The sequence below is a fragment of the Taurulus bubalis genome (assembly GCF_910589615.1).
Source record: "Taurulus bubalis genome assembly, chromosome: 10".
NCBI classification, from domain to species: Eukaryota; Metazoa; Chordata; class Actinopteri; order Perciformes; family Cottidae; genus Taurulus; species Taurulus bubalis.
Genome location: NC_136598.1, coordinates 17113429 through 17257607, shown reverse-complemented (window position 1 = coordinate 17257607; position 144179 = coordinate 17113429). Strand labels below are relative to the sequence as shown.

General features: G+C 40.3%; 8 protein-coding genes across 8 annotated transcripts; 3 read left to right on the top strand and 5 right to left on the bottom strand.

Moving 5' to 3' along the window:
• Positions 1–1325: 1325 nt before the first annotated feature.
• Positions 1326–5455, bottom strand: msantd4 (Myb/SANT-like DNA-binding domain containing 4 with coiled-coils; the record flags this gene model as incomplete). Its single annotated transcript, XM_079224874.1, has 5 exons — positions 1326–2081; positions 2968–3267; positions 3365–3460; positions 4149–4330; positions 5446–5455. 5 exons carry the CDS (start codon positions 5453–5455, stop codon positions 1326–1328), a joined length of 1344 nt encoding a protein of 447 aa, XP_079081000.1.
• A 986-nt stretch (positions 5456–6441) lies between these two features.
• Positions 6442–13405, top strand: aasdhppt (aminoadipate-semialdehyde dehydrogenase-phosphopantetheinyl transferase; the record flags this gene model as incomplete). The annotated part of the gene is made up of 7 exons (XM_079224490.1): positions 6442–6585; positions 6738–6851; positions 7716–7845; positions 8590–8711; positions 9394–9555; positions 12270–12338; positions 12622–13405. 7 exons carry the CDS (start codon positions 6442–6444, stop codon positions 12787–12789), a joined length of 909 nt encoding a protein of 302 aa, XP_079080616.1. The 3' UTR covers positions 12790–13405.
• A 20297-nt stretch (positions 13406–33702) lies between these two features.
• On the bottom strand, positions 33703–68228 carry gucy1a2 (guanylate cyclase 1, soluble, alpha 2; the record flags this gene model as incomplete). The annotated part of the gene is made up of 9 exons (XM_079225005.1): positions 33703–33922; positions 34046–34200; positions 40786–40929; positions 43359–43631; positions 44584–44796; positions 57012–57922; positions 59729–59853; positions 60997–61058; positions 67908–68228. The coding sequence occupies 9 exons, from the start codon at positions 68226–68228 to the stop codon at positions 33703–33705; spliced, it is 2424 nt and encodes an 807-aa protein (XP_079081131.1).
• A 5875-nt stretch (positions 68229–74103) lies between these two features.
• Positions 74104–95997, bottom strand: cwf19l2 (CWF19 like cell cycle control factor 2; the record flags this gene model as incomplete). The annotated part of the gene is made up of 20 exons (XM_079225372.1): positions 74104–74367; positions 74714–74815; positions 74956–75036; positions 75159–75314; positions 75492–75608; positions 76179–76391; positions 79908–80045; positions 80568–80687; positions 84511–84612; positions 87448–87553; positions 89226–89469; positions 89690–89878; positions 90137–90593; positions 91704–91822; positions 92958–93045; positions 93162–93281; positions 93555–93665; positions 94068–94187; positions 94511–94621; positions 95905–95997. The coding sequence occupies 20 exons, from the start codon at positions 95995–95997 to the stop codon at positions 74227–74229; spliced, it is 2928 nt and encodes a 975-aa protein (XP_079081498.1). The 3' UTR covers positions 74104–74226.
• Positions 95998–98964: 2967 nt separating this feature from the next.
• Positions 98965–109613, bottom strand: alkbh8 (alkB homolog 8, tRNA methyltransferase; the record flags this gene model as incomplete). Its single annotated transcript, XM_079224630.1, has 12 exons — positions 98965–99875; positions 100354–100503; positions 102374–102648; positions 102924–103084; positions 103960–104066; positions 106596–106666; positions 107371–107475; positions 107796–107891; positions 108136–108267; positions 108465–108565; positions 108677–108810; positions 109476–109613. The coding sequence occupies 12 exons, from the start codon at positions 109611–109613 to the stop codon at positions 99090–99092; spliced, it is 2256 nt and encodes a 751-aa protein (XP_079080756.1). The 3' UTR covers positions 98965–99089.
• Positions 109614–114186: 4573 nt separating this feature from the next.
• sln (sarcolipin) lies at positions 114187–116346 on the top strand. The gene is made up of 2 exons (XM_079225497.1): positions 114187–114297; positions 114782–116346. Exon 2 carries the CDS (start codon positions 114888–114890, stop codon positions 114981–114983), a length of 96 nt encoding a protein of 31 aa, XP_079081623.1. The 5' UTR covers positions 114187–114297; positions 114782–114887; the 3' UTR covers positions 114984–116346.
• A 9-nt stretch (positions 116347–116355) lies between these two features.
• On the bottom strand, positions 116356–120408 carry kbtbd3 (kelch repeat and BTB (POZ) domain containing 3; the record flags this gene model as incomplete). The annotated part of the gene is made up of 9 exons (XM_079225496.1): positions 116356–116605; positions 116840–116989; positions 117112–117402; positions 117521–117763; positions 118258–118548; positions 118648–118821; positions 119170–119352; positions 119887–120052; positions 120134–120408. 9 exons carry the CDS (start codon positions 120406–120408, stop codon positions 116459–116461), a joined length of 1920 nt encoding a protein of 639 aa, XP_079081622.1. The 3' UTR covers positions 116356–116458.
• A 13455-nt stretch (positions 120409–133863) lies between these two features.
• fam168a (family with sequence similarity 168 member A) lies at positions 133864–143797 on the top strand. Its single transcript, XM_079225432.1, has 6 exons — positions 133864–133948; positions 136994–137074; positions 141638–141783; positions 142578–142764; positions 143391–143517; positions 143715–143797. The coding sequence occupies exons 1-5, from the start codon at positions 133879–133881 to the stop codon at positions 143501–143503; spliced, it is 597 nt and encodes a 198-aa protein (XP_079081558.1). The 5' UTR covers positions 133864–133878; the 3' UTR covers positions 143504–143517; positions 143715–143797.
• Positions 143798–144179: the final 382 nt, after the last annotated feature.

Here is a 144179-nt window from a genome sequence, read left to right as displayed (position 1 = left end):
TGAGTAACAATATTGTGCTTTTGTTTTTGAATGTATGAAGCTAAATTATACAAACAACAACCCATGCAGTAGAAAAATTGGCACGGATTTGGTGCATAAATGCAGAGTAAGACTACATGATTCCATTCTTTCATGTATAACATTATAAAACATTCCTCCAAAAGGTAAGGATGTTTTGCTTTGATATCCCAGCATTTCATGTTTAATACTGCACGTTTTGTGCATTTCGGTATTTGGATAAGGTACTAAAGACATCATAAATCAAATATGTTCAAGGCAAACCAGCCAGACATATCCTTGATTTTATCCTCATGGCATCTTTTCTGTCCAATCACCCATTTTATGAAGACATCATAAGGCACTGCTTTATCATGTTGGTCATAAATATACCAGTCCTCTCTCTGAGTCTTGTCCTTGGGCAGATTTCAAGTCAGGATTGGTCATTTAAGGGCCTCACACCTTCCTTAAGGATGTGTGTGTGTGTGTGTGTGTGTGTGTGTGTGTGTGTGTGTGTGTGTGTGTGTGTGTGTGTGTGTGTGTGTGTGTGTGTGTGTGTGTGGAATATATACAGTATTAGCAAGTGCATGTGTGGAACTTGATAAAGGAACAGCTGCCAATGTAATTCACATTCTGGGTTGTTTTCAGTATTGGAAGTACCCCTAAATCTGATGAAACTCCAAAGTATTCATTTCTCTCTCAAAGCCATTAGAGTTAACACATCAAATCATTAGGGGAGGCCATTTTGTAGGTGTCTATGAGTTTGTAATATAAGACAGAACTGAAATGGTTCTTTATCTCAGTGGGCAGGAAATAAAACCACCCTGCTGAGAACGAAAACTAATTGGCTCATGACAACATGATTAACAGCATGTTTATTTGTAATCATGTAGTATTTGATTTATTTGTGCGTGTGGATGAAAAAATAGTGAAGGAGGTATTCACCAGTGTTTGGCCTTGGAGCGAAATGTACCTTCTTGAGGCTCATGGAGCATGCTCGCATCATATGAGACCGGTAGAGTGCACATGCATGTGCGTGTGTGTCTGTTCGTATGAAACAGATTTTGGTGGATGAGCTTTGAGAATGACGTCCTTGATTCTGTATGTGACATGTCAGTGTGGTTGTGGCAGTGTGAATGTGTGTGTTACCTGCGTGTGTAGTTGCGTCGTGTGTGTTGGTATGCAACAGGCGACTCATTCTATAGCGGGTCATGTATCATCTATGATAGCCAACAGATTGCCTCCCCAATCCTCTGTGTGAAAGATTAATGGCATGCTGTTTTTCTCTCTCTCTCTCTCTCTCTCTCTTTCTGGTATTAGTCCTTTTCTCAGTGGCCCTGATGATCTTTGTGCAGCTGCAATCTCTCTTTCTCCACTTGGAGGCGTTCTCTCTCAATCTGTAGTCTGCCTGCCTCAAATTTAAAAAACTGCAGCCTCTCTTTCTCTAGCTGCAGTCTCTCCTTCTCCAGTTTTAGCCTTTCTGTCTCCAGATTCACCATTGGAATCCACGCTTTACTTTCCTTATCTCTATCCCTCTGTCCATCATAAGTGGAAGATAAAGACGTGGAGGATGAAGGCGGGCCTTGTTGTGGCGGCAGGTAAAAAGAGGAGTTGACCTGCTCTGATTGGCTGACGAGCAGAAGCCTCAGCCTTTCCCGTTCCACCTGTAACCTCTCTCTCTCCAGCTGCAGCCTTTCCCTCTCTACCTCAATCTGACAAAGTCGCTCCTTCTCCACCACGAGCCGCTCTTTTTCCACTGCCAGTCGTTCAGTTTCCACAACCAGGCGCTGTTTTTCCAGCTCCAATCGTTGTTTCTCAACGGCAACCAGAATCCCTGCCCCCATGTTTTCATGATTGGTTAGTCCACCCAGAGCATGGGCTGCCGTCCCCGTCAGGCCACCAGCGAGTGAAAGGCCTCTGTTGGTGGTTGAGGTCGGATTCTTTGAGGAGCTGAGCATGTCCAAGTCGTTGTGGGAGTAAACGTCACCAACATGCCCCTCACCACGTGACTCAATGTCACTGAGGAGGGAGGGAATATCATCTTCATCTAATTCTCCATCGCCCATATCACCATCACCATCAAGCTATAAGGAGAGAAGAAGACTCTTAAATTAGAACTCCACTTGTTTCACACATGACTCGTAAGTTTACTTGTCATGAGAGAGTCTCAGAAAGTAACCTTGATAAATGATGATGAACGTTTATTTAGGGGAAATGCAGGATCCCAGCATTTTTTGAGCTTTTCAAGAGATCTAAGCCTCGGCAGCTTTGATTTCCTTTTACTGTATAAAGAATGTTTGGCAGTTTTTAAATTAATGTCACTGAATACAGATGAGACTCAACACAATTACCACTTTTACTACTGCAGATTGTCTGGCTGATATTATAAAGAATGTTACCCGACTGGATACAGGTTAATTACACTGTTAGGAGAAAGAGTGGGAGATTATTTTTAGAGAATGATTGTGGGAGATTGTAATACCACAGTTTGAACAGATGATGATTTTATCTGTGAACACATCTAAATGCAATTGTAAAAAAGTTACATGTATATGTCAAGTTTGAATAAATCCTAATTAATTAACACATCCTTAATTTAATTTGATCATCACCTTGTGGGCCTACATGAGCCCAATCCAAAGGACGGCTTAACAAGAGCCACTTGAGCTACAACATGAGCTGGCACTGTGCTATGTTTAACATAACTACCTCTGCCAATGGGGATATTAATTAAGCTAATGAACACATTAGAAAATACTTGCATCTCAATATAGGCAACTTGTCTTACGATGATCACTGGAGCCCTTTATCAAAAAACATGAAGTTATTCGAGAACATAATTGTGTCCTCATTTACATGCTAGTTTAATTAATGGACTCTAAGGTTTAATTAGACTGTCTAATCTATAGTTATCGTACACGCACAGGCACTACCGTGGCACCATGAGGTATGATGAGTTTGGTTTCTTACTCTGTATTCACTGACATCGTCCTCCATCTTCACACCCAGCGGTGCCATCATGGCCTGCCCATTCGGTTCCCCGAGAGATGCCAGCTCCGGCCAGTCACAGTGACAATCCTTCGAGAGGCTCGAGAGGTCAAGCAGCTGGTCACACCCAGATCCCAGAGAAGCTGCCTCATGCTCAGGGGAGGACTGATCATACTCAGTCTTCAGGGCCAAAGACGAGGATGAGGAGGAGGAGAGAGAGAGCTCAGCCCGAAGCTGTTTCCTCTTCACCAGTGAACGCCAGTCCAGGTATCGACGCTTCACCTGCACAGGGGATTATGGAGGAAAGGCACTTGTGTTTAATAGATTATATATAGAAAACATTATAAAAATATGATTCCAACATAAATAATAAACACACCTCAGCAGCAGTGCGTAGCTCTCCCTCCCCCAGTGAATTAACACCTTGAGCCACTTCCTCCCATGCCTGTCTCTTCAACTCATTGATGGCTGTGTTCTGTTCACACACAGAGAGAAGAGAAGAACATAACGACAACAATTTGATTGTTTTATTCTGAAAATTCTAACATGGATTTTGTGAAGATAAAGTACTTGTAGGTCTGTGTAAACAATGCAGATTCCTGTCAAAATAACAGACATTTTACAACAAAAAGCTGACACGGCTGTAAAACAAATGCTCCTCTATCGTACATCCAGCGGATCATTTTGGGGCTAATACCAAGGCAGGTATTTGACACTGTACATTTTATTTCCAAAAATACATTATTTAAAGAAAAACATCCCGTAAATTGGTTTGGAAAATGAACTGTATGAGTGCTCTCTGGTGGTGATACTGGAAATACTACTTCTAAACTATTTCAAAAATGTGTTGGCCTTTCTGCACTGCACTTTCATTTAACTTAGAAGCTGACCTATACAGGACCCGGTTGATTGATCTAAGTTTACTCTTTATCTGGCTCATACTGTTTTGAATATTTTAGTTGTGACTTGCTTTTTGGATGAGCATGTCTGTTAATTGTGTCCTAAGACAAAGTGTTTTGTCAGTGATGAAATGGTTTGAAAACTACTTTTCACATATTTAACAAGAGGTTACAAACAACTTGGAAGAAGTTGCTATTGGATAAGAGATAATTTATTTGTGCTTCGGTTGATCTATCCAAGAGAAGAGAAGAAGAAATCTATACCTGCTGTCGAGAGAACAACACGTCCGTCCTCTTGTGGATTTCCCTGATGAGGGTCTGTGTTTCTCTCACACTGTAGTTGCTCTTCCTCTTCCTCTTCAGATGCTTCACCTGCAGGAAATCCAGCTTGGCAGCAAGAAGGGGACAGAAACCCCAGAGAGAGGAAAAGAGACAAGGATGGACAACTGGGGGAGGGAAGCAAGAAGAAAAGAGGAAGAGAGTGGTGTAGGTATGAAGGGAGCAATAGACAAATAAAGGAGTTAGAAAAGGAAGGATGAATGGAAACAGGTGTTCAAAAGTCAGAGGTCAGAGTAAAGGGGGATGTTATTTGTAAAGGTTGATCCATGTCTAGAAGTATAGCTTTCCGTCTAAATCACAGTGTTTCTCATCACGGAGCGATCCCTCAGTGGCTCCAGCATTCCCTGTGAAGTTTCCACCTGGGAGACTGAGCTCAGCTGTTACACTAGATGCTGGCTTTGTGTAGTGACATGTGAGAGAGAAGTGTGTGAAGTTGTAGAGGTCACACCTGGTTGGCTGGAGAATTAAATCATCAAAAGTCTTCTTTTTTCCCAGAGTAGGGTTCACTTTTTCCTTGATGAGGCCCTGACTTGATGTGTGCAGGGCTTTCCACCTTTATTCCCTGATCTGCTATGCTGCCAGCTGACTGTACACAGGTAGAGAAGCATCACAGGCTGAGAGGACTCTGCAGTCTTCCTGTATGTAAATCAGAGAGTCGTTAATATTGCTGAGTAAAAAAATACTTCTAGATATTAAAGAAATATAATTGCAATATTAAGTAGTACAAGGGCGCAAGTGCAATACGTTATTCTCTCACTTTCTCTAATGAGAAAAATAACAAACATATGTCTGCACATGTTTGTTATTTGTCTCGTGAATTGGAAAGACCATAAAGGTATTGTTTTTTTATAAATCGTAAGGGATTCATCTTTTCACATAGTTAATCATGTTACATTTTTACTAAGGGCTCTTTTATTAACAGATTACTTGCCAATATGATATAAAAAAAATGTTGAGGTTGGGAGTAGGCTCGTAAATTGCTGAGTTGTCGCCAATGAAATACTGCTGATGTTTCAATTTTTTTTTCTGCAGCACATTAACACACATTGTAATACGGTGCATAATTCTTTTATTAAGCTACTATATGCAGACAATATCGACCGCATATGTTGTGGACTACCGTTATTTCATTATTTAAATCACAATTGTAGCCTTGGGAGGTTTATTGTAAGTACATTTGACATGTGTGTTTCTTCTGTTAGCCTACACGTAGACACAATACCTATGAGCATTATGCGCTTCTAGGTTATGCCCTCAGACTGTATCTCCGAAATATTTCGAGTTAAAAATAACGTTTTTCTTTTTAAGGAACGGTATACGCTATGAGACAGTGTTTTTCTCACCAAACGAGTGTAATCATCATTATCAGAAAGGTAACGTAATCGTGTGTGTTGCCTATTCAACCACCACCTCGAATTGAACATTATCTTTCATATATTGTGAAGACAACTTACCTTATATACACACACAGATGTACCGCAATCAAAACAACATCGTGGAGGTACAATTTAATGGTGCATTCAGGTACGACTCGCAAATTAAATATCCTATTATTGAAGCGGAAAAAGGACGGTACAAGTGGATATCGGATAGAATAATTTGGATGAAAAAAAGACCCTGTAATAAAAGCTATTTTTACGCAGCACGGCGATATTTTCACAAGTATACTAGAGAAGATACATTTAATTGATCTTCAAGGATGAGCCCGAGCTGAGAGGTGTTTTTTTTTTAAGTAGCACGATTTAGATACACGAGCTTTACAGTCAATAGACTTCGGCATATCCCATCTCTCTCGGGTATGAAAAAAATGCTCATATTCATTGATACCATCACATCCTCTACCATTTTTACAATATTCCTGAGAGCACATGAAGGTGTCGGTAGTTGTGTACAGTTTAGATCGCTCCTATTGGTCAATTCTCCACCGCGCCCACTTATGACGACACTGAATCTCGCCGCGGCTTTTCCGGCTTGCTCGGCGTGCTCACCCCGCTGTCAGACACACAGTGCAACGCTAGTAACTGTATTAGTTATCCCCAGTTCTGCACTGCACAAAGGCGCCTCTGTGGAAGTAGTAAAACATCGGATACAACGTTTCCAGAGTTGTGTTATTTGTTGTCAGTCAAACCGTAAGCTACGTGCTAACGTTAGCTCCCTAACAACTTGTGAGAAGCCTGAAGTTGTGGCGCAGTCCAGATGACAAGACGGAGGTGAGGGGATGGGCTCTGTCCGATGGGCTTTTCGCTGCGGGTCGTGGACACCGACCGGGTCCGACTGGCAGTTTGCTGCTCGTTGCGTTCAGCGAGAGGAGAAAGACCGGATCGAAAAGTTTGTGTTTGCTAAGGATGCCAAGTCAGCCATGGTGAGTGTGACTGTACACGTTGTGTGTGTGTCTGTCGCCTTCTGCGTGCTGACTTATCGCACAACCACCCAACTTGGATCCGTTCCCGCTTGTCAGATCCAGTTATCCTTGTGTAACACACTCGCTTGTCTGTCACTCTGTCACCCCGACAGGCTGGCAGGTTGCTGCTGAGGAAATGTGTGTGTGAGAGGATGGGGATCCCCTGGTCGGCGATCAGACTGGAGCGATCCCCCAGAGGGAAACCTTACCTGGCAGCACCACTGAAGGTACATACCATTATGTATTAGTAATATTAAATTCAATTTATTTTGTATAGCCCAAAATCACAAATTACAAATTTGCCTCAGAGGACATCCTCTGTCCCGGGACCTCACATCGGTTTAGGTAAACGTCTTTACAATCTCTACACATACAGACATACTTTTAGATCAGAAGATGTTTTTCTGTCAATTCGATGTTCAAAAAGCTAAAGGTTTTGCATGGCTAAACACATGCACATGCTGAACATTAATGTGGAGATTTATTTTGGTAAATTGGCTCGAAGAAAGATGTGGAAATGGTTAAACTTGAGGTAATAGTTTGGCTTGTTGACACAAAAGCACACACACGCATTGTAACCGACACACAGAGAGAAAAAACAAGTCTGTCCCAGGACCTCACATTAGATCAGGAAAAACTCCCCCCAAAAAAACGAAAAAAAAACTTTAGCAGGGAATCAAACAGTGGATATAGTTGAATAATAATGACAACTAAGGCAGCAATGTTATTGGCAATGCTAATTATTATCTGAAGTGTGTCCATATAGAATAATAATTAGACTGCTGTCAACAATGGTATATGTTGAGTCACCAGAACAGACCCTTTGCTCAGATGGATTTGTGTATATTATTGTGTGCTGTACAGTATGAATAGAACCAGTAATAGTGAGCTCAAGACATAGTTTATGTACATTAAATTATACGGCACTGTTGCTCTGACTTGACTTAGTTTTCTGTGTTTTGATTCATTGCATAGCTTTCCCAACTTCAATAGCTTTAAGAACATGAAAAGTAGTTCTCTGATGGACATGTTTTGTCTTTGTCACATAATTGAAAATATCCACAATGTGATGTCTTGCTGTTGGCATCCAGGTCAGGCCAGATCCAGGTCCTGAACCCCCAGCCTGGAGTTTCAACTTGTCCCACCAGGGGGACTATGCGGTGCTTGCTGCAGAGCAGGGGGTGCAGGTGGGGGTGGATATCATGAAGACCACCATGCCAGGTAAATGCCAACAGTTGAAGCAGCATTGACATATTATGAACAGCTTTGTGAACATACTTTGAGATCAGAAGATGGTTTTCTGTCAATTAGATGTTCAAAAAGTACCACAAAGCTGAATGTTTTGCATGGCTACATGCAAACAGGCTGAACAGCTGAACATTTATTTTTGTAAATTTGCTCGAAAAAAGATGTGGAAATGGTAGAACTTGAGGTAATAGCTTGACTGATTTTCATGAGAATCTTTAGTTCTCATCGGCAGTTCCTATTCTTTAGTTAATGTTGTCGATGTCTCCTGTAATGTGAGACTTTCCAATAATCAAACATGGTTGGATCATCAATCAAACGCTTAAAGATCAAACTATAAAATGAACCATATCACACTACACGAGGCAGAAATGGAAATGCTTTTGTATTTCCCAACTTTACCGCAAGGGGGCACTGTTGCCTTGTGTATGTAAACGGTTTCAGGCCAAGGCGGCTTGTGTGTGCAAATGTTTGGATTTCTGTGTGCACGTGTGTGTCACATTCAAATCACTGGTGTATTTCAGAGAGAGGAAACAGTCCACAGTATTCTCAAAACCTGAGTATGTTTGAATAACCCTGTCTTCTCTTTCCATCCGTCTTTGTCTGTCCCTTTTGTCGGTGTCTCCATCCTTCTTTTCTATCTTCCCTTTCTTTGGCCCTCATACCTTTCCTCTTTCCTTCCTTCCTTCCTTCCTTCCTTCCTTCCTTCCTTCCCTCCAGGTAGCAGCTCCGTGCCGGAGTTTTTCCGCATCATGACTCGTCAGTTTACAGCGTACGAGTGGAGCGTCATCCAATCAGGCGGCTCGGAGCAGCAGCAGCTTGCCGCGTTCTACCGCCACTGGGTAACCATGGCAACCATACTATCCTGTTGTCAAATTGCATTGCCGGCGAGCTGTGTGTGTGTGTGTGTGTGTGTGTGTGTGTGTGTGTGAAATGACATTGACAATATCCTTTGAGACACAAACACACACACATATTTGCAGATACGTGTGTGAACAAATTGTTCTCCTTTTCTCACATTTTGTCCTTCTCTACGTCCTCACAGTCTCACACAGTAGTACTTTCTTTCAGTTTCAGTTTTTTTCTGGTGTAATTTCTTTCCTGCAGAGAGAGCGAGAGAGACACACACACACACACACACACACACACACACACACACACACACACACACACACAGATGGACAGCAACGGTGGTGCTAAGTAAAGATGTGGTGAGATCGAGAGGGTGGCACAGAGACGTCAAGCTCTGATATCATCACCGCGCTGTTGACTAATGGCAGAGTTCGACGGTTGCCATAGCGATTAGTCTTGTAATACTGTTATTGTGGCTCATTGGCTACCAAGCAGGGTTGGTTTTGGCTGGACACACACACACAAAGTCACTATTTTGTATACACACTGTTGTGCATGTACGCATAGATTCCCATCTGTTGTGGTTTTAAGTTATTGTGCTACTAAGCCAAAATAACACAAAAGATTATGTTCTGCTTGTAACTGATTGAGTTTCCTCTCTTTTCCACCGAGGCCTTGAAGGAGAGCTTCATCAAAGCCATCGGCACGGGTCTGGGCTTCAACCTGCAGAGGGTGGAGTTCCACCTGTCCCCTGAACCGCTCACGCAGAAATATGCACTGCGCCAGACCAAGATGCATCTAGACGAGGAAGAGGACGACGACTGGGTATTTGAAGTAAGTCAGTTTGAAGGACAAAAAACTACCTTCCAGGATTTCTAAAAAATGAGACGTCTGTCTTGTGTCTAGAATGACAAATTGAAAAATACCAAAACACACTAACGGAAGATTCAAGACTAGTTTCATTTCCAGCCTACACTGTTTTCTAGTGACCAATTGCCATATTGGCTTTCTCTTATCATCTTATTTACTGTGAGTTTTATTCACGTTTTTCATTCTCTTGGACTCTACTTGTGTTTTGTATTGCCCAAGAGGAGCTGTGGCCCTGGCCACATGTTGTCTTGAGCACACATTAAAGGAATAGTCTAAATGTTTTGCCAAGACCTAGATGAGAAGAAATACACCAGGCTCCTGGAAGCACAAAAACACAACTTGTCATTTTTACAGTTCTCTTTCCCACAATGTTGAACTATTTCCTTTAAAGGAAAAAAGGCCAATGGGCCTCCTTACCTTCTCTCTTTATTTCTGTGTTTCCCCTCTCCTCTCTCTCCCATGTGTTTTTCCTCTCTATTCCCCTTTCCCTCCTCTTACTCTTTTCTCCATGCCCAGTGGCAGGTGGATTAACAAGTGACCGCGAAAAGGTTGCCAGTGGTTTAAAAAGCCTGTTGTTGCGTCTCTTCTCCTTTCTCCATCTCTCCTGAGGTCATGGAGGCTTAATGCTGTTTTAGTGTCTGTGTTTTCACACCGGGGAGTAAAAGCTCACTTCTATAGATGTCCTCTTTTTAACTATAGATTGTAGGGCAAAGTGAAGTAACCACAACATACAGGAAGGAGAATGTGCTCCAGTACAAATTATGAAGAGTTACAAGTTGAAGAAAGAACCAGTGAAGCAAAGACAAATAGAGAGAGAAGTAAATGTTAATATTTAGTTATAAATGTGTACTTTTATCTCGTATACAGCTGGTTCATTCCATATTTATTTAATATGACTATCACCAGTATCATAACAGTTAATAACATGTTAACAGATAGATAAGGCCAAGTTGCCTAATTAAAGCTAAAACAGTTTGTCAATTAATTAATTTGTTGTTGACAGAATATTAATCTGTAACCTTTTTGAGAAACAAAGAATTGTTTGAGTCACTTTTCAAGCAAAAGCTGATACCATAATCTTAATATTTGAGCATTTCTTGCTTATTTTGAGCCGTTGTTTAGGACTAAACAAGACATTTGAAGAAGTTACCTTGGGCTTTAAACTAAACCTTATTATACTCATCATACACACACACATTTGGAATTCATGCCAACCTTCTGGTTAAAGGATTAGCCACTCAACCAGAGTTTCTCTGTGCTTGGTTTACTCAGCCGGTCCAGCCAGGCATGCTCTTTGCTGCATGTGAGTCCCAGTGTGTGCGACTCGACCCCGCTCTGCACTGCTCATACTGCCGTCTGCCTTGATGACGCCGTCCCGACCCACGGGGTCATCGCGGATAATATTGGACTATAAAACGATTCTAACATTAAATTAAGCAGGAGCTCATATTTTTATTTAAAAAGAAAAAGGGGTGAGAAATATAATCTGATACATTAGACCTTCCAGACTGCACTAGACTGCAGACTGCACCTCAAAGAAGATGGATCTTCCTCTTTTATATCTACAAAAACAGCAACACTTGTTATTAGCAAGAGTTATTGTTATTTGTGATCAGTGAATGATTGTATTGACCTTGAGAGGTAAAAGTACCTCGAACTGAATTCTTTGAGGGGTTTTTTTCTGGGTTTTTCCGGATTTGTCTCGTAAACAAATAGACACACTCAGATTTTGGCCTTGTGTCCTCTGGCTCACTGTCAGCTGATTGGCGAGATCAGAGAGCAGCTATGAGATTTATTATTTCCTGCCGTCCTCTGGTGATGTCACCCCTGTAGCCGCTACACAGGAACTGATGGACATAATAACACACATTGAAAGCAGACTATAACATAGCCACTGAAACAGCAAAATTACTAAATATTTTAATAAAGCTCTTTCTAACATTTCTGTCCTCATCTTTTTCCTTTGAGCTTCTTTTCATGTTCCCTTACCCTCTTCCATTTTCTGTAACTAAACCCCCACTACACAGCGCCACCTGTTACTCCCACGTACACACACAGCTTTTGGCCTTTAATGTCCAAGTGTATTTTTCCAGCTACGAAAGCAATTGCATTTGGAGTAGAAGTTATAGAGTGCACAACATTGCTAAACAAACAAAAAACAACTTTAAAAATATGTTTTTACCATTTTTAAGGCTCAATAGGTATGTTGTTTGTTTGAAATTTGAACATAGGATACAATCACAACAAGCATGTTTTATGTTAAAATAATCTAATGATAATAATAATCTTCATCAATTTACATAAGCAAGGTGGTTAAACTGCATCTATCATGCTGTGGAATGGATTCATCGTAAAGCTAAGCGTTGACATTTTTCAGTGAATGCATGTCTGCTTTATCACAGGAACCTGATATTGCTTGGGAATGTGTGACCTCTAAACGCAGCGATTATCTGACTGGAACTTTGCTCACTGTCCTTGCAAATCATCATGCAAACGGATACTAGATATTCACATGCATATATTCAATAGTTGTAGATGCATGCATTGTGAACGTCTGTATCAACGTGTCTGATAAGCATTATTTGTCATGTAGTACTTGCTCTGCATTTTAATGAGTGTCAAGGTTTTCATTTATCAATATATGCAGGCTATAAATGTACGTGTGTGTTTTTCTGCAGGAGAGCTTGCTGGATACTGATCATCATGTTGCTGTCGCACTCGGACCAGCAGACAATGCAGACTCTGCAGTAAGGGCTCATAACATTTACAGCTGTTCTCATTCAGAAGGACTTTTCTTAAGATGCATAATTACAGGAAGGTTTTATGTGTCACTCATAACACATTGGTCTCTAGGAACATGCAATGTGGGATCATTTTCAGTCATTTTACAGGCGAAATAATGAATCGATAAATGACAAATTATTCATTTTAATCACTTTAAAAAACCCAGAAATGAGCCATTAATTGCAGCACTACTAGAAACGCCACTCTATTTCACTAATTAAAGACTCTCTTCTCGTTTACTGGCAGCCTCTTCGTCCAGCTCTTCCTCCTCCCACCTCGTTTACACTGCTGTCGTTCAGCGACCTCATCGCCTCAGCCTCACCTCTGACAGAGGAAGACCCCGCCTGCTGGGACCGCTTCAAGATGAAGGCTGAAGCTCCACAGAGACAAAAAGAAACGCACGCATCCACATAACACACCACACACGCATGCACCCACCTTTTTAGAAGTGCCAAAACAAAAAATACTGACACTGAAGCTGCTTTCTCATTCAATACAAATCCAGTCAAGTTTGACCAAAGATCTCTCTGAGGGCTTCAGAATCCATATAGCATCTGACACCTTCTATCTTTAGATCCTTGATTCAGATGGAAAAATAGACCTTTACATGCCTGATACACACACACACACACACACACACACACACACACACACACACACACACACACACACGCGCACACACGCGCTGTGTAGTACATTCACGCTTTTAGTGTGTGTGTGTGTGTGTGTGTGTGTTGAGGCACACATTGTCCAAGATTCTGCACTGAGCACTTCATTATTACTCATGTACACTCAAAAAAACACATTGATTGAAAGACATCTGTAATACATGCTTTATATACTGTATAATATGCAAGATAAGTAAGGCATATTTCACAGTTACAAAGATGATTAATGAACCTTAATGACTTCATTATAAGTCTACTCCCAATGTGGATCATGAATGCAAGGATCAAATAAGAAATTACACTAAGTGGCAATGTCAAAGTGTTGGTGTTCACTTGAAGTCGCTCTTAAACAAATTTTTCCTCTCAAGTTATCTGTCTTTTATTCTCTTCTCTCTTTTGTCAAGCAGTTATTGTGAGTTCAATGCAGAGCAACTTATAAAGTATCCAATAACTACTGCACGTTCTGTTGGACCTTTTTTCTTTTCTTTTTTTCTTCCTGCTTTCGTTCTCCTCTGAGTCCTCCTGCTCTTTTAATCTTGCATGTAAATGCGCACAGAGCCGGTTAATAAATCACTGTGATTATTTAGCAATAATCTGATCTGTATAGCAGTTTATGATCATATTGTGTGAACCTTTTATAAAACTATGCTGACCCAGTCAATGATTTCAATCAAAATATAATTAAAAACAAAGAAATTGATTATTGAAAGTTATTTTTAATAATCCGAACCATTACAGAAGAACACAGATGAAATCACACTTTATGTTGTAATTTTGCATTAATTTGCTACACTGCGTCAAAAATCTGAAAGCCTTTCTTTGTAACCATATTGCCCATTAAGTGCATGTATGTTTTGTATGTGTAAGATGCTTGTGTCGTGTCTATCTACACTTCCTCTGTATAACAAAATATATCTGCCTCTCCTCTTTTTCATATCTTGAATTCATTTTCTCCTTCCTTTCTTCCTCCTTATCTCTTCCAGTCTGTCTCTTTCTTTTCTTTTTCTCCGTCTCCCACCATCTGGTAGCACATCCATTTCGATCAAGAATATTTAGTCAACCATCGCGGTGCCTTTCTCTTTGCAGTTCATATCTTCTCCATCCTCCCTCTCTTGAGGACAGCTCAGTCTGCATGTTTACCTTCTTTCTGCATCGCCTTACTGTAATCGCAACATTTAATTATAATCCCTCTCTCCTACACACACAGAAAGGAAATGACATGTTAGAGGTCAAGTGGTACACTCTCAACCTCACCTTCTCACAACCTGAGGTACAGATACATAAATAATAATAATAATAATAATAATAGCTAGGATTTATATAGCGCCTTTCATGAAACCCAAGGACGCTTAACAAAGACATAAATAAACATAACAAATGCAACAGTAGCTAGAGGACATAGGCTTTGGTGAAGAGATGAGTTTTGAGGAGTTTTTTGAAGGTGTCCAGAGATGGTGTGTTGCGGAGCTCTATGGGGAGAGAGTTCCAAAGTGTGGGGGCTGTCACACTGTTCGCATTAAACACAAAGTGGCTGCTGCAGACATTTCTCTTGTTACCGTAATTGTTGAGAACTAAAGCATCACTCATTGTAAGGCAGCTCTCCACCAGGTGTGTCTGCAACGACCAGTGGTGTAATGTTTGATTGAAAGAAAACAGCCTGCAAAGGGTGAACCCCCATCTAGACTGCAAGTGTATCAGATAGATAGATAGAAAAATACGCTCTTGTTGTAATCTATATAGATGTCTGCACCAGCTCTGTGTAGGCGTGTATCTCAGCTCCGTCTCACGGCTTAAGCGTGACTAAATGTATTATGTAAACTGTTTTCCACCAGTGTTTCTCTGGCCGCTGAGTGGCGTTGATTCAGTCAGCAGTATGTGGCCCACTTGTTCCTTAGCTGTTGGCCGACATTCACACCGTCCAAAACAATAAAAGAGAGCAAACTGTTTCCCCCCACTGATTCTCCGGCAGCTGAGCAGCGGTGATGCACTCAGCTGTGTTATGTATCACTAGCCGGGGCTGCATAAGAGTAGTGAGTGAGTCAGCAGTCGATCAATCTCGGTATGAAACAGACAATAAAATGTGTTTTGAGAAAGTGTGAGTCACTCCAAAGATGAAGGGTCCTTGAACATTCAGCCATTAATGAGCACCCAAAATATAATGCAGTTTGGTGCAGCCGTATGTGAGAGTAACCGTAGACGGACAGAAAATGCGCAAACGCAAGCAAGTATATGTGGCTATAGTGGAACCGAGATCAATGACTTATCTCAAAGCGAAAACTTACAGCGAGTTGAAATCAAATTTGAGTTCATTTTAAACTATTAATCAGAATCAAAATCAGAACCATTTATTTGCCAGGTATGTTACACATAAGAGGAATTTGTCTTGGCGGGTGGTGCATACATTAGACAAACAACAACAATCAACACAGTGCAAGAAATAGAAACATATTAAAAGTTATAATATAAATATAAAAAAAGTGCACAGACAAACATAACAGTACTATAAACTTAACCCCCCCCCCCCCCTAGGGGGGGGAGACTGAGTGATTGTTATATAAAACTGTAAATCATAGCTTGTTTTATGAAAAAAAGCCCAAAACTGCAAGTAATATATATGGTTACATGAAAAAATTAAAATGTCACAGATGTGCGCAAATGCAAATTTAGGAGACCTCGTCAGATTTTTCTCTCTAACTTTGTTCTGCTTCACTTTATCAAAGTCAACCTTTGCAGAGAGAATGTTCACATATTGTGCTATGATTTGGGTTCGAGTTATACTTTACAGCTGCATCATTTCAAAGACATAATTATCCTGAAAGTGCTTTTTTTTCTAGGCGGACCTGAAACCTTTTAATTTTTGCTGTGTGCCATCTTCCCATGTGTAGCCTTTTATTATAACACCCAAATTATTCAAATAGCCCTGGTGGTTGCAGAGATACACCCTTTTTAGTTTGGGTATGCAATTTTCGAGCAGAAAAAATAGGTTGGTGTTCTATTGGATAAATCCTCAGCAAATACAGACATATTATTGGCTATTATACTATGTATCAAAGACAGACAAATATGCAATTGTCTGAACTACTACAACCGCACACACACACAATCTGACAGGGCATGAGATGTTATGAACCTGTTTTCTAACACCACAACCTTCACTACACCTGCTGCCAACCTTCATGTCAGTTATTCCTCTTTCTGGATTCCTTCCACCTTCAGATGTCCTTCCCATCAGATGTTATGTTATTTTCTCACCACTGATTGTGCTTTTGTAATATTGAGAAGTGATGATATTGTAACCTGCTGTGAGGAAGGTTTCATGAGGTCCTTTGTCTGTGTTTGTATGTGAGACACACACAAATATAGACAGTGTGTCGGAGGAAAAGTGTAGTCATTCAAGGGGATGTGCATGTCCATGTGTATGCTTCTAGTGAAAGTAATATAGCTTGAAAACACACACATGCCTCAAGCTGAAGTGAATGTAGCCTCTCCACCATCTTAAATCGTGTGTTCTCTGCAGCAGGGAAGGAGCGAGTGGGCAGCCGGGTCAGACTGGAGTCACACAGGCTCTCCTTAGAGAGAGGCCATTTTTAGTTGCCTCAGGTTTGCTTGAGTGTTAGAGAGGATACCTATTTTTAAATGCAGGATGGTGACAAGAGTACTTTATGCATCAGACTGAGAATTTACTTTTTTTTTATCCAGCTAAAATTAACTTAAGAAGCTAAACTGTAGCAATGTCCTCATTAGCTGAGCCGGTATGTATTATAACGTTTTAACCATGCAAGAGACATGGCTCTAGAGAGAGGAGATGATGGTACCACCGTCATATCCATTGCCTTTAATGCTTAATAGACAGGTATGATCTTCTTGATTAAGGATGCATATTAGTAAGAGTTGTAGGCCAATATGATTTCCTACTCCTGTTAAGTAGAAAGAGGTAGGAAAACATAGTTCATCAGGTATGAAAACAAAATGTTCCTGAACCACTAAAGTCTTTTGTTATGTTTTCTCATGATTGTATTTGTTGGGAGTGGGATGCTACTTTGATGCTTTCTTTTTTCAGTCCAAGCTTTGTTTCTGCCACAGATGAAGAAGATTTAATACTGTGTGCCATAGGAATTAGTTATAATTCTCAATCACTACGTTGTTAGTACTTCAATTTTGACTTTGGACTTTATATTTTTCAACGGATTAAAATGTTTCACGTTTGCCAGTTCACTTTGATGCATGTGTGTCTTCACTCAAAAATCACTATCACTGTTTTTTCCCTGCTTTGGAACAGCCCAATGTATGATTAGAAAGTTACACAGCATTTGACACAATCACAAGCACACACTTAAACAAAGGGCAGATAAGTAATGCCTACACAACCCAATCAGAAACATTAGCACTTGATTTCACTTGTTGGCTTGTACTGATTACAGACTCATGCATTTAGTATTTTTGTGAGCTCCTATGCCAAGTATTTTGTGTATGTGTGTGTGTTCAAAGTGGGGTTGAGGTCGACCGGCAATCACAGAGGATAGAGTTGAGGTAATACGTTTAACCATTCTTTTCCTCTCAGGCTAATCACACCGTGTTTCACATTGCCGATAACTGTGTTGCATACAATGTTTGTTCATAAACACATGTTTGTGTGGTTGACAGTGGTGAGCTTGCAATTAAATGTCGTATGGACTTTTAAAGCAGTTGTTGTAATGTCAAAATATGTTGTTGTTGTTATTTGATATTTTAAGGACAGGCTCTGTTATCTGGAGTCAACTTGCAGATCAGTAAATGCATATCATGTCCATAGACTGATTTACTGTCTGATGTTGATCATGGCATGTGTGCAGAAATAAAAGTAATGGCACTGACATGCAAACATGAAGCGCAAATTAAAGTAGATTATAATTAGATGATAATTGCTGGAGCAATCAAAACGAACAATTATATGTTCCACAATAGTTTACCCTTAATAGTACTGCTAAAAGTCACTCTAAGTATTTGTATTTATTACATCTCCTTGTGTGTTCCATATTTTACATTTCTACTAAAACATTGCCTTCATCTTTATGGAATTGTACATTCAACATGTCAAATACATAAATCATATTTGCAATAATTAACTGAAATGTTCTATATTTAAGATGTAGATGTATTTTTTTAAACAAAGTTGAAGTTCTGATAAAGTTTATAAAGTTCTTATAAGATTCGGGTTTTCAGTTGGCAGAAAGTTTTTCCCATTTCGCTCCACGCAGAGAGCAGCAGGCCGTCTGCTAACTGCTTGATTTGTGCATTATGCCACAATAAACCTATTAATAGTATTGCTTTCCTTAATCTCAAACCCAACACCTAACCATGGATACAATCCTTCAAGCAATGAGAACAAATATTCAATTTTCCTCAAACACACACACACACACACACACACACACACACACACACACACACACACACACACACACACACACACACACACACACACACCAGTTTCCAGGATGACATTTGCTCACCCTCCCTTATATGTGCAGAACAAGCATCCTTAGGACACACAACCACTATTGCTGCCCTATTTTCCATATGTAACTGGGGCACCTACATCCAGCCAGCTGTATTAATGCAAACCTGTGTGTGTGTGTGTGTGTGTGTGTGTGTGTGTGTGTGTGTGTGTGTGTGTGTGTGTGTGTGTGTGTGTGTGTGTGCGTGTGTGTGTGTGTGTGTGTGTTCCTAGCCATCTGCACAAGTGCAATCTAGTGCTGCAGGCAGAACTCTAGCATCAGTCACAAGGGCATGATGGAGAGGAGAGGGTGGGAGCGAGCAACAAGAGAGTTACTCCAGTTTCCTTGGAGAGAAAGAGGAAAGGAAAGAGAAGGAGGAAGCAGGAGGCTAATTGAGGCTATAAAACAAAACAAAAGCAAGATGATACAAAAAAGATGAGAAGAGGATGTTAAGAAATTATTTGACTAAAATATATGTCTTGAGAAAGAAAGAGGTTACTGTAAAGATTCATTAAAAGCCATGCAGAAAGAAACGTGTCTGTGGTGTTACAACCAGATAACTGTGGAAAGCATGTATGTAAAATAACTCGAATCCATCTTCAAAGTGACTCGGTTAAATCTGCATGAAATATTGTAATGCCAACAATTGGCATTGGTGAAGCGGTCACATTATCAAACTAAACTACTCTCACCACACAGTGATGGCAGCTTTGAAGTTACGGCTGCCAAACTCATTCTGTCGCCCGTGAGTAGGAATATTTGTATGATAAAACTGCTGATGTGGAGCATCCTGGTCATGCAGGAGTTGATGGGTTTGAGAGGGGAGATGAAGAGAAAAATGTATGCTGGGGTGTTGCAATTTATGCAGAATTTAAGGGAGAGAACGTGGAATGGATGAAAGGCCACATGGGGGAAACCCGTGTGCAATGACATGTAGAGAACTTTAAAAATTGAAAGCATGAAGAGAGGAAAACTGCTTAAAAGAAAGAAATGCCCTGAGAAAAACAGAGGGTACCTCCACCTCAACCTGTTGCCAATAACAGCAGCAATCCTGACTTTGTTAAGTTAAACATAATTGATTCATAGCTGGACAATTCATTATCGCACACAAACACGCACATAATGATCAGTAAGTGCTCGGGGAATGGTCATGGGTGCACAAAATCAATTCCCCTTCAGGAATCGACACACAGACACACACAGCGTTAACGTCAGAGCAACGTCAGAACTGCTGCAGTGGATTAGACCTCAGTCTCGGTCTCTTGTCCTGCACCTGCCCCCAGAGAACATGTTGTTTCTGTAAGACAGCTACTGTAACTGCGTGTTAGAAAAAGTTAGAAACTAATGTGATGGAAGCAGCTGGAAGGGATTATTCAACTTGAAGGTCAATGCAATGTTTATAACCAAATATTACTTTTGCAAACTGCATTAAACATTATTATTTTAAACTCAAAACAAGCCCATAGCAAAATCAAGAGCCTTTTTAGCCTTTCTTTTCACAAACAGAATAATATAAGTCAAGTATTCATTTCCATGTGTTCTCTCTCACAGAAACACGTCAAATGAACACGACCTCTTCACAGCACATTATGTGGCAGGTAATGTGTTAAAATGACTTGTTGGCACCACGGAAACAATGCCAATGGAATGAAGTTAATTAGGAGTATTTGTGGTGGTGAACACACATATTAAATGCATTCAGCCGAATGCGATGCTCAGAGCGAGTGACGTACTCTGGATAGTGAGACAGACTAGTGGGCGGGAGGGGAAGTGGATGGAGCAAACTAACTTTCAGCAGGGGAGATTGACTCTTTTGTCGATACTGGTTTGAGTCTGGCTGTGGCCAATATGCTCTTTGACTGATTGATTGTGTGCCACATTAAATACATTTTTAAAACACCAGAGACCAACATTACTTACTTTACTTTATCTGCTGCCTGAGTGTTTTAGCTGTTAAATGTAACACAGCACAGCTGCTGGAGGTTTACATCACCAAACTACTTTCCAGTTTACAGAGTCTGAAGCTACTGGGCAGCGAGTCTCACCATGTATTATAAAGTCTGCACACACACAAACAAAATAATCCATCCACATCCATGACACACACACACACACACACACACACACACACACACACACACACACACACACACACACACACACACACACACACACACACACGTCCTGTGGGAGCAAACCATTATGCACTACACCAAAACCCCACTCAAGGGAAGGGCATTGACATTGCACACACAGACACACACAGTGATTCTTAATCCTGAATTGACACTTTTCTTGCTAGATGTATGCAATATGTCTATTTCATTTAGAAAATATTGCCAGTGTTTACTCTGGGATGTTTTTCAGCAGCGGTTTAACAACTGTGTTCAATATTAGACAACAGCTGTTCAGGGACCAGTAGCTGTCCCAATCCAATTGTAGTATTGTGCAAATGTGCAGCAGAAAAAAACTGCTTATACTCAGCCTTCACTGGAGAAGGAATGTATCACAAATGAAAGCACATCAGACGGCACACACTGCATTCAAGTGTCCAAATATTTTACCTTTACTTAATATATGTTTTAAATGAATGCAAGAAAAATCGCTGCTTGTTTTTATTTCACTTAGGTATCAGATCAATGGCCTCGAAAACATAAATTAAAGAGTTGCTTTAAGAAGCCAAACGTTTTTTTATGCCAACAAACACATACACACACAAACGCATCTTTCTTCTTCCTTGTTCTGAATTATCAAAACATCAATAAATTCCCATCAGTTTCTTTTTGTGAATATATACATGCAGAAACACAAACAAGCACAGTGAGGATTGTTGTTTCAGCTGAGAAACGGAGGACGAATAGAACGAGTTCACGAGGGTCAAATGTCAAACAGGCCGGGGGAATGTTTACTGTTAAACTTGGTTTAAACTCTGTGCGTGCTCGTAGGCAGACGAGCCTGATTGTCCATAACCATTAAATTGCATACAGTAAAGCATGTGTTTATGCAGCGTAGATATGCCTGCGCCTTTCGATTTTGAAAAGAAGCAGAAGAGAGGAACATGGAGTGCATTCCAATCTGCTGTTTTCACTTTAATCTACGCATGGTTTATGAATCTTGTGTTAGTTTTTCTTTTTATGTGGTAAATCTATGCTATAATCAAACTATCCATTAAAAGGAGAAAAAAATACTCAAGACTTTGACATTGCTCTGCTGTCTACGTTATAAATAAATTAGGGTTTTTGGGAGTGAATGTGAATTCTAAAGAGATGTGTCATTTTGGGGAAATAATTGTGACACTCTCCGTGGCTGCTAAAGCTTGTTATGATGCAGGAATAGCAGCCAAACCTATTCACAGAGCATGTGTTAGGGAAAGGATGCATGCAATGTATCTAATCTTTGGCTGCAGATATCACTTGTTTTCATGATTTAAATTCCTTGTATAATGAGGTATAATATTGTTGTTCATCTTTGTTGTTAAGCAGAAATACAAGTTAGATAAAATACCAACTTAAAATGTATCTGAAACCAGTCTGCAACATAATTGTTGTTTTCAGCTTGCAAAATTTGAATACTTTAAATACAAAATTATTGAATTGTTTTTCTTGTGTCTACAATCTAAGATTCAAAAAGGTTTTAATGTTGCAGATGTGACTGTACGTCCATGTTTAATCGTAGTCTGTTATCGTCTGACTGGCAACAGTAATGAGTTTTTTATGGTCTAAAATATCTTTGAGTTGTCTTAAAATGATGGGTAAAACTCCAAGATAATTTTTCTCAGCTGTCTGAGAAAATGTTTATTCTATTGCAGCAACAACAAGTGCAACTGTCGTAATCTATTGGGAGTCTCAGATGTGTGTATGTGTGTTTCCTCCCTTTCACTCTCTTCATTTTTTGCATATCTCTCTAGTCACGACTTAAAGTTGTTTCATTACTTTTCTCCTTTCCTCCTTTCCTCCACTCTTTGTGCATTTCCATTCATCTTGTATACTTCCCATAAATTCATTTACTCACTCACTGTAAATTGCTCTTCAAGCATCTGCCAAATAACCAAATCCCATTTCTGCTCCTCACAATCATCTCTGTCTTCCTCTTCTGCTCTCGTTAAGGAGGTTAGACAGTCAGCAATTAAATAATGACAAATATGTAGAAACATAAAATAACAGTAAGTACACACTCTCTAATACACACAAACATAGACTTGAGTGAGAACACATCCAGGCTTTCTGGGTCATAATGATCAAAGCCAAGTTAAAGTAACTCCCAGCACACAACCTGAGTTATTATCAGGTCAAGGCGACCACATTGTCTCTCCATCCATAGCTCTCAATTTACAAGAGCTGGGTATTCATTTGGAGGCCACACACATTCACACACATAAGCCTCCTCTCTGGGACACAAACATGCACCACAAGCCAACAATAAATATCTCATTTTGTCCGAAAACAGCTCAGTGAAGAGGTGAGGGCCATCTAAAATGTACTCACTTGGCCAGTGTAATTCATAACCATGTACAATGACACAAATACAAAGCAGGTGGTGCGTCCCAGTTTCTAATTAGCTGCATGGTTGCAGTAATAATGGATTCCTCTCATAATATATTCGGAATGATTAGATTACAGAGCAATCTTTGGTCTGAATGAGTATCTAATGAGAGCATGGTAATAAAGTTACACGATGTTCCAGGAAGTAGGAGGGTATTGAGAGCGTATCCTTAAATCACAGCCATTACGAGACACACACACACACACACACACACACACACACACACACACACACACACACACACACAGTTAGGTGCAGTTTGTTTAATCAGCTGTGTATCTGTGACCTTCTATTCCTTTGAGCAGCGATGAACTGACTTCAAAGCCTGACAGTGTGTGTGGGTGTCTTTTACTTGTCTTGTAGGGACATAAATCTGTTTATCACATTGAGCGGACTCGCCTTCCTTATGGGAACAAAATGCACATTTGTGTAACATAAATCATTACATTATAGGGTGAAAACTTAGTGTAAGGTTAAGGTCAGGTTAGGTTCTGGTTAAGATTAGAGTATGGGTTAGGATAAGGCTGGTAGCAATTACGGTTGGAGTAGGGTGAGTCACCAGGAAATAAATGTAAGTCAATTTAAAGTCCCCAGAAGTCCTGAAAACAAGAAACACACACATTTCAGACGGTTAAGTGAGGACATTATGTAATATCTCTTGTTTAGCTGCACCTAAATTGTCTTATTCAGTATTTTGTTGTACTTCTCGTGTCACTTCTGGTTACAAAAAAACAAGATTGCCACAGCCAACATGCCTGACTTGAAGCTTCGAAACTGTAGCCCAAGAATGTGTAACATCCCAGTCCACTTCTTACATACAGTCTATGATCTGTACAAATGCTTAAAATGACAATTACTTTGGGGGCTGAAAGATGATAAAATGCTCTGTAGAGCTGAGATTATGTCTTTTCTGCAACATTGGCAACAAATGTATTTACAATAATCCTGTCGCTAAAAACGCTATCCCAATGATATTATATACAGATCTCTGAGATTAACCAGGATTTCACATATGAGTGACTGCAGAGACTTCTACAAACGATATACATTCATGTTCCAGTCGACAAAATACACGTCACTTTGTTCGTCCTATGAGGATTAATGAAGCTGAACGTATACGGCTCATGTGCAGGGAGATGGAAGCGTTGGGGGTGGTTACACAGACACAAACACATGCAGGTTCACGGCCTTGTAAGGTTGCCTATATGCTCTTTTAATTTGCATGGATCAACACTAATCCCCAATCCCGCCCATCTCTTTTCCACTGTGGTGACCCTGGTGCACAATATCAAAGCAAGGCAGATCATGTGGATTATTGCTTGTTTGGGATAAAGTCGGCTGAGATTTCAGTTTTTCTGTCAAGATGTTCACTGTTTTAAAATGTTATTCAACAGTTACACTTGATCATAGTGTTTCTTTTGCTTCCCCTTTAGTAGTTTAAGGGTTGCTAAAGCCATCTTTTTCCACAACGTAGTGTCATATTTATTGTGCACCTATCATAAAGAAATTATAATAATAATAATTTGTGAGTTTGAACAATATCACACTTCAAACTAATGATTACTGTATGGCCAAATCTGTTGCAGAGCAGCAGTGTTTAAATACAAAACTGGAGGAAGGAAATAAGGAGATCACTACATGAGCCACGGCCTAAATTCAGATTACTTAAATGTTACTGGCATTCAGCTGAAATGGTGGTAAGACACAGAATAGCAGAACAACAGAGACATGTAAGGCCAAGCTGATTAGAGAGGGATGTGGCCTGGAAAAAAAGAGGAAGAGAGTGAGTGATGTGAAAGAATTGAGGGAGCTAAAGAGAGTAATGTAGCAAGTGATGGATGAGAGAAAGATGGAGGGAGAGAACAAATGAAAGTAGAAAACAAATGACGAAGGCAGCAGTGATTCATTATTGACGATCACGCCCCTCGACTAAACTAATGCACACCACACACACACACACACACACACACACTTAGTGGTCTTGTAGTGGGTGTGAGTGGACACGCCCTGTTAGTGAGAGTCACTGACAGTTTATATTACCTAACAAGAACCAAGAGCAAGCTGAAGGTCAGTTATTCTTTATAAATCTCCAGCTACATGTTTACAACCTATTGAAACATATTAATCTGATGAAGGTTGACAAAGACCGAGTTGTCATATATTCTGTTTTGGAACATGTTTGCTTACAGTACGAGATTTTCAAGAGCATTTCATCAAGCCAACACCGACAAGAAGTCCTAAAACTGCTTTTGATGAAATCATTGACAACTGTGCAAACTCCACCCACCAATGAAGACTATGTAATACAGTAGAGAGCTACGGATAAGTGGAGCAAGAGTTGAGTTTGTTTGTTTTGTTAAAACACTGATGTTGTTGAACTGACCTTGGAGTTCAAGAACAACTTCTCTAAACTTTCTCTCTTTTTTCAATATGGTTACACTCTAGTAAAATATACGAAAAAATTCTCTCACAGTAGAAATTCTTCTCAGAGGCCAAGCGCAGAGGAAAACATACCAAACCATACTCAATGTTCTTCGATACAGAGATCAGAGAGCATTTCCTCTACACATGCAACCATGAATAATGGCTGCATAATTCATTTTGATGCAGGGTGGTCTGACACATATATACAGTACACACACCTTAACCCCACACCACCCTCATAACTCCCTGTCAAACTGTAATGCTGTCAGCACCCCATAACTCGGCCCTGCTTCATTTGGTTAATATGACAAGCACAGTGTGTAAATTACATGACCTTTGTTCGCTCTATCATACCTTCAGAGTGTGTGTGTGTGTGTGTGTGTGTGTTCCATTAGCACGTAAGCGTGTGTTATGCCACTGCCCATACCTCTGTGCAGTGAAGATGGTTTGAAATATTCAAACCTCCCAGAGCCAATTAGTGTAATGGAGACGTATTTGCATATACAGGGTGCGAGGGGTTAAAAGATAAAGGGCAGAAGGACGGATGGAGGGCTGGAGGGTTAGAGGAGAAGATACAAACTGAGTAGAGATGAGGCAGCGAATGCATGGGAGGGAAATGAACATCGTCATCGGAATTGTCATTGAATGTTTTGCAGGCTTCTGGCTTAAGTGTTACTTGACTGTTATTACTAATTGAAGCTGTACTGTGTGAGAGGATTTCTGTAAAGAGCTGCACAAGAATAACAAACATAACGGGAAACAGCAAAAACAAACTGGTTTACCATAGTTTACATGGCAACCAATTTCATTTTGCAAATTGCATGCAGGCTGAAAATTATCAACACAACTTTGAAAGCCTCCTTGAACAGTCTGGTTGGTTGGCGGACATCTTCTCTTTTACGTATGAAGTGCTTTGGTTTGAACAGGTTTAGTTACACCGTGACAAGTGAGTACTAAGAGACTATGTTAAAGAAAAATGTATTTCAACCACCAGTGCACATGCCACTGTTCAGAAGGTGGTCATGAAAGCTGGGGCCGATCACAAAAAGCATGTCATTTTGTGAAATTGAAGCTATTAAATGATAAAATAGTGGAACCAGGGGGAAAAACACGACGTGAAAATGAGGTTTACAATCACACTACCAAAGGACCTGAGGACTAGCTGAAAAAAAATACAAATGTCATAATTGTTTTACCAACTTGCACGGATATTTGAACGAGTGTAAAGCTTTCAATTGAAATATTCAACATACACCACAACATGGGTTATTAAAATGACCTAGCCTGTTGAGACCACAAGTAAGGAGGGGGATGATCACTAGTAAGGAGGGGGATAGTGGGGCTATGCTGAATATTACATGATGTCACCTAATTAAAGTAATAAATAACAGGAGAGTGAATGAGATGTCAATCAATCACAGTCTGTACACAGTTATGACAAGAGCTCCAATCAGGCAACAAGTGAAAACACCTGTGTGGGTGGACCTGCCGTATCGTCCTTTTAAAATTCGATCCTTTGTCTAGTCCTATAAGATGTTTTCAGGAAATCAACTCATTTGATTCAGACCACAGGTTGAATCTAGATTTATTTTAAACCATATATGAGAAAACCAGTTTAGGTTAATCTGGATTAAAATAGATATATTTACACTAACATGATATCAAATGACAATGTGAGAGGGGTCTTTTGTAGTAATGAAACCTACAGAGAATAATCACTTGAATCAAGCAGAAAGAGTTTAAACTAATTTTGTAGCTGTCTGGCCAGCAACTTTACTGCTCTGGTTTAATCTCACCACCCTCATAGCATCGGTTTCCAACGCACCCGCCCAAGGACACTTCCACACGCGGTCTGATTACTGGCGACCTGCTCTACCTTCTGAGTCACAGATGAACATAGTGTAGCAGTTAGCAGCTAAAGAGCCAGGTATTTCCCTTAAGAGTTGGTAGAGACCAAATACAGAGCAAAAAGAGCGTTAATATTGGAATAAATTCACAAAGTCGTCAGAAACATAACTCCTGATGAATGACGTTTCTCCTGAACTAAATGTATAAATAAGCAATTGTTTGTCAACAAGTTTGCCATTTCAACTTAAGGTGAAGATTCATCAGTGTTGTGTTTACCACTTGTATCTGCTGCCATCAAATGGCCAAAAAATCAGTTATTGCAGGTTTTGTTCCGTTGATAACCACTCTTTTGAAGGATTACATTTCAATCTTTCTTATGGAAACATTTGAATGCTACAGCATAGTGACAAAAAAACTAAAAGAGAGATAATGCGATATATACAGTAATTCTCTATAACTGTGATTTCTTCTACTTGTATCATTGTCACAATCAAATGCATCCTTAGAGAATCACATGCTCATCGGTCATATACAAATGTGTAAATGCATGTACATACAGTAACAGCCACAGTCTTTCCTACTTATTAAAGATACTTGGTGTTTTTTTTATTTATTTACATCATATAAGACAGAAGATGTGCCCTTAATGTCAGTCAAAAACAAACAGCTGTCATCAAGCCTCTTCCACATACACACACCTGATTCCAACGGCAGAATCAAACAGGGTTCATGCCCAAGGTCAGCTCTGCAAGTTCACAACATCAAAGTACAAAACACCATCTACTGTTTTTGACATCGACCAGTGGTTTCCAAAGTGACATCTGAGAGAGATCCCAGTAAAATGTCATAATTATTATATTAGTTTTTACGTGAGCTGGTGAACAAATGTTATGGAAGCTACTATTCTCATGTGGGGGAAGCTTTACAGATTGGATACTGGTGGAGTAATGTGCATCCTTAAGGAGGGTTGGATTTTTTTGTGAACCTTGGACATGGTTTGTTTCTGCTGTTAAAACCAGGTTAATGTTAAACAAATAGGGACCAGTTTCCCATCAGCTTGGACCCACTCTACTGCAAGTCAATGGGGGTGAAGTTGATCTCGGCAACAAGAGAGTTTACAACAATGTCCTGCAAAAAACATATGTTCGGCAACTTTGTCTTTCAATAAAAATGACAGTGTCATGCTCATTGAGTTGCTTCATAAATCCATCATTTAAGAAAACCATTAAAAAGTTGATGTGTAATAAAAAAGTACAATAGTGTCAATGGAAAAGTCTATTTTCTAAATTCTTGAAAGAAAAAAGAATACTTGAGGAAAGGTTTTGTGGGACACTGGCATGTTGGGAAACCCAGCCTGGCATTAGATGGCACATATATTGACATAAATTATCTGAAATAGAAAACAAACAACAAAGCAGTGAAACATGTGATTACATAAAAAATATTTTGTGAAATATACCCCCCAAAAAAATCAGCTGATGCTAAAACAATTTCCATAGTTATTATTCATATATTAAATAGATCTAAATTGTACAGATGTGTTACAAGTACAATAGGCGTTAATTAACAAATTATTATGTTTGTACATCTGCAATCTCAATATGTTCTTATATTGTTTGAAACACACACACACACACACACACACACAGACTCACACAGACAAGCAGTGTTGCTGGAGTTCCAGATGTATTTGGCTCTCGCTCACTGGATGCTGGACCCTCCCTGACTTACCTCAGGCTCATGACAACATTTGCTCATATTCATTGTTTGACACTGCTTATACAGTACAGCTCAGTTGTATTGCCACAGTAACTGTGATGGATGCCTGCGTATGAGTAAGTGACCTACAGTATGCACTGCAGTGTAATGGTCCATTAGTGACAACAACTCGGTAGAAAACCAGTATCTGCAACCCCACAGCAAGACTTGTAAGATCTGACCAAACGTTTAATATTATGCTGAGAACTTACAGACTTGGAGACATGAGAGTTGGACACAAGTTACGTGGGTGTGACGCTGGTGTAATGTCCTTTATTTAGCCGAGATACAGAATTCAGGCACTGCTGAAGTTGTATGTAAATGTCACCTGCACTACATGTATGCTACAATTAATTCCTTTAGTACACATTGCATAAATGTATGCATTGTAGAAAATCAAGGATGGCAGTCAGAGAGTGCTTAAGCGTCTCTATGTATGAAACTCCAGGCTCAATAACACGACTGTCAAATACACTTAAGAGTGATTCACCTGCCTTATGGGAACCCTATATATATTTTTTTTTTTACTGCTGGATACGATGCAAAGTAGAATCCATTTATTGATCTTTTTATGTATGTACTGTCTAATCTCTGTAGGCCACAGGACAAGATTGTTGTACCAAAAGTGTTTTAGTTTCCGCTTGTAGTGTCCGTAGTATTGACTAATCACCTTCAAACAGTCTTTGAATGCAGGTCAAAGGTCCATAAGGAGAGCAAAGGAAGCAGAACGCATTGGCTGAAATGCAATCTCGGAGCCCACCGCCTATCGTCTGTGAATAATTTTGATTGTAAACTGGCTATTTGTGAATCAACCCAGTTGTACCCGTCATCTCGCAACAGCAACTCTAGTCTCACTTCTCAAGTTGCTCATTGGACCGCAAAAAAACACATGTAAAAATAAGTATTTGCCCAGATATCCGCTGGCTAAATCGGAACCTAAGGAATATCAGCCCTCGCTCCCAGGAGCTCATCCGTTGTCAAACCGATAGCTGTGTACACCGAGTTTGCAGGTATTCAGCTAAACTAGCAACATGGCTATCATTATTTACTGAAGTATCCTGTGGAAAATTGCCCCCTATGGGACTGTGTTGTCATACATCTTCCCTGAGTAACATCAAATTGTTTCTTGTTTTATGTTTTGACCCACTAAAAAAAGCTTTTACACAACGTACTTTTAATGGGTTCAATTGTCCATATGGGATTTTGATTTGACTAAAATAGAGCTACAGACTCTTTAAGTATCTCTCTGAAAACTGTTGCTTTCCCAAAAACATTGTCTGTGTGGCCTTTAGTTATACTTTACTTTATCATCAGGGCAAAGAATAAGACTGAGGAAATCTCGGAAACTTCTCACGGATGTTTGTGAAAAGATGAACCATTCTCTAATGTATTTGTCAATTATATTGAACCTTTTGGACCTTTTATAGGCAGGCATGTCAACATTACGCTACAGAGAAAGTGGTAATCTTCTGAACCACTGATGTGTGCATATACATGATGTATGTTTCGCTGATGTCCCAGGTAGTTGTTGCAGATTCTGGTTATCTATAATATCACAAAAAATTAATGTTTTAGATCTTTTGTTTCCAAGAAACGTTTTTGGCGGTGTTGCCACAAAGCAATACAATGTTATGCTGCTTTCCAACAGGTGTAGCAAAAATATTATCTTATGATTTCAATTTCAATTTATCTTTAAATCAAGTTATACTGTAGATAAATTCCATAGGCTTTAGATTACAAGACTGACCCTAACAATGGCACCTAAATCAGAGATAAAAGACATTTCATTATGTTCCTGATATTTTTAGGCTAAACACTATGGTCCCAAGTCTTTGAATAATTGGCTTCATCTTTTAGTGTTATCGTTGTTAGTTTATTATTAATTGTATATTGCATAGTATATTTAAATAAACAGGAAAATATTTTTGAAAGTAGGTTGCAAAAAAGATGAATACGACTTTGGGGAGTAGGGAAAAACATTCTCAAAAATGTCTATTTTCATTGCCAAAATTGTTCAGGACCTTTACAGAAAATGCTGTAAATGTGCAAGTGTTTAAAGCTTTCTGATAGTACATCTGTCAGGGAATAATTGTTATAATTATGTAAAGTAATTAAAGTAAAAGTAAAGTTTGACCAAGGGTTTTCAAGCATTGTAAACTATCTTTGATTCAAACACTAGCAGGTCAAAATTAAATCTCCATGCTCCCCTCCTCCCGTCCTTTCTTCATATATGGCACACTGCTTTCTTATGCTGGCGTCGATCTCAGGTAGAGGGCACAATGCCTTTCAGTGGCTGAATCTTTCTGCCAGATGGGCATTACTTTTATGTCCAAAGTAAATTATCCTTTGGATGTTTTCCCACAAGCTGTGCTTTACATATTAAAGCCAGCATATGTTCCTGTTGAATCCCCGCCAAGGCCAGTGAGAAGACAAAGTGTTTGACTGTCAAAATGTCTGGTCTTGCCTTTAACAACTGAACGTACATAGCAGACAGCAGGAAACAAATCCTTTGCCTTAGAAAGATGAGTGGTGACTTTATTTGGCACATTTGATTTGATATTTTAGAGGTTACTATGTCATTTGGCAAATTTAGTGAAATTGCATCATGCTATTTTCTTTCCATTCTTGTTGGAGGTTTGTGATAAAAAGTGAATTAAAAACCTGTTCTGGACTTTTTCCATTGTCAAAAATGTAATCTGCCATTTTAAAGAGCAGATATTAACAGTTTAGTTATTAAGTCATATTGTGATGTTGTTTTACAATTGAGAAAAACACTTTTCACCAAGAAGGTTAGCACGCACAGGTACTACCACGGATTCAAATGTAAACAACCTAGATATTTTTTTTGTTATCAATAATAAAATAAAATAAGGAATTGATTTTCACAAATCTTGAAATACTTTGTTTGATAATAAAACATTTAATCAAAAACATCATATTTTATGGAAACTAATGCCTCCGACAAATTATTTTCTGTTTGTGGACCTGTAACAGCCGGCTATTCAATTAGATATAAACTTGTATGATTTGTACTTTACTGACATTACATCTATGTGATGTCAGCAAACAAAGAGAACAATGGCAGCAATGTAATTCAATTAAGTAATTATCCAAATATGCCGAGTTTATGAAGTCTCTCTTAGACAAAACCTATTTTCTTATGTCTGTTGGTTACATTTGCATGGGGCTAGTGTATACTTATACATCCATGTGGTAAAAAACAATGCAATTAAAAAAGATTATGTATGTTAATGTGAACCGTGTCAAGCATGCGTTCTGTGACAATGTGTACAAGTTAGTATAGTACTATATTATTAGTACTATATGGTGTTTATTATTGGTTGATCTGGACAAAGCAACAGATGAATAGAATTTCAAATATTTGAACTATTTGAGAAGCGCTTGATTTATCTTCCCAGTGACTTCATAGCCATCTCAAAATTAAAGACACAACTAGTTGGGACTCCTGGCAGCTCGGTGCGATAGGTTCGTGACTTGCAGTATCGCAGCTCCAAATGTGGCTCCTAACCTTTGGCACATGTCATTCCCTCATTTAAATCTCACAACCTCCTGTTTATATGAAGTGTCATTAAAACAAATCTAGAGAGAAAACAAGATGAATGAAGCGCTCCTTGTGTTTGTTTTTTTCAAATATTCAAACCCATCTTGTTTTTGTCCTGACTTACGCAGTAAAAAGGCACTGAGCTGGGAATAATTTTCAGTCCTAAACATATTACCTGCAATGAAATGGCTGGATTGTTGTTGGTTATAGTTTGCTGTGCGGGTCAAAAGCATGTTTTTGGCATTTGTCTTTTGACGACCCCTTTTCAAACCTGTGTCCTTGTGACACCTCCTTCCTCGCTCCCCACACCGACGAACTGGTTCTAGATGTGTCAGATGGATGTGACGAGCAGCAGATGTTAGAAGTGTGTTTGGTAAAACATGACATGATTTAGGGACAGTTGCAAGGGTAGCTGTATTGTCCTCAGTCGTGATCTTTCTCGTACCAGAGGCCGTGATGTACAGCAAACATGTGTTGCCATCTTCTTAAAGTCCATACAACGTAATTCCTCTGCATCCACTTTGTTGATGGAAAGTGGATTTGTTCTTTTTGCACTTTTCGGTTACCAATGAGTGCAACCATGGTCATGTAAATGGTCTCTCTCTGGGTTTTCTCCAAGCACTGTTGCCTCTAGACCCACGTTAGGGTACTGTTTGTGAGAGAGGACCACTGGAGAGAACTAGAAACCAGGAGGAATTAAGCTCCATCGCTATGTTTTATATTAAGGTTTCTCTGCTAATTGACCCAATCAGTACACTTCCTTAGGGAAGGGTCCATGTGAGACTAGCACAGTTGCTGATCCTCAAGTCTTTTGAACCATATCTCCATTGCTCAGAGAAAATGAGGGCATGTTGTTCTTTTTCAGCCATAATGAGATTTTTTTTTAAAGTTTCATTCATATAGGCCATCTCAGAGGTCTGAATCCAAGTTTTAATAGAATGTATTGTATATCCCAAGATCCATGTGATCCATATCCTGCATGTTCCAGAGGTTCAAATCCAGCCTCTCACAAAAGTAATACCTGTCTATCCTTGTCTGTTTATGGGACCTACAAACTAGTTTCTCTTAGAAACATGGTCCCAATGCTGTAGGAGACTTTCCTCATAGAGGCTGGGGGAGCAGAGCGAGAGCTGGTCAATGAGGCATGGCTGTGAGATGTTCCCGCCTCTAGGAAATAACATGTCCCTTGGATCTCTTTAGGAAAATTATCTGGGAGCTCCAGCCGTGAGCGAGGGACAAATGAAAAAGAACGGTCGTCTTTCAGCAACCTGTTGAGAAGAGAAGAGAAGCTCTCTTAAAGTACCTTTATTGCATGGTTAAAAACAAGATTGCATACTTTTTTTTTTGCACATGAACATCTCTTTGTGTGGACGTGCAGTGCCGTTACTTACTGGTAAGTTGTGGGACTGACATTGATACACCTCGGATGGCTCCCCGATTCAAACTTGCTGGCCAGTGTCACATTGTTCCCAAACAGGCAATAACGTGGCATTTGAACCCCGACCACACCCGCCAGCACCGAGCCGGTGTGGATACCTATCCTTAGCTGAGGAAGTAGGTGGTGGGAGAAGAAATATTTTAAAGGGGAGAAATATTAGAACAGCAACAAAACCGGCAGGATTTTAAAAGCACAAAATATGTAAATTATGGTTTATGCACATTCCTTGACAGCACACATGCACTTGACCTGAAAAAGGAAGATATGCTGCTGTTGTTCTTATTATATTTCCAATTATGTGTCTACATTATGTGTCTACATTATGTGTCTACATTACTTACATTACATTATCATTTGAGTCATTTATCAAACTCGTCACAAAACATTCACAGATTCCAACTTGATGATTCTTTTGGTTTTTGTGAGGCCATGTTGTTTTGAACTAGAAGTGCTTGTGTGTGTATTGATCCGCTAACTGGAAATTATACTGTCGCAATCATACTTCCATCATTATTATTGTAGCTGTTATCAACTAATCTGATATCTTGCAGCAGAAGATTTTATGACAATCTTAAAATAGCGAGGGTGAGAGAGGAAAATTAATCAAATAAATAATTGCCTCCAACTCCTGGTGCTCATATTATAATCTGGCTGAGCTATGAATCTATAAATTGCTGCAGGCGGAGTGAAAGCTATCCAGCCATCATTTTAATTTGACCACACCACTTCATTGCCACTCGACCAACTATTGATTTCCTCCATTTGGGAACAACAAGTTATCACACACGCGCACGCACACGCGCACACACACACACACACACACACACACACACACACACACACACACACACACACACACACACACACACACACACACACACACACACACACACACGCTAGTGGAACCCGGTAGTTTCTAATGATCTACTTGAGCAGCTTATCCTCTATATCCACAATGTGCATGTCAGCACACTGCGAGGTAGTCATGGCAACAACAGGCAATGGGGTAGTGAGGTAGAGCACAGAAAGACAGAAAGAAATACAAAGGAGTGAGAAGCACAAAAATAAACTTATAATTAGATTGCAAAACCTTGACAGCACTGGAAGAGAGAAAAAGACAGCAAGACAGAAAGTGTGCGAGAGAGAGAGAAAGAGAGAGAGAGAGAGAGAGAGAGAGAGAGAGAGAGAGAGGCTGGTAGGTGCACTAGTGTGACCTATTTTTCAGTTAAACTGCTTACAGATGGCCGTGCACTTGTCTGTCTGTCTCTGCAACAGACAACCACTCACACACTCACACACAGACACAAAAAAATCTGCATCCAGCACCAACTCTCCTCTTTATTTCTTAGTCTCAAAACACAGACACAGTAACACTCATACACTCGTCCCTTCCTTTTCACTATGAGTCAGCATCCATAGCACATGGGCCTCAGTGAGCCAATGAGCAAACGGCACAGCAGCAAAGACAACCAATCAGAATTGTAGCCTCTGGCCAAGCCGACAGAAGAATCCAGAGATGGAGTTGTTATCGAGTGAAAATGTTTACATCAGTTCCAAGTTCATTAAGTCAGTCTGTCTTAATTAAACTAATCGAGTCAGAAACAAGCGTCAAACCAGAATAAATCCTACAGTCATGAAGGTTATAATATATAGAGAGGTGTTGATTCAATGGTCATTCTGGAGGATGTAGTTGCTGTTCAACTGTATTGCATTACACAGAGAAGTGGAACTGTTATTTACCCTACGCTGATTGGTCTGGAAGAGGTGGACACAAACATTATAACCTTCATGATTCATTGCAGCACTGTTATATTGAACTGCATGAGTTTTAGCGAGGTGCACCTATTACACTGGTAACCAATTGTACTTAAGATGCTCTACACTAACCATTACACATGCAAGCTGACTTTTATCAGAGGAAGAAGTTATATGTTTTTTTAGTACTGAAACAATCAGTCGCTTAATTGATTAGTCAAGCCTCTGTGTGCCAGGAGGCAATGGCAACTGCATGGTGAACATGTGGTCAGGAACCAGCAGCCACCTTCGGTTGACATGACAAGTCCCTGACCATTTCTGCATTCGAAATACTCAGATACTGCTGGTGTAATGTAAGATCGGTGGAAATAAGCCCACATGAACACATTATAACATTATTAGCAGTGACAAAATAAGCACTGCGTCCCTAATATTCACACCCACTCACACTGACAAACACACACATGCCACAGGCCTGAAATTGAACCAGCAATGAAGCTGAAAATAATTTTGTCTGTTTGATATCTACGTGTTTCTCTCTTGATATCTCCATTATATATATTTCTCTCTGTGTCCCTTGATCACTCTCTCAATTGCTCTCTCACAAAACATCTTCTCACAGCTCTCATGCTAGTTTGCATAACAGTGCAACATTGGCTGGAGTTGAGTGCACTCACTGAACAGCCTTTATCATGCTGAATATCTCTATAAGTGTCCTTTTTACCAACATGAAGTCAGGACGGGTAAGAAAGAGGAGCGCACAACAGAGAGGGCAACATATAGAAGAGCAGAACAACAATAAAAACTGAGAGGGGAAAAAAAAGTAAGAAACTAAAGAGGGAAATTAATGGAATGAGTTAGAGAGAGGTTGTGGAAGAGAAAGTGGGGGAACTAGAGAGGAGAGAAAAATAAAACGAGGGGAAGAGGAAAGACACAGAGAGAGAGAGAGAGAGAGAGAGAGAGAGAGAGAGAGAGAGAGAGAGAAAGTGGATGAGCAAGAGAGCAGGCCAAAGATTCTTGGCAAGGCCTTTCTATTCTTAAACAAATGGCCAATGTTGGGACCCCAGCAGTAGACAGAAGAGTGTCCTGTCTGTTATTCAGCAGCTCTCTGTCTTAGCTTCTCTCTCACATACACATTTTGTACGCGTCATTCTTTTTGTGTATCAAATGCGCTTTGTGCCAAAACAATACTTTTTTTTTAAGATAACTACACAAAAATAGATACTGTACATATTGAATATTTTCAACTCAAGTTGTAAAGGATAAGTCTGCTGTTATGCAATACTTTTCTTGTTGTTGACACATTAGCATAAAAAAGAATAATTACTTAAAACGTATTTACAATAGTCAAATACATACGGGACATCAATGACATTTGATTTCTCCAACCTTGTGATTAAAGGACGAAATGATCTACAAGTCTGTTGCAGTCAGCCTCAAGGCCATTTAATGCTTCTGAATATATATATATATATATATATATATATATATATATATATACATATATATATATATATATATATATATATATAGGCAAAATATATATATATATATAAAAATGTATATATATATATTTTAATTTTTTTATTTTTTTTAACGGCTCAGTCTTTTTCTGAATAGTTACTCAAACATAAGTAACTAGTGTACTTGAAAAGAGCTATTTTTTTATTTCATGAGAGTTGTTCGGAGTAAACGACTGAAAATACTGAACAAAAAAAATATAGAACCACCAGCATTATCTTGGAAGTAAAAGGAAAGACAGAGCATGAATGTCTTTTTCTATTGCTTTGCCTCGTTTGTTGATTCTGTTTCACTGATGAAACCAGAAATACAAAAAACGTATTGTATGTAATGCTTTGGCTCATATTTATGACATTGCAAGTTAGCACCCAGGCCAAAGCAAACTAAAGACAGCCTGGGGTAATGGTTGACCTTGACAGAGACCGGACTGAGGATAGACATAAATAAATCATATCCTATTTTCCCTTCTCATCCTACTGAACTAACATGAGAGGGTTGAACTATATTCCCACAGTTGAATCCTTTGCTTCCCATAGTGATATTTTTTTCTGCAAAAGAGCAGCTTGCCTTTCTCTAACTCCATTAAATAATGTTAAATGTAATTCCACATGGGCACATAATTTGGATTCTGAGGATAAACACTCACAGCAACAGCTGTGTTCTACCATTAACACTTATTTGTGTGAAAGTGTGTGTCATTTCACTGCAGTTGATAAATGGGACACTGTCACGGTTCAGCGCCACACTTTTCTTTAAGTTATTTTCATCCTGTCTTCCTGTCTGTGTACTAACTGTCCTGTCATTTCAGATCCTGCTGCACGCCCCCTTCATCAGTCACTCCCTCCTCGTCAGCCCTCATTCCTTGCACCTGGCCCATCCCTGTCTCACCTGTAGCACATCCCCTCATTAGTCTTCACTACTTAGGTCCCCTCACTTGCACTTGTCCCCTGCCAGATTGTCTTGTGTTTTTGAACCTAGCTCTCCCTGTGTGTTACCTGTTCAGTAAAATACTTATATTCTTTATCTCTGTCTTCCGGGGTCGTGCTTTTGGGTCCTTGCGTAATTGGACCGTTACAGGACACATGCTTTTCCTGAAGCAACATAACCGTTTTAAATGGCTAACATGCAAAAATGTCCAATGGGTAAATCATATATCACAGAAGGATAGGGTAAAATACAACAATTTAATGTGCAACACCTTACATGAACTAAAAAAAAAACGAGTAACCCATTCCGGAAAAGAAATCTTTCTTGCAATAATGTCAATCAAGCAACATCTGCGAGGTTGTGTAAGGTGAATACACAGTAAGCACAGCTAAACCAAATAGGAAAAGAGGACAAAATTAAGGAGGACAGTGAGAGAAAGAGAGAGGGATGGCGAGAGAAGATTAGAGTAAAGACAGTTGAAAACACACACACCACTCAGAAGCATATGGCACATAAATAGAACAAAGCATCAGATGCATACACCCACACGGCACACACAGGCACACATAATTATCTCCCACTGTAAACACAAATGCATCTACATTAAGAAACATTCATGGGCACTAAAGATGCTCCACAGTGAAGCATTTCACTGCAAATCAGAGTGAAAATGTAAGTGTGTGAATGTGAAGAAGGATTTGGTTGCAGCAGTGATGGACTCTGTTCCACCAGCGTTGGAAAAATGTACGCTCAGAAGAATGTCCATTATCTCTCTTCTCTGTTTCTCTTTGGCAAAGATCAGTGCACAAAACATTCAGGAGGCAGGTTCTCATCTTTAGCCAGATGAACCAACCAGAAGAAAAAAAGAAGCAGTGATAAGTCTTATTCTATCTGATCGGCTCATCAGGAGACACATTAACCGTTAGACATTACAGTTCAACTTTCTTCCCATCATAATCACAATTTCCACTGATTAATTTACCGATTATGTCAATGTATCAGATACAATCTTTTTATCAACAATAATCCGATTCAGCCATAAAAAAAAACTTGCTCGGAACAACCCTAAGGCACGGACGGACCGATACGCACATAGATACATAATTACAGTAGTGTGTACCGCTACGGTTGATGTACAGTGTCTTTAGTTGAATGACAGATGCAGCTTGAAAGAGAGAATATGCATAACTCAAACACAGACTCACACTACTGATGGGCATCATGTCTCTTGCCACATGTTCATAAAAAGGCAATCCCCTGAACTTTTAGCACCAAAGATTCATAACTATTCTGTCACACGGCAAATCTCACTTACCTTCAAACTACAAGAAAATGTGATCTTTGTGTATTAAAAATAAAACTAATGATGGATTATAGCACTGAACGTTTTCTAGATTTTGTCATGCAAGACACTGCGATGTCAATTCACAATTGACATGTAATATGCACAACGTTTTATACTGAAAGTTCATTGAAATGCACACTGCACATAAATAGCCTATTCAATGTGTTAATACGTTGTATTCTTTAAACACGATCACAAAACTAACGCACTCAGGGGGTTCAATCCCAAACTGCACACTGCTTTGCTACTTAGATTTACAAATCTCGGTCCGTGTCTCCCTCAGACTACACACAGCGGTGTGCAATAATGGGATACATGTGTGGAGCTGTGGGGGAGCACTAAAGAATTGTTAATGTCATTTCTGGGAGCACATGGAAAGACCACCCCAAGCGACACAAAGCTAAAAGGAAACTTGTGATTAATTGAGGAATTTCTCAATCAATGTCTCTCTTTTGAAAATCATTGAGAAGATTAAATGAATCCATTCTTTGAAATAGCATTCAACCATCTGTGGATTGAGATCTCTGACCTACACCCATATTATCCCTCTTCTCATTTTCCACAATCCAACCCCATCATCCAGCACCAAAGTGTCGTAAATGAGTCTCACATAGCCAGACCAACTCCACATAAAGGAAGGTCTGGCTCCACATATTATCATTCTGGTATAGAGGGAAAAACAATCACAAATGGTCAACTGTGTGATTCTGCTCAGCGGGTGATTGATTGTACGTTTGTTTTGCAGTAATAATGGAGCCACAATGTTAAATGGGAAATGTGAAAAAACAAACACAATTGACCTTTTTCCCAGGTGGAATCCTGAGCTCTACCCACATTTTCATTCACAGACTCAGCACGCAAAACATACAGGCATCAAACAAGCAATACAGCTCATTTAAGTTCAGTCGGTGACAGAGTTCTGCACCTAAGATAAATGGAGGCCGACAAATGGAATATGTAAAATAAATATAAAATGGCACACTGAGATAAAGTTCTGGATGTAAGGAAATGCATAAACAGAAAACACACACACAAAAAACATACCAATCCCTGAAGTCATTATCCTTAATAAAATAGAACCAATTTAAGATCATTAGGTTAGGTTCCATGCGCTAGCAGCGGATCGGTGTTAAAAAAAAACTCACCTTGATAGGTTTCCCATCAGGTGTCAGCACTTCCTCAGACAGTTCCATCATCTTCAGAGCCATGTGTGCAATTGGCTTTGCATGACTATCGACCTTCTTGTGAAGTCCTCCTGCCACACAGTAAGCATCGCCTATTGTTTCGATCTGGATGAGAAACAGTAGAGGAGGGGCAGAAACTGAAATGAATAAATGGGGCTCAGCTGATGTGTGGAACTAAGAAGCCATCCATTCAATCACTCACAACATCTCCATTGAGTAGTAAATTAAAAGAACTCCTTCATTCCTCTTGTAACATTAGAACTACAGCCTCTGTCTGTTTCTCTCTCTCGGCCTGACTCATTCACAGTAAGAGTTTGTGAGCGTTTGGAGGAGGATCTCGGCAAAGCCACTTACAGCCTCTTGCATCTGACCCAGTCTGAGAGGCCGAGAAAACCAAATTCTACAAGCATTTTTTTATTAATTTTGGACACCATGGCATCCAACCTGAAGATCCCTGAAATACCATCACAAAATAATATTTTATTAAATGTTTTAGAATCCGTTTAACAGGTTTAATAGTATTCTATAAAAGGCATTACAAACAGGTTTATTTTTTTATATTTATAAGGAACCATGAAGGATATCAAATGTGCAAATATTACTGCTATAAGACTTTATAATAAATCACCTCTGGCCAGATCCTCCTTCAATTAATTCATCAATAACCCTTGCACCGCTTTCACTGTAAATACTTCTAATTCACTGTATATATTTGCATTTTCTTTATTATTTAATTTTCTTAAATGAATATGATCTTCTCTGCTATTTTATTGTACTGTATATTGAGTATTTCCCATACTTAATATTTGTATGTTTACTTTTACTTTATCTATCTATCTATCTATCTATCTATCTATCTATCTATCTAAATCCTAGACATAGTGTGCAGTGCTAGAATTAGCTCAAAGCTAATTTACATCTACTAAGTAAAAAAAATGCTATAATTTATTACGATAAATATTTTTTGTCTTTTAAAGATGTACCAGACCACCAGAGACCTGTGAAATGCTCGTATCAATCTGGTGCCATCGTTATCAGCTGACGCTCCTTGCATTATTGTTTGCTTAGCTAATGAAAAAACATCTTACTTGATCTTTAAAGCAACAGTGCAGTGTTCCCCACATACAGTAAGCAATTCATTATCTGTAATGAGCTCATTCTGTATACTACAGCTGCAAACAGAAGTCAAGTCATTCCTAGTTCCATGTTTGGGCTTCCTATGCCAGACATTGAAGTACAGTGATAACAAGTCTTCCTTGAATAACTTACAAAAGCCAAATTCTGAACAGACGTTAATAAAGCGATCAAGGAATGCCGTTTTCAGGGTTGAGCTTCCATATTTCCAGCTAAAGGAGTGAGCTAGGTGTCATAACAGATGACGCGGTCGTTATAAAGAAGAAGAAAATATAGATAGCGCATGAGGAGAAAAGGGAGAAAAAAAAACTAGGACTCATTTAGGCCTGCCACCAGCACAATTATCTCCACAGTAACCATGACAATGACAACATATGCATCCCTCAATCTCTTCAACTTGTCCTCCTGTTCCTGCTTTCTCTTTTACACATAAATAGTCGCTCTTTAACTGCTATACACATATCCCCTCTTTAATACACACAATCTCTCTCTCCCTTCTCCAGGCATCTGACACAAGACATTTCTGAGAGATAACACAAAGGAAAAGCAAGTTTTTATGGGAATGCAGCAAGTATATTATATATATATATACTCAGGGACTGAGGCAAAGAAAGAGAGAGAGAGAGAGAGAGAGAGAGAGAGAGAGAGAGAGAGGAAAGATGATGACAGTGGTGGTGATGGGGAGAAGCAGAGGTGCAAAGTAAAAGTGAAGAGAAATACTGATGTGATAATAGAAAGTAAGGATGGGGGAGGGGGAGATGGCAGACTACAGCGATAACTAACTCGGCCCAAAGCCTGTCAGATGGACAATATTGACACATCTTTGTTCCCACAGACTGGCCATTAATCAGTTACTTTTTCCACAACACAAGCACACACACAACACACGCAGTTGTGTTTTCATGACGTCTGGGGCCATTACATTGACCTTCTCTAACCTTAGCCATAACCACTACCAGCCTGAACCTAATCCTTTCCTTTTCCCTAACCTAAACCTGAACCTGAACCTAACCTGAAACCATATTTTCACCCTCAAATGTAATGATTTAGGTTATGGGAATGTGCAAAGGTGAAAGATGAAAGCTGACTGACTAATCATATTGATGTCCCCACAAACACACATATGTCCAGTACACAGACAAAGACACACCCTAAAGATTTAGCTTTTGATACAACTGCAACACTTAAAAGACTCCATGGAAGGGGGGCTCTAAATACCTGTGAAACTCCCTGGAGAATAATTCATCTTTTACGATGACCTCAGATGACCTCAGTTGTGCATTTAAACCAATAAAGCCATTTACATTTTTAAGCAATGCCTCCCCAAAAAATGATGGCCCGTCCCAACAGGTATTACTACATGACATAAAGAAGATGTGTGCGTCTTTCTGTCTACTGACCTTGTAAACATCCAGAATGCCACACTGGTAGTCAAAGCGTGTGTAAAGCTCGTTCAACATGGAGATGACCTGCATAGGTGTACACTGGGCACACACAGCGGTGAAACCCACGATGTCTGAGAACAGCATGGTCACGTCATCAAATTTGCGAGCGGGCACTGGCTGACCCTGCCACAGTTTCTGTGCCACATCGCCTGGAAAGATGGAATAAAGGAGATCCACGGTTCTCCTCTTTTCCTCCTCCAGTGCCTGGTGAGTCCGCTCTAATGTGGCCTGAGAGGAGACAAGAGAAGGAAAGTAGGAGGTTTTGTTCTGTGTGCTTTGCAGTGCTTTTGCACTGATGACAACATTTCGACAATGTGGGAGTACTGCACCAAATTAAAACTGATGGTGCATGTACATGGATTTGTCTATTAATTTGATTTATTTTTGATTTTGTGTGTCTGTATATGAGTAAGTGTGTCTGTGGGCGAGCTTCATGATGCCAAATATGTCTGATGCAGTGCTATACCATTGTTCTAGTGAGCAAGTCAAACTAAGATATAGCTATTTATAACAGTGGCCTGGGGGAGTAGTTGCATTGAGAGAGCTTTGCAGTGAGCAGATGCATAGGATTGGGTCAAAACTCAGTGACTTGTTCAAGGGTACTTTTAAAGCAAATTATAAGAGCAAGTCCCAGGAGCCACGTTCTCCCAGCCATTATGAATCAGTCAGTGCAGACAAAGCATTCGCTTCAGTGAGCTGTCTCGCAACTCGCATGACCAAACATACAGGATGTATGTGTCGTTTCTCTATTTCTACATGCCATGTTCACAGGTTGTCACTTATCATGTTGATTGGTTGCCAATAGACGAGCTGATGGGTCTTAACTAATATGAGCCTGTCATAGCAGGGGATTAAGGTAAGCCTGCATTCTTTCTTGTTGTTGGCAACCAAAGGCATTTCATGTATGTTGTGGCCTGTTTGTATCTGGTCAGGATTAGTGGTAATTAAACCCCTCAACATGACAACAAGTCATTTTATCAATACCAGACACAAGCTAGTTCCTATGTGATCAGCTTAATGTAAATTGAAACAGTTTACACATATTCCAGACGGTGGAAAGCCACAAAGAAGCAGCACATATATCTGTCTATTGATGAGTAATACATAAATAATGAAGTTTCCTATGTTGACCTGTACAGTCAATATAGAATAGAATAGAGCCAGAATATAACCACTCTACCTTAAGTTTGTCCATTCTCTTCTTCAGGCCATCCTGAGCCTTGGCCTGCTCCCCCACCAGGATAACGTCCCGTGTGGCATCATGGATCGGGATATCTGACAAGTGGAGGCCCCTGCCCATGAGCTCCTCCAACTTATCAACCCGTGGCGAACCCAGAAAGATCAGGGAGCAGGACTCAGGCACATGGATCATCTGACCCTTCAGCTCCATAACCTGGCAGAGCAAAGGAAAGAGTTATGGAAGTTAGGCCTTTTGTAAAGCCTGAGGGAAAGTGAAAACTTTACAGGCAACCCTGATTATATGCAGCTTGCAGAAATACACTGAGCCAGAGGAGAGGTGTAGTGGGAAAACAGATTGTGAGAATTATGATTGGTAATAGCCTCTCACTACTATGGATGTCTTGTCCACTTGATACTTATAGAACCAATGTGCTCGAACGTAGGGACCCACACAACAAACCTGTACTATTCCAGTAACCGCCTCCTCTATACATTTTCTCTCCATCAATGTTGATGTAAAAGGACGATTCAAGAATGACGCTTTTGCTCTTGATGCTGACTGACAGAAACTTGGCATGAGAGGACGCTTGAATAAATATCTGATTAAATACAGAATTGTTTTTCACTCTTTAACCTCATCGCTGGTAAATGACAACATCTCTAGGTCACATGGTGGCAACGACTTAGCTTAGGAAATGCATGAACAAATGTACAATTGAACAAACATGCCTTTCGATGCCTACATGGCTGCACACAAACACACACACATACTTATGCACTGGTTTACACACATCATTTTCTACATACAACAGAGATTATAATTGCAGAAACGACTGTGATTTAGTAGATCGTAAATTGAATGTAGCATGGCTAGGTCCAATGTATAATGCAGGCTAATTATCACCATAATGTCATTGGTTTGACCCACACTCTAAATCCAAATGTCCTTGAACAACCAATGATATCATACGTATGCAACGTCTTTGAATATTAAGCATTTGATTGGTTATAAGACAAATCAAGAAGAAAACTAGAAGAAAACTGATATTTCTGTCAGAAAGTGTTGTAATTTTGAAAGAACCCTTGCAAGGCTGCTTATCTATACCAACAGCTGCAGTATTGTTGTCAACAGCATAAATACTGCCATTATTGGTGAATCAAAATGTGTTTCACTAGCTTCTTGACATTTTGCACACACGCCCTTAACCATGATGACAACACACACCAGGTGTGGGGAGTACAAGTAAAACAGCCTGAAGATAGAGAAGAAAGAGATTTAAACAGGCATTGTACACGGCTGCCCTTTTGAATCTGACTCCAACTACTGCTCAGTCTTTGCCCCTGTTCCTTCCTTTTCTATAGTTTCTCTTTCTCTCCACATGTTCACCTGTCTTTCATTCCTCCCTCTCTCTCTATGCTCTTCTCTCTGTCTCTTCAATTACTTCTCTCTCTCTCGTTCTCCATAGTGTCAGATAGATTATTCCGCCAGTGAGCACACTGCAGCCCTGTTGTATTTATAGCACAAGGCTCTCCTAGGTCTGCATAATACATACAGTCTACATCTATACACACACACAATTTTCCTACACAGAAAAACACAAAATACATCCAGCAGGGAGATCCACATACTGCTTCTGACTGTCATACATACATACAAACACATATGCAAAACACATCTGCATCCTACACCCCACAGAGTCCAAGTTTGAGACATACTTATCCCCTAAAACACAACTTGGTGTGATCCAGTTTGTATGAACTACTGATTGACTGACTTAAAATACACACACACACACACACACACACACACACACACACACACACACACACACACACACATTCAGTCGTTTAGTGGGCATGGTTTTACTGTAGCACAGTACACCTAACATCTGCACAGGCTGCCACACTAATACAGCAGTAGTCATCGTGTCATGGTGTCACAGTTGTGCATCCACTCAAAAGCAGACACAAATCCATCTCCCACATTATAGAATCATTGCAGTTTTATTACAATTTAATATTTGATGTAGTTTCATTTTGTCTGATACAAATGTATTCAAACTAATTACTGAGATCTGGGAACACAGCTGCAATAGTTGGACAGGGCAAGATAGCGGTTACACAGTAACAATACATGTCAGTTTGCTACAAGCAATTTGACTTGCAATGCAAATTGTGCAGCTGGGCCTTGCAACTTGCCATTCACATGAAACATTGCAAGGTGCACTTTTACTTGACAAGCACCAGCTGGAACAATGCCTACTCAGCTAAACCTTAAATAGCCTGCACGCCATAGCTAAGGTCACTACACTGTGTAGTCTAGACTGAGTCAGTGTCCTGTACGCACTGTAAAGCCTCGAATGTGGTTTGCTCCTGCATAAAAGCATTAGGACCTCATCAAGCAACCCTACAGGATTGGTATAACCTTCTGACTGCAAGACAAATGCCACCGATGCCATTTTTGTTTTGTTTTTTTGTTTAATTGCGTTTTCCTGTTACATAATGAAGATTGAAATAGCAACTGTTGTTGCTTTTTTAATTGTGTACAGTAGGTATAATTATACCGGTGTCTCACCAGATTACTTCTTGTGTGTCTGCCTATGTTTATCTGTCAGTCTCATTTTCTGTCTTACTCTGTCACAAACTCTCACACACACTGATACAAACATACATGGACACACACCCATATACACATCCCTGGAGGCAGTTGTGTTGGCCTAGTTGTGCGTCTGTGTTTAACTCAGCACTCTCCTCTCCTTCTGCCTGCATCTCTGGCATCACAGCACAGTGAAAGAGGAGGTGAGTGAACGAAGGAGGAAGGAAGGGCAAAATGAGCGGTTAGGAAAGAAGGCAACACAGAGAAAGAAGGGGGAAGGGTGGGAGAAATAGGAGACAGAGAAAAATAAGGTGAGAGGGCTAAACAAAATAGAAAAATATTGTGAAAAATAATAGCATTGCAGAAATAGCTAAATAAATAGAGAGAAAGAAAATATGAGAAAAAGAAAAGTAAGGTGAAAGCATGATGAGACTACAAACACAATGCAAACAGTCAGAAAGAAGCAACAGAAGGACGACAACAATAAAGCACAATTTAACTTTCGAGAGATAGAGAAAGGAAAAGAAATAGAAAATGTAATGTTATAAAAGCAGATAAAAACAAAGCAAACTGTGAGAATGAAACAATCTGTTGTGTCGGAGTCAACGTGTAGTAGTGATTCTTTGTTGTGTAATGTTGTTACAATTTACACTGAGCCCTTGTTCAAGGTCACTGCATTGTCACCACAAGGAAATAACATTCTGCTCCTGCAATTCTTCACAGATAACTTTGTTAAAATGTTTATAATGTAGTATTTCAGAGGATGGAAACTTTCGATTATGTGAAGAAGAAATTTGCTTTGACGTGTTTTTTTCGTCCACCTAAAAATCTTGAACCAACAATAATGTTTTGAAAATTTGTCTTCAGATCAAACTTAACTATTATTGATGATGTCCGGAAGCCTTGTGACTTTCCATTGATAATTGTCTTTCTGCCACCTGACTCCTAGTCACCCTGTCTACATATTTGTGTGCTTTGTATTTATGCATGATTGAAGGTTGTATTATACTGCATACGTTTATGTTACTGTTGTATGTCTTGGCAAGGCCCGAGCAGCACACACTGTGATGTCATTTTCTACATAAGCAAGATCTATCTCACAGGAAGGATTCAGGCTACTATCGCCATAGGCAACAAGGAGCTGAAGATAGATGAAAGAGAAATGATGAAGGGGGCAGGAAAAAAAACAGCTAAAAGGGCCAGAGGTGGAAAGAAGTGAGGGAGACAAGAGAGGGACAAGAGAGAGACACGAGAATGAGAGACATTGGACTTGAGGGACGAGAGACCAAGATAGCGGGAGGTGGAAAGGACAGCTAATGGATTGTCTTTTGTGAGGGGACTCTGGCATGTCAACACACTCATTTGCATGAACAAGCACTGAGTAGCAAAGAGTCAATGAGTCAGCCTCTCTCATCCCTCTCTTTCTCTCTCCAACACACACACACTCGCACATACACACAAACAATGCTCATATCTTTACAGACAATATTGTGCCGTATTCTTACATCCCACTCTCAAAGCAAATAAAATGCACACACTCACACACAGCATGTAGCCAGACAAACATTACATGAAAAAAACACACACATATGCATGGGATGTGCTTGTTCCTTGTTGTTTCAGATGAAAGAGTCAGCAGAAGCTTTAAAATGCTGATTAATAAAAAAAAAAATTAAAAAACGCACACCTGGTTCAATTCATCTGAGACTAGAATCAGAGATCAAAATGACTCATTTTGCAGGATCTATGCAAAGTCTGGCAAAAAATAAACAATGACAATGTTTAAATGCACTGGATGCAGTTAATCAGCTGATAGGACTGTTTGAGGCACATTTAAAATAATTAAAACAGGAAGATGTCCACACCAAGTTAGGAATCGCACAGCAATAACAAATCTTCTAATGGGAGCTACGTGTGCAGATCAATCTGTTTTAATTAATTTAGATATTTCTTTGATCCAGCTCTCATCTCATTGGACACTGGCTGTGCGTGATTTTTTTTCTTATTTCAGAAAATGAAAAGCTTCAGTTAGAATACAGCATCACAAATAATCAGCACCTGGCAGAAAATCAGACCCTTTTGAAATAAATGAAGAAAAACAGTCCACTTTAATAGATATAACATCAAACAGCTTTATGTATGTACATCTTTCACACACAAGATTTTGGCCAAGTCATGTTTGATGACTACTTTTTAAATCCTTTTATGCAAAAAGAATGAATAGCCTATTTCTGCATCATATGTTTTTCACCTTGAACAAACTAGGGGTAGACAGATTCTTCTTTTTCAGTCTAAAATAATATAGGAGCTGAAATGCTACTGGATGCCTCTGGAGTTGCTTGACTAAGTTGTTGGTGTTAATTTCGCAGTGCTACTGCCACCCCTCAAAACATTGGCTTTGCCGATATTGCAAGCAGTCGTAGAACTTGTTGGCGTAGCATTCGTGAAATACTTCCAAACAGCTGATGTGTTTGTTGTTAGTGCCGCCAGCAATGGGGTCTGATGGCATGTTGCTGACACATGAGGTATACACTCAGACTCAGGCTTAAACATTTAATCGAATAGAATAGATTGGCCCCATTGTCAGATAGCCCAATACAATGATTTGAGTCAGTAACAGCCCAATGTCTGACATTGGTATCGGATCGATGCATTCCCAGAACATTTTTGGACATATAACACATATTGGTTCAGTTTAACCCTTTAAGACCACACCCTAACCCTAACCCTAATAACCATAACCCTAATAACCATAACCCTAACCCCTAATCTATTTATTGTTTGAGTTTTGTTTAGCGGTTGTACTTCGGGATTATATATTATTGTAGCCTTGATTTTTTTTTTCAACAGGTTACGAGGGAAGTGCTAATCAAGCGTATGGTGCAGAGATGCCAAGATACAGTTTTTAAAATGGCATTTAGGTAAAGATCCTAAGACTTTTTAATATATTTTTTCTTCCTAAGACATGAGACCCATGGGAATAATGGATGTGCAACAGGATGCACATTCAGCCGGCAGAGAGCCATTACAAGGCTGACGGTGCTGTATAACCAAGCAAGCACCATGTGTACACAACTTCACAGGGAGAAGACTTGTTTTTAGCTAGTGCGAAAGTGAGTTTCATGACTGCGGTAGCAAGGACGTGTTACCCCCAGAGGCACAGCTTCCTGAATGTATGCTCTCACCAGGCTGTTAGAAAGCTCGAGGGAATTTAAAGGTGACTGGAAATACCTGTGCTGCCTAATTTCAAAGAACAATCCTTGATGCTAAGAGAAGCTAAGACTCATCTGTATGAGTCTGTTCACACTGCTCATTATTCACATCATGTGTTGGTAATAACGATCCTCAAGAAATGAATCTCACTCATTTTCATTGTCTCATTGAAAAAGAAAAGTATCAAGACATTCTGTTCTCTTTATCTTTTTTTCAAGAATCAGACTAAAATAGTTGTGTCTTGTTTAATACTTCTGGTGTCGTGTCTCTATGTTTTTTTTTTTCGTCCATTGTATTTTAATTCGCCCTATTTTGTAAATGTATCAAGAGTAGACAGAGACAACAAGGGCACTGATTTTCAAAGCACTTTTTCAACAACAAAAAAAACCCATCATGGCAGTGATTTATCAAGAAACAGATCAAAGGTGGCGCTAATATCAAGATGGTCTTTGTACTCAGACACACAGCTCAACACATGCACAGACAAACCTCATTCAGCAACCCCTGCAAATGCAATACAGGAGCATTTGTTAAATGTAAATGACGTTGCAAATTTGAACATCCTGTTGGTGCTTCACGCAACTACTCCCTAGCCTTCACAAATCTTCCTCGTCCTCGATCTCCCACAGCCTATTGCATTACAAGCATCATAGAAAAGAGCAGGGTTTGCGTCTGAACACTCGTGGCATTTTGTCAACAACAGATAAATCAGCTGAAGCCAAGACAAGTTCTGGTTTAGAGCTCCAGCTCCACACACACTGTTCCCTTTTAACCACAAAAAAGCACTGACTCATCGTAACCAGAAATCTGACTCTATGACCCAAAGAGTCTGGGAGCTTTTGGTTGTTTACAGCAATGGGATCACTACTGTGGAGGCATGTGTTGTGATTCATGGATCCTCTGTCTTATTCATCATGTTATTCTTAAGAGAAAGAAAATATCAGCATCCAAGTAAGTCTACATCCACAGCTTGGCCCTGGCCCAATCAAATGACATCAACATTTACATTGTCTGTCTTCTAGTCGGCTAAATACTACATTCCTCAAAAAGTGAGTGCACAACCTTGTTGATATGTCTCATAACCAATAAAAGCGTATGCTGATTTCTGAGCTTAGTTCAGCTCCGTTCCAAGCCTCGAAAGCATCGTCTTTTATCCAGCCTTCTTCACAGCGTCACTGCAGCCGGGGGACTCGCTGGGGGGTCAACCTCACAGAGTTTACATCACAACCGTACGGGATTCCTGAGTGCTTGTTTAAAAGCACAGTTTCTGAATATAGGCAGTGTGCATCTCTGTGTTGATTGAATGTTTACTTACACAGTATGTATATATAGCTCCTAGACCTGCTTTATAAGAAGAAATGACTGGGAAATCTTACTTTCTACAATATGGGACCTTTGCGGATAAAGGAAACTGTGATGTAATGGAGACATGATGAACAAGTGATGAACTGGTTAGAGGATAGCTTGTGACAGTGCAACCTGTGTACACTCCCCTGTGTGCTGATCACAGTGCTCACACTAAGCGGGGAGACAGAGAGAGCTGGGACTTGACCTTTCCAGTAGGTCTTTGGATGCCTCTTGCACAGTCCATGCCCCTGGGTGAAGAAAGGAAAGAAGTCAAACTGAAAATCCACTACAGGCTACTCTAATACACACACATAGTGCAACACAGAGGAGTGCTCTTTTGTGGCCTCTTTACCTTGGCCTGTCGCCTTCTCTCGCTGCCCTTTCTAGTGAAAATGTCAGCCCATCCTTCTCTTTCTCTCCCCCTTTGTTCTGCTTCTCTGTCCAGGTGACACAAGATTCATATGGCAAAAATAAAGTCAAACAATGTCCATCCTACCCAACTGTTTAGTTGAGACTGTTTGGAGCTTGGAGTGAGTGTCTAACTTAAATTGCAGCAGTACCAGGTCTGATTAATGGTGATACACATAAAAAGGGAACAGACTGGCTCCCTGAAACCAGCATGAATATTCTGAAGAACCTTTTTTCAACCAGTGGGCTGTGGATGGGAGAGATAAGAAAAACTGATTATAAGAACCAGAACACTGATACTTCAGCCAACCTTGAACTCAAATACAATCCTTTCATGTACATTGTAAGCCCCATTAATCTGGCATCTAAAAAGGCAAAAACTAAAATATTATCAATGGTTAACAGCCCCAAACACAAAGTAATTTATATTAGTAGGGCAACAGTGACAATGTGCTCAATATGATTGATGTATCCAAAAGCAAAGAACAAGTATTTATTGTGTCTCTTGTATCAAAGAAAACAATAATGTTCAGATAAAAAACCTGATTCACTATGAATGCATCCTCCTGAAATATGGAGGATGACACTAAAATGACCACTACATTTCCTCTGATCCACAAACACATGCCATTGAAAACAATAAAAGAAGATACTGAGTGATCCTATTGGTGTGCCTGCCATAAAATGTAACCTGAACAGTGAAACAAGGTGAGCCAAAGAGAGAGACTAGTAAAGTATGTCTTCTCTAATAGAGAAGTGGAAAAAGGAGAAAGCACTTTTTGAGGAATTGTTGTTGCTTTTCCATTTTTTAGCTGCAAACCCTTTTTAAATTAAGTAGCTGTCTGAATCCATAAGAGTGAGCAATTAAAAAAGCTTTGAGTATGTTGAAGCAGAAACTCTGCAATGTGAAGCAAAAAAATAGAAATGGGTACGCAGCAGAGCGGGAGAGATAATGATAGTTAATTTAGGATAGACACTGACAGAGAGTAGACGACAGCTAGAGAGACAAGATGGATTGTAGTGGTCCTCTAGGCCTGACTGTGAGGAGGGGAATCCTGCAGCTACTGTGAGCATTGTAGTGCGTTATTATGTGCATCTGCATGCATGTATAGTATACGTATGGAGGATTTGCGAACTGGCGCACCTGTGTTTGGTTATCATCTGTTCAGATTAATGCACCAAACCTGGGAATTGGTGTATTTGGCCAAAACAAGTCCAAAATCACTCAATTAGAGCTCTGTGTACACAAAGCTGAAACACTAGATGAGCCTTCACACTGCAGTGCAAACAACATGTATGGGAGGAGCCCATATGAATGATTCACTTTTGTGCTGTTCACTCAAACAGAACTGTTCACAGATTGTGACATACTGTAGTAGCTACTCCTTATAGTTATATTAAAAACCTTGGGTAATGTCATCTTGAAAAATCTTAGCAAAACATAATAATATGAGAGCTGCAGCAAATAGTCAATGAGCAACTATCTTGGTTATCGAAGAAATGTTTTAGTAATTTTTTAAGCCAAATGCTAAACATCTACTGGTCCCAAATTTAAAGTCACTTCTGTCAAGATTGTGTTGTACTTTCCTTTGTCATGGATGATAATACACTGACAATCTTGAGGTTTGGACTGTTGGATGTAGAAAACAAGACATTCGAAGACCTCATCTTGGGCTGTGAGAAATTATAATTATAATATTTAAAAAAATTCAATACTTAAGAAAGATCAACAGATTCATTCATATTGAAAATAATTGCTAGTTACAGCCCAAAACAATGGTTAAAGTCCTGACACCCTGGCCTTGAAGCACATGTTTGAATACAATATCTAGATGTATACAAGATGCATTGCCTCTTTAATCCTGATCATAAGACATTATCTGCAGCACTGACATGACATGAACTGAAATTAAGCAGCAGAGCACCATAATCATCTTGTAGCCAAATAACTTGGCATAATCTGTAAATACTAATTATATCAGGGGTGTTTAGAAATGTATTTTAACTGGTTTGTGAGCCGTGTGAGTATGCTCGCTGTCTGTGGATTATATCTACCTGCCAGGGCAAAGACTGGTGCAAACCGGACTCTGACACATGACATGACGGGACTTTTCACTGCACCATCTGCCTTTGGCTGCAGATCTGTGGTGCTGTTTATTCACATCTTGCCATGATACATCAAATAATATCATGTTCCTATTTGGACAAGCCATCTCTACATTCAGGAAGCCATTTTCACACCACTGGGAAGTGGAAGAGTTGTTTAAAAGGTATGAGACAAGTAAAGTTACGAGCTGAAAGGATTATGATTAACTTTTTCTAACTCCAATTCACATGTCATTTATATTCACCCACCTTTTTACTCCTAGTGATGCTTTGCCTACAAGAGCAAAAATAGCAGGTGTACTTAGAAACGCCCAAACAGTGCATAAGACCTATCACTGTGTGCAGGTCACTCAAATCCTTATCTGGTCTGGTTCACTCACAGAATCAGCCCCCAGCCAGACGAGATACCACAGAAAAGCACAGCACGAAAAGAGAACACAACGATCTAAAAACCATTCCTCAAATGCCCCAATAACCAGTAAAACAAATGGGAAGAATTTAATTCAATAAAGCTGCCTCAGAATCAGTTGCACTAGCAATATAATAGTGCTTTAGAATACTCTCTGTTCAAACCAGCCAAAATTACATTCACATACCCCAAATCACCAAAATGAACCTTTAAAAAATATTGATAAACCAGTTTTAATTTTTTCTTTTTTTTCTTTTCTTGGTCAGGGAAATGGGAAGATGCTCACGGCAGAGACGTGATCCCTCAACAGCTTCCCACCCACCACTGCAATGTCAGTACTTCATTGCTACATCGTTTCTGTTTGAAACCGGGGTTGCTCTCTCTCTCGCTCTCTCTCTCTCTCTCTCTCTCTCTCTCTCTCTCTCTCTCTCTCTCACACACACATCAAAATGACTTTAAAATGAACATTACGGGTCAGTAACTTTGGTCAGCACACTCTAGCTCGTTTCCTCGGTTGGTTGTTCTCTCACTCGCAACTCTGCCAGTTTTTTAGGTTTATCAAGTGACCCTGTTAACTGGCGACTTAAGCCGAATGCGGTTGTAAGTTATCATAATTACAACAACTGTGTGGCTCATGGGGAGAGTGGCCGTCCTGCGACCGTAAGGTTCACAGTTCGATCCCTGGTCCCGCCATAGTTGGCCTGTCGAAGTGTCCTTGAGCAAGACACTGAACCTCCAGTTGCTCCCCGGGCGCCTCACAGGGCAGCACACTGCTCCTGACCTCACTGGCTTCAAAAACATTAATGTGTATTTACTAACTGTACTATTTCAAAGAAAGGGCAACTTTCTCCCTTCCTATTTCAACACATAAACAACAAGTGACGTGGACTTGTTTCCCAAAAAGAGACTCCAAGGTCAAATGCGGTATATTTTGACCATAGACTGTATATGAGAAGGTTTTGACATTGTATTGAAAAACTAAAGAATGCTGCATTCACAAGGACAGCTACATGTTATCTTCATTATTTATTTTTTGAAAGTCGCCAGTTAACATTGTCGCTGGACTGATCCGTCTCCTCTCTGTCAGGTCTATTTATCATCAGGGTGTTTGGTGCTGACTGACAGCCTGCGGAGACAACCCAATCAATAAAGAACCGGATATAGCATACAACTCTCATGTATTGTACTCGGATATTAATTGTTTCTGGCAAATTGGAACCAATTCAAACCTCATTCTTCCCATGGGTGTCGTGCAACATGCGGTGGAATGGCATTCAGTGGAGACAGAGTGATTATTCTGTCAGGTTTTTTATGTTTTGTTTGCTACACCCAAAATTGAATCGTGGGAAACAACACTGTTACGCTCCCTTCAAGACTGAGAAGAGACTAGACTGAGACTAGAGCAAATAATTGACACGTTCAGCTATAACAAACTCAAACACTACACGGTCTTCACAAACAAACACTCTGCAAACCTGTGTGTTATCATCCAATGGGAAACATAAAAAAAAACTAGAAATTGAATCAAAATATAACAACCTTGCACTCCACCTATTTAAAATGAAACACAAAGCTCTCATTTGACAGCATAATAGCACGGAAATGGTGATTATTTTACGTATTTGTATCATATAGAGTGAATACATCACAAATAAAAGTGCTGTTACAAACCAAATTAGCAATTAATAAATGTGTGACTGAAATAGGTGGATTTGATCATGAAGCTTACTGTCGCACTGTACATTACAGTGTTATAACTTAGCGGGAAAGAATGGTGATGCTTCACCTTTTTATTACTACCAATTTAATGAAAAGACACCAAACAATGATTTGTACTTCATCTTCATTGCCAACTAGCCAGTGGTATGTATCTTATCCAAACAGACTTTTACTGTTCAAAAACCCAAAAGTGAGCATCACATGAGAGCAAAAAGGTGATATACCAGTTAGTTACAATGAGCATAGCCAGGCTAGTTTACTGTAAACACTGAACTGCCTGCCTGACATGGAGCTACTCACCATGATCAAAAATGGAGTGGCTGAGCCCTTTTTCAAATGAATTACTTTGGCCATCACCATTTGAATAATGGAATATGTCACCTCCTGCAACAATTTAATTTAATTATTGTCTGTGGTGACACAGACGGTACTTGTTTCTGGGACAAATTCATCACTGGTTTTGGTCTCCTTGCAGGATTTGTTGGAAAAGATAACATAACCGCAGCCTTATCGATTTAACTTGATTTGAATTTACCAAGCACTTACTAAAACTGCAATAATTCTCTTAAAATATGTGGTGAAAAGTAGGATTTTTATCAACTGTGCCATCTGTTATGTATGAGCTCATTACCTTCTCCTTGGTGCCAGGCTGTGTGCTATCAGGCCTGGTGCGGATGGTAAACGGGGATGCAAGTCTCAGCAGGATGCCCGGGAACGAAGGCTCCATCTTCGGTGAGACGATCTCAAAAAAGTCCCTGAACAAGAGGGTCCGGTGAGGCTCAATGCGAGCCTGTTTCCTCAATCCTTCTCCAAGCTGCAGTAGCTCCATGTGAGGCCCCAGGACGAGGTGAAATGGAAAAGCACGGCAAAACGTGGCCTGGCTAATGCACAGATCACTTGGGTTGTTGGAGAGTGAAATAAGGGGGCGTTTAGTGCTCACTGGGGCAGCATTTGGGAGGGAGGGGAGGGAAGAAGGGCCCGTCTCCTGGATTTGGAAGGACAAGCAAACTGTGGGAACAGAGGTTGGGAAAGGAGAGGGAGGGGACGGGGACGAGGAGGGCGTGGCAGTCGGGGACGCAGTCGGGGTGGGGGTTGTGGAGTCTCCGTCTGTGGGTTCTGTATCTTCATCGGGCAATAAGGGAGTTAGAGGCGGCACTTCTTCCACCTCAACTTCTGAATGAAAGATCCGCCTGGCAACAGCTCTGATAAACCCTGGCATTACCAAGCCCACAACAGAGGCAGGGTTGAAACAATGAAGAAGCAACACTTTCCCTCTTCCATCTTCTTCTCCTTGCTCTCCAACTTCATCCAATTTCCTTCTCCCTTTCTCCTCATCATAGAGATCTTTGCACTGGAAGGAGGGGCTCTCAGATGAGGCCCGGCGCCCCGTGGAGGTGCGAATGTGTTCCAAAATGGCGTCAAAGCCATTGAAGAAGTCCTGGAGGTTGCCGCCCACAGCCCGAAGCACTCGTTCATTTTCTTCAAAGCAGAGGCCAAAGAACTCTTCTCCGAAATGCTCTCGCAGCTCACAGAATGGTACTCCTGTGAGGAGAGAGGATGCAAAACATCTATGTCAGCGATGCAGAATAGCACTCTTTTGAGGATACACACACAAATTATTAACATCATGGACTGATACACAACAGTACGACTAACTTGCCCACGTACACACAGTTGAATATCTACACTAACTTAAAAATATATTTATGAATAGAAGAGCATCAAACAGACTTGCATCTTGGATCACTGTCTTTCAGTATTACTTCTCAATGCATCCCTAAGCGTGTGCAATCATTTCCTGTTTCATGCCTTTTACATGAAACCCAGCATTACATTTTCTTCATAAAATGTTTTAACCAAGATTATAATTCAGCAAAAATATTTTTTTGCATTTCAATCACAAAATAACACTGTTCAAAGTAATAAAACATCAAAGCCTTGTTCAAATAATGAATATTGATAAGATAAAATAATCATGTCACATGCCGACTGACTGAATAATAACTCAGGAAGTCAGAAAATGGGATTACGGGATTATAGACAAATTAAAACTGATATGTATTTATTATAAATAAAACCTGACACCATAAAATAGTACAAAAACAGAAAAATATCTCGAAATGTGAAAAACATTAATAATGGCTTTAAAGTGAATAATTATACAGACTTGCAGAGAAAAGTGCAAACAATTTAATGCAAGAAGTGACACAATTAAAAGATGCCGTTAAAAATATGTAAAATTAGCATTGATAGTACGACAGCGTAATAAAGCCTCTATAGGTTAAAACATTTTAGTAATAATAATAATAATTATGGAGCCAGGAGAGGGGGTATTCTTCCAAGAAAAATACATCTGAATTTCCATCAGTAGATTAAAGTCGTACATTTACAAGAAAATAACTTGGATATTCTTTGAGAATAAATGAGCAAATTTGAAGAGGAAAAAAACGATATGCATGTGATATATATAGTGACTGCAACTCCAAATCCTGCCTAACCCATACCTAAAAAAAAGACACTTCACCAGCACAATATACATTGTGTGCAATCTGCCTGTTCAAAACTGACACTCATGACAGCTAGTAGATGATATTGACAGCAAGATTGGTGTGGGTGTGGCTTCAGCAGCAGCAGTGACATGAGCATTTTACCAAACTACTGGGGTGAAGAGGGTGCTAATCCTTAAAGTGAAGCTTCAGGGTTTTCTTTGCAGGATGGCTGGACTCAGCCTTTAGGACAAATGAAGGACCTTAGATATAGAGTGGAACTATTGCTCATTCTAATTGAAATTAGTCAATTGAGGTGGTTTAGGCACAGAGGCCTTTATTGGCAGCAAGGCCTCCTGGACGCCTCCGTAGAGCAGGAAGACATGGCAAGTGGAGAAGGATGTCCGGTCTACCGCTTGCTGCCACCATGACTCACATCCAGGTAAGCGACATATTAGTGTCTATAATGGGTTTTAGAGGTCAAGACTCTGTGGGATGACTTTGTTTTGATGTAAACAAACAATACTAATCCTGAAGGGAACAAGAGAAACAATGCATATGTGTGTGTTTTGACATGTAATGAAAATAACAAAGAATAGTGCAATCAATCCAGGGCAACACCATAAAAAACACAGCCATTTACAAAGGAATACAAACTATAATAAAGGCACACACACACACACACACACACACACATACACACACACACACACACACACACACACACACACACTCATTACCACACCAACTTGTATGCAGAGGAGACCACATTCAGACCCACACATTTAATTTCAAGGACATAATAACACACACACACACAGACACACACACAGAAACACACACAGACACACATCCTACTCACCTAGTATGGTAGCCATGTACTGTAGGATTTGTAGGACATCTTCTTCTGAACCAGAATTTTCTAGAAATGGGCACTTTTCTTCTCTCCTCTCTCTTTGCCTCTCCTCATTGCCAACTTCCTGACACCTGTCAAAGACATAAACCAAACACACTCATCAGCGTAGGTCATGGTTAGCCATCAGCATATCGGAAGAGCTAATAAAGTACTAATAAACTAATAATACAATGAACCCACATCTCATCTCTTCAAGACATACCGTGGACGGGGTTTCATTACAAACTGTGCGGATACCAGTTCTTTGGGAAAGAAAGTTGATCCATTAAAAGAAAAATGTGTGTTGTTCTGAATTAGTTTTTTCTGGAGTCGCTGCTGAGATATTTTCTTTGGGGTGGTGGCAAACATCTATCTGAATATATAGATATCATTCAAGTTAAGTTAGCCTGTGTATGTTGGTATTGTTGGTTACTGTGCAGATCTGGTGAAACAGCTGGACAACAGAAAGGCAGGGAAATGTTCTCAAGGTCACCTCCACAGTGTCAACGAAGGAGGAGCAAATGATGCTCTTTCACTTCCCACACAGATTTGTTTCGGCCTGGGAAGTAGACCAGAGGCTTCATTTCTAACCTTTGTACCACTACGACATGTACTGACCAACAGAATGAATGCCATTGCTTTCAGGTTGCTTCAATTGGATTACAAATAATTGAGATACTAATTATATATATAATTATTGAGAGACTACCATGTGTCATTATATGATTTACCTCTGTACATGAATCAAGCAGGGAACAAATGAGTGAGGCCAAGAGGTGAAGGAGAAAGGAGACAGCCAAGGAAATTGAAAAATCTAGAGAGATCCCAATGCGTTTTCTATATTGGTATTCAGTATGTGCTTCATGGACAATGTTAGTACGTGTTGTGCCTGTCTGAATCTTCTCTACTCCGTTTTACTGTTTTGACAGCGAAGGACGGTGAGAGAGAGACAAGAGGTGAAGGAGTGTGTCAATATATGAGTGAGTGTGTGTGCGTGTCTGTCTGTCTTATGTCTGTGTGACCAAAAAAGGCAGGAAGGCAGAGAGAATGAGAGGCTCAAACAGACAGACACAGACAGACAGAGAGAAAAGTGAGAAAAATAAAGGCAAAGGGGAGAAAATGAGTGATAGGGACGCTAGGACCAGACAGCGGATACACAGAGAGTGTGCAGTGGAAACTGATTGAAGAGGACAGGAGACAGAAAGAGAACCAGCGAGTGATGAAGACAGTCTTACCTGATCTCTTGTTGTCTGTAGAATTGTAGAGTTCGCTGTAGAGCCTCCTGAACAGTCTGTGTCTGCAAGAAGAAGTGAAAATATTACACAATGTGTATTTGTGCGTCCATTTTTGCACGCAATAAAGCGACAATACTGCATATATTCACTAATTCCCGATAAAGTCATTTGACACACATTGGTGGCTTCTTTTCTTGGTGTTATAAGGTCACATTATATCAGCGTTCAAAGCTTTATAAGTAAATATATTTGATTATGGATACATAATTGGAAAGCATGACACACTGCCAACATATCATCTGAAGTGTTACCTGCAGCCAAGTCACATTCAAATTGAATAGGTCTTTTTCAGAGGAGACATTGTGTCATGTCGTAGCAGGAAGAGCACAAGTTATAAATGATCAAATGAATGATGGCTCATTTCTATGTAGCTGATTTAGTATCAGGGCCATTGGGCATGCTGGCTCTCAGGCTCACTGTCACAGCTTACTGAATAGACACTTGAATAGAACAGAGCCATCATTGTTGTCATTAGTAAAACCTGTGTTTGGTGAAAATGTATTTTAATATTATTATTTTTCATATTTTTCATATTCATTTAATATTATTTGGCTGAGTAGCATTCACAACGTAATTGCTGAGAAAACTATGATTACTGTCATCAATTTCATTTTACATTTGTGAGAGTCATTTCGACGAGTTCTACTAATAGCCCGGCGTGAAAAAAATATAATTTACCCCGATCAAACCCTGTGTGTGTGTGTATGTGTGTGTGTGTGAAGCTGGCCTATTTTCCATAACTGACAGCCTAAGCTAGAGGAGGCGGGTCCAATGTGATTATCTGTGATACGGCTCTAACGCAAGGCTGTAGTTACAATACTAGAACACAGTGTGCCAGCTGGAGAGGTCATCCTGAGGCCTCCGGACAGATGCAGGACTGATTTTGTGTGTGTGTGTGTGTGTGTGTGTGTGTGTGTGTGTGTGTGTGTGTGTGTGTGTGTGTGTGTGTGTGTGTGTGTGTGTGTGTGCTTGAAGACACAGAGAAGGCGAGGTTGTAGGGAAAGTGACAGAGTGTATGCAGTCAGAGAAAAGAAATCTACATATTAGTCAGCAGTTGTTTTAAAAGGTGAATATAGTTATTTCACTATCATGTTAAGAATTAGACATCATATCGTCGCTAACCAATTGGTATTACAAATGTCTGGAGCTTCTATTCTCAGTTCTGACTCGTTTTTCTTCACATTGTGTTTATGTCCTTATCGGCTGATACAAAAATACTTTTTCACTATTAGCTACAGTGAGCCATACGTCAGCTTAGCAACAACGGGAGCAAGATGGGCACTGATGGCTACAAAAATACCCAGTGGGCCATAGTTTCACTATTTCTATTTGTGAGGGAAAACTCCCTGTCGCCTCTCTATTGCTTGTGTCTAGCAGAAATGGTTCCTTCTCAATCTCCTCTCACTGCGTCCTTGGTTCAGCTACTCATTTACCACAGAACGTTATAGTGGATTCCTACCACATGAGCAATCACACAAGCACTAACTGTTATCAGGCACACATGTGCAAACATACTGTACACATACAGCATCATTAGTCTACATTGTTGCAATCCTTGGCATGTTTACTGTACACACAGCTCTATCCCTCATCACACATTAATCTCCCTCACAAACCTGCTTTAATGTCTAGCAGCTCGTAGATTGCCCGGTTGTCAAAAACACACTACAATAGCTTACCCTGAGAAGATTCAATTCGGGACATAATATGGTCTAATTATAATTATGGTCTAACATAATATGGTCTAACATAATTATTATTATATAATAATAATAATAGTATAAATGGAATACTTTCATGTAGCTGAATACATATTTAAAAATAGTACATAATCATTGCAATGATGATTGAGTGTAGACAGGGGAAATGGCATGAAGAGAAGATTAGTAAAACAAAATGTTACATTAAAAAAAAGTGGCCAAGTAAATTTTAGGTCGAGAGTTTAAACTCAAACTTTCTCTCACTTTTAAGACATTTTCTCCTCTCCACCCTCGCCTTCTCTTTTTCCCTGTGGTCTTTAACCAAACCAATCTGTCTCTTTTGTTTGCTCTGTTTCTTTACCTTGGGAGGGGAGCAGTATCTCACCAATACTCTCTCCATTCCACTTGCTCTGTTGCTCTGCATTGCCTTCTTTGCCAATGGCGTTCAGTCACACTCGTCTATACTGTATGTGAACCTGCCTTTCCTGCCTGTCCGTGTGACTGATTCCTTCCCTCCTTTTACTGCATCTTCCTCCTCCAAATTTCCAATAGCACGAGCCGTTGTGTGGTCTTTGGTCCCAGCGTCGTGGGTACTGGTGCTTCAGCACAGTTTGAAAGCTGCCCCCACTACTAAAGAAAATAGAAACTCATACACCAGATGAGACCCCACAACGTCCCAGCATGAGACGCATACCAGTGTGTTAAAAAACAAAAAAAGTGAATCAGGTCATATTTCTCTCTCTTGTATCTATTTCATATTGCTGTGAAAACATATCCTTCAAACAGCTGCTTTTATTAAAGTTTCTCGCTCAAACTAAATTTCACAAGACTACATTTGAACATATTAATGAAACCATTATAGTTAACCTTCGCCTAAAATAAATACAAATTAAAGTTGTTAAAACACATTTTTATCAAATGGAGCTTGAATAAACTTGCATGTTCGCCAATACCCGATCCAGTATTTTAGGCTGTCGGAGAGGCATTTCAGATACTGCAGGGTTCTTACAGATTTTGACCAATGGATTTCCATGACTTTTCCATGACTTTAAACCAAATTTCCATGACCAAACATTTTGTGAAATCTCGGTGTATACATGAAAAAGTGAGAAAATGTAGTATTTAAACTAACAATGAGAATTCCAAAGCATACAGTATACCTTAAATGACACAAATGAATGAGAGACAATAGTTTGATTAAAATAATAAACATTTCTATAGATGCCTGTATGTATGGCTGCTTATATTTTGAGCATCTTTCTTTTAAAAGCATATTCATTATTTCAAACTCGGCGTAAATGAACATGAATATAACACATTTCCATTACTTTTCCAAAACCTTTGGGAATTCATTTTTTTCGAGGACTTTTCCAGGCCCGGAAATAAACCATTTTAAAATTCCATGACTTTTCCAGGTTTTCCATGACCGAAAGAACCCTGATACTGGTATCAGTATCAGAACAAATTAAATGCAAAACATGTGGTTCCCTGCAAGAAGTTTAAATGCACCGACTGTTCTGTAAATTACTTTGAATAAATGTGTCAGTAAAATGAATGTAATATAATGCAAATAAAATGACGACTTAAAGATTGAGGCGTGGTATTTGTAAATAAAATGTTGGAATTGTGCTTTGTGCAGAAGTTGCTCAGAAACATTAGTGTGGCTTCTTCTTTTATATTGTATGCAATATGTCTGCATTTGTTTTCATCCGTTTCAAATCTGCCTCCGCAAAACAGTTGAATCAAGCAGTCAACTTGCTTGACGTGCAGGTCTGCTAATGCGCAATCTACGGTTATACAGAACGCCCTCCTGCATTTGTTCACAGGTATTTATGTTTGCCTTTGAAGAAACATAATTCCAGTATAATTAGTGAAGTGAATTCTGGCCACTCGAGTACACAAATATGTATTTTGAGAATCAATGAGAAGGAAAAACATGTTGAAATGAGTCTCCGTTCCTCACAAGTCTTGTACAGCTAAAATTCTACTGTAGTTCTCATTATATTTACAAAAAAACGTGTTGCTTGTCTCAGCTTCAATAAATAAAGGCAACATATAAAAAAAAAAAAATAAGTTCCATAAAAAATCGATTTGATTTATAAACAAACAAGCAGAGTTACTTCAAAACTTGTAAATCACAAAGTGTCTTTCATCAATTCAAAAATTAAATTGCAATGACGGGGACATTTTTATATTATCCCTAGTTTGTGCAGACAATATGAATATTTTTACAATAATTGTTGTTTGTATTGATTGTTTTAGTGTGTTGTGTGTTGCTCATGTCAGATTCAACAATTCTACTGGTCTTTGTTTTCAAAAAAGAAAATGGACATAAATTATAAGTTATAAATGGATATTCTCCTCTGGAAGGGTGTAAAGATCAACACTTTCTTTCCCCAATTTTAAGGAACTAGCGCCATTTGTGGAAGTATACAAAGAACAGAAACAGGTGGATCACTGCAAACAGTCAACTTCAACATGTACATTTATACAAAATGGAGGAAGAATTACATGAAAACAGCCAGCATGTGTACACATACAGAACAATGACCCAACTGGATATGTAACTAAAAGCAAGGTAAACACGCTCTAATACTACTGGTCCCTGAAAGGGAAGATGTCGCCACAGACTTGGGATATGGATTTACCAGAAGCACATTAACTCACTCACACAAATGTCTCACACTTTTCACATTTGTGGCCAACACTCGTGGCCTTTAATCAGCGTCACGGGTCACTAAGCTAATGGCCACCCTCAATGTAGATACACGAAACTGAGACAGGGAGAGGGAGAGAGACAGATAATGAGTGTGTGCACACATGTACATGTGTGTGAGTGTGTGTGGGGGGAGAAGGGTTGGGCTTCCTTTACCCATCTTGTCGAGACATAAACCTGATTACACTGTCATAGTGTGAGGACTCGCCTTCCTAGTGGGGTAAAAAAAAGGAGGACAAAATGCACATTTCCAGAACGTAAATCAGTATACGTTTTAGGGTAAACGCTTGGGTTTATGGTTAAAGTTAGGTTAGGATTTAGGTTTAGGTTTAGGCTACGGTTTAGGTTAGGCTGGTTGCAGTTATGGTTCGGGTTAGGGTCTCCAGGAAATGAATGAAATGTCCCCAAAAGTCATGAAAACACAACTGTGGGTGTGCGTGTTGTTGCTTCTGGGTCAGTGTGGTCAGGGTGAAGACAACCACAGAGAGCTTGCTCTGTTCTCTCTGTCACGGTCCATCGCAGTCAACAACAGACACTGCCACTGCACGCAGCCACAGTGTGTGTGTGTGTGTGTGTGTGTGTGTGTGTGTGTGTGTGTGTGTGTGTGTGTGTGTGTGTGTGTGTGGAATATATACAGTATTAGCAAGTGCATGTTCTCTCTGTCACGGCACCATCTTTATTAATGTATTTAAAAAATGGACAAACAATACAAAATACTATGCCGAAATAGCCAGCCACTGTATGGCTGTTTGGTAGAGTTTAAGCTGCTCTGTCAGCCTCACACACACATGCACATAAACATCCATCAGACACTGAAAAAAGACCTTGGACATTTACCCTTTTTCCCTGTAACCAAAGCACAACACCACAATGACCCTTACAGATGGGCTCCATTGATGATGCCCAACTGATGCCTGTAATTGCACTTATAGGCAAACAAAAACATACTTACAGAGACACACACACAGTTCCACAATACTAGATATTATCATAACTGAGTGTTATACAAACTTGTCTTTAAGTGTTCCCTCTGCCCTATTTTTTTCACAGATCTATTAAAGATCAGGGCCAGTAAGAGCCTACAGCAGAGAGCTGAAGTTGGCTCTCAGTGGTCCTCTTCAATATACACCAACTTCAGATTTTTAGCTGCGCTGCTGAATTAAATTATTTTGGGGGGGGATGTGCCTGGGCAGCAAAATAACGCTGAAAATCACTGCTGTCCTATATCGACTTCTCTGCAACATCTACTATAGATGTATATTTCTCCCAGGAATGGTACCACAGGGTCTGAGCTATTTCAATTTGGAGAAACCTATTCCCACAACCTCCTACAATCTGAAGAAAACGCAGCAGTGCTCTTATTATGTGGGGAACCAACATAAATAAACCAGAGAGCTTTTCACTACATGTTTTGGTTTGTATATAAATGTCACGGTGTCTGTGGATATTGGCGGAGAATCTCTGCTCAAGTCAAAAAGAACCTTTCTCTGTCAGTCAATTACATTACATCACCTTTAAAGTTGGATATTCTAATTTGAAGCAAAGTGCAATATTTCCAGATACAGACTCTCATTTTGCAGACTGGAATTTGACTTCTTTGACACTTTCACCGCGGCTACTTACGGGTATATGTTATTGTTGCAACTGCATATCAAGGGCCACATTACAGGAGATGCAATCAAATCTCAAACTGGTGCAGCCTCCCATCACTTAGGACTACGCTATAGCAAATGCCCCAATCGCACATCATCCATCACAATTGGACTCAGTTCTAATAGCTGCTTTATTACATTAGAGCCGGTAATACAACTGAGACACATAGAAACACACTCCTTACATATAAACAGACAGAGCATGGGCTTCTCTCCCTCCCTCTTTCTCTCTCTCCCTCCCTCCCTCCCTTACAACAATATATGTATTATATAATCTGCCAGATGATTCAGGCTGAAAGATGAAAAGAGGCTTCTTTTTTCAGACAGCAAAGCAAACGTCACATTGTGATGTGAGAAAAGACATCGTCTGGGATTTCAGACAATAGTCTACAATGGTGGAATACCTTCAATGATGTCTTTTTTTCTGCTCTTAAAGGCTGTGTCCTCAACTTTGGAGACAGCTGTTTGGAATGGAACATATGCTTCTGACTGTTCGGTCATCATTGACTTTCTCTCTCCAAAAAACATAGGGTACTGAAGTCAATAATTTGGTCTATAATGTTCAGCTCTAATTGTAAACAGATTCTACTACCTGATTTTAGTAGAACGCTCTACAAATGTGTGGTAAAACTATACATTTAGTTCGGCTTTATTGCATATAATTCACAGGCCCCCAATTGAACATTAAAGTAGGCCACTTGTGTACAAGATGCCTTTATGACTATGGCATTACCATTTCGGAATATGTAATGACATGTCGTTCAGACACAGCTGGAGGCCTACCGTGGGTGAGGTCAGTCTCCTCAGGCTCTCCCCCAACGAGTCCAGGTTCACCCGCCTCCTCCTGGTGGCCCTCCTGTGCGGACCGCCGGGTGCTTGCTGCTCCTCTCCCGCCGGGCACGCCGGCCTCTCGGCGGTGCTGCGGCCGTTCCAGAGCCCGGCTCTGCGGGACGAGTAGAGCGAGGAGAAGGGGCAGCCTCGACTCTCCTCCGCCGGCTCCACCACGCCGTCCCCGGCGTCTCCACCGGGGCTTTCGAGCCCGCAGTCCGAGCCCACCGAGCTGCTGAACGACTCGGAGGAGATCTTGCGCGACGAAGAGGACATGGTGGTTGTGGCGATGGTAGTAGTAGTGAGGAAGAGGAGGATGCTGATGGTGACAGTGGTAGTGTTGAGGGTGATGATGATGATGCTGCTACAGTCGGTTCCGTACGTCCACCACTACGCCGGGGAGTCATCAGATAGTGAGAGGGTGGGAGGTAAGGTCTGTTTGTATAATTATGTGTGCATGTGTTGGCGTGCGCGCGAGATAATGTCCAGGTCGGTTTCTGTCTCTGTGCATATGAGATGCGTCTGTCTGCGTGTGAGACTCTGCAGCCTATTCAGTGGGAGAGGGGTGGTCTACCGAGGACGAGAGCAGTAACGGCACGCAAACATTTATGTAAGGGGGAGGAGGAGGTGAGGGTCTCAGAAACGTCCTCCTTTACCCCCAAAACAAGTCTCCCTGGGAGGCCGAACACTCTCCGAGGGATGCTTCAAATACAAAAATAGATTACAAACAGAAAACCCCTGCCAACATTTTTTTTTTAAGCCGTTTTTAGTTTTGTTGGCTTGACTCGCGACGCAACTATGTTGAAGGAGACATTGCCGTAACTGGCGAAACTGCGAAACAGAAGGAAAAAAAAAAGGTCGCCGAAATTGGACACGTTTGTCCTCCACGGTAATTCCGACACACTTGAATCATTCCTCTCACACGCAGTGTTTTTTTTGCATCCGGGACATGTGGTTTCTCCCCCTTTTCTCTCCACTTCGCCGTAGAGAAATCCCCAAAGTCACGGCAGATGTGACCGCTTCTCTCTCTCTCTCCTCCCGCTCCCTCTGGTCCTCTGCGACAGCGGGGTTCCTGTCTGTCTGCCAACTAACCGTCCTCTCACCATTCCTCCATCTTTCACTTGTCGTCGTTCCCCGCTGCTCTATTGTTTGGTATTGTCTCTCTTTCTGGTCGTCGCTCGGAATGCGGGCAGAGAGGAGAAGTGGCCGGAGCGCAGCGCAGGTGCGTGAAGTGCGGAGCACGGAGAGGAAGAGAGCGCGAGAGAGCGCGCGCTGTCAGCCGGACGCAGCACGCAGATGTGCGGAGCAGTTCAGGGCTGTCCGCCGAGCTCGCGCTGTGAAGTATGCATCAGCACGCAGTTTGGCGTTTCAGTTGGACAAAACCACAACCAATCAGTGGACAGACAGACAGACAGATCAACTTAACCTTCCTCTTGACCCGTTTTAGGTTTTTAAATGCATAAAAGAACCAAATACATTTGTTTATTGCATCAAGGCAAAAAACACCTCTATTTTTCAACGAAATAAAAATGTCGGTTTCGACCCAGTTATAAAAATAATATTTGCTTGATTGTTTGTTGTTTGTTTGACCTTGCACATCAATATGTTGTGTTATGAATTGTTCTGCTTTTCATTTTGTGTTTGTATTAAAGTTCTATTGCTGAAAAAATACTTTTTAGCCTTTTTCTTGAAGTAAGTATGGGTCGAAATTAACACCATAGATGTTACTATAGTTAATAATATTAAAATGAAAAAATAAATACAATGATAATAAAAAACAAATGTATTTAAAAGATGTGTTCTAATACCCCTCAGTAATAGTCACAAAACAACCTTTTATTTATGTATATGATTCTCTTGAGGTTCATTTAAAAAAATAAAAATTTAAATAGATAAATAGAATAAAATAAAACAGAAAGCTAACACAAGAGGAAGGTTCAAACTTAAACTTAAACTTAGACAGAGATACATACAGACAGACAGACAGACAGACAGACAGACAGATACCAATGGGCTGTGAAACATTTCTTAGTATCAACATTTTTTATAAATCCATTCCTTTAAATTTAGCCAGACAGTTACATTTTCTGTCTATCTTCCTTCAGTGATCTGAATAGGCCCACATTGCTGTTTAAAGGTTTCTTTACATTGTCAGGTATAATTCCGAATCTTGTTTCGATTTATTGTAATACATCTGTGTTTTCCTTGACTCAATTGCTTATTATGGACAATATTCCATCATATGGAACAGTGGGAAATGGTCTGCAAGAAAGAAAACAAGTAAGTGGACATTGAGTCTGGATTTGTTTTGAAAAAACTGTATATAAGGTCTAAAATGCACTTGTATGGATCATGCCAAAATCATAACAGTTCACATGTGAACAGATCCATCTCCATGGCAACTGATCTAATGCAACCAGCTGATGAAGATGGTTAAAGCTCAAGGAAAAAGCCAAGTGGGCTTTCATTAGGGATTGCTTTGTCAAAAAATAGTATTACAGCATAGGGTAAGTGGTTAGTCTCTTGGTCTCTGCACATATGCAGCTGCCCTGTGCAGTCTGCTGTGTGCTCAATGGGCATTTAAATACAGACAGGTAGCAGGTGAGGTCAAGGCGGATCAACGGGGGCCAAACAGCAAACGGTTGCCCTGGAGCCAACTAACACGTTAATCCGCCATGTCTGTAGGGATATGTCAGCTTTTGTTTCAAAAGTTCAAATGTTAGTGGTTTGGTAAAATGATCCGGTTTATTTTTACAGTGTCATGTATAGTTTCTTATCATGTTGACATCTTGGTTAGCAACGAACAGGGGATTGTTCCTCAATTAACTAACTGGAGTTGGCAATTAAGCAACATCTGATTATAATCAAACAACAGTCATGGTCAATAAACCAAGTTCATTGCAATGTGCCAAATGTTTTCAACATGGGTATTCAAGGACAAATATGGCTCCACGGGTAGATAATGGGGCTGGCAGCAGGGTCACACGCTTGTAGCCTCCCATTAGAGAACAGAATGACGCTCATGTCGGGCACTAATCACAGCCATGACCTTGACCTCGATTGGCAAAGCATGTCTGGTCACTGAGGGCCCCAAAGGGACAAGCAGAGAGCGAGACACTGAAACAGACATGATGCTTGCATGACACACACACACACACACACACACACACACACACACACACACACACACACACACACACACACACACAGAGTGTAATTTCCTGGAGGTGCTGACTAATTCGTTTGACTTTCTGGAGCAGCATGACCCCAATACATTGCATAGAATTTAGCTCCTTCTTTCTCGCACTAACAAACTACACACACTCTAACACACTGTCTCTGTCTCTCTTCCTATTTCCTTATCTGTTCACTTGCTCTTCACAATCAGTCTGCCATCCATCAGTAATAATGTGGCCATTTAATAAAGCCAACACAGCAATGGAATAAAATACTGCTCCAGTGAAGATAAGCGCACGAGCAGCCAGCCATCTACAGCTGAGTGCAGATAGGGCAATAGCTCAGTAACTGCGTGGTCATGGAATGAGAATAAATAGAAGGGGCACCTCCTGGTATCTGTTAATCTCAATCAATAGGTACATTTAACATGGATGGCATTACATTTTTAATCACATCACCATGGAAATTAAGTGTAGAGCAGTCCAACCCTGAGTCTCCACGGTATTGCCTCTTCCAACTGAACTGGACTAAACCATTGGGTGTATTATAGTAACCTTCATGCGCTCGTCCATATGTTTGTGCTTGTAAGTAACATTTCCCAATGATGACAGTCAATCATTTAGATGTGTCCATTTACCTTGGTGCACATTGCCAACTTTTATTTTACGATATTAAAGTATGACTGATCAACATTTTTATTTGAATGCAAATGTAAAGGTTTGTTTGCCCTTGATACTTAAATTGTCAAATTATCATCAATTAAAATAAATCAGACTAATTACCTTTAAGGCAGATTTAAAGTACGTGTAAAGATATTAAGCAATACATTTGACAAGATTGCAGTTAACTATACTACATGCTTGAGAAGAGAAGGGAGAAATAACTCACATGTACTGAATACAGATTTGCAGGGTCTCAGCATATTTACATGGCGTCTAACGCACACATATACAGAAACATTCACTCACACAAACACAGATATTTCAAATAAATCCATGCAGAAAGGTGAAAAAACGTATATAGACAAACCAGCCAGGAGCCAGCACACATATTCAGCAGAGTTTTTCAGCCTGCAAAATCTGAAAAAAACTTGTAGTTGTGGAATGCAGGAAGATAAGAGGTCTAGCCCGGTGACACACACCAGTGAGTCAAAACCAGGTTTTCCCCAGAGATAAGCAGGCAGTCATACAGACACACTCACAACCTACAACACAATTGTACATTCAACCATTGCCTGTCACATCACACACAGACACGCACGCATTTTAATGCTGTGTGTCATTCACTCAGCTTTTAGATATATTTAGTTCTCCCGTGTGTCTGTGTGCGTGTGCGTGTGTGCGTGTGCGCTAGCAAGCATGTCAGTTTTGATTTTGTGACACAAAGAACATTGCATTATTGCCTTAAAAATAACTAGAAAGGACATATGTGTGTGTGCGTGTGCGGCAGAGACAGGGAGAGAAATGGCTGTCTCGGTCATAAATCTGCACCCAGCCAATCTAATTGGCCATAACCATATATCACTTCAGGCCATTCTGCTGCTTTTAACCATGAACCTGGGCCTCTCTGTCACTTGCCTAATATAAATAAGCTGCTGCACTGTCCCAAGGGACAGTTTCAAACATACAAATCGGGTTAAAGAGTAACACATTGTATGTTGTGGTGTCACACTAAAAACTGCATTACAGATTCAGTTAAAATGATCACATTATGATCGAACCTTTGAATACACGTTTTGATTGTGGGATTTCTTTTTTGGCGGTTACATCATATACAATGAACAATAAATAATCCAGTCTGCCGAGCAGCAACAATGCTATGTTAGCCATGGCTTGCTGATCTTTATAGTGAAACGGGTCTTATCAAGATGATGCTATAATAATAATGATAATACAAACAATGCACAACTGCTACTCCTCAGGGAAGTTCATTTCCTCCATGCCCTTGCGTCATGTATGTTCCCTCAATAAAAGGTTACTTTTAGCAATGTGGCAAACGCAAAAGGAGTATGTTATCATATTATATATGAAAGGGCAAGTGTTAATAGTGTTCAAGAAACTACGAGACAATATTTCACCACTATGGATTGAAAAATAGTGCAGGGTGAAAGATATGGAAGTTAGAAATACTTCCAATCACAAGGAGCAGAAAGGCATGACATTGTGACGAGAATTGAGATGCTCACAGGGGGTTTAAAATATACCACAAATTATGTTTATAGATAAAGATTATTAAAAAAAAATACTGAAAACTGACTCACAGATAGTGATTCGAAAATCCTGATTCTGAACCTCCTCCCCTGTGACTGCATGTGTACAAGTACTGCAATAAAAGCCCAAATCTGTCTTGTGATTCCCACAAATTCAGCACTAAGCAGCTGCGCCCGAGATGACACCTGGAAATAAGATGGGTCTCTGAAGTGATGAGCTAATCAAAGAGTCAATAGCTGAAAAAAAGACGAGGTTTCATTTCAGGGCGAGGTGGTTGATCGTTCACTTGCACATGTGGATGTGATGACTCTTAGAATAAAGGATCATGAGGAGCGAGTACAAAATGAAATACCAGGGCTGGAGGAGCAAGGAGGGTCAGTACTGGCAAGAGCAGCTTAAGAAAAGGGTCTTTGACAGAGAGACACGACTCCAAATCAGGTCTTTGCCGCCAGAAACTGCTTCATAGACGTTCCACAACCCACCCTGTATATGTTGCATTAGGTGATATAATGTATCATATTCGATTGAAATGCAAAGGTACATTCTTACATGTTTGTTTGTTCAAAAGAAGTAACTAAGACAAACACATCCCCAAGTCTTATTTGATACAGAAATATCTTCAAAAACCACATAAATCAGTATTTAGGAGGGCCTTTGAAGCATAAATAAACAGTGATAGGAAACAATTTATGGCATGTGTGATGTTATGTTTGGTTATGTAACATAAAAAAAAACAACAAACACATGAATCACGGTTGTTTTTTATTCATTTTTTTATTTGATTAAAACTGTAGTACAAAATTAACATAACATTCGGAATAAGTCGATGCAAACAGTGCGCCACAGTGTGCGTTTGTGTAATCTTCACGTGTGAACAGAGTGTCCAGCTAGCCCTCTGTCTTGGTGCAGTCGTACGGTTTCCACCACTGTGCAAACTGGAGGACTTTCTTCCTCTGGTCATCAAAGTTCTCCCTGATCAACTTTCTCCAACGACGCGGCTCCAGGTCCATCATGCCTCCGACCACTTCCTGTGAGGGGAAAGATGGATTTGGTCATCTTGAAATATTGCTGTAAAATGATTAATTTGTCAATGCAGAAAAACATGACTCAACAAAAAAAGAGAATAAATGCCTACAATGTTTATTTGAAACAACATTGGCATAATAATAGGTATAGCTACTGTAGGCAAAATGTACGACTGCATTTGTGACCGATATCATTAATGCACCTTTATCAACACAGTTGTAGCTGTGATCCACAGTCACGCATGTATACTGTAGTTACATTATATAAAATTCCTGCAACTAAAGGAGATTGCCTTCTACTAGCTAAAACAGTAGTACCAAGTATAACAGTCTTAATGGACACACTAACCTTTCCAAAGTAATGGGGGAATTTTTGTTCATTTTCAATGACATGAGCAAACCCTCCCTGGAGTCCAAAGTCTACAGCAAAATAGGGCAGACCTCGAGGAACCTACGAGGCATTAAACAAACAAGTACCAACAATTAACAAGGATCGGAGAGTGCAAGAATCGGACAAAACCAGAAATATTATAGAAATAACAGACAGGAGTAACAAACTGATAGAAAGAGACAAAGATGAAGTGGGCATACAGCGTGGCGGATGTCTTTCGAAGAGAGGTCGACGACCTTCTTGTTCATGGCCCATTCCTCATCACAATCCAGGATGGCTTTCTGAAGGCACACAAAAAATGATATGAACACACAACTCAAAACCTATACCTACAATAGTCAATTACCAGTGTAAAATCTAAATGAACTTGATCAGAATGACGACAACACAAACGCTTACAGACCTTAAAGTATATGGGCGCCATATCGCCCAGTTCTCGGGGTAGTGGGAGACACTCGAGGACCAAATGTTGTCTTCTGCGTAGGTTCATGTGCGTCTCCATGAACACGCAATCCATCTCCTGGGACTCAAACATTCGCACCAAAGTACGCCGGAACAGCTGAGGACACCAAAGCAACACCGAAAGGGAACTCAATACAATTGTAATCATTCTTGTTTGAGGTAAACATTGAAAATGAAAGCAGCGTGTGGTCCTGATCTGCATTTATCACGGCTGTAAAAACCACATTGGAAGTTGTAATTTGAGTCTTTAGACTTGGAGCTCTGACTGGCTAACCTGCATTTCTGACCACACGTCCTCATCCAATCCGGTGGCGGAGCAGTGATGCTGCAGAGGACAGATTCGACAGTGGCCTTCTGTCATCGACAATCCTGCAGGCAGGCTCAAGTAAACCTGGACACAAGATGGGAAACACACTAAATGTATTAATGCGTCAATTAATCTAGAGATTTATGATGTGCCGTTTTCTTTCTTTTTTCAGACCGGCAGTCTAAAGTTTTACAAGATAGAGCTGCAAGGATTAGGACATTCCTCTATTTGTTCATTGTCACAAAATTCATTGGCAACAATAATAAATAGTTCATTGTTTTGATTTGTTCTCTGGTTTCAGCTTAAAAAATATATACATATTTTTCTGGTTTCCTTATTCTTTTATGATTGTGTACCGAGTATATTTGGGGTTTGGGTAAAGAAAACACTTTTAGGAAATTATTAACATTTTATAGACCAAACAATAATGAACAGATTAGGCGATAATGTAAATAATCGTTGTTTCAGCTCTATTTCAAGGAGAAAACCTGCATTTGATCATATTAGAGAAACATGAACAAGTTAAATACTTGCATTTTTGCTTGACAAAAGACTTTAATTATCAAAATTGTTGACTGACTCATCAATTAAGCGGCTAATGATTTCAGAACTAATTCAAACATCCCAAAAGATTCCATATTCAGGATCCCCTACCTTGCTCCCTATTGCCACGATGAGGTGCTTCTGGAGCTCTGGGCTGCTGAAGCACTGCTGGCATTTGTCCATGGAGGCCGCCAGCCTCCTGCTCTCCCCGATGGCTTTGCTCCTCATTCTCTCCTCCTCCTTCCCCTCGCCCTCCCGCTGCGCTGCACTCGACACAAACATGTCATCCAGCGTGTAGTTGTCACCGTCTGTCTTCCCCATCATCTGGAGAGCCGAGTGGAGTAGAAGTGGTGGTGGTGGAGACGATGGAGAGAAGTGGAAGAGAGAAATGGTGAAAAGTTTAACAGGAGTGTGATCACGCTTGGCCAAAAAAAAAAATAATAATCTCCAAAAAAAGAACGTGCTAAAGTAAGTTTTCAATAATGATAACATTAAATAAATCAGAAAGACACTATAGATTGTTAATGTGGTAAATGACTATTCTAGGTGGAAACATCTGGTTTTTAATGAAATATCTACATAGGTGTATAGAGGCCCATTTCCAGCAACTATGACTCCAGTGTTCTAATGGTACATTGTGTTTGCTCATCACATAGAAGACTCATGGATGATTAGACAACGCTTGAAAACCCTTGTGCAATTATGTTAGCACAGCTTAAAACAGTTATGCTGGTTAGGGAAGCTATAAAACTGGCCTTCCTTTGAGCTAGTTGAGTATCTGGAGCAGCACATTTGTGGGTTCGATTACTCTCAAAATGGCCAGAAATGGCCTGAAAATTTGTCTGGGTGACCCCAAACCTTTGAACGGTAGTGTATTGTGGCATCACAAGGGGACAGGTAGTGGTGGGCGCTACAAAATGGCCGCCAGGGCAAGAACTACATCTCCCAGCCTGCCTCACCGCTCACCCAGCTGCAGCTGCTTAAGGCACCTGATTGAGGCAGGGCTGGAAGACTTAAAAGAGAGCACCTGGGAAGGAGAACGGACAAGCGGAAGGTGAACCCACAAGCCCCTGGAAGAGGACAAGGACAAAGGAGAGGACCTCCTAGCCTGGATTCACCAGTGTTGAGTTGTGTTTTGTTGATTACCCACTTTCTCCTCCGGGATGTTATTTGTTTTCAAACTGGAACTTTTTTTTGATACTTTGTTGTTTGGACAATACCTTGCTGGTGGGATGGGAAAATAAACCTTTACTTTTTGTTAAATACCCTCTGACGTGCCTGTGTCCAGCTCTCCTTTTGCACTGCCCCAGGCTAGCCTGTCCTAGCGACAGCCCGTGACGCTACAGTATATATAATGTGGTCTATTATTTCAATTATGGATAGGTTTTATTGATATGGTGACTATATGGATAGGATAAATACTTTATTCATCCCCAAGGGGAAATGTGGTTGTGGCAGCAGCCAGCAGAGTTACATATAAGACATTAAAGAAAATTAAATAATAAAAGTGCAAAAATGCAAAGTATATAACGTGTTTATATATAGTATATACAAGTACATACAGTGACTAACATGTAGTTTTCACTTAACACAATGTCTTGGTAATCCGACTGTCGAGCCATCAACTGGTGGTATCTTCACTAATTGGTGTGTGTAGGTGCTGACGTAATATCCCTCCAACTGCCCTGCAAGTAAGTTGGTCTCTGGTGTGTGTGTGTGTGTGTGTGTGTTAACAGTGTGAGGCAGGATGCCGAGTATCGACCCTGGCGCTTCTACGTCTGAGTCTTGTCACCATGGCGACCGGGCAACAGGTTGGAATCGTTGTGCATGGGCGAGCACGGCTGAAGTGTGTGTGCATGACTCGCTGTGTAGGAGTGAGTGTGTGAGTGAGAGTGAAAATCGGATTAGTTTAGTGACAGTGTGGGAGGGAATGTGTGTGTCTGTCGGAGTGAGTGTGTGTGCAAAGGACTGCTCTTAAGTGTGCAACAGCGCACGCACACAAACACACCTCCAGTTTCACTGCTGATGATTTCTTTTCATGTCTTGGCTTATGATAAATTAACACATTCTTGATGCAATTTAAATTATAGATTATGAATTTTAGCAAGTAGCAGGAGAGTGGCTGGTATACTACTCATATTCTATTTCAAAATACAATCTGCAGACAATGCCTGTCTGCTAACAGACTTTTTCTCTGATCAATGGATAAAACTGGTATTTATAGAAGCCCTGCCATGGTAACTGTAGATGTATTTTTAGTGTCACTCTTTGTAGGTGCATTTTTATACGTATGTGTAATGAATATATGAGTGAGGGCGAGTAATTGTGATTTTGAGCCTGTGTGTGTGTGTGTGTGTGTGTGTGTGTGTGTGTGTGTGCCTGAATGAGTGAGTGAGCTAGGGGAAGTGAACGAGTGAGGGCAGAGGAAGTCAAAGAAAGGGAAAACATGGACAGAGCCAAAGCATTTAGTCTTTTTTTACTGCCATAGCAACTCCTCTCAATCTAAATCACTGTTTTGATAAATGCTTCCTTTTCAAACTCTCTAACACACACACACCATATTCCTACCTACAGGGAGAGAAGAAGTAAACAAAAGAGAGGACATGCAGTCTGCAGAGCTGCTGATAGACTGACACACGCACCACAACCTGCCAGTACCCATCTGCTGCTGTACGTCTATTTAAAGCACACAGCGGAGGAGAGCGAGCCGCAGAGAGAGAGAGAGAGACACAAGTAGATGTAATAACACGAGTGGATGGAGAAGAATGGATACCACAGAACCAAATGCATATAAATCTGACAAATCCAAAACATCTATCTCTCCTAAAAGTATTACAATTCATCTTGGTAATCCTTCACATAAACACACATCTATATATTTTGTACATTTACCATGCCATATTCCTGTCTGCCTTCATCTAACTTTGTTTATATCTGCAGTTGAAATGTAATGCAATTCGTTCACAAAATTTGATTTGTCAAACAATGGAACGTTCAGTATGTATTCAGGGAGCAACATTGTGTTGTTTTTAACACATTTTCAGGTCCAGCTGATCTAATCAGTCCAAGAGCTACTTCATGCTATTGCATCTCCCACATAATTTATGTAATACTTTACAAAATAACTTTAAAACCAAGTGAATGATGATGATCTTTGAAATACAGATGGATACACTTGTACCCGTATTAGGTATGAGCGACTGCATTAGCTGAGGAAAGTCAGAGTGCAAGCCAACTTGATCCGCCTAACTTGAGTTTGCCAACTTCAGGTACAAACAGTTCTGTCCTTCATTGATTCATTATTTTCAAACACAGCTTATTAAAAAAAGGGACAGTTCACCCCAAATTCTAAATGACGTATTCTTCCTCTTAACTATAGCGCTACTTATCAGTCTAGATTATTTTGGTTTGAGATGCTGAGTGTTGGAGATATCAGAGGTGTCTGCCTTCTCTCGGATATAATGGCACTAGATGGAACTCGTCTTGTGGTGCTCAAAGCGGCAAAAAAAACAACTTTCTACTGAACTACACCCTTCAACTGTATCACCGCACAGAAGGAAGCATGCATCAGTACTCGATACTCCTAACTCACCTAAAACCATTGAGCTATCTAACGTTACAGCTCAGCCGAGGAGGACGCCATTAATGTTTAGATCTTGCACCGTCACAAGCACGAGCCTCTTGTCCATTAGTAGAATTACCTTGTGTTGCCAGACTGGAGAATAAGCCCAAAGATGCCATGTTGCTATTTCTATTTCAAATAAGTTAAAAGGTCACCCCTGACATTTTTTAACTCACTATCAAGCTTTTAATGTGAGTTAATGAATAAAATGTGTATACCTTGGAAGCCATGCGAGAGTAGAGGGCGTTCTGATCCTGTGCAGAGCTCATCTTCTCCCTCTTCACCATCTCCTTCAGACCCACGTTGTCATCGTCCTGGAAGTAGCGCACACGCTCCCCGTCAACATGGGTCTCAATCTGATGAGAGAAAGTGGGAAAAAAAGACTATCTTTAAAGCCATTCAAATCACATACAAAAACCACAACCTTGAAATGAGGAATGGAAAAGTGTCAATGGAGAGAAGAAGATTACAACCTGGAGGGATGCACTGTGACAGACAGAAATGGACGAAGCGAGATACGGATCATGAGGAAAACTGAGAGCAAGACAGACCGTATGGGAATCTGAGCCACTTTATAAATTCATAATAACCAACAACAGAGAGTGAACTGGAGAGCTTTGTTTACAATACACACGTTTCAACTCGGAGTCGGGAGATAACCCTGCTCTCATTGCACACTCTTTCACTACTTTCCCTTTTCTCAATACTTTCGTCTTCTAGTTGCAACAATGTACAGGATCTCTGTCTTCTTTCTACATTGTGGCTTTCTGATGCGGTTCAAGATTTTTTTTATTTTAGGTTTTAAACCATCCCTCCCTGTTCTATTTTTCAGTTCCACTTTTCTACATTGATTTCCCTCGTCATTCCTCTCCCTTTACCGCTTTCTTCTTGCGTCGACCTCCGTGGGGTTCTTGGGGTCCAGAGGGGTCACTGACTGGCCAGGCGCGACCTGAATGGTCCGTTGTGAACAGCAGGACTTCCTGGTCTTCACTGGTGGCCTAAAAAAACAAAACACAGTCAGGTCATTTAGATTGAATTTTGTTTTTGTATAGCAATGAAGGAAAAAAACAGTACTCCCAGAGAGTTGAAACCTTTTTTTATGTCGTCACCTTTTGACATTTAAGATTCCTCAGGTGAAGAAAAAGGATTATCTCAATACTGTTCAATGCTGTAATGATGCAATGATGTCTGCAACCAATGCCAGGTCAAAAATACTTGATATATTGATTATATTTAACATGGATTATGATTAGTAGACACATGCTTTAATCCCATTATGGAGAGCCGTAAAGATACATAACGCATGAATAAGTAAAAAAAGAACAATCTTATCCGTCTTATTTGTGTATTTTGGAGAATGCAACTCCTCAGGGTCATGCAGGAGGCACATGCATCACTGTTCGCTTAAGGAAAGGAGGGAAAATGCCACAATCCACATAGCAGCAGATGTATGTCAGGGAGCAAGAGGAGAAAAGAGGGGCTGTGCGGACAGAGGAAGACGCTGCATTTTAATTTGTAATTGACTAATAATCAGGGGTCCATCTCAATAAATAAATACCTGACATGAACACCTACATTCATTCCAACTACTACATTTTCTGAAGACATTCAAACATTCTGTGTTGAGCTAGATTATAGTTGTTGGTAAATATGCTTGAGAGGTTACAGAGAGCATGTATAAATGACAGTGGGGAGTATTTCTTGGAGAACATAACAAAGACTTCTGTTCAATCTTCAGTGTTAGAATTATCTGATAAAACTGCTGCTTCAGTGCCAATGTAGTGCACAATACAGGTTTGTGTTTTTCAAAGATCTAAAAGTTTGCTTATTTTGAGGAGCTGCACAACGACTGTAAATCGACCCGACAGGTAGAGACAGACAGCCAAGAAACAAGAACAAGGTGGGAGTAGCAGAGAGGATAGGAGGCAGTCACAAGACATTTAAACTAGACTGTCAGAAACAAAATTATAGAATAGAATATTTTCCCTCTTTGATCGACAGTTCGGCCTCTTAAAGGCTCCATGCGTAGTGAAAATATGAGCCAGACAGACAGCAGGAGTCAAAACACTGAGTAGTGAAGACAAGCCAAACGTCTTCTATAACAAGACCGACTGGAAGGATATCTAAAGAATCAACAGCACTCCTTCTCTAGGGCTGAAGTACCTCTCAGCTGACGAGTGCACTAAAAAGAATTATGATATTTTCTCAGAAATGTTTCTGAGGATTTCCCCTTTTTTTTTTATTTGGGCAGACAGCCTTAGTGGGGATGACTCTGGCCTGATTTGAAAATTATGATATACCCAAATACTATACTACTATACAATCACAGCCTGCTTTCTATGTGTTATAACGTTGTCAGGAGTCTGCTTTTGTCGGAAATAGACATTTATTTATATGTGCGTGCGTGTGTGTGTGGGTGCGTGTGTGTCTGCGGCCAGAGAAGGCATTAGCAATGCCAAAGAGACAGGAGATAAAGCAGGACTGAGGTGTCAGAGTGCTGCCATTGGTCTCTATTAATTGCCTGTTCTACAGACGCAGACAGGATGGCACATATAATCTCTCTGTCTCTTTCTTGTTCTCCCACACACATAACATTGTGGGCACAGGCTGAATGACCCCTGGTAGGAGACTGTCGTCAGCACACTGGCAGACATTTGTTTCCCATTAGAGTCTGCTAAAATGCCAAACGGGAGTCTTTTCCATACAGGCAGCAAGACATGAGAGTAGAGCAGCAAAAATACTTCAAACAAACGTAGTCGGACGTAACAGCAGAGTTTAGTTTCATCTAAAGACAAGTGCGTATGAGGCTCTTGATGCGAGATGGATGCTGTGTGTGTGTGTGTGTGTGTGTGTGTGTGTGTGTGTGTGTGTGTGTGTGTGTGTGTATATTTAGAATTTATGTGATTACGCATGTGAAAATCTGCTGCAGCATGCGTGATACAGTAAATCTGGGAGAAATTGCCCCGTATAAATATCCACAGAGGAAAACTGTTCTCATGAAACACAAAGTACCTTTAGGGCAGGGGTGGGCAAACTTTTTGGCTCAGGGGCCACATTGAATAAAAAAATTTGACAGACGGGCCAGTATCAGATGGATGGAGAGTGCTTGTGTGAACCTGTCACGGGAGGACAATGTTTAGGACCCAAATGCAGACCACATGAGAGTATGAGTATCTGGTAAAACAGATTATTGGAGCCAAAGGGAAGGTGGGGAGCCTGTGGTCCGCCACAGGGGGTGCTGGGCGGTGTGAGACCCGTGGCTCCCCACTGGACGACGGCGAGGCCGGCAGGGGGCGGTGTGAGAATATAACGTAAATGACTCAGCTTTTTTGTTCAACTCGCTGGTTAAATATTCATCAATTTGTTCTACACGCCGAGTCACTGTTCTGCGTGATAAACTCAATTTTTCAAATTTGTTTTTGCTCTCTGGACATAAGAGACCTGCTGTTTCTACCATACATTCTTTCAAAAACTCTCCTTCAGAGAAAGGCTTGCTGGCTTTTGCTATTTTGAATGCGAGCAAAAAACTTGCCTTGGTGCTTGATTCTTGTATAGCAGTTTGGCGGAGAAAAATATTTTGCTGACTCTTTAAATTGGCTGCCAACTTCTTAGCAGTAGCCGCCCGTTCTGTCGTTGACTGTTGGCTAGCATAGTTAGCATGCTTGGCGGAAAAGTGGCGGCTAATATTGTATTCTTTGAATACTGTAATGGTTTCTTGGCAAATAAGACATACTGCCTCTGATCGTACTTCGGTGAAAAAATACTCAGTCCACTCATTAAAGACTCTGCACTCACTGTCGACTTTTCTCTTCTTGGGTCCACTCATTGTGACAGAAGGGATCAATGCAGGAGGATGGCAGGAGGCTGGCAGACAGAACCCTATATGTCACATGACATGAGCGCGCAGGGTGGCGCAGTTCCGTGGGTCGAGTGTGGTTAGTTATGTTAGTTATACTGAGGAAAAATACTCTGCATGCAGCTGTCAGTTCATTTCACAACTCTAAAACTGTTGTAGTGACCGCTAAGAACTGGAGCTTTTCAGTGTTTTGCGGTATATTACGGTAATAAAAAAAATAAAAAAGTGTCGCCCTTGTTTGTGGGATCAGTGGGGGAGGGGTGGAATTGACCAGCGCAGCACAGCAAGTGTTGTGTGTCGCTCTAGTTCAGCAGAACACGGCAGGCAGCGGTCTGCACGGCGCGTAACAACTGCTGTAACGCCTCTCTGTTCTCGACTTGATTTTCCCAAAGCACGATGACCACAACAGACCAGCGTTGATGTTTCTTCATGCTTATTTATTGCACAGCGCTCTTTTAGACTTTTCGTGTGTGTGTTCTTCTGCAGCAGTGCCGTGTGCGCAGCAGAAGGCATTACAGCGGTCTTTCTGCTGCAGCAGAACACACACGAAAAGCCTAAAAGAGCGCTGTGCAATAAATAAGCATGAAGAAACATCAACGCTGGTCTGTTGTGGTCATCGTGCTTCGGGAAACTGAACTTGGGAACGGAGAAGCGCTACAGCGGTCTTTACTATAACTTTTTTTTTTATGTTATAATAATTATAATACTCGGCGGGCCGGATTAAAATGCCGTAGTTTGCCCACCTCTGCTTTAGGGGGTAACTTTGGTCGGTTTCTGTGAAAACTGAGATGTTTCGGCAATTTTAGAGGTTGTACTTTGTGGCACTGTTGAATGTTCAATTGTATATTGTTATCCTGTAAGGGGTTTCGAATATTTTGTAAACCCTCATGGACACTAGCTACATTAGTTCCACAAAGACTGTGACAATGAATGTGCAAGACGACTTACATATCGCATTTACAGACCTGCTTTAATTGAGCCGTTTGTTGGAGCATCTTTCGGGCGGCGTAGTTCTCTTTGGCTTTATGTGCTGCGTCCAGCTGTGATCTCAGCCTCTCAACCATGGCCTGAAACAAACACACAACACTCAAATCAGTCAATATTGTTGTGTGCAGGTTTTTTTAACGCAATGTACACAGTCTTAAACGAGATATTAGAACATAATGAATATTTCCTCTTGGCCTTTTTTCCTGTATTGGACATACAGCCTATAAAAGTGAAGCCTGACAGATACATTGGATGGCTTATTTTAACAGCTGTGACTGGATTATCATATAAGTGTCATATGGGTGTGTACATTGGCTGATATGTAAATAGAAAAAGGCATCTGTAAATGTTTTATGAGTTTAAGTTTAATATATAGCTGACTATTTTATGAAATCAAGTTTAAGATTATTTACTCAAATGTTTTTTGACAATCGTCAAAAGGCTTTGAGGCTGAACACTAAACTACAGAGGACTGAGAGCTAAATCCATTTGACTCAAGCACACACAACCTCTTAAGCCAGGGATTCCCAAAGTGTGGTGCAGGGGTGCGCGAGCTGCCTCTAGGGGGTGCGCGAGAGGAAAAATGTAATGGTGGTCTAATGGTGTAATAATTAATATTAAACATAATAAAAAAATAAGTAGGATTTTTTAATTATAAAATGTCCCTTTGTAAGATTTAAATTTAAAATTAAAAACTTTAGGTCCGGCCGCCAGACTGTCTTTTACATACACACTAGCTAGCTTGTGCACCTAACGTCATTTCATTCATTCAGCAACATCCATGAAAATATGTTAAACTGGCTGAAATCGGGGAAGCTGTCAGGTGGGACATCTGAAGCTATCAGAAATAAAAGAGGAGAGGGACAGAGAGAGAGGGAGGAACCGTAGGCGAGAGAAACGGAGAGGTGCGTTGGGGAGAGACCGGAAGAAGAACTCGACCGGGAGTCGGAGAAAGAGGAGACGAGAGTGAGCATCAGACTGGGAAAAAAAAGAGGAAACATGATGATAATTATCTGGGTCTGGGCTTCACTTGGATTGGCAATGCAGATTGCCCGAAGCCACAGTGCGTGTTGTGCAGTGAGGTTCTGGCTAACAGCTGTCTGAAGCCTCTTATTTGCGCCGCCACCTGAACACCAAGCATGCCAGTGCAAGTCAGAAGCCCCTTACATTTTTTTAGATCAAAATTGGAAGAGATACAAAACAGCCAAAAACAATTGCAGTCTCATTCATGTGTTGGGTCTACACCAGGGATTCCCAAAGTGTGGTGCGCGCACCCCTGGAGCCTCCTTTTTTATTTATATCTGTTTCTGAGCCTATGTGCCACTCTTTGTTCTTTACGTGGCTTACTGTGTTTAAGTAAATACATGTGAAATGCAATCTGCCTCTGAGCCTGTTCGCGTGTTCTCGCCATCCAGGGAGCTGTGCGTTTGAGCTGTGCGACTCCGCGGAAGGCGCTTAAAGTTGAGAATATTTCAACTTTTAAGCGCGCCGAAAAAACGCTAGAAAAACGCGTCGCGCGGCATTTAAAAAGCGCGCATGAAAGGCGCGCCGTAACATAGGAAAACAATGGTTTTGCTAGCGATGCGTTTTTGAGAGTCGCGTCTGGTGTGAACGGCCCTTTATTGCTCTTTAAAAGTGACGCCTTGTGTAACTGAAATGTATACAGCGGACTAAATCTTGTAACAAACGCCATGCGTGATCAAACAGTTCTCGCATTGGTCCGATTTTATGCGGCTATAAATAGGCTCTGTTGCGTTTTTTTTTAAGGTGTGGGGGAATGGGGGTGCGTGAACCCGGTCGGGATGTAGAAGGGGGTGCGTGGCCTAAAAAGTTTGGGAACCGCTGTCTTAAGCCATACCTCTGTGACAGATATTGATAACTTTATGTACAAGACAAAAAAAAGGCAAGTGCACGAGTATGAAAGGCATTTAACACACATAAACACACAAAGTGTTTTGGGAATATCGGTTTGATTGCTTTGTCGTGTAGGGAGATGATGGATGAACACTTAGTAGTATAGGTGAGTGAGTGTGTGTGTGTGTTGTAGCAGACAGCTCTGTAACACTCTATAAGAGATCCCAATAGCACGCTCAGCATTGACACGTGAAGACAGACAGATGGGGAGGAAAGTGCACAGCTCAGTGAACGCTATAAATCAATAGATCCCCTGATGTGCCGATAAATCCACGCAAAAAAAAAGTCAAAGCAAATGTGCTGAGAAAGAGTAAATCATACATATCTATATTGCAACAAGTAAACGTTTAATAAATAGCTGTGGTGCACTTTAAATTGGATCTGTGGCACATGTGTGATTAATATTAATTTAAATGTTTTCTTTTTTTGTTTTTTTTTAAAAGGACTTGACAGTACTGGTTCATAAAAAACATTTAATCAAGGGAGTGTTGGAATGTAGGTTGTTTGTAGCCTTAATGTTGCTGAGCTAGCAAGATTTCTTCATTTACAGTTAGAATGCGTCTTTGGGAGTTAGTCAGTCCTAAAAGTGTTTATTTAGCCCAGTTTAACCTACAGGAGATTATGATGGATCGAGCTGGCAGTTTCTCAATGAGAAGCTCAAAAATCCAAAACAAAAAATAGCAACAACCAGTAGAAATTACACTTGCAAGAGCCTGGCCTTTGTGTGTATATGACTGTTAGACCAGCGAAACAAATGTGGGATTTATGTTCTGCTTTAATGGAAGTAACATAACTTCTCTCTTTTACGAGAGGAAAAGCTTCACAGATCTTATCCTTGGAATGAGAGTACCTCAGGGGCTCTTTCACAAACAGCACAAAGCTAACAAACTTCTTCTCATTTAAAAAACTTGTTTTTCCCCAAAGACAGGGCGAGTCATTCTCTGATCAGAGTAGTCTCATATTCAGCCCGACAGTGACAAGCGGGAACATAACATACTCACTGTGTTGCCCATAATCTCTGCCTTCACCAGTTTGGCTCCCAGTTTGTTCATCTCCTCCTCTGACAGCAGCGGAAGTTCCTCCTCTTCCTCGCTTTCACTCTCACTCCTAGGAACACATCAAGAGTGGATTTTGAAGGGCAGATCAAAACGTAAAAAAAAAAAAAAAAAAAAAAGTAGAAAAGGAGATTAATATGCAACCAATGCATGTCAGTGCTATTTCACAACCATAACAAGTTAACAAGTTTCACAATTCCTTGTTCAGCAAATGCCCATCTCTAACCCCTTTGAAGAACAGGATTTTATGACTCTAATATTCTACCCTATTAGTAATCCTAAACCCTCTAATGGGATACTGATTTTTATCGTTTTTTAACTTAACCATTTAGTTGTTTTATTGTACAGCCCTGCCTTGGAGGGTCTCAGCTGCAGCCTGAGAAGTATCGTTCTAGGCTATTACACTTCTCATAGCCTCATTTCATTCTGCTGGCACTCTGCAGACTAATTTCATGCTATGCAACTTAGTCCAATTAGGCAAACACAGAACAACTATGAAGGCTTTACAAAGCAGTGATGCTCCAACATCTGGTCTACGACGGTGCTATATGTTGGGTTGCCATGGAAGTAGAAAAACATATATGCTGCAATCATTTGACGCAGTTTAAAAGAGTTGCTTTGCCACTTACTGGTGTTTGCAGTTCAGTGCCTCTTTAAATGAGACGGAATATTCATGTATGGTGCAGATATAGCATAATGAAATGGACCACGTTAAAGACTGAGGATGAGGACTATGTTAAGAGCATGCGTGTGTCTAAATGTCTGTTACTAAAAATAGTGCTTTGGACATGCAGGCAGACATAGTGCAGATAACATATGAGTTACAGAGTTCAGACGCCAAGGGAGTTTTTCGAGGAATATCAAGACTAATGTTAAAAAGCAGATAAGGATTTCAACAGTTCGTGTACGTCCCTTGAAACTAATCAAGCACATATGTGAAGAGACAGCACATGCTTTATGAAAGGGATTACAGTGAGAAAGTCTCCGGTCATGTTAATGTATTCACGTTGCCAACCTCCTCTAACATTGATGGATGCTTTTATGTGGCGTGTCTTGAAGTTCCATTAGTAGTTTTTGTTGTGTGTGTGTGTGTGTGTGTGTGTGTGTGCGTGACACCCCGTTACGACACAAACTTGTAACCCAACATCTACATAAGCTGCCAAAAGGACATGATGATTAAATATACAGTATGTGTACTTTTCGTACACAAGTAATAAGGAATACATTCACATTCCATAAAGATGGTTTTACTTTGGAAGTCACCATCTCGGCGTTTTGAATTGGAAATACTGCAAGAACTCCCACAACATGTGCTCAAGCATGAAAACATGGGTTTGTATATACATAAATATGTTCAATACTCAGTTCAGAATTTCCACGTAGAACAGAATCCCAAATGAAAAATGGAATAAACATTTTTCAGGCAAGACAAAGAGAAAAATACTGATTAAATTGTTTTAAAGTCGTATGCCAAGTGGTTTAAATAATGTGTTTAAGTGTATATAATAGCAAAGCTACTGCTGCCATTATTGTGATATCATATATATATATATATATACATACACATTTGCGTGGGCAATAAAAGGGAATGGAAAACGGCAATGATTGGACTGATTCATTCATAAAGCCTAAACACATACAATTGGAATAGTCAATCAATGCGGTGGAGTCTGCATTAATTAGCAAACCATGTTTTCAAAGCAACCAAATGAAAATATTCCAACCTTGATGTCGTCACGGCGGTTTTATCACCATGCAGAGCGTCTTGAGGAGCAGATACAGTTTTTCCAGAATCCCTCTCTTTCTCCTGCTGTGGTTTTTCAAAGCTGGCAGATTGCCGAGCAGGATCGTTGCTTTTCTTCCAGGCCGGCATGTTGCTGTTACGTGGACCAGAGTCTTCATCGTCAGAGCTGGGTTTCAGGAATCCTGTGGATGGCTTTGCTGGAGGACGACGGCGACGTTGTGGAGCTGCACAGGAAAAAAAAAGTGCAATGCATGTTAAGGCTTCCAAGACTCTTGGCATGTTAGTTTAAGTATTGTTTCCTGATTTGTGATATAAATTGAGCAGATATGTGACCTAGGTTATTGCTCTGTTTGAATATTAAAAGAAAAAAGGAGCACATGGTATTTGATAGATGAAAGATGTCAAAATTGAAAAAATTCAGAAAATGCCTTGATATCAACCCACCTTCATCATAATCCTCTGAGGGTTTGAGGAAGCGGCTTTTAAGTGAACCAAGAGAGGGAGAACTCTGAATGTTTTGCCCAGATGATGATGCAGCACTTTCTCCATCTCTTTCACTATCCCTATTTCTATCCCTGTCGCTTTCACTGTCTCTTTCCTCATCTCTTTCTCCTCCTCCATCCCTCTTCCTGTCTCTTCCTCCATCGCCGACTCCTCCTCCAGCCCTCTTCCTGTCTCTTCTTCCATCCCTGTCCCCTCCTCCATCCCTCTCCCCTCCTCCATCCCTCTCCCTGTCTCCTCCTCCATCCCTCTTCCTGTCTCTTCCTCCATCCCTGTCCATGTCTCCTTCTCCATCCCTCTCCCTGTCTCCTCCTCCATCCCTCTTCCTGTCTCTTCCTCCATCTCTGTCCATGTCTCCTTCTCCATCCCTCTCCCTGTCTCTTCCTCCACTCCTCTCCCTGTCTCTTCCTCCACTCCTCTCCCTGTCTCTTCCTCCACTCCTCTCTCTGTCTCTTCCTCCACTCCTCTCCCTGTCGCTTACTCCATCCCTCTCCATGTCTCTTCCTCCATCCCTCTCCATGTCTCTTCCTCCATCCCTCTCTCTAAACCGGTCTCCGTATCGACCTCTCTCTTGCGCTCCACCTCGATATCCTCCCCTGTCCCTCTCCTCTCCTCTACCAGCATGGTATCTCTCTCTGTCTGTGGGTGATGAATCTCTTCCCCTTTCATTTCTTCTCCACAGATCTCTCTCTGCCCCATCTTCATCTTTTCTCCTCCATCTCTGTCTGGCCTGGTTCTCGCCGTTCCTCCACCCGCCTCTCGCTGCTCTGTCTCCTTCCTCACCTCTACTCTGTCCGTACACAGCTTTCTCAGCATCTGCAAGTCTTTGCTGAAATTCCTCCAATGACTGTAAAAGGAGAAAAACAAGAAATATTGAAACTCAGGAACAAATTCTCAGGTTCTGCAGCTCAGATCTTAACAAATGTCTAAACTGTCACATGTGGCACTTTATTGAAGGTCAATTGGAAAGTGCCTCAATGCTAGTGAATAGAAGTAAGTAGAGTGGTTTCATAATTTCCAGCAGGTTTTTATGACATATTTAAAGGGTTTTGTCGCTTGCCCTCTGGTGTGTTCTACTCTAATCATGCTTGCAATGTAGTTTAAGAGGAATCTGCTCAGTTAAGCTAAATAAACAGTGGCTTTTATGTCTTTCTTACTACCTGAAAGCCAGTTAATCAAACAAATTGATGTAATGACTGGCCACATAGCATGAGCTATAGTAAGAAATGTGTGTTGTAATAACAACATGTCATTCACCTACTACAGACTATTCTAAAGTTGTTAAACAACAAGATCAGATAGACGCAAATAAATCTCCTGTATCGTCTCAAAATGTGATGATTCTCGGGTCAGCAAAACCAAAGAAGTTATTGTTTACTCAAATCTGTTCAAGTGGATCCTCAGATTTCACTACTCAGCGGTTTTGGGGTAAACATTGTACATTACAAGGGAAAATGACGGCATATGCGTCTATGCTTTGCTAGAAGAAACACAAATGAAACACACTGCTGTGGCTGGCAGGAGTGCTCTGGCAAAAGAAAATGCGCGCGCGCGCGCGCACGCACACACACACACACACACACACACACACACACACACACACACACAGTTTATATGCTGTCAACTGGAGGCACAAATGCTGATACTGCTAAAAGTGACTTAACAAAGGACACTGTGCTCTGTTTGTGTCTGTGATGTCAGACGGCAAAGAGATCAATAATAAAACAAGGTATCTAGACACACATTCCTCCCACAGCAGAGAGTAAGTATGTGTTTGTGTGTGTATCCTTGAGTTCTGAGTACATTAACCTTGACATGCAAGTCAGAGCAACTATGAATCTATATTTTGATGTGTCTAAAACGCCATCTATTCTGTGGCTTCTTCGAGTAACTGCATGTGCTTGCTAAATTGTGCATGTGAATATTCAAGCCCTGCCAATGTGCCATCAGTTCTCACTCCGTATCTCTCAGACACCACATCGTTGAGGCTGCGCTGCTGCCTCTCTGCCTGCTCCTTCATCCTTTGGTAGCTCTTCCTCAACCAGCTCAGACCAGCATCATTCACAACTGAACCTCCTGGGAACAAGGGGAGAAAAAAACGTTACAAAAACGCACATACAAAAACACAACTTGTTTGTACCGTTTAACTGATTCAGGGCCTCCAGTGAGTAAGTAATATCTTCCACATTGTTATTTGTCTCTCAACTTAAGTTTATAAAATTAGACAAATTCAAGGTTAAATCACATACTGATGAATTAGAAAGAAGAAAGGCAAATCAAGGAAAGAAAAAAGAGACAAGTAAGAAGAGAAGAAACAAAGGGGTGAGAAAAGATGGGAGAAATTTGGGAAATAGTACTTTAGTGACAAATGTACTGCCCAAAGCCTCTGGTCAAAGTCAAGTATCTGATTCAGTGTGTTTGAGAACACAAGATGGAACTGTACTTCCTGTTTAGAGATAAAAGACATGTGTACCAGTGTTTGCTTTCCAGCTTAACTGACTGACTGTCTGTCTGTTTCCAGCTCTCTCCATTTCCCCAATCCCGTTATTCCTTTATTCCGACTTTCTTCCTTGTTTTATCTGATCTCTCATTATTTTGTCAAACCAATTATATTGAAGTCGCTCTCTGAGTTTAAAATTAAATTCTCCTTTCTTCTGCACTTTCAGCATACCAAGAACACACCGTGTCTTGATTGAACCCCACAATTTGCAAAATCCTCGCAAGATGTGAAGGACCTTCAACTCATTTTTAGCAGAACTGTTGACTGTCAGACGAAATTACACAAATCTTTTTTGAAGCCCATAGTTTTGTGTGCAGAAAATGTGTAATTTAGAATTTTATGACAGCTGTGTAAACTGAGGAAAATTGACAATATTTAATATATTTATTAGAAATGTACATGTTTAAGCTTCTTTCTTTTCAGTGAACATTTCAATGGCCAATTCCAGTGAGTGGACCTAATAATAATCCATGCACTGGTCAAGTTTATCCTTTAATGAGAGAAAATCAGGGATGAGGGTACAACAGGTAGAGCAAAGATATTAAGTGCTGTAAGCAAACATCAAAGTGTAAGAGCAGTGTGTGATTGTAGAGAACAAGAGGATTATTTGAATTGCACACTTTTTTTACATTTTACTTCATTTATTTTACACAACTGGAAAATGTCCCGCTATCCAACTCTTCAATAGAGTTGACTGATAACGGTAATTACCTTTCTTAGCTGCAGTCATCTTCTCTGGGGGCAGACCACTTCCTCCATCTTTCCAGAACGGGTTTAGCTCCAATTTGTGCAAACCAGCCTGAGGGGAGCACAAACACACATGTCAAAAGCACAGCAGGGGAGCAAATGCTAAACGTTCTGTAAGTATATAAATCACACACATTTTAGGAATAAAAAAGGGACACGTGCACACACCTGTTCAATGGCCTGAGCCTTTGCCTTCTCCTCTTCTTTCAGTCGCTCTCTCTCAGCCCTCTTCTCTGTTGTGGACGTGGTGCTCATCGCCAGGAAGTCAAAGGTCATCCATTCGTCTCTCTAAGGGACAGAGACAGATAAGCAAGAGCAAAGAAAGATATATAGATCTAGTGGGTGGTGACATGAGTGAGTATGTATAGTTGGTACTAATAAAGCAAATAATGCGGGTAAAAACCTCTTCATACCTCGAGTATTATCTCTAGACACTCCATTTAGTTCCTTTATTCATCTCCATTGTGGAGAAGGGACAGTACTTTTGGATGGAACTATGTGTTGTACTATGATAAACACAATACAAAATTATGTATATGTAAGACCAGGTTAGGAGGTTACCTCGACGTTCTGTGCTGGTTTGAGGTTACTCTCTGAAGGCTTGGACTCATCAGGAACCTGCCAGGCTTTAGCAGCTTTTGTTTGAGCCTCAACCCACTCGTCCCCCGAGTCCTAACACATTGAGAGAGAGAGAGGGGGAAATGATGATGAAGAAGAAAAACAGTACAAGAAATTAACATTAAAACAAATTTAATGGAAGAGGCCTAAAGCTAAATAATAATTTAAAGAAACACTATCCCTGTGTGATAAAGACTCTGTAGTCTTGTAAGGAGTTCTAAATTCAAACTTTACAGCTCACCAGGAATGGTGGACTGGACAAAATATTCTCTCTCTAAGTGACAAGACAAAATATTCACCTGCCAAAAACTTGGATTCACATGTATATCACCATTTAATCTCGCAGAAATTAAGTCACTTAAAAATATGTTAGTTATTAACCCGTGTAGCAGCATCTACTTGCACTAGTCAGGTCTTGAAAGGATTCCTGCACTAGAAAATAACTTAATAACCCACCTCAGAGCTGCCATTAGAGCCATCTTCTGCTGTCTTCTTCTCCTTTTTGGCCTTCTTCTTTTTCTCCTTTTTCTTTTTCGATTTCTTCTCTTTTTTCTTCTTGCTTAGTACAGCGCCCTCCTGTAGGTTCAATGAATTGTGTTTTTCCTTGGTTTTCATCGGTTACATTATTGTTTATCATGATGCAATACATTCATAGAGTCGTAGAGTTAAAGGATGACCCATATCTGCACTGAGCCACAGCAGCTATCACCATCAATTTCAGCAAGATATTCTCAATTCTCCACTGGATAACTGCTTCAATATACATAATAAGGGCAGTGAAAGTGTCGATAAATGTTTGATACAATTACTCAATATCAGTGTTTTGAGGTACAATACAGTTGTGACTTGGCTGGGAGTTAGCCTAAGATTTCTTTATTTTGCAATACAGTGAATCTTACTTCCTCTATGTCCTGCAGCCTCTGGTTGATCTCAGGGAGCATCCAAGTGTCCTCGCCTCTCAGCCTCTTCAGCTCCTTCTTCCTCTCTTCCTTATCATACTGCTGCTTTGCCTGAATGGCAGAAAGGAAATAAAAGTAATTATTCAAAAGGAAAATAAGCACAAACATTGAAAGCATTTTCAGACATGTCTATCTAAGCAGATACTTTGGGCTGACATTATTGATACTAGTGATGAATAAACACAGTACTCCCAATGCCATGGTTTTGTGTAGCCTGTTCTCTTTTCAGGTTATATGGTGTAGAAGAGGTAGTGTGGCGACACCTGGGAGCTGCTTTACATCCTTCTGGATCTAACTTTTTCTCATATATGTTCACATACTATGTATTATTTTGTCATATGGATTATTTGGATTGTAATTGTATTATTTTGGTCTATTCTACACACAAAATGTATAATGCACATCTGTCCATCCTGGGAGTGGGATCCCTCTTCAGTTGCTCTTCCATCTCTTTCCTGTAATAGAGCGTTCCTAATCCGAAGTGAGGGTCGAGAAAAACAGAGGGTGTTGTATGCTGTAGAGATTGTAAAGCCCCCAAAGGAAAATGTGTGATACTGGGCTATATCAAATAAATGTACTTTAAGTGATTCTGCTGATATGGGTTATGATTTGCAAACATTTGAGCACCTAACGACTTTAAAGCTGAACACATTACATCTGTGGCTGCAATGACAATGACGAGTTCTTATGTCATTATAATTGAGCCAATTCCTCTTCAAATTCAGCAGCATGAGTCAGACCCAGCTAAGCTCTTTGCTCCGGCCAGTTCAAGCACAGATGAGCGGGGCAAATAACGTGATTACAACCTTTAGTGCTCATAGACAGCGAGCATCATCTGCTCTGTGTATCATGCAAACACAGCTGCACGGCAAAAAGATAACGTAGAATTAAATACCCGTGTACATGTGTGATTACACACACACATTACACATGTACACATGACATTAAATATATACAAAACACAGCTGCAGGTCTCCTATCTGCCCCAGCAGTGTTTGTTTTGAGGTAATTTCCTGCCTGCAGTATAACAGTATCTTCCTATCCAGACGCGGGGATTATCGGGTTAATGTGAAGGCACACAAGTACTGATAGCTTTCCGGGATTTGGAGAGAGACACAGAGATACCAATTTATATCACGATTACGGACAAATCAACAAAAAGGATGGTGTTCAGCCGTTGAGCTTATTCTTACCTAACGATAACTAGACGTTCGCCTACTTAGCTCGTTAGCTTTCATCAGGAATAACAGCTCTAAATAAATAAATAACAGACGCAAATAAAGCTAACTTCATATTACGATGGGGCGGTTCGCTACAAAGTGTACAGTTCTTACTTTTTCTATCGCCTCTTCTCGGGCCTGTCGTTTACTATCCTTTCTCTCCTCAATGTAGCTCGAGCTCTCAAAACTGACTCCCTGCGCCGCCATGACACTGTCGTAAATGGTGTCGTTAAGTGTCGTAAAGCGCTTGTAGTGCAAAACACAGCGCCATAAACAAATCGTATTGATTGGAGGAAGGGCACAGATAGTAAACCCTCTTTTCGTTGATTCATACATTAGTTAAAATTAGTTTTTTTTTAAATGGTGTAAAATAGCAAGTCATATTTTGGGGGAAATATCTTGTTCCTTTTTGGATTTACACCCCTTAGTTTTTTTTTTTAAATAACATATTGTATATCATGGGTATGTGTGTATGCGAGATCTACACAGATAGTAGGCGTTTATATGAAATCTGCTTGGTGGTTAAGCCCCATGTGATGTAAAGTCAATTATATTCTAATGGTACATGTTTAAATAAACATATTTAAAATTGAGTTTATAATTTTAGAGTACAATACTTACAAGTAAAAGTGCTTGTCATTGCCCATAACAATCCAGTCCATAGTCCCATCTATACCGGTGTAACAGGCTGCAGTCACATATGTAAAATATACTTGACAGTAGACGGATATTGTCCTCGTCCCATTAATACAGAACAGTGGAATATTTTTAGATACTAACCTGCTGGAAACAATACAATAAATCCTGTTTTAGCGCAGGATGCGCATGAAACAGCCACTAAATATGCCAGCTAAAAATGTTTAATGAATGAAAATGATATGGCCGGTACATGGCTATTAATATGGATACATTACACCAATCTGTGTCAAGTAATTTCCATTTATATAGCCCAAAATCACAAATTTACCTCAGAGAATGTTGCAATCTGTAGAACCATACCACATAAAATACCCTTTATCTTCAATTTAACCTTAAAAACACCACAAACTCCCCTTTAACAGAAAAGAATATCAGAGGAACTTCACAGGTGGACAAACATAAGATACCGTTGTATATGCAGAGACAGAAATATCCTAGTAACTGTACAATTACAATATACAGGATATCTTATGCCAAAACTATGGCCAATCATATGTTGCTAAAATAGCCTCAACTCTTGTTGTGCCAGTTTGTACCAAAGATGTCAGGTGGAGGCCAGTCAAATTCTTCCACACCAAACGCTGGTATTCTCGTTCTTCCCCTCAAACTGTTACCACAAAGTTTAAAACACAATATTGTCTGACATATTGTATGTTGTGGGTTCCTACATACTTTTGGTTGTGAATAACACAAACATTTATTTTATGCTATAATATCTCTGTCTGTAATTATTCTCTTTTCAGCGCTGTACAATCATATACATATCGCCAGTACGTCAGGGAAGGAAGTATTAGTATTACTATTCTGTCTAAATGTCTCTTGATTCTTGTGAGCTAAAGATTTTAAATGTCGTGTAGCCTGTTACGTCGATGTGCTATACCTCAGGGAGGGATACCTTTTAAATTCTAATTATTACTCCAAATGTCAGGCAACAGACTCGACAATAGACGAACAATAACACTACTACACACAAACACTATTGTGCGTGAAACAATAAATGATCTGTATCACACACACAGAACAGGCTTAATCAATAAACCACTGTCAATAAAGGACACCAAACCATCTCCCGCCTCGGCACCACAGCGTTTGTTTTTGTGGGTCCCGGAGGATTGAGAAGCCACAGAGGTAATTTACGAGGAGCCGCTGACCTATTACAAACCTGCCACAGGAGTCAAAACAAAACAAAAAAGCACTCCACTCCACGGCCATCAATACCCCATTATCCTACAATTCATAGCAGTCTGGTAAAACTTGTTTTGTTAATAGGATATAGTGTGAACGTGTGTGAGTGCAAGAAGGAGAGAGAAATAAAGTCTTACCTTGAGGTTCCTACATTACACCAAATCTAAATTGAAATACAGTATCGAATATCAACACTAAATCCACTATAGCAACACAAAAACTGTTATTTCAATACATTTATTTGATCCCAATTCAGTAAAGAATACATTCTGATCCCACATTTTAATTTACAATGTGTTTAAACTTTAACTCCGCATGCCCTTTTCATTTCCGTAAACACATACTTACTACGTCTGCCTATCTTGCATTTACAAGGACTGTGATGAAAATCCTATGATGAAGTACTGCACAGTAACTTTATCAGTGGCGGGCCGTGGAATTTCTACCTGCGCATCAGTGGTCTGAGTCATAGTCTCTATCAGGTGTTCAACAGCTCCATGTAGTTTAAACCGCTAATCGAACAGAGAAACAGAGGTGAAATGTGATTGGATGAGCGCTTCTTAACCAGATCCTTAACCAGCGGCCACGCAGCAGGCTGGAAGCTGCAGGCTGAAGGCAGAGCAACAGAGGAAGCTGTGCAATGGGAAAATAATCTAATAGGGGAAAATAATTATAATACATGTAGTGTATTTGTGAAAAACAATTACATTATAAAATAGCTATAACTTTTAATTATAGAAAAACAGCCCGCCTCTGAACTTTATAAATCAATGTACAAATACATGGCTTGGACAATAATCATCATCACCATGAGGTGCTTCCTCAGACACATACAAAAGAAAAGAAAAAAGAAACAGTAAATTCTGCCTCTTGAATGTGAACAACTCCCCTAGTGTCTGAAATGCCATGTTACACATTGGCCCTTTAACTTGAAAAGGTCGGGAACATGCCGTGCACAGCTTAGTTCCAGCTCAGTGAATTCAGGGCAGACACTGAAGTCAAAAGGCACTGGAAGAAATATAGTGGTTAGATAAAGATTATTGGTGGCAATCCACTGTATAGTGTATGCTATATGGAAGAGCCTTGTTTGTACCTTTGGGTTAATACAGAACTATCGTATGTTTACAACCGGTGCTATTCAACAACCTCAAAAATACTTTTCAGCCAAAGCGGTCTGCAGGATCGTTTGGGCCATGTAGTGTCAAACCTTTCTATGAATGATCCAAGAAGTAAGAGCACAATAGAAGCAGGCATTTTTTTTAAATCATTACATTTATTTTATTTGTCTATTCACTTTAATTGGAGCTGCATTTGTACAAATAAAGAATCCGTTAACTCTTTGTTTACATTGCATTAACTCTCTTGTTTGAATGTGTATTTGTTGCTAAACTAGTATAGATCATGAGTGCATCAGTTCATCTCTCCAAGTCCTTCACTAAAATAACACACCAGTTTCCCTGATCGTGGTAGCTGCTCTGCACTTTGACGCCAGCCTCCTGACCACACAGCAGCTCCAGCTCTCCCTGCTGGAACACGTGGTAATAGCGGTGAAAAACGGGCGCGGGACTGCTCTCTGACTCCAACTTGAGAGCAGAACTGGGGGCCTGAGTAGTGTCGCAGCTTGCACTGGGTTTAGAGTCTGGGCTGTGAGTGGAAACACTGGTGTCAAGACCTGATCCAAAACACACGTTAGAGAGAAACCCCGGACTGGGATCAGGGTTACAGTCTAATTTGGCTATGGAACTTGAACTATAGGCTGAGCAGGTGTTACCTAAAGTCTTTTTGGATTTCTCTTTCCTTTTATCCTTCTTTCCACCTTCTCTCGATTCTTCCTCCACTGTTTTTTTCCCTTCTTTCAGATGCCAGGGAACCAAAAGGTCCTGGGTGTTGAATGCTGTTCGGTTGGTGTGCACACTGAGTTTACCATCAATCACACCCTGTATGTTGTCGACAGGCCTGTTGTTGTCTTCTAAATGTCTGCTGGTATGGATACTTGATTTCCCATGAGGTTCCTGGCTGTCTCCTGCTGGTTGTGTGTTTTCAGTGGGGCTGTGGTTCTCCGGATGCTCTTTGCTCTGGTCTTTGAGGTACTTGGACCTCTGCTTGTTGTGCTCTTGTTCAAAAGCCCAAACGTAGATGAGCGCTTGCCCCCCAGGCTTCAAAAGTCTCACCAGCTCCCTCACTGCTGCCAGACGACGCTCCTGCAACATACACACACACAAACTATTTATTTGACCACCTCTAGCACATACTCCTAATTAACCCCATGAACTCATAAACTAACTCAGGGACCAGAAATTGGCTAAAATGTGTGTTTGCTTTGCTACAGTGTCTCAAAGCGTGTGATGGTTAGGCAGATCAGTCGGATAAAGGATTATACACAATCCCTTGATTTGAGGCAATGAAATAATTATTTCTTCATATATTTATAATAATATTTCAAATATTAAAAATAATAAAACAATGCTAATTCAGTGCCATGGGATTTGGCCCAGATTTGGATCCATGTCCCAGGAGCCAAAACTTAAAAATCTTCCTTTTGAAACTGTGCTAAAGTTCCTGAGGTCCCAAAAATAGGTCAGCAGTCTCTGCAGTCTAAAAAAACGTGACTGATGAACAATTTAGTGAAGTGCTGGTATTTGTGTATATATATTAAAACGATGATTTCAATGTGTGTACCTGTGTGGAGAAGTGGTGGATGACAGCTATAGAGATGCAGGCATCACAGGAGGCTGTTTGCAACGGTACACTGAGAGCATCAGATACAAACGCCTGGAAACCCCTCTCACCACAGATTTGGACAAGAGCACTGCTGCGGTCACAACCGACCTGAGAAGAGACAAACACACACACACACACACACACACACACACACACACACACACACACACACACACACACACACACACACACACACACACACACAATCACACACAATCACACACACACACACAATCACACACACACACAATCACAAACAGGAACACTGGTACAGTAGAACAGAGAGGTCGAAACAGATACAAAGTCCAAAGAAAGATACCTGGTTAAAGTAGAATTTTCAGTTGAATGTAGAGATGTCATTCATTATTAATTTCACCCTTTTAATACTATAATACATAAATCACACAGAAAGCAGCAGAAACAAGTCATATTTGAGAGACATAATATATTAGGGGAAATGAATAGCAGTGAAAGAAGGAGAGTGAGAGACATGCAGTAAATGGAGCAAAGTAGGGAAGCTGGGAAGAAATTTAAAGAAAGAAAAAGGAGTAGAAAGGGAGGGGAAGAAAAGAAGGGGATTGAATGACAGTAATGATCATTTTTTTTTACACATTTTGTCTCAGGGAGCAATTCAATCAAGCTTCTAATCTCCTCCTCTCAAAAGAGACGGCGGTCAAAAGAGATGGGGAGGAATACTACGAGCATGCTTAATCTCTAACTGACATGCAAGCACAGAAAGGTCGAGCTATTTCATTTCTATTGAAACCGACAAGATGAACAGTGTTCATCTGCAACGGCAGAGAGAGTGAGAAGGGCATGTATAGTGAAGACAAAAAGAAAGTAAATAGAAAGTTTCTAAGAGAAAAAGACTCAGAAAGTTGCTGTGTGCAAGACAACCTGCATGATCACGGCGCGCTCAGTAATGATTTATCAAGGTGACGGTCTGAGTGAGGATAAGCTGCTTACACGCATCTCCAAATCCTAAACATGAATATCCCAGTGTGCATACGTCAACGGAAAATGTAGGATACTGCCATGGAAACTGAGCTAATACCAACAATGACAACCAACAGAAATCAGAGCAACACAGGCCTCGGCACTGAGGAAATCTTCCCGATTCCCCATGTGTATTATTTTTGGTTAATCTCGCTCATTTTAAATGAGACATGATGTTCACACTTGAGACTACTTCCAGATATATCCTATCACAGTGGTTCTCAACTTTTTTTCAGTGATGTACCCCCTGTGAAAATTGTTTTCAGCCGAGGACCCCCTGACCAGTACAAAGCATTTTTGGTTGAAAAAAAGTAATACACAGCACTGTGCCATCACTGTCTGATTTCATATGAAATATATACAATTCATTTTATGAATTTACACTTATATTGAAATATTACTAAATAACAATTTGGATGGTCATTTTAAATATATTTTAAATAAATCTTTCATCCCCCCTGGAGGGACTTCATGTAGCCTCCAGGGGTACATGTACCCCTATTTGAGAAAAATCTCTTTGTTTGTGAGAAAGTCTTAAAAAAGGTCAGACACTAAAAACAACGGTGTGAAAGAAATCACTCAGCATCACGTGGCAAGTCAACATGAAGCTCTTCCACACTTAAACTTTTCTACATACGCACACACGGTTGTTTGGGTTATTGAGTCAGGCTCATCTCTATCCAACTGGTCAAAAGGCCTCTGCCACCTCGTCTTTCTGGAGCTATCGAAGCCCTAACCTCACCGGTATATGTGAAGTAGCAGCAGAGGAGTTCTACCTCATTCGTTTGCCGCCTCCGCTGCAACTGATTTGCTGACTGCATGGGAAACAGCGCCTGCAGTTATGACATGAATCTGTTGTGTGGAATTTTACAGCGGGGATAATCTAAGAAGCCGTTGCAATAAAAGCGGAATTGAAAAAGGACATTTCTCACTGAAGTACCACAGAAATATGGACATTATGGTAATGGATGATGACACTCACTGCAATCACCTCTGGGTTGACACCCAGGTATTTCCCATTCCCACAGCCCACATCAGCCAGCACGCTGCCAGCCGGGAGCGACGACAGGAAGTGGCAAACACGAGGCCAAGGGGAGTGGCGAGTGCTGCTGAAGTGTGAGGCGATGGCGTCGTACACCCGGTGCACATACTCCTCCTCCAGAAGGGCTGCGTCGGCATGGCAACAGGGTAGTGAGGGAGCAGACGGTGGTAAGGGTGCTGAGGGAGCTCCCTGGCTGTCACAGGCAGAGGGAAAGGCTGGGGAGAGAGATAGAGAAAGAATAGAAAGAAAAGAAAGAAAGAAAGAAAGAAAGAAAGAAAGAGAGAGCAAGAGAGAGAGAGAGAGGGGTCCATCAGACCGTATGTCATACTTTACAGGTGGTGATTTTCAGGGCAGAATTTAGCCTCAAGAAGTTTTTGCCCTAAAATGTTCCTCTAGAAACTGGTTGTCTGACATCAAACACACGGTGGTAATGCAGTCTTCCGTTATCAAACACACTGTGTGTTTTATTGTGCGCCTGGTAGATTCTTACCACAGCCACAGGGTTCATGTCTGATCTTGCGGAAAGTGAAAGAAGTGCGGGTGCCCCTCTTGCTCAAAGTGAGACTGCTGTAAGAACTGATGTCAGGCGTTGTAGAAGCAGGGGATTGTGGGTCGCAGGCCGGCACCATGTCAAACTTCCGAGGAGTTATCCTGAGAGAAGATGAGAGACAGTTGCAGTGGTGGTTGACTAGCTTAAACAAACTGGTAGCAGCTAATCTGTTAAATTGGTGGACTTTATGTGAATGCAATAAGATGTGGATGTGACCAAACCCTGAGCTACTGTGGGTTATTGGTTTTATCTTCATGTATGAAGGCATTAAAATGGCGGAGAAAAATAAGTCTACAAACAGACTGTATTAGAGCCCAGAGAAACATCAATAAATTCAGTTTTTCTGTGCTTTACGACAATAAAATAGACAAGACCTATCACTCCTCAGTGAATCGACCTAAAGCTCATCCGGGCTCAACAATAAGGGTTGTAAGAGAAATTGGCAACTAGTTTTGGGCTTTTTAACCTATAACCGACAAGCAAACAGCCAAACATGCACCCCAGATATATTTCATATTTGTTGCATTTAGGGATATTTAAATATTGCCGTTACACTGCATGTTACACTGCATGTACTCATGTGCGCTAGACACATGTTTTAGAGACAATGGAGAAGCAAATTAAGTTGTTTGACTGTGGGGTGTAAAGTTTGCTTCAGTGGTCAACATCCCAAATGAATATGCAAACATATTCAACTGATGAACATGGAGGAAAAAACAAAAGGAAATTTGTCAGGTCTTGGGGGGTGACGTATCCCTGCATTTTGAGCTGGACCGGCAATTATACTACAAAGCATGTACAATACACACAACATGTCCCATTTACTTTCATTATCAAGTGGACGTATAACTGCATAGTATCTTAACTACTGGCAACCGTATTTTCATTTATGGCAACCAAAAGCCTGGTTGCCAGTCTGTCAACTAAAAGGTGGTTTTGAGCCCGCGACTTATCCATCTGACACAGTCCTGCTCACCCATGTGTCCACAGGTATCTGCTCTCTCCCTTCATCACCAGCAGGCTCCGTCCTGGCAACACCACGGCAACGAGACGACCATCGGGATGACGGAACTCCATTACAGTCTATATTTAAAAGAGCAACGTTTAGGCCACTCAATTGAACGCGCACGCGCGCACGCACACACACGCGCACACACACACACACACACACACACACACACACACACACACACACACACACACACACACACACACACACACACACACACGCAGCAGAGCACTAAAAAGTGAGTCGCTCATGACTAACTGAATGTAACAGATAGAGGAAACACTGTATCTTAGAATGATAATAACACGGTTAATACACAATTTCGGCTTCCTACGGTCAGTATCGGCGCCTATACTGACCGATCGATGCATACCTCCTCTTAATTCTGGAGCCGCTACAGCCATGTAACCGCTTATAATCACTATCAAAGCATAATATTTGTAGTACCGGTCAAACTGTATACTTATTTTTAAGTATTGAAAACGACTTCATCAAATTTTCAGTCTTACTTACTTATATTCTCCACAAGGAAATAGCTTGATTTAATGGTATCCAATACATGACTTTTCAATAATCCAGTAGTTCTACATAAAACTGAATATTCATTGATATTCTTCATGGAGGATTAGTGTGCTGAATTAGTTATTGAACAAAGGCTGCAAATGTTTTCTTATAAAAACTAACAACTATTAATACACCTCATCAATGAAGAAAATATATAGAAAAAAAAAGTCCAAACACAAAAAACGTCATTCCGTTTACTCAGCAGTTTTTAGCCAAGTCCTCCACAGGAAAAAGAAAAAGAAAAAAACAACAACACACACATTGCCTGCTCTCTCACTAACAAACAGCAGAATCACCTCCACCCCAGCATTGGTGTTTGATCCTGATGTTTCCTTACAGCGCATAACAGCAGGAGCTCTGCTGGGAAATTACATCTACGCAATTTCAAACTGCATCGCTCCGACTTCTGACAGAAGGAAAATTGGATTTTGTGAAGTAGAGGTGTGTGGGTGTGTGTGTGTGTGTGTGTGTGTGTGTGTGTGTGTGTGTGTGTGAGGGGGGAGAGAGAGAGCGAGAGAGAGACAGACAGACAAAGAGAGAGACGCAGATGAGCGTTTGTGTATGATTGTAAGAGAGCTATGTACATGCAACACCAGCAAATTATCTGAACTTGACACGGCAACTGAAATCTGTCACACACACGCGTGCTTCTGAGGAGTATTGGCCAATCAATGAAACCGGTGGAATGCGACTAAATTGATGGTGCGCTTTACTACAAGCCTATTCCACACACACACGAGTAAAGTGCAACACTGTTTCGTATATTTAACTGCAGACAATCAGGTGGCAGGCTGAAAGGGACATTTGATGATGCACTAAAGAATTTGATCACAGTTGGATAAACGTGTTACAACCACAGATTAAATAAATAATAACGAAACCAGAGAAAATACGACTTTGACTCAAAATCTCCAGGACAATGGACAATGTGTTCCCACATTTTCTATTTTTGCATTTTATTGTTAACTTGTTTGTGGAATTGTTTGTCGATTGATAGTGACGTATAAATGTTTAGGTATTGATGTAAGAGCTCAAAATGAAGTCTAAATCAGGTGAAGTCTACAAAAGGACCTTCTTGGTCGCATTTTGAAACGGACTTGTGCTCAATTCAAATATTGCTTCTTATTCATTGTGCAGACGCCTTTCGTCTCATTCCTGCGTCAGCCTTTTGTCATAAACACCACTTTTGGTTTCTTAAAATCTCCACTGAAGAGCTCGGACAAAGAACAGACTGCACTCCATACACGTCTCTCAGTGTGAGTGTGACAGGTAACAGCTGATTGTTATTAGAGCCCCTGCTTTTCAGACAAGCAGGGACAGATGGGGTTTAATCTATAACTGTAACCCTGCAGAGACTAAACCAGCATCCCAGTGCCATGTGACACCATCTAGTCACACCTGGGATAGTCAAGGACAAAGCAAAACCCACCATTTAAAAGGAAAATCTGGTTCATGAATTGTTCACAAAATGTCCTACAACCAGGGAGACACCACTGAAAGAGTCATTAACTACATTCTGTATCAATTGAAGGCCACAGTGAGCATGATATTATGACAGAGATGTTGCAAGCAAGGTGACACAATGTTCTCACTAAAATCACAAGGACACAGAATCCAAACATACTGTTGCAAACACTCATCTCTGACAGTTGTGCCCTCTGAGACAGATGAATCACACTGGTCAGTGAAGTGACGATTAATATGATTGATTAAACCCCAACACAAACAGGCATACAAACAGAACACTTGTATATCCATTTGCACCCACTTTTTAACTTTGCATCCTTGTTTTATGCTAAAATGTGAAAACTTTTGTATTTCTTTAAAACTACACTTTTTTTCTTCAAATGCGTAACTTTCCTTTTAATTATTGATGAATGCACCTTGAGCGCCAGTGGTCGATACTGGCTTCACAAGCTAACGAAGGAATGGTATAGTTGGGGTCAATTACCAACCCACAGGGCTGCAGTGAGTATTTCTCTTGACACTTGAGTTTGCGAAAAAGTTTGAAATCACAAAAACATGGACTGACTTCTCACCTTTGCTCCCAGGCTCAGCGACAGGATGGTGTCCTCAAAAGCAGAGTGAGTGTCCACGTGAGGAGGAATGCCTGTAAATATTATAAAATGTAGAGTTGTATTAGTTATACTAGTCAAAATGTATCACAGGTCTTTAACATATAAAAGTGCTTAGTTTCAACTTGTTCGTTATTTTTTTGACATACACCATTAATGTTAGTGATGCATGACACTCACATCATTTTGACATTTAAATATAGATCCAAGCATAATTAATTACCATTCCTTTAAGCTTTATAAGGCTTTCAAATATTTGCCAGTACTGTAAATCTATTAACAGATAAATAAAAAAACAGAAACCTTCATCATCCCTCATAGGTGCATTTAGGAGGTTCTGCTGCCATCTTGTGGTATAAATCAATAAAATCCAAACATGTGCCTAGAACATTCAACTGAGTGGTTTTAATAACCACAGGTTATAGTCTACTTCCAGTTTCTACGAGTCTTTACTTGATGTCCTCACCACATGCAGCGGCAGCATCTCAAATTGATAAACTAAAAGACATCTTAAAGAGAAACCTACAAAACTGTTTGAAATCCCTGCAGTTCGGAAGATAATATAGTTTGGATTAAGTATTGATTAATCATCCAAATAATCAGTTATTCCACCAAATATTGATTCCTTGACTGCACCAAGGTGGTCATATTGACATTGCTGTGATGTATTCATGGATAAACCATATACTTATAATAACATTGTATTTTTTTGTGCTTGGAATAGCTGTCGTTTTCTCACCTTGTCCAGACTCATACTGGTTGACAGTCAGCTGGTCTGGCAGGATGTCGATGTGTTTGTTCTTCACACACCGCTCCAGAACAGGTAGACAGTCCTGAGGAATACCTGAATACACACACACACGCACACGCGCACACACACACACACACACACACACACACACACACACACACACACACACACACACACACGAGTTATCGGTGAAAAAATAAATATAGAAATATCTTAAAGCATTTTCTGTGTAAAAGAATAAAATAATATATTTGACAATGAAAAGTGTTTGGTTTGAAGAAACAGTTGAGGACAACATTGTAATTAGTAAATACAAATATATGTTAAACTAAATGTAGTTGAGTGATATATTGGCCAAAACAGTAAAAATACTTAAGATAAAAATATTTAGATTTTTTTTAATGGATGCTTACCTGCAGCTAATGGCTTGCCTTTATCCACATTGTTGCTGTCGTAGCGAAATTCAAAGCCATAATGTTTAACTCTTCTATGCTTCAGAGCTTTTCGAGCTAAAAGGCATTAGAATGAAGTTAGCAAATAAAGTTAACATTCTTGTATTGCTTATCCGAATTATAGACAATAGTTTTGTACATTATACTTGATTCATTAAGGCGCTGTCATTTGACTTATAGTCAGGTTTATGACACAATTTAATCAAGTTCCTAGGTGATCATGAGAAGCTCTACATAGCAACTTAAGCCAGAACTTGATAAACAAACACAAACAGACAAAGCAAATAACGCAATCCTTTACCAGTGACATCATCATTAGTAGACGACCAGTCTATAGCAGCGAGCAGCAGAGCCTCTTCCTCCGGAGAAACAAAATCCTCCACCAAGACTAATCCTTCAGGCAAAAGAACGGACACTTCCTCTTCACAGGTTACTACATAAACAGAACATACAGTGAGGAGGTTTCTTATTTGACATTATATCTAGAGTATAAAGCACACAAACTGGTTTTCTTCTTATAAAGTTGACCAAACTGATCAAACATGCTGTAAACAATGCTTCAAATGACTACAGCAGACCTGACAGTAATTTTTGCTTGCGTCTGTAGGCGTCAATGTTTAAGTTAAGTACCTGAGTTGACATAACTGAGGTAGAGTGTGACGCTGTTCTCTCCACATTGAAGCTTTTCCCCATTGAGCTGGATGTGGGCTTTCCGAGCACACTCTTCCGATCTGTAAACAAAATGACAAAAACAATGGTGTGAGTTTCAGACCCAAATCTTCCAGGGAGGTTGAAACAACTTCCTTGTGTCATTATAGTTTTGTCCGCATCAGCACCTGTACCTGTATGTGACAAAAGCGTAAGGCTTGTGAGGGTGCATGATCAGGGTCTCCAGCTCTCCCATCTCTTTCAGCGCTGCAGACAGCTCCTCTCGACTAACTCCGTTCCCCAGGCCACCATTCGCCACCACCAAACTCTGCAGAAAATTAGCTAGTTGATTTCATAGAGACCAGTTTAACAACATGAACAACTTGAAAGATGACATCCAAAACAGTCTAATCACTGTTTGAGATATCACTGCATTAAAACCGACAGCTCCAGAATCAATATTCAGTTTGATGAACACCTCAGTCAGCAAACGTAAACAATGTTTTATATTTTTGTCTTTGTCTTCTTTTATGTCTTTATGTCTCAGTTTAGTGGGTTTTATACTTGGTCAGAGCATGAAGAAACTTTTCTTGTAACAATACTGTAATTATTTTTCTAATATACATCCAAACAGCCCAAAACACAGATACAAACTCATCTTCATTTGCTCTCTTCTCTTGACACACATTTCCTGTTGGCATTGCATGTAACAAAAAAACCTGTGGATATAACAAGTCCCCAACAAAGTTTAAACAGCTATTATTTTTCTTTTAAAACGACCAAAAATACAAGCTACGATTAAAGTAATACCTGCAAATTAGCAAGTGAGTTACAAGCCTGCACTCTTTCGTTCAACTCACTTAAACTGAAAACAACTTTGAATTGCATTTACTGCGTTTACTAGCTATAAATACAGTAGCCAGAAGAGGCTAAATGTTAGCTAGCGCTCTCTTTGCTGCCACTTCCTGTCTATAAATGTGTGTTTTATGTTACCTTAGTAGGCTGCGGGACTGTGCTGATGCCTTCATGTTTCAGCAAAGTGTGACTTGCTTTTAACTGTTTACGAAGAACCTTTTTGTCCTCTTTACTCCTTCTGACAGCTTCCACGTTGTTTTTCACACCAGCATCCATGGTACGTCGTTTTTATTTTGTCCGGGTCAAACAAGGAACAAACACTGAAGGTTCCCGAGTGGCTCTCATCCCAGGAGAGCAGAGCCACCATGCTCAGTTCATCCTTATGATTTATTATCAGCATATTTTTGCTCCTTTGAAACCCTTTTCATGGCAGGTATGTTGACATGTCCACGCACAAAAAGCACAATGGGAACTAATGACGTTAACAATGGCTGTGTGTGTCCCATCAGTTGCAATGTGGTGTAGCAATTAAATGTAGGCATACGTATGTAGGCAGTGTAAAATATTAACTGAGAACATCCGTTCCACTTTACGTTTTTCTCTGGTTGCAAACAAGATAATGGAAGAAAGTCTATCTTTGTTACTCAGCAGTATGTCCCGTGAGATTACTGTTTGGTATTTGTACTTTCCATGGTTTACCTCGTACTCTAATACTGGTATTAATGTCCTAGTGTAGGCTGTAATATCCCAGCTGGGACATATTGTTCTGTTACTGTATACATCTATAGTATCATGCTAATGATTGAATACCTCTTCCTCTTTTAACGTGAGCGGCCCTTCTCTTTTCTCTTGTTTTCCTGCTGCTCCCTTATAGGATCTGAACCCTGATGGCAAATCCATGCTACATGCCTAATCTCCCAACAAAAGACAGACAAAATTGCTTCAGGGATCATTGCTTAGGCCCTGCTAACTTGATACTATGGGATAAACATGTAAGTACACAGGATTACTATCTTGGGGAGACTGTTTGGTATTTGATTTCATTCATCCATCATCAGACCGGATTCAAATTCTGGCAACCAAGGATACTCTTGTATTACATGAGAACTAGAGTATTATCACAACAGGCTAGCTGGCTAATTCTAATGCATCCTTTTCAACAAAACACAATACCCTCAACATCAGAACAGATACTGATCAGATACAAGCAGTATTTCACACTCAGGCATGTTGCTAAATTGTCATTGATGTATTCTGTCAATTGTTTTGTTGGTTTTTTTGCCCTGATTTCTGCTCTCTGTCTGCTTTCTCCCTCAAAGGAGCCAATTAGCTCAGATCCTGCGTTTGGATTCCTCTACAGCCCCTTTGGGTGTGAGTATGTGCTCCAGCATGCTTATATGTGTTTGTGAGCATGAAACCTTTGTGTGTCAGCGTGTGTGATTATACACGGGGGTGTTGTGTAATGAAGCCCTCACCTGTCCTCAGCCGTCTCAGTAATTACAGTGCCATGCTGAGGTCTGGCCAGTGGGAACCATTCGTTGTTTTATCAGCACGCTCAGTTTAGTCAACAAAACAACAGCTGGTCAGACAGGAGACTGTGGCTGCCCTCTCGAACAACATTAATACACTCTGCTACATCTTGTTTTAAAAACAGTCTAATAAATAAATAATATAAATAGTCTTCTTTTATTTGTGTGTGCTGGATGATGTCCAGAGACTTCAGTCAGGTACATTTGCTGCGGGATTGATCAGGGTCCGCACCAGAAAGGGGTAAAGCTTTGCTGCTATTTCTTAGCATTCATAACACAAACATTTGTATCCAGTCTACAAGATAATGATAACAAAGGGGAAAGGTGGTTTGATTCAAAAGACATGAATTCATTATTTGTCTGAGGAGAGTTTTGTTGCAATCCAGTAGTTTGAGTCAATCTGACTTCCTAAATGTATTGTAGTTGGGAGAAAAAAAACAAGCTCGCCACTTAAAGACTTGCAAACTGGCTTAGAAACTGAGGTTCAACGTAATTTTTTGACATTGGAAACAGAAGTAATAAATAATCTCACCACAACGCTCACTATAGCTGATGAATGATTCATCTGATAATAAAGATCATGGATCATTTTGTAATGAGATTTGTTTCTCAACTGCTCTTTTCAGACGTACTGCATCTTACGATAAATCTCAATTATATTTCAACAATATATTTCAGAATTGGTCAGCCATGAATTTGTGATCAGTGAGTGTCAGCGTTCTACAAAGGGGAAATATCCCCTTCAGGTTATGAACACGAGATTATGAGGATATTTTCCTTGCCAGTGCTCAAGAATGTACAGATCAGTCTATTCACTGACTAACTCTACAATGGATATGAGGCAGACAGAAGTTACTAATTGAGGTATTTGGCAGCAGATGTGATGCTCAAACATAATATCACAACTGGCCTAAAGTATAAACAGGCCTGAACCTTGTTTTTGCTGCGTGTATCTCTCTGTCAAGATCACAGTCAGCTGAGATGAATTCCTATCTCTCCTCCAATCAAAGCGCCCTCTAGTAGAAAATATTTGGACACTGATTTTAGAGAGTAAGATTAAAAATTAAGTGCCAGGTATTTATACACCAATATGTAGGCTAAAGCACAGGACATTTGGGGTTTAACAAATAAGTGCATAGGAAAAGTTCCACATAAAACCTTGTGACTTATTTTTTTAATACTTCATTGGTTGTCAGATGAGAAAATATATTATCTATGTACTTTTGAAATGACATAAATAAATTAGCCTATAACCTTTAGCTTGCCAGCCCTAGCTTACATGGTGATTCATGACTTTTCAACTCTCCTTTATTATAGAAACATCAGCTTTCATGCTTCAAACAATATACAACGATTCCATTAGTGAACTTTAGAGGCACTGGTTGTTACCTTTCAACAGAGCCAGGCTAGCTGTTTTATTTGTCTTTATGCTAAGCTAAGCTAATCACCTTTTGCTTAATATTGAGAGTAGAGGTGTTATTTATTGACCCTTAAATGACTCCCTATGTTATTATTTTACGAACTTCTTCAGCATATATTCTTAATAATAATAAATATCATATTAAGGATTAATACCACACTCGTGTCTGTACACTAGATTTTAAGCTACATCCAACAGGTGTTTAGTTTAGCATAAAGACTGAAAGCAAAACCTAATTTTATTAATTGTTGTATGGATTAAACATGCTACAACATGTTGAGCCTTTGACTAGCTGTATCCCTATTGCTTCCCATATTTATGCTAAGTTAATTGTCTCCTGGCATAAATTAGTTGCTGATATTTTTTATATTATTGAGGATTTGATTTGATTTGTCCTTTTTTTGCCATAACATTCACGGTTGACAACCAAAACATTGTCACCAACCTTCACTGGTAATAAACAGTAGTCTTGTATCATGCACATATACATAGCGTCCCAGAATGTGTGGAATGGTGTCTCTGAGGCCTTGTTGACACTCCTCCTTCTCTCCACTGATTTAGAGGGTAACCCTGCCAGTGCTTTTATATCTTAACCACACACAGCTGTCAGAGTGGGCCTTGGTCCACCCCGCACAGAGATGCCTGTACACATCGGCCTGCTTTATTCAATCACCTTGGCGCTGGATCCGCCGTGACAATGGGAATCCCTGGGTCAAATAGCTATTGGTTCGACGTTGGCAGGGCAGCAGGGCGATACAATGGCACACGCTTTGACCTGTTAAATCCTCCAGGAAAGATCTTGGAATCCTGTGATGAAAGGTTCAAGGGAGCCGAGCTCATACACACTTTGCCCTGCTGTAACCCCTCTGTCTGTGTGGGAGAAGGTGTGTCAAGGGGGTTTAACATTAGATCAGAGATAACACAGTTTTAAGCAGCTATCAAGTGTAAGATGAACTGAGAGGTTCACTGTGGTAAAGTATCCAAATCCCTTTCTTAGCACCAGCATAGCAGGAAGAATGTAAAAGAACAATGGTTATACATTACCACAAGTGGATAAATTAGATGAGAGGACTGACACCACTCTCATGACCTCACGGTAAACAGCCAGCAGGTGGTTATCTTTGTTTAGCATAAAGACTGGAAGCAGGGAGAAACAGCGAGTCTGGATTTGTCCAAAGGCAGCAACATCTGCTCTCTAATTAACACATTGCATCTTTGTTGTTTATTGTCACAGCACAGTGAGGTAGCTCAGTAGGTTTCAGTTCATTTAGGTTAAGAAATAGAATGACAGAAACCAAACAAAAACCTACATATCCCTATATTGTCATCCATCAGTCCCAAATAATATTGATAGTAACTCAAGTGCAGTAGCATGATGATACCTTCTTTTTCCTCTTTGACTGGCCAGACAGCATGATGACCTGTGGTATCAGCTGGATTTAAATCTACATGCCCCCAATGTTGCATTTTGGAGAGGTCACTCTGTTATTCTTCTTTGCCCCTGTGCATAGCTCACACCCACGGAGTGATACTGTTACAGTTTGCTATATCCATCAGAAGACATGGGTATTGTGTTTGGAACAACTGTAATCCACCTAGTATCTGCAATAATGTTTTATAAATAACCCTGAGTCCCTCCACTGTTGTGGGTCTCTGTGTAAGAGGGAGACTCTTTATGGATATAAAAGGAAAAGCCCAGTGGATGAGTTTGTGGAAAATAAGACACTCTATTGGTTGTTTAGTTGGTATGTGACATCAGTCTGGGTGTATGTGAAACATGGGCGGTCCATTACGGTGACTACTTTAGGAGCGGGCCCTTACCCTGGCGCCCGAAGAGAGCTGAACAAAAGCAAGGGGATCAGCTTCTAATAGATGAGCCGGAGAAGAGGTGCCACAGTATAATTTTCAATACGAAGACAAGCTATCAGAGATCAAGTACTACTGGAACGCGTAAGAACGTCTGCTTTCTGCTCTTCCTGCTCATAGTGAGAGTGCAGCCAAAAGAAGAAAGGTAACAGCTCACTGGCTACATCTGATTTTGTGATATCATTCTGAATAATGTTGTCATTGTTAGTCGAATAATAAGGGCTACCAATCCTATCCAAACCTATCAAAAAGTTTGCAATGAACAACTAATAAATGAAAATGCAAAGGTTGCAAAGGGGCTTGTATCTATTTTGTTCATGCATCAATAACATTCCCAGACAGTACTTTCTAACCTGATCACATGTATGATAGTGCATCATTAAGTATGCTTTGCTGGTTTATGCGTCATCTCCCATGTGTGTATATGAGGGGATATTGTGGGGCCTCTCCCTGGTGAATAAAGGAACAGATGTAAGAACCCGTAAAACATGCACACGCAAAACGTCAGCACATGTGCCAATGAAGACACACATAGGCTGATATAAATATATGCTTTTACCACCACATTATTTGCCTTGGTTGTACCTGTATTATATCATTCATTGCTCATATCTCTCTACAACTCTCAGGTCCAGGACCAGCCCTAGCTCTTTATAAGAAACACCCAACATCTGCATCCTTCGTACTTGTCTCCTTCTTTCCTCCCGGCCTGCTCTGCTCGGGTGTGATACCAGCATGGACCGCTCGGTACAGGAGCTGTTCCTCAACTTCATGATCGTCTTAGTCACTGTGCTCCTGATGTGGCTGCTGGTGAAAGTTTACCAGGACTGAACCATGGAACAGCAAGAGACGAGATGAACGAGAGGCAGAGAAGACCGAGAGATGTGTGAGGATGGAAGCCAGCGTGATTGTTGTGGGACTTTGCTGCTGATGGATTCCTCTTCCAACACAGTGTTTACATCGTTTCTCTCTTTTTGTTTGGTCTGCTCCAGAGCTCTAAAACCATGTGATTGTTACAGACAGGGCAGATTGTCAATTACAAACTAGTCTTGGATCAGAATTTGTATTGAGATGTTTTTTTGAAAGTGGCCTTGAGTTTTTTTGACGAGAGCCAAATGCAAAGTCACGATGTTAGGGTGAATAAAAATAAATAAACAGGAGTTTTAAAGCGACAGCTATTAGACACAGCAATGTCACATAAACAGTAGTACATGCAGTATCCCATGTGTCATTCATGTGACATTGATACATGAACCATTGATACATGAACCATGCTGTGAGTAAATGTAGATACAACATTTACTCAAAGAAGAAAACATCCACACGAACAATGAAGCATTATGTTTATGTTCACTTCTTGCCAATAAACAGTCTTTCATTTAATTATTTTTCTGTTTCATAACACAAATGTACTTTGTTTTTATGATTTACACCGTGAAGCCTTTATATTTCTCCTCCTGCTTTCTAAAACTTTAAGCTATTGTGTTTTTTGAAGTTACAGAGCGTTTCTCTGGGATAGCTGCACATTTTCATCAAACAAGCCGTTCCTAAAGATTTTTAGGGGATTTGTGGATTGATCACATGTAGAATTAATTATACATCATGAGAGGAGAAACAGGTCATGCATGACGTTTCAAATTAATAATTTACACAGTATTGCCATATATTAGTTGAGTTTTAAATAGTAGATATGAGCAGGTCTTCATCAGCTAAAAACAAAGAAGAAGAAAAATCTGGAACCCATAAATAGGACCATTTTCTAAAAATATCACAACATAATGTGTATTTTCTAAACTGTACCATCTCATAAAGCACATTTAGTCTAAAGGGAATCAAACGTGACTGTGTCATTTTGCCAAAATGAAGTCATTTGAACCATTCATGATGCAAATACACAAAATGCAGGAAAAGGACACTGTATTCCTCCCAAAGGTTGTGTAAATGAAGCAACAAATATTCAGTTACTAAAATAGGATTAATAGGAGAATAGTCTTTTGATCTATAGGGTTGCTCCATGGGAGAGACCATATTTTGAATGACACAGCATATATCCTATTCCAGCAGGTGCTCCACACATAGAAAGTTAAGGATTAAAGTCTTTAAATAAAAATAAATGAAAAGATCTGGCTTCGGTGTTTGCGTGTTATGATGATGTGCGAGTGATGCGGTGGTAGTCGAAGTTTGTCATTCTCTCAGTCAGCTGTCTGTCATGCACAGAGGTTTGAAAGCCTTCAAGGGAGACTTGTGGGTACTTGCTCACATCAGTGACACATGTAACACACACATGTATATCCACTCACATGTCTTCATGAGTGTGTGTCTGCTGTGCACAATGCAGTGTCACTCCATGGGTCTTTGTATCTGTTGAAGTTGATTAGCTGGCAGTGGAACTCAGTGAGGGCTCTGGGCATCGGGGTCACTTCCTCCCATTGGTGTTTCTTACTGTGGTACACCTGTACAGGTCACAATAACACAGACAGATCTCATAAGATGAAGAGCCTCTGTTTGTCTTTGCAATGGAATCATTTTGATCCACATGTGTCTCTGGTGAGCTGCTGATCACATCTTCAAAGCCTCTTAAAACTAGCAAAGAGACATTTTGGCATCAAGTGGCCTCTATCTTTAGCTCATGAAAAACTTGGATCACCACTTTTAGCCAATAAAAAAGTCAAAGTAGCTTCTCTCACCTGAACTTCATCGGTGATCTCGTCAGGTGAATAGTCTCCACCCAGGATGTAGATTCTATCTTTCAGACCAACCGCTCCAGCATTGAACCCGGCACACTCAAATGACCCTTCACCCTTCCACACGCAGGACTCTGGACAAAAACGGTAGACCTGCATGTAGAGCATAAACCTGCTCAGCAAACTTAACCAACATAAGCCCTTTTGAATTCCCTCACACTACAATGCAATAACTGACAACTCATTCATTCATCAGTGCCCATCTGATGGCTCACCTTGTAAGTGGACAGGTCACACAGGTGCAGTGTGTTATTTATTGACACGGCCTTGACCAGTGTAGCATGGAAGAACTGGCCGAATTCTGCCACCAGGCGGCTCCACTGGTCCTGCTGGGCATCGTAGCGGAAGAAGCAGTCAAGAGAGGGGTTAAAGGAGTCGGTGACCTCCACCTCTGAGCCCAATGTATAGATAACGCCTCCACAAGCACTGGCCTCCGGGTAGAAGATGGCAGTGGGCAGCGGACTGACTGAGCACCAGGTCTGGTTCAGAGGGTTATAATACTCCACCTAGAATATATGATAAAAAAGATCCACATTTGTACTGCACATCAAACAAATCCACACTTAATAGTCGAGTACTGAATGTACATCTTAACCCGATTGTATAAAATGGAGACAGTGTTACCTCCAGCAGACTAGGAGCTCCCTCTCTCGGTCCCTTGGTCCGTCCTCCAATGACGTACACTCGGTCCAGGCAGGTTACAGCTGTGTGCATGGTTCTGGGCTTTTGCATGGCAGGTGCACGCGTGCACGTTCGGGTCACAGGACAGAGGCACCAAACCTCGTCTGTAGCGTCATGGAATGGCTCTGCCACATGGCGACGTATTACCCGGCAACAGTTCCCCCGGCAGCCGCCTGTCACGAACAGCTTAGATAAAGTGGAAAGACGATATGTTGGAAAATGTATTCAAGCTACTGAGAGAATGATTCAAAAAAGCATGATGTATTCTAAACCCCCCAAAAGAAGTCAAGGCTCCATTTGTTTTTTTGTTCAATTTTACAATTATGGTTCTCATTTTAAATCTGTTCTCGAAACCAGGAGGTCGGGAACCTCTGAAGGGGTCCAAAGATAAACTCCAGGGTTAAAAGATAATTAAAGGAATACAAGTGTAGAAAAAATAGTTTTATTTTTCTCACTTTTCCTTAATTGTTTTATATTTCTTGTGAAATAATACTTTTACCGGCATTCTTTTACCTCTTGAGGGCTCTAACACGCTCAAACAAAACAATCTGGGGAAGAAAGCTCACAAAACTTACCCACACCAAGGCTATAACTTCTAAAAAGGGATCACAAGTTGACAAACGATTGGAAACCACTGCCCCAAAAAGCAGCAGGACTTGAAATTCAATCCCAAAACGTACCTTCTCAGCAAAGCTGGTAAGGCAGGATCCTGGTGGGTCTGGCATTGCAGTGCCCCCCTGTCCGTACCCTGTCCCCAGGTCTTTCCACCGGTCTGTTTCCAGACAGTAGCAGAAGGTGTGGCGGATCTCTCCGTTCTCTTCCGTCTTGTGGATGTAGATGTAGCTTTGTGTGGTGGCTGGCCGGGCGTCAGAGAGCAAGCCGTCGTCCTGATCCTGCCTGCTAAGAGCCTCGGAGAGCAGGGCGAGACACGACTTACCATCGCAAAGGAGGGCCTCTGAGTCACGCAGAGTCTGAGAGACGGTGAGGGGGCGCACAAGATGGTTGAGACAATCGCAAGACCACATTGTATAACAAAAATCCCAAATCCCGCAGATGCAGCATGCTCATACCTTTAGTACAGGTGCAGGTAAATGGTGGAGTCTGGTTAGAGATAACAAGCCCGGCAACAGTTTCTGTCTTCCTGAGAGATGTTGGCGTGTCCATCTAAGAAGTGACATCACCACGGCCTCTTCATTGGGAACATTCAGAGCATCTGAACTTAGGCAAGCCTCCAACATATTCACCTATAAGAAGCAATTGAAATAGTAAATACTGAGTTCAGGCTTTTTGATGTAGGCAGAACGATAATTAGAATGTGTGTCAAATCAAAACGACTTAAAACACTGTTATTACTAAGAAAGGTTTTTTACGTGTAATTATAGTAACCATGTTAAGCCCTTGTGTAGAAATTAGATGAATTATGCACACAGTACTGCATTTTAAAATCCTACATCTTTCTAAATCAAAGCCTTTTTCCCTGAGTGTGTGGAAGATTTAAGAAAGGCAAAGATGGCTGAAGTCTATTGACAAATAATCTATATCCTTTTACAAAATTAAATGCCATTCTTATCTTGTCTGTTCTTAAGCAGCACCTGCATATCCAGAAAGTCCTGGGTTTTGGAAAGGTCAGAGAAGTTCTGAACCACAAACTCGTTGGCACTTTGAAGGAGGGAAGAAGAGCCGTAGGCTTCAGCGAGGGAAAAGAGGGACAGACAATTACTGAGATCCAGGGTTCCGATCAGGAAGGTGCTGCATGCTCGGGACAAGACTGACACCTGGGGACACATACAGTACATATTTAGAAAAAATTACATAACTACATAACCGTAAAAAAAAGTACATAACCTTATTAAGCAACGGTGTCTTTAAAAACTCTGATTCTTTCAACGTTTTGACTCTGTTTATTATGCTAGTTGAATATTGACGATGTAAATAATCCAGCACCTCTTAAATCCTTATATGTATACAGCTACGGTAACAAACTCATGTACCATCTCCCTATAGTCATATTTTGAGTGTTTGCCAAGAGACAAAATGTACAATAGACAAAGTTAAAGATGAATTTGACTGATGATTTCAGGTAAAATTAAAACAATTTCCTGTAAATATTGTCAATATTGTGATAGTGAATTATTTTAGCCACAATAATCGTGTGGTGAAAATCTGACACTAACTGTGACATGTCCAAATATGAAGATTTTGAATAGTAACACCCTAAAGCCAGATGAGGAGGCACTGGTTATGACACAAATTTAGCAAAAGAATTGTATGTTTTAAAGAAAAAAAAGAAAGAATGGTTGTATTTCTACCTGCAGAAAAGAGGCCAGCTGAAACAGCATGTCTACATTGCCATCAGTGATGAGTGTCTCTCCAGAATAGGCAAAGTCAAGGAAAGAACCCACCGCCACTGGACACTGGTTACCCAGAGTCACTGAACCATCACCACGCTCTTTCATGTCCACCTCAAACATGGCCCTAAAGACAGAGCAGTTACTATATTAATCATCGGTAGGTAGGTAGTGGAAGTAAAGACAGACAGATAGATAGATAGACTACCTGAAGAAATCACTGCATGCTGCAAGGACACAGCGATGGCAGGGAAAACTCTGTTCCTGGACCTTAATTGTGAAGTCAAACATCAGGCCTTGCTCCCTGAAGGATCTGAGCACGCCCAGCAGCTGGAGTCCGTGTGCCTCAGGTAACCGCAGCAGGGTCCGGCACTCTGGGACACCATTGCCTTGTGTACCATTGCCAGGTGTACTATTCCGGGGGCTGCTGCTGTAGTTGTGGGCACTGGCGATACGGGACGATGGCTCTTGAGATTCATCCATCTTCCCAAATTCTGATGATATTAAAAACAAAAATCAAAACTCAAAATGCATTTTCACACAGTATAGCGAGTCTGAGAAAAAGGGGTGCATAATATTAGGCGACAGAAAAAAGTTTAAGGAAAGATCTGGTGTCTAGCACCTTCACAGTTCAAATACAGATATTAGGTTACACACCACCTGAGATAATGAATCACTGTTAAAAGTCAATCACATACAAGTAATATAAATACATGTGAAATATAGAGGTATGTTGTCTGAAGAAGAACATTCGCTATAGGCGACTCACTGTGTCAGCACCTCGGACAGCTCTCTCTATCTCTCTTTCTCTCTCTCTCTCTCACGCCATTCTGACTTCCGGAAGCGTGAAATCACGCGACGACTTGGGCAGCTTTTTCTGTTTTACCGGCTATATTTGTCGGTAGCATCATATTTGCTGAAAGCGCACCGTTGTGTTACGGATATTGAGATATGTATCTCTTTTATAAAAGCCCTCGAGTTGCGTGTGCATGTATGCGGCTTTGTTTGCCGTAGAGGGATGTGCAATGGCAGATGGGAGCTGTAGTTCTCTCTTATTTGTAGTTTTACAGACGAGGTCTTGACTAAAACTCAGCAAGAATGTGCTCATATAATGTAGTGTTGTCGTTAGAAGTTAAAACGTTCGCAGGTGCAGAAATATACAAGGGATACTACAGAGGGAATAGGCTGTTACAAACTTTTGGGGTTTTGCTAGCTGGTGCTGTTTGTGTTGATATTTAGTTGTAGGGGGCAACTTCACCTTCCAAGAGGCATGACTACGAAGTAAAGGCGACATGAAAACGGATTACTTAAATAACATAGATAAAATAAGATATTAAATCAAATGCATTCAAGGAAAGACAGAATTACAATATACAGTAAATGCAAAAAAAAGGCATTCAGGGTTTCAGGATTTTTTTAAGTCATCGTGGTGCACTGCAACTCATCACCACTGGGTGGCGTTGCCTTGCTGCGAAGCACAAAATGTGTGGTTGTTTTTATGTACAAGCAAAAGCCTCTTGTTTGAATAAGTGAACGTGAACTTCCAGCCATACTGCAGTAGCGTCTCACCGCCACAGTGCCGCTGACCAAATAACAGACAATTTCCTGCATGGAAATGTTGATTTCAAGACACCACATATCAGCAGGCTTTTTGTAAGCATACACTGATATATTACTATAGTGCGTGTTACTCACAATCATATAGCATACGCAACAACATACAGGTAATCTATCATCAACACAACACTCACAGACTCAATCATTTGAGTTGCGCATACACACAAAACAGAACAAAGAAGTTACAGTGTTATTATAATTGTAAAATAGCCTGTCAATTAGACCATCTTCCTTCATCGACATCATCTATATTAGTAGACTGGCGTTTCCCAGTCGCACTAACCCTTACAATGAAATGCTCCGTTATTGATTGATTGAGAGTAAAACTGGTAATATATGTAATATATTTAAAACAATACATATGCTATTATTATGCTATTTACTATGCTATTTTTTTTATTATTCGACTATTATCAAAAAACACTCCACTATATATATTATCGGTGGGTCAGACCCCCCTTCCTCCTCCCCTCTCTCCTTACATCCCTGCATCCCTCCCTTCTTCTCTCCCTCCCGGCAATGCATCCCCATCCCCCACACGGTGGCCGTCTCTTCGGGTGAAAGCTGTCTTCTCTGCGCCACTGGTCCGACAAAAAAAAAACAAAAAAAAACGCTGCTGTAGCAAAGCCAGTCCGCACCGACCTGAGGCAGCGCAGACACACGGGAGACATCACGTACACACACGGGGAATCTTTTTTTATTTCTTCGACCAAGTGGTAAGTCTCGACCGATGTTTATAAAGGAGGACAGGGAATGTCCATGTGTCGACTTGCTAGTTTTCCCCGTTTTTTTTCTTCTTTTCTTCAATTGTCCTCCGCGGTGGCGACAGTTGGGGGAACTAGCGGGCTAAGCTAAACGAGCTAGCTAGCGTAAATCGCGGAGGCAAACTGATACTAATGGTCGTTGTCGCACCGGTGTTACGGGGCGTTATGTTACCGTTAAGGGTTTGAGCCTCAGCGGTAACGGTCGCTGCTGTCGTTCCGGTGTCATGCATTGTCCGGTCTGACTCACTGCGAGTGTTTTTCATTGTCGTTGGCTAATCTCTTACTCAGCTAGCTCGCTAATTAGCCATTTGAGCAGCGCGTGCCGAGGGATGCGAGGATGCTACGGGTCTCTCTTTTTTTATTAGTGTTTTAGTTTTAGTGTAGCAGACAAGCTAAGCTGACATTACTACTATGTGTGAGCCGCCGCATAGATTCCCGCACGGGGGGTGCCTCAAGAACGGTTGAATAGCCGAGCTAACGGTGGCTAATCTAGTGATAATTGGCAAGATGGCATCTCGGAGTTGTTATCTAGAAATCGGTGGATTTTTCAAAATGGTGTCTTAAGCTTGTTTGAGTGTGACCCTTTTTGTCCAACCATGGCTGTTTTTTGGCGTTGCCCAATATCGCAGGAATGCCAATGCACTGCCAATAAGTTACCGTACTCTGATTAATATAACTATATAATAACCGTTGATGCGGTAGTAAATGCAAACGCCTGCGTGTCGGGCTGTATCCTCTCGGTTGCAACAACCGATATGAAACTAAATATGTATTCTGGAGTGTAACTAATGTGTCCTTAACGGAGTTTTGGGCTGCGTCTGTGCGTTTCAAAAATAACTATAGCGTCTTTCTGCATTTCTGAATTTCAATGGATCACTTTCACTAGCTAAGTCTGTGCACGTCATTTATTCTTAGGCTCATAATACACATGTGGTTCCTGATGTTCAGTTGGGGTTTAGATGAAGACGCCCGCTATTGTTCGAAGAAGAACAAATGCAAAATACAATTTGTTTTGGCAGAACCTAATGAATGTGATCTGTATTTGTACATTTGCTGAGCGGTTTTTTGATCAAACTATTATTGGTCAGTTTACGAAATGTCAGAATACGGTGTAAATTGTCCAAAACACATTTTTCCAAACCCACAATGACTTCTTCAAATTTCTTCTTTTGACCAACTCTATCTAAACAATGTTTGTATTTTTGTTAAATAAGGACATTTTAATGAGAAGAGCAACCTCGACATAGATAATGTATGGCAGTTTTTGCTTGGTAAAGAGCAATTGGTTATGAACATAATTCTTAAGAGATTTAACAGTCTAAGAGTCAACCGCTGTACTCACTGACGAGTGACACAGAAAACAAAAACTAAACGCAGCCTTGCATAGTTCAAAAGAGAAAGGATTACACAAAATGCTTGAGGCATATTTTTCTTCTCTCTTATGACTGGTCTTATCGGTAAAATGAATCCTCGTCATAATCATCTCTTTTTTGGGGGGATAACCTGCTCTAGTCATTGACTACTAATCCAGTTTAATTCAAGAAACCGTATCTGTAGAAAGAGGTTTCTGAGATGCTACTGTTCTTGGCCCTCACCAGAGCAATGCATTTTAAGTTCTGTGTACAATCCTAAATGGTATTTTGTAGAGACTGGAAGATGCACACGACTCCATGTATGTTATATATATATATATTCAGTGACGTGGTATGCTTTTTAATATTTTCACTTCAATTTCACCCAAAATAAATACAACACAGCACAGGCTGTGCACAACCTTTTTAAGACTATTGAAATCAAGTAAGCATCTGGCAGAATTGCACCCCCCTGATGAAGGCATATTAAATGCAGGGGCAATGGTCATCCTTGAGAAATCCACTCTTACTTACAACATTTTTGCGGTGGACCTAAACTAGAGCTTCAGTTTAATCTTCGGTCTAAGGTGACCCCTGTCTGCCATGATAGAGGAATGGGTGGGACATATGGGTTTTGGCATGTGTTCAGCGCAGTCTCAGTGTATGAATGGTGGGATGTACAATGCAGCCGTAAAACGGTCAGACTATAGAAAGCTGGAGTCACTTAATGTTACGAGAGTCAGTGGTTCTAAAACAGGCCTTTTTTTTTTTTTAGCTCTTCAGTCTCGTGTGGTTTGAACCACTTAATACGTTCATCAGTGAACAAGATGCTTACAGACGGCAGCTTCCAGATTCACCCTCCTCTGGTTTCCAGCCCACAGTCCCTTGACATGATGACCAACATTTTTTTTAAAGAGAATAGTAGTGAACAAGTGCGTCGTTGGATTGCCTGGAAAGTCAGTAATGTTAGACAATAAGATTGCCATATTTGAATTCCACAGAATTTCATAATAAAAATGATTTATATCAATCGAATTCATGACTTAAACTGAGGCTCTAATTATTATATTCATCATCGTTAAATACAAAATGGAAGACAAGTGAAAGCGGCAAATGCTTTGAAAAGGACAACAATAATGAATTGACATTTTTACTTCAACAATCAATTGACTATGAAAATAGTTGGCAATTAATTATCTATTGATTGGCTATTTGATTAATAGACTAACCATTGCAGCTCTAATTGGATGACAAAACATTGTTTATTTATTATCCGAACAGATTCCTGACCAGCATTGATAGAACATTGTGTGGCGGTCTTTGATCTAAGTCTGTGCTCGTGCGCATGTGTATAGTTGCAGTTGAGAAACGTCAAAGGATAAAAGGTTGAACTGATCCCTGGAGGCAAAGGTGTAATGCATTCAATGTCAATCATATTTGGGGGGTGGGGGGGGGTCTGCCATTTTGTACGTATATACACACGCGGTACACTCTTGCATAGGCTACATGTGTCTACGCTGCACGCTGTTGTTTCATTACTGATGCCTACAGTCATGATCGATCGTATTTATTCATGCTGGCGTCCAGTAGCAGTGTGTTTTTAATGTTCATGTATCTAATTAAACCCAAGGGACAAAGCCCAACGAGTTGAAGAAGAATAAATGTATTAATTCAGCTGGAAAAAAGTAAACAAATTGTAGAGTGAAGTGATTGCCTTGCTCATAAAACATTTTTGCTTCAGTCTAGTAAGCACAACATTGGCAGCAGTGGTTTTAGAGGGGACATATGTCAATGTTTACGTTCATATTTTCATTTCAGGTTTTGTTTTGTTTTTTTGTGTGCTTTAATGTACATAAAGCACCAAATGTTTCTAGTCTTGTCCATTGCAGTAGCGCCTCTTTTTGTCTGAAATGGTCCATTTTAGGGAATGCCTGTCTCTTTAACACACCCCTCTCAAAAAGCCCTGTCTGCTCCGATTGGTCATCTAACACAGGCCTCAGCAGGCACCGCCCTCTAATTCCATACACAGATCACCATGTTTCCAGTCTTCCACATCTGCTTTTAAGCCGTCTAAGCACAACTAAATAGCTGTAGCTGCAATTCTACCATGAATATCACCACAATAACTGCTTCTAAATCAAAACTTGAATCTGATCAGAAATTTGACATCTATTTATACACCCATGTATAGAGTTGGGTACCGAGAACACGTCCGGTACCTACCGGACCGAAAAGCAACGCAGATTTCGGTGCTTCCTTCCGGTGCCTGAGACGATTTAAATACTTTTTTTTTTTTACACTACTCTGTAAAGTTGCACGGTATCTAGATACTAAAAAGGTAGCGCGGTGCCCGCACGCTAAAAACGATTATTAAAATAGCGCGGATCAGAGCGCACTCGCTGCTCTGCTCTCTGTCTGCCTGCATGCAGAGCGGGGCTCGAGGGGGCGGGGCTTCCAGCGCTCACACACACACACAGTGCGCGCACACAGAGATCGCTGGAGAAACGAGCACGAGCTTTTGAACGTCCGTCCTCGGCTTGATGGAACAAATCTCTCCAGTTGATATTAATGATGACGTGTAGTCCAGTAAAGCAGCAGTTTTAGGATCCAACAGTGTCTGAGTTCTGTTGCACCAGTCCCATCAGGCCACCTGATGCTTGTCTGTTCTTTTTTTTAAATATATATTTTTATTTTTTTAAGTTAAAAGGTTTGAAGCTGTAGTTTGAAGCGTGTTTTGTATGTACTTATTTATTTATATCTATAGTATACTTTAAACAGTTAATAATATTGTTCAATTTGAAGAAAAAAAAATTGCCTTGGCAATAAAAAAGTATCGGTTTAGGCACCGGTATCGTTTTAAAAGTATCGGTTTAGCACCGGAATCAGAAAAAAAACAAACGATACCCATCCCTACCCATGTATGACATTGCGTCTCCTGCATGTAAACATGGCCTGCTTTTAATGCATGAATAAATTACGTAACTGCGCAAGGAATATCTCTCTACGATATGGTCATCTGTCATATCCCACTGATATTAATATTCAAATATATTGATGCATTCAATTGGATGCATTGGAAAGATTTTTTAAATTTAACATCAAACTCATGACCAAATGTGAACTTTGCGTTTACCCAGCAGCTCGTTATTTTCTCATTACTGCAATAGGCAGGCTGCACAAGTGCCTGCCTTTAAAATATATATATATATATATATCTTTATAGACGTGTTTACAGTGTTGAGGATGCATTTATACTACGGCACATACAGACATGCCAGAGTCAGCTTTTAATAAGTCTGCTACCATGGAAGCAATCAGTGGGGGTTAATTCACTTGCAGCTAAATTGTGGTAAAGAACAAGTCTTGTTGGGGCTTTGGGTTTCTGCATTCGCATAGGCACTACCGTTAGTCTGTAAAATATTCCATTGATTATAGTTTTCAACTAGTTTAGTAGAGAGTAAGAATTTCAAGGTGCAAAAAGTAAGATTCATACAATTAACACATGCTTTAGAAATATATATTCACCATTTCTTCCAGTGCCCTTAAAAGTTCACTTGGTTGGCAACGATGAACTGTACACCAATGATACACCTTTTTGTTTAGTTTTTGCATTGTATTGTGGCTCTTCTGAAGCACTGAATTTAACTTTGGCTTATGGTAACATGCCTATAGATATCTATTGGCATACTCTTATATAATGTAGGTCTCCTAAATGTGTGTTCATAGTCAAGGACCACAGCAGGTGTAGAAATCTCTATAAATGGATAATGTTGAAGGGTATTTATTTCATGGTAAAAATTTCCATTTTCAGTGGGCTTTCACAATATTGTCACATAATCCAGAGATGCAGACCCATGAGGTGTGTGACTGAGATGATTTTGGAAAGAAGAATAGAGTAGGAGGAAGCCGGCACCGAGAAAATGAGAGATGCTGTCCCAAAGAGTATAGTGCTGTCCTATATTTGAAATAGCTCTGGGCTGTTTGGAGCTTGTTGCTTTAGGGCAGGTCTGATTGTGTGGAAGTCAGGGGGGATTTCTGATGCCATCAAACTGCCTTTGAGCACTGTAGCAAGATGGATTTGGTCTCTGACTTGATTATGGATGTCAGTTCTGACTGTGATAGCAGGCAATATTAGTCTGTCCCTTGGGCCTGTGTTTTGTTAGATATCATGCTGTAGTTAGGGTTCCTGCTATTTCAAAAGCCATGAATACCTCCATGAGCACAGTATTTTCTCTAAATATTAATTTCAAAGAGACATTTTAAACCAAGTTTTCAGGGGCCTTAATGCAGCTTTCTGGTTGTTTGTCAAGGATCGGTAGTACAGTTGGGCTGCAATCATTTTTTATCATTAGTAACATACCGTATATTTTCTTGATTAATCGTGCATGTCGCACACAGATGTATCTTTGGCATTGTTTAAAAAAGGTCTGAAAGGAATAACCATTCCTGATTACTCAGTTTACAGGACAGTAAACCAATAAAATAATATGCTATATAATTAAATTAGTAAATGGGAAAATGCATGTGTTACATATTAAATGTATGACTCATTATGAAGGAATGCATTTTAAAAATGAATTGGTCCCTCAGAAAAATAAAATATTAATGCACCGCATTGCACTCAACAGTTTTTTGTCTCATGATTTCTATTTATCTGTTTCCTTTTCATATGACCCAACTGAAATGCCGCCTTCTTGGGGATTTAAAAAAAAAAGAAGCTGTTCAGCTCTATTCTCTCCTGTGATAACGCCCACCGGTTTTGATTTGTTGCTTTAAAGAGTAGATGCCTGGTGAGGTATTATGTGGGAGGATGGAGTAGGTGTGGGGGTTGTGTTGTATTGTACATGTTCTCTAGGAATGGTAGCTCTTTGTGTGTGTTTGAGTAAGTGAGTGAAAGGTTTATTGTTTCACAATCCTCCTCCCTCATTATTACCTCCCAAGGCTGCGGGAATCTCCCTTTTTATGGAGTGGAACCACGGTTATTGTTTTGCAACACACACATTTTATATTAACATACACAAATTAAATATGTGGGCATAATGTTTGAAGATCTGAAACAAGGTAAGACCTGACTATCACGTTACTGGACTCACACAAAACATTTAAAGGTATACACACCAGCTCTGTTGGCATGCAGCCTAGGACGAGCTGTGTTTTTGTACTAGGCCTTAAGGCTATAGCTTGTGAGTTCAACCCAAATGAAGTCCTACTAATAGAGTTTACGCTTAACAAAGTCCTAAAAAATGGCCGGTTAAGCTGCGTAGCTGGACGGTGTTCATTTGTGAGATTTCTTGCTGGACCGACGGCAAGCTCCTCATACACTTTTGAGTATTGATGTTGCAGTTTAGCTGACACGATTGGTTGGTCTACAACTATTGTGTTAATCATTGAACTGCTTCAGACATTCATTTAACAAAAATGCCAACTATTTGCTGCTTCTGCCTTCTCAAATGTGTGGATTTCGTGCTCTTATTTTGGTAATTTATTATCTTTGGACTGTTTGATGGGATATAACCTGTACATTTTTCTGATGTTTGCATTAGGAAACTACTAGCGGATAAATATTTACGACAACTAACAATTATTTTTATTATGTTCAAACTTGAATGAATTGTGTTCTTTAATATTTGGACAATGTTGTGAAAGGGGAAGCAACATCCGCTAGATACCATATTTTGGCTGTGGTGTAGCAGCGGCAGTTTTCAGTGTGAATCCACATTTCTGAAATGTTTTTCATTGTCGCAGTGTCATAAATAGACAGGTAGGTGGTTGAAAAAATGAAGTGCGATTCTATTTCATGTTGAGAATGACGGACTGCTTTAGGGTCAGACATGTGGCAGCATGGTCCCTGGTTTGTATGGCTATTGAAAGGCATCAACGTGGTCCGCAGATGAGTAAAAATGTCACGTGTAGTTTCATCATCTGCAGCCCTTTGACTGATGCAGGAACGCTACACTGCAGCTATCCCGGCTGTCTTTGAAGTCTGTCGTGTTTGTATCTAGAAGAGTGTTAACGACGGAGGAATTTGTTTTCACAAAAATAAGCCAACAGACGGTCACTGTGTGTGTGTGTGTGTGTTTGTGTATGGTGAATTGTAATATAGCCGACAAAAAAATGATTGGAAAGAAGTACAGCTCTAGATTCAGACCAACAGTTTTTGACTAGTTAGTCCTCAGTGGCTACTTGCAAGACAGAACGTCATGCACCTGCAGCTCTGCAGCTTCTTCACAGTGAAGGCGTTCTACCAATTATGCTACTTGGCCTCAGTTTGGCAAATTTAATGCATTTTCATGCCATCCCCTTTTGGTATAAAATCAGCTCTTTAAAAGTTTCTTTCATGCAGACAGCAATCTAAAAATGTATTGTAGCAAAAACATATTGACATTTATCTTTTCAATGTTTGCATAAATAATAATTCCAAACTCGTCATTTGATAATTATTTGGTAATAGTTTTAACAATTAATTATGATTGTCTATTAATTATCAAAGCATCTTTTTTTTCTTGCACAAATGCCAAACATTTGCCATCTTTCTTCATCTTAAATTACAAAACAAGACATGGGTTTGGATAAATAAAATTAGGATGTAGATTAAGTAAAAAAACAAGACATGAAGATCATTATTTGCAGCCGTATACCGGCAGTCAGAAAATATTGTCTGACTGCAGTATGGATGTTACAATTACCGAAATATTTCCTTTGTGACGGAAGAACTGTAGTACCAAATCCTTCGACTTCATTGTGAGCCCAAAGCCATGGCTCTGAGTACCCCTGGAGCAGTTCTGTTTGCTGGCGTCTCTGAGCAACGTGGATGTGTTATTGATATTTTCAGGCAACCAACAATATGGGGTCATTTTGAGTTCTTTTCTTAATGAATTATGCCTTAAGCACCACAAATGCTTCGACCATAGAGATGTGTTTATGTGCCTCTTTACACTGTTCCACAGATAAATGTAATGTCTCTTTCATGGTGAATGTCTGGAGAATGGTCTTTTACAATCAAAGATAGTGGTCTGTAAAACGCAAGGTCTTTTGGCTCGAGAAGCTTTTTTTTCTTTCTTTTTTTTTAAGGAATATAAAGCCTGAAGCTCCTCACCATACCCTCCCCCTGAAAACAAAGGGAGTTGTGTACAGACACTCCCACTCATCATCACATGTATTTCTGCCTTCCTCTGTTCCTCCAGAAACCTTCATTAGACTCATTGTGGTGCGCCTCTTGTTCGCACCCATTCACTTTTTGTCACATTTGCCTGCACACATAGACATACACAGGCAGGCTCAGACTGAAATGATGAACACGCACGTCTTTCTCTACTCAGGCACAGTAATTGGGTATGTGTTGTTTGCAGCACTAGACCTCAGGGTTAGTTTAGCCACCTGCCCATGTGTTGATAGGCATTGTTCCTTCCCTCAGCACATTTACATGCACATTACAATTTTGCTCACTTGAATAACCGCCAGATTAAGCTCTTACATGGTTTACTGTTACTTTGATGTGATGATTTTGTTCGATAATTGCCTGTTAAAACGATGAGAGGCTATAGATTAACGGGTTAGCATTTGTGGTTTTGAGTGAATTGTCTCAACAACTTTAGAATGGATTACCATGAATTATGACAGACATTAATGCTCCCTCAGGAGTAACTATACTAACCTTTCTTTTCATCTAGCACAGCAGTGCAGGACCACGAGGGTGAATCTAAACTTTAGGTCATTATTGCGAATCAACTGTGTTGAATTTTAAAACTTGCACTCTGTTTAACTGGATTACCTCAAGAATGCAATCCCTGATTTACCCTAATGTCTTCCAAGCCTAGATTATTTTTTTCTTTAAATATTCCAGTGTGGTACAGTTGGAATAAGTGTTGCCTTTTGCGTTAATCTTATTATATTCAAACATTTGCAGGTGGCGAGACTGATTAAGTGAGGTAGAGAAAGCTAATGATACATTTAACGAAAAAGAGACTGAAAGGAGGGGCAGTGTTGTCCCAGAGGAAGGACCTAAATCATACGAGATGCATTAGGTTTGAGAGTGTTACTATGGGATGTGCTAGAATAGTTTCATCAATTCCCCAGGCAAATTATTTCAGATATGAATTTGGGCAAACATATTACCACTCTTGTTGTTTTTACACACCCACAAACACACACAGGTTCATGTTGTTGATCATTTTTGGGCCATGCATATGCGTGTCTTTCAGGAAGTTGTGCCGAAATCGACTCAAAAGCAACTGCACTCATTCAGTTGCAGAGTGCCTCTTGGCGTTTTGACGTCAGAGTTCCTGGATGGAGCACTGAAATGCTTCCTTGCCTAATTTGAAGTGTCACTTGGTGCTGTTGGCCATCACCACGGTACTGTGTATGCCCAGGAATTATGACAGTGAAGCTATTATCACCTGAAGGATTTGTTAAATGGCCCTGAAGCACAAGCCCAGGACGGATGAGATTTAAGTTCGTCTTTTTTGTACAATCCAACTCACAAATCTACAGAAAAAAGAATTGGACACATTATTGATAGTCTGTACATGATAAATGGGTGATGTGCTGTGTGGGGAGAGCTTGCCACAACACATTTCATGCATTCTTGTACATGGCACACGACAGAGGCACAGTGAAAACCAGATGAAACTGGCCTGGACACTGCCAACATCCTATCTCTGTCAGAAACAGAAGTACAAAGAGACAGAAGATGCACATGAACTCAAATAACACACAACTCACACACACACACCTCTTTTCTCTCTTAATTTATTCCTCCGCTGTTCTGCTTTGTGTTTGTGTGATGCTTTTGTGGCTCTGGCTCATACTTACTGGATCATTGCTTACTCATAGCTTGGTGCAAGACTCCGGCCTTTTTGTACTATATTTTGTGCTTTGTCACTTGCCCCACTCACTGGGTGTGTTGTGCTTTTTCATTTGGCTGTCTTAATGTTTGCTTTGCTGCTTGTATTGGATGTCGTGTACAGCCCGTCACATATATACACAATCATATTCATGCCTCACTTTGTCTTGGACATACACTCATCATATAGGATAAACATACAGGACTGAAAAAATATTACCTCATGGCTGTTTTATCAGCCAGCACTCACTGCAACAAACAACGTATGTACGCACATAGACGACTGATGGTACAAGAGATTTTAAAATGGAAGCAAACAGCCCATTTCACACACCGGTTTGAATTTGGCACAGTTATGGATTGGTGGCTAAAGACACAGCAGTCAACACAAACATTCACATAAATCACTGTCTCCCCTGCTGCGTCACTAACCATTTGCTGTGACACTGGTGCTTGCTTTTTTAGCTATTTCTTTTTTCCTTTTCCTGTGTTCGTTGTAATCATGACCTCTCGCTGTTTTAATTTCAGATTTGCATATCCACTTCCACTCCTTCCTCATTTGCATACAGCAAGAATGGCAGGCGGGCATCCCACAGACAAATTCAGTTTCATGTATCAACCAGACACGCACAAGAGGTACGGGGCACGCATGCACACACACTCACACACACACGTATACAATTTCCCATGCCCATATTCTCCATGACCAGGTAAGTTGAAACTTGGAGCACTTAAGGTATTTTCATCTACGTTGGGGAGAAAGTTGCCTTCACGGTAGATGTAGTATGACTGGCTCTGATACTGGTCACCTTCACCCATTGCCAGCACCTTAAATGTTCAGTGGTCACTTCTCTGGACAATCCTGTTGCGGAAACCAGTCTGGTAGAGCTCGTCTGGCTGGTGCAGGAGTGAAAATGAGGCAGATGTGCGACATTTGGCAAGCTGTATTTAATTGCCACACAGCAAACCCAACCATTATTTTCACTGGATCCATGCGTACTTGTGAATTTCTATTGGTACTTGTGCCTCATTTATTCCAAAAGTCTCCGTTTTTACATGCATACTTAGGTTGAGCCTACTTGACGGTGTGATATCACGGGGCTTGATTTTTTTATTTTTTTTTATTTTTTTATTTAATTTTTTTTGTTGCATGCTGGCAAAATCCTTCAGCTGGATGTCGCCTTAAGATTCTGAGTTTGGGATTTATGTGCGTGATGAGTGTGCGTATGCTTGGTAATCGTAACAATTTTCTTTCCAATTTACACGGCTTACGTCTCCCTCTCTCCTCCATTTTTCTTCTGTCTTCTCTTATCCCCCTGCCCTCTCCACCACGCTATCTATTTTTCTCTTTCTCAGTAAGAACAGGTTAGCTTCAGCTATGAATCCAGTCTATAGCCCTGTTCAGCCTGGCACCCCATATGGAAACCCTAAGAACATGGCCTTTGCAGGTAAGACACACACACACACACACACACACACACACACACACACACACACACACACACACACACACACACACACACACACACACACACACACACACACACACACACACACACACACACACACACACACACACACACACACACACACATCCTCTATACCACTCTGAACATGTTTTTAAGGATGGCTGCAAGCGACAAACAACACTGCTGCTCAGTTTTGAACAAGAAAAGACAGTTCTTTTTTTAATGGGATATGTTATTCTAGCTTTTTGTTGTTTTTGTTTCATTCATCCTGAAACTCACTACCCTGCACTACACACTACTACACAAATTACCACAGGTATAGATGAGCAGTGCTGCACCGTCAGATCGCACACTAACGCCATTGTTCTAACAAAATAGGGTTCTTCTACATGATAAATTTTGTATCTTGTATGCTAAAAGGTGCACCATAAAAGGTGCACCTTTTAGCATACAAGATACAAAATGTGTTTGAAATGTACGGCGCCATCATATCCAGAAATAATGGAAAGACCACAGTCGATCTGTTTTTCCCAAAGTCTGTTGAATGCATTTCAGAGACGGAGCATTTGAATAAAGCCTTTACATAATTTTGAGCCTAACAAACAACATATGATTGCTGCAATAGAAAGTTGACAGAAAAAGGATGCAGGATAGAAGGTATTGAATAAGGGTAAAGGAAGGTAGGAGATGATAGTCACAGAGTCAATGCCCAGTGCAGAGCAGTAGTGTGAACCTGGACCCTGAGCTCAAGGTGTAGTTGTTCACACAGTTAATTTGTTATAAGCACAGGCTTTCAGTGCCGTAGGTGAAGAAAGTGTTAATGAGATGCAGAGAAGATGGAAGAACCCAGGTTGAAAAAACTCTGGTCGTTCTTTTGGATCTTAATAAACATAAGCTGTTTGCGGAAGACTTTGACAAGAAAGAGGTACGGCTCAATGTTTTACATAACGATAAACAGTCTGGTCAGACATGTAAATGTGACAAAGTCAGAGAAGCAGAAACTCAGTAGAGCTCAGTACCTTCACATTTTGACATCCAAGTCAAATTTGTTACATCATACTGTGCTTTGCCACAAAAAGACTGCCTCTTATGACATCTTTTAAACGTGATGCAGAACATGGAGCTGGGTTAATTTGGCTGCTCCATTATGTCATTTCAGTTCCCTTCTCTCCATCTTGTGGAAGATTTTGAACTGCATATCAAAATTGCCTGCAGGAATAATGCATGTTTAGGCAGTGTATTCACCAACAAGCTGCGCACACATTTAAAATAATTTAAAAGTTAAGTACTTGTGTAGCTTATAGATATGTGCTTTCATGTGAAGACACACATGACAGTCTGAGGAGCAGTATGTTTTTCAGGGAATATTTTCTGAGACTTTCTACATGAGCTTCAGTGATGCAAAATCATTCAATACAAACTCATTTCAATGATTAACCGGTCCATAAAAGTCGATGTTCCTATGTTCCAATCTTACTGATAGTAAATTACTTCTTCTGTATATAAGAAAATGTATAGAAAATATACCATATATCTAAACTACACATTCACTGTGACCAGCAGACATCACCAGGAGTTGTTTGTTGTGGTTAAAATCTTGGATGGATAATTTACTCAGTTTCATTAACAAAATCTATTTTAGGGATAGACTTATTCCCTGGTTGATTGTATATTTTAGTCTGGCAGTAAGTCTCAATTTTGAGTAGCATTGTATTTAATACAATGTAATATTTTAATGATTTAGATCATTAGGTTTGTTTGTAAACTGTGTCCTGAACATTTTGATGTCGCTTAGATCAAAATATGACATTGTGGAGAAAAATGTTTAATGTTAAAAAATATTTAGTAGGTTAAGGATTGCCCGTTTGCAAGTAGTTAAGTACTGATTTTAGCTTTTTTATTTTAAAAAGGAAATACAAATATTTGTACATTTAAGGAGCAGTAGTCATAATCGTCCCTCCCTTTAGCCAAGTATCCAACTTAATCCTGTTAGTTCAGGGTGTTTTTATTGGGGTGTAACATCTGGTCTGTTATCGTATCATTTAACGAAAGGTTCTGAATCAATGCATATGAACAATTAATTGAATAATTTACCAGACATTCAGTTCAAAATCTCTTGAATCATGCAGTACTGCGTGAAACAGAGAAAAGCAGCAAAGGATCAAAATGGAGAAGCTGTAATAAGACGATGTTATAGTTTTTTTGAGTCACTAATATTTATTGGTCAGTTATTTAAATTGTTGTCTACTAATTTTCTGTGTGACTCATAATTTGATCAGCCAATAGTTCCAGCACATATAGTGCTGTTATGGAGATTTAGGCTCAATAAAAGATTTTAATGCATTTTTTGTTTAGTTTTTTTGTTCTATTGAAAATATCCCAAAACTCATTGAAATTAACTTGAAAATGTGTCTGTTTTACGGTTATTAGTTTGCATTTGTGTAATCTATACTACAAGCATATTAAACTGACCTGAGCACAGATTAATGAACCATCACAGACCGATGCCAGCATTTATTAAACCTGTTACTGCTGACTGGCCCACCTTACTGCAGCCAAAGCTCCATATAGCCACGGCTCAAGGCTACAGAACAGAGGTTGTGAGATTGACTGCCAATAATAGCGAGCAGTGAGCAGCACTTCGCTCACTTACCGTACCATCTCTTAGCTCTCCTGCCTTTCTCTTCCCTCCCTCCCTCTTTGTCTGTGTCTGTGTATGTGTCTGTGTATGTGTATGTGTATGTGTGTGTGTCCCTCGCACGTGTCTGCCTGCATTACTAATGCGTTGCTGAATTTATCTCCTCCCACGCCATATTGGCAGGTGTGTCTCGTCTGTATGTGAGATGCCATTCAGCCGACTGTGTTATTGGTGCAGACATTTTTTTTAATGAGCGCCATCTGTGCACATCCTGTTCTATACCAAATACTGTTCTACCTGTGTGTGTTTTGTTGTGCACATCTGTGGTCCTCTCTCTTTGTTCAGATATGGTTTCTGATATTTCTCTCGTCTGTGATGTTCTTCAGGCTATCCAGGAGGGTATCCGGCCGCGGCTCCCACCTATACACCCAACCTTTATCAAACAGGCAGTCCTGGGTATCCACCAGGTGAGGCCACACACACACACACACACACACACACACACACACACACACACACACACACACACACACACACACACACACACACATAAACACACACATAAACACACACATAAGCACACACATAAACACACACACACACACACACACACACACACACACGATGACTTTGTTTATGTTTAACAACGTGATATCTCTGGAGAAATTGCTTGCCAGTACACTGCAATTCTTTGAGTTAATTAGTGGGATGTTTGTCAGTTTTCAAGGGAAAAACAATCAGAGATAAACACACCACAAAGAAGGCCGATAGTGTGAGGGATCTATTGAAGTTGTATGAAAAGATTGACACACTGGTACATGCAAATGATTGCACATCATTATAATATTTTTAACTACTCAATGCAAGGGCGTTTATTTTATTCTGCCTGCCCATTGTTAAGTAAATATGACACTGTTGCTTATCTGTCTCTTTATTTGCGCAATACAAAAAAGAAAAATGTAAAACTTGCAGAGCCAAATTATAGAAGTTGAAACATGTGGAAAGAATCTTACAATATAAAGAAATGTGCAAACGGCGGCAGAAAGCCTCAAGCGTTATAATGTCGCTCCCATTGAGAATTAAACATCACGTTTTATTTGGTAAAAGAGAATAATGCAACCATCGTTTGTGCAAACTTGACTGTACAATACTGTTACAGATGGAAATTCAAAATACAGAAGAAGCCGCTTCATAGTGATCATGGTTACAGTGGTTAACCGCGTATATGGGTCAAAAACCTTGGGACAAAATCATTCCTATACAAATGCTGTTAAAATGTTTCTTGTAATAATCAAGTAGTCCTCTTACAGCATTTTGGGACTTTGCATACATGCAATTATATTTATTTTCTTATATTTTTTGCCTCATGCTAACCCGGCTGCTTCCTGCTGGCTACCTGAAGTTGTAACGGCATGATCATTGAAGTCATAATGAGGAAAAACTAATTTTCTCTTCATGAAGAAGTCTACTAAAAGCTTATGACAAACTCCCAAAAACGACACAACGGGATGCAGTAGCAAAACTTGGTGTTTCTCAGGATACTTTGTGTCGTGTACTCGAATAACGAGATGTAGTCATGGCTGCTAGCGATAGTGCGGAAAGCATCTTGTTGAAGCCGCCCTCGTCAAATGGATTGATATTACCCAGTCAAGTAATTCCCCCCTGAGCTGCCCTACAGTCAACTTGATTTTACATACTGCACTCTATTATAGTGTATTTGAATCATACACAGTACAGTCAATTTATTTGTACAGTGCTGCAATTTGAACCGTTTAAAACTGCTATGCTGTATTTTTAAACGCTCAATAAAATGTAGTAAATAGCGAGGCAGTCTGCTTAATTACTTAATACTCATAGAAGTAAAGATAATGGTTTTAATAATCGTCTGCTTGTAGTGATTAATTTGACCCAGACAGACATGATCACTCAAAGCAGTTTCCACCGTAAAACCAAATAAAGAGGAATGTTTGAACAGTTTATAAACTCTCAGGGAAAGTTTAACAAAATGAGGAGAGATTTAGTTTCAGAGTTTGGACCTTACAAAGATAGCTATTCCTAGTTTAATTGTAAATGCTGCCAGGACTGCTGAAATAATTTAAATAGTGTTTTTGATCTATGTATAAAATGAACCGCCTTAAACAACCAATAAATGTGCCACCAATCTATCTTGAATAACTTTCATAAATATGTTAATGCTTCTGAGGAGTAATCATACATTTCACACTTATAAGCAGTTGAGTAAAGTGTTTGTATTTAATTAAAGTTAGTCAGTGTTTAGGTTAAGGCTGGGAAAACGCGTAATGTGTTGAATAAATTACACATTTAAATTTTAAATCGGTTGATCTTACAACTGCTGATCCACAGAGCTGCAATGAGTTCATGCTCGATTATGCAAATAATCTTTCTAAATGAGTTATTTGTGGTTAACATTTTGTTGTCAATCAGAAATGTAGGAAATGCAACAATCACTAATGCTTTTATAACGTGTATTATCGCAGAATATTTTGAGCAAAGAAGGTTGTTTAGAGCTAGACGCAGGTTGCGATGATGTGAAGTCTGCGGTGAGCTCAACCTAAAGGGCATTGAGGGTGAAGTAGTGGGAAGCTAGCCACGAACAGCTGCCAGTAGCCGTATAGCAGCAGATACGTGCTCTGCTGGGGCTCAGTGTCTGCTCCCCATGGCAGATGGGAATTGCAGTTGTCTCAATGCTCGCCAGATATGGGGTATCTGTATAGATTTAGATTAGTTTAGTGTGGCGAGGTCTTGAACTGTTCACCCTAGAAACATAGACTGAGCCGAATAGAAACTCACTAGAGTTATTCAAAGATCAAGCTTGTGTTTTAAATTAAACATTTATTTAGTAGAGATTCAGTTGGCAAATACCAATTTGGCAATCGATAACTGAATAATTAGGGGCTCGAAAGCTATGTTACTGGGATTTTCTTTTTACCCGTAAAACTTGGTTTACTCGCTTTTAATAGTGCTAAGTGACCACAGATTAACTACTGCCTGTCTCTTTGTCTGTCGTGTCTCTTAAAAGCCATTTATAGAACGGCTTCTTTTCTTGTTTGACTACATGGTTATTCAGGCTATACGAATTTGTTTTAGGAAGGTATCGATATTTAAGATTTAAAAGCCCAAAACGACAAATTCTTCTCTAGTACGTTGCTGAGAACAAAGGGATGGGTTTGTATAATGTTAAACTCTGAAACGGCGACATCTGGTATAATTTGAGTGAAGTTGGCCTGGGAAAGCATCACATAAATAAAAACATATTTTGAAAGTATTAGTCAACAAAAGATACTATTTTCTGATTGGAAGGGGAATAACAACTCAAATTGTTTCCTTCAGTATTCTCCTGAATTTTAAGTATCCTACCGAGGCAGGGTGTGTTTGTAGATTTCATCGGGGCTGCTTTGAACCCCCTCTCTCCTCCCCTCCCCCAGTTTGGTTTTTATCTTTTGGGAGTCCTCAAAATATCAGGTATGCTTTGGCAAACCTCACCCAGCTTCTTTCCAACAAAAAAAACACATTATTGAGGTGGTTTCTTTTGTTTAGTTTCTTTAAAAAATAAAAATAATCTGCATATTTAGCTGCACATTTAATATGCGTTCTGCGTTGCCTAATGTTTGGTGAAATTAAAATCTTTAGATTAAATGTTAAAAAAAACATAAACTTCAAGACAAGCTACCTATGGTCCGATTAAAATAAAAAAGAAATGTCTTAGACATTGTCATTAGTTCTTGTGACTATTGAATAGACAAACCGTTTTCTATCAGTGGGGTTTTTGTGTAAGTGTCACACACCATTGTCCTCTAATGCGCTGCATACGTGTGTGTGTCTGTGCGAGAGTGTATGCACACACACACACTTTTAGACACACATAGCAGCTCCAGCATCTCTTTGTTCCCTTGTCCTTGTGTGAGAAGGGCTTTCATAAGCTCCACAGCAGCAACTAGCTAGTAGCATGTTTGACCTTCAGGCTCCTCCAAGTGGCGGCTCGGCGGTACTGCACCCCGCAGAGCCCAGATAACAGCAGACATTAATGCAGTGGTCTGAACCAGAGATGCCTTCACTGTCTTACAGTACACCTTGTGCTTTTCAAACTTTTTCATGTAGTGGTGTCAAAAGAGGACTGTTCAATAATGGCTTCACTTAAATCTTGTGTGTGCCAGTAAGGTTGGTCGGATATTTGACTGTATATTGTCTGTCCATAAAAAAGTGATTATGCTCCCTATGCATTGACTATAAAACTAAACTCTTGCACTTTGCAACACAGTAGTGCCATCTTCAAACAGTGGGACATTTTTTACATTTATTACACAAAACCTTTGGCTTGTTTCGAGTCTTGAGACTCATTTAAAATACAGCACCAGTCCCCCATCTGGTGGATTATGTAGGAAATGACAAAGAGAAAAATGTCTGAATAAGGCCGCAACTAATGATTATCGTTTGGTCTAAAATTCATCATAAAAGATTGTTTTGTTCGAGCAGCAACAATTCAGATCCCCAAAACATAACATTTTACAATAATGTAAGACCAGGGAAAGCGGCCAACTCTCCTATTGGAGAAGATGTAGCTGTCCAATGACGGCTATTTCTGCATTGGAAAATGACTAAACTAAATGTTTTTCTACTGGTCCGCATCCAAGACTGCTGTTATTCACGAATTATTTATACAATAATAGAGTTATTAATCAAACACACAGTATTACTGCCTCACTACAACCCCAAATGATAGTATTTGTATTATATTTTTTGTCAATGTATGACATCCAACTGATGTTCAGTTAAGAAAAACCTTTCAGTGGATACATGGGGAATTGTGAAAACTTGAAGCTGCTAGAATCGTTATTTTATTTCAATTAATAATCAAGCACATGAAAACTTGTATGCGAGAGGGGTCGATTGTGGTGAAGCACCCACAGATAATTATCACTCGTCATCTTAATCATAAGATGAGTGATGAAGTGTGTTGCTCCCTTGTTATATATTTTAAAATCTTTCTCTTGGCTCTTTTCTGTTTTCAGGATATACTTCAGCAGGCACCCAATACAAAGTGCCCCCCACTCAATCAAATGGAGCGCCCCCTCCCTACACCCCCAGCCCCACCCCATACCCAACAGCCATGTACCCCATCCGCAGTGCCTACCCTCAGCAGAACCTATACGCACAGGTAAGGATACTAAATTACAACTGACATGACCTTGGAGACGCACGCTGTACTACCGAAAAATGTTGATCAGATTGGTTGTGTTGCACCTTTTCAGTTGCCATTTAACACAATCACTTTAGTAAATATGTGCACATTGTATCTGGTTAGTTGAATATGCTTTCAAGCATATTGGTACAATTTTAAGTGAAGCAATAATACAAATGTGACTTCATAGTTCTGGGTTTCCGCTTAAAACAAGTGTGTGTGTGTGTGTGTGTGTGTGTGTGTGTGTGTGTGTGTGTGTGTGTGTGTGTGTGTGTGTGTGTGTGTGTGTGTGTGTGTGGATGTGGATGTGCAGACTGAAAAGAGAATTATTTGATTTTAACTCATGGGTTGCTTTGTGTCGTTTGTGGGAAATGGCTTGATTAATATGATTTGTACCAAAGAATCAGTTCATAGTCTCAAGGAGATCCATAAGTTAAACTCTCAAACAAAACTGGGACCTAAAAGTCAATTTAGTTTGCATTTCCACTGAAAAACCTTCTGGTATTTGAGCAAAATTAAACTGACTTGGGTTGAAGATGCAGTTACAGTCACAAGTCCACAGCATCATTTTTATTCTTTTGTAATTTGTTCTTTTTAATGGTTAAATGGAAGTCGGGGTGGGAAAATGCAAAGCAGGAAGTTTTCTGTCTACTTTGCTTGTTCCAGCAGTGTGAACATGATTCCTGAATAGTTAAACCTTCTTCTTCGAGTTCCATCAAATAAATTAACCATCCCTCCGCTTCACTAACCCTTTCCTGTGTCCCTGACAGGGAGCGTACTATACACAGCCAGTGTATGCGGCTCAGCCACATGTGATCCATCACACCACCGTGGTGCAGCCTAACAGCATGCCCTCCACGGCCCTCTACCCGGCCCCGGTCCCTGTAAACGCTCCACGCAACAACGGTATGGCCGCCATGGGCATGGTAGCTGGGACAACCATGGCCATGAGTGCAGGTAAGACGAGAACCACAAGTTTATTTATTATAGTTTTCAGACATGACTTGATGGCTGTTCTGTCTTTGACTATGTTGCACACTAAATGTTTATGGCAATGTTGTTGGAAGCGTTCTCTTTCGTTTTGGCAGATTTATAAATTATAGCTGGAAAAAAAATATTGATATTGATTGTAATTAATTTTTTGCAGAAATCACAAAAAATTATCTCATTTGAGAATATCAAATGTGAATATTTGCTAGGTTTATTAATCTTTAACAATAGGAAAGTGAATTGCCACAACTGCAAACATAGTGGTAAAACCCAGGAAAATATACTAAAATGCTTGAAGGAATCTAACTACGGTATCGCATCAACATCAGAATCATTTATCTGCCAGCTATGTTAAACATTCAAGGAATTTGTCTTGGCGGGTGGTGCATACATTAGACAAACAACAACAATCAACACGGTGCAAGAAATAGAAACATATTGAATGTAAAAGAGTGCACAGACGAATAGATAACAGTATTATAAACAAGTGCATGTGAAAGTGTAATGTCAAAGTGACGTGTTTTTAAATATGAGTTATGAATCCTCCATAGATAAACACATGACCCGTTAATGGTGCCGTTTACTTCCCGTAGGGACTCTGTTGACAACACCCCAGCACGCTCAGATGGGAGGACACCCAGTTACTGTGCCAACCTACAGGCCCCAAGGGACACCTGGGTACAGCTACGTACCGCCTCACTGGTAGAGCCAAACCATCATGTGAGTGTCCCCCCACCTGCTGTTTGAGATGTTCTTCACCCTAATTTTCTCTCATCCATCATCCCCTCTCCTCCTTTTCATTGTTCTTTTTTTGACTTGATCAAACTGCGCTGCCTCACATTTCTTATTCCCTCTGAGGTCTGACGCCGCCTTAAAATCAATCACTAAAGCGTTCTTCTGCTTTTCTTTTCCATCAGATCTGGAGTCCACCATCGTATGCAACTGCTCAAATCTTACACGAGCTCTCAATGGTAACCATGGGAACTCGGCACCTGTCTGCAAGAACAAAACTAAAGTGCAACAGCCACTTTACTATTATTGTTATTGTTAGTATGCGACATTCTCTAATGTTTTTACAAAAGCTGCTTTTATTTTTCTCTGTTCATTTGCCAACCAGTCATTACCTTATTTTCTATGGTTATTTTATTTTTATCTCATCTTTTTTTTTAATGTGTCTGTCATTGGAACTCCAGAAGGACTCTTGACCAATCACGGGTGTCATTTGCTCCTGTTTCTGTGTTGTGCTGGTGTGTGTGGTCCTTCCTGCTGCTGCTGCTCAGTCGGCTGGAATATATTGGGCACTTATTCCTCATTATCATCGCCATCGGTCACTACAAAGACTTATTGACTTATGCTGCCAAAGTTTTAACAACTAGATATCA

Coding starts and splice junctions, on each gene's coding strand:
- sln (XM_079225497.1), top strand. CDS start 114,888: ATGGACCGCTCGGTACAGGAGCTGTTCCTCAACTTCATGATCGTCTTA.
- fam168a (XM_079225432.1), top strand. CDS start 133,879: ATGAATCCAGTCTATAGCCCTGTTCAGCCTGGCACCCCATATGGAAAC. Junction 137,075..141,637: donor CAGTCCTGGGTATCCACCAG/GTGAGGCCACAC, acceptor TTCTGTTTTCAG/GATATACTTCAGCAGGCACC. Junction 141,784..142,577: donor AGCAGAACCTATACGCACAG/GTAAGGATACTA, acceptor TGTCCCTGACAG/GGAGCGTACTATACACAGCC.